Source organism: Panthera tigris, chromosome A1, assembly GCF_018350195.1.
Source record: "Panthera tigris isolate Pti1 chromosome A1, P.tigris_Pti1_mat1.1, whole genome shotgun sequence".
Classification (NCBI taxonomy): Eukaryota; Metazoa; Chordata; class Mammalia; order Carnivora; family Felidae; genus Panthera; species Panthera tigris.
The window spans coordinates 196,048,237-196,192,415 of record NC_056660.1 but is presented as its reverse complement, the minus strand read 5'-3'; the positions used below and the strand labels follow the sequence as shown (position 1 = coordinate 196,192,415).

Genomic DNA, 144,179 nt, shown 5'->3' with positions numbered 1-144,179 from the left:
GCAGAGTGAACCTTAATCCAATATGACCAGTGTCCCTATAAAAAGGGGGACTTTCGAGACAGACACCCACAGGGAGAACATCACGTGAACGTAAAAGCACACAGCAGACTAATGTATCTCAAGCCAAGGAACACCAAAGACTGCCAGAAAACCACCGGAAGCTACAAGAGAGGCCTGGAACAGATTCTCCCTCACAGCCCCCAGAGGGAGCCAACCCTTCCAACACCATGCCCTTGGACTCCAGAACACCAGACTCCAGAACTCCAGAACTTGGAGACAGTATGCTGTTGAGCCACCCAGCTCTGGTACTTTGTCACAGCAGCCCTAAGAAGCTAATATAGGCAGTGTCCCCAACGGTCCCGCAGATCTGTCTCTTGCTGCAACTGTGTTTGGGATGAACAAACCCAGGGATGCCCCTTCTCCCAGCTTCCAACAACCCTCCAACCTCTTTTCCAGCCACAACCTTTTAGAACATCTTTGCAGCCTTCCCCTGCCTCTGAGACCAGCCTCTCCACCATATTTGGAGCTGAATTCTTTATTGCCAATGAACCAGGAGCTTCCTAAAAGCTCCACCAAGGTGGAGGGCACCATCAACTGCCCGGTCAATATGCATCTGCAGACCTCCTACACCTACCGCTCTCTGGGCTTCTGCTTCAACCATGACCATGTGGCTCTGGATGCAGGCCACTCCTTCCATGAGGTGGCTGAGGAGACGTGCAAGGGCACCGAGCTCTTGAAGATGTAAAACCAACACACCAGCCGCACCTTCTTCTAGGACCTGCAGAAGCCATCTCAAGACGCATGGACGCCATGGAAGCTATGATGGTCCTGGAGTAGAACCTGACCCACGCTCTTCTGGAGTTGCCTGCCCTGAGTTCTGCTGCACAGACCCCCATCTCTGTGATCCGGAGAACTATTTCCTGGGTGGGGAGGTGAACCTCATCAAGAAGATGGTGACCACCTGTCCCACCTCTGCAGGCTGACCAACCCCCAGCTGGCTGGGTGAGTATCTCTTTGAAAGGCTCACCTTCAAGCATCACTAGGAGCCTCTAGAGCTCAGCAGCCTTTGAGGGGCCCCTCTGCACCCCCTGGTGTCAGGGCTTCTGCCTGAGCCTCTCCCTGAAGCTGCTAGGCAGCTTTTAACCCACCCTGGAGCCCTCTCCCAAGCGGGAAACCAAATGGAAACAATAAAGCTTCGGTAGGGGAGGGGGGGAGGAAGAAACTAATCTAGAGCCCTTACCAGCTTTGTGGGCATGGAGGGGCTGCTGTGGAAGAGCCAAGGGTGGCTTCCTGACCCCTGACTCATCTACAGCAGTGTGTTCTTAAAGCCAGTGGTGGGGCAGCCCTTTCTGATTCCTGCACTTCTGACGGCAGCAGAGGTAGGAACTGACCTGGAGGGACAGCACTGTGGTGTTGTCAACTGAGTCATTTCCAGACCCTGCCGAGAGCTTCTTCAGCCTTCCTAACAATTGCGTGAGCACCTAATTCCCTGTAGTGAATTCCTTTCTGCTTGAATTAGCAGGAATGGTTTCCTACAGCTGAATGCTGACTGGTCCTAATTCACTGGACATTTAACACCCTATTACATTTTTGATTTTGCACCGTTGGCATTTGTAAGTTGTAACACAAAGTTGTCAAGGACCTTTGTGACCTTTTTTTTGGTTTGTTTTTTAAATCAAGGTATAGCTGGGGCACTTGGGTGGCTCAGTCAAACATCTGACTCTTGATTTCAGCTCAGGTCATGATCTCACAGTTCGTGAATTTGAGCCCCACGTTGGGCTCTGCACTGACAGCATGAAGCCTGCTTAGGTTTCTCTCTCTGCCCCTCCCCTGAGCTGTCTCTCTCTCTCTCTCTCTCTCTCTCTCTCAAAATAGATAAATAAACATTTATTTAAAATTAAAAAATAGGAATGCCTGGGAGGCTCCGTCGGTTAAGTGTCCGGCTTCAGCTCAGGTCGTGATCTCACAGTTCATGAGTGCAAGCCCCATGTCAGGCTCTGTGCTAACAGCTCATTCCATTCCATTCCATTCCATTCCATTCCATTCCACGACTTACTCATTCCATTACTGGAAGGCCGTATCTCCCACTCCCCTTCACCCGTTTTCCCCACTCCCTACCCCCCTTCCCTCTGGCAGCCATCGGTTTGCTCTGTGTACTTATGGGTCTGTTTCTGCTACTTGCTTATTTGTTTGTTTTGGTATATAGTTTCACATATAAGTGAAATCACAGGGTTTTCGTCTTTCTCAGTCTGACATATTTCGCTTAGCATAATACCCTCTAGGTCCATCCTTGTTGTTGCAAATGGCAAGATTTCATTTCTTTTTCACGGCTCAGTAATATTCCCGTGTGTTTATATACCACATCTTATTCATTCATCTATCAATGGACACTTGATTGCTTCCATATCTTGGCCATTGTAAATAATGCTGCCAGGAACATGGGGGTGCCTATACCTTTTCAAATTAGCGTTTTCGTTTTCTCTGGGTAAACATCCTGCCCTGGGATTACTCAATCGAATGGTATTTCTTTTTTTTTTTTTTCTTTTTCTCTTTTAAAACCTATATTCTATTTTTTAAATATAATTTATTGTCCAATTGGTTTCCATACAACACCCAGTTCTCATCCCAACAGGTGCCCTCCTCAATGCCCATCACCCACTTTCCCCTCTCCCCCACCCCCCAATTTCTTTTTTTTTAATGTTTATTTATTTTTAAGAAACCGGGAGAGAGAGTGCAAGCGGGGGAGGAGCAGAGAGAGAGAGGGGTGGGGATCTGAAGCGGGCTCCTTGCTGAGAGCAGAGAGCCCAATGCAGGTCTCAAACTCACGAACTGAACTGTGAGATCGTGATCTGAGCCGAAACCAAGAGTCAGACCCTTAACCTACTGAGCCCCCCAGGCACCCCGGTATTTCTATTTTTAAGTTTTTGAGGAACCTCCATGTTGTACGCCTTTCGAAAAGTGATAATTCCCTTTTTTTTTTCCCCCTGATAGTGAAAAACAATGAGTGCTTGGTGTAAATCAGGACAATATCAAATCCAGAAAACAGTCATGAAGTGGGCTAAAAGCACTCAAATCCCCATATTCTCTCAAACATCTAACAGTGCATTTTCACACACGCGTGCAATCACATGCACATGCGTTACTGGGGTGTTCCTCCGCACAGTTCAGGGTGTGATCGGTGTGGCCCAGTTGGTCCCACGGGTTTAAACATTCAAGGCCCACATGATGCTAACAGCAGGAAGCGAGACGGGCCCCGGAGCCGCTCTCTCTGAGGCTCTCGCCACCGTCCTCGCATGTATCCAGGGGACCCCCGGTCGTTACAGGTGTCTCGGGAGGGGGCAGCGTGCAGTCCCATGCAGTGCTACAGCAGGTGCACAGCCTGGGGTAGAAAGACACGAACGTCCAGCGGAAGCTGGTCTCGGTGAGTCAGATCCCAAATTGTGGAGCAAGTCCACACCTTCCAAAGCGGCCACAGAGGTAGAAGCTCATATTCTCCCCAGCCCAGGAAAGAGCCCCAAGGGCCCCTCAGTGCAAGCCTGTCCCACGTCCTGGGGGTCGGGGGGGTCACGGAGGTCTGGGAGGACCGTGCTACACCGCCGTTACCCCAGGTGATCCACACAAGAAGTGGGTTATTTCCTTCTCGCGATGAAGCTGGGAAGCTTATCCTCCTTCCTTTCCCAGAGACACGCCTGCCAGTCACTTCCCAGTGACCTTCTGTCCTGGCCTGTCTATGCAGTAGCCTCAGGGACAGACAAAACACAAACTCAGCCCCCAGCAGGGCACTGGGCTACATCCGCACTCTCCACCCCAACGGATACATCATCTAGTCGATCATGGTAAAACACGCGTTCCATAAAATCGACCATTTTCACCATTTGTAAGTACATAAGTACGTTCGCAGTGTTGTGCAACTGTCACCACGATCCACTTCCAGAACTTTTTTCATCATCCCAAGCAGGGACTCTAGACCCATTAAACATTAACTCCGCATTCTCCTCCCCCCACCCCCCGTTCCTGGCAACCCCCATCCTACTTTCTGTCTCCATGAATTTGTCTAGTCTAGGAATCTCACAGAAGTGGAATCACACAGCATGTGTCCTTTGTGTCTGACTTACTTCACTTAGGATAATGTGTTCGAGGTTCGCCCATGTTGCCGGTGGAAGAGAATTCTGTTCTTTTTCACGGCTGAATGATATTGCGGGGTGCGTGTAGGCCACATTTTGTTTATCCATTAATCCACTGAGGGACCCTTGGGTTGTTTTCGCATTTTGACTCTTGTGAATAACCCTGCTGTGAACATCAGATTACAAGTATCTAAGTATCTAGGGTGTATTATATTATTATTATTATTATTATTATTGCCATCCAAATGGGTGTCATAATACACTGGGGACAGCTGTGTGTGAAATGATGTTTTTCAGAAATCGGCTTGATTACAGTTCTAACCATTTCTTCACCATGACTTCCTCCTCAGGATCAAAGTCAGTCAATGAACCGAAAGTCTTATCCCTACCAAAGAAAACATAGGAAGCTTGGTTTTTAACTCAGGGGTGATGGCCCTTTTCAGTCCATAATTATCTCCCAACCCATCACCTCTCATCGAGTCAGATCAGTACGAAGTCAGAGCTGGGGGTTAGGGGAAGGTTGGGGGAAGTGTGAGATAAAATGCACAGGATCCCTGGGCTGGAAGGGACTTGCTAAATTGCCACCCAGCCTCTGTTTGCATTCCTCTAGTGACAGAGAACTCATCACTTTACCAAGAGAGCTCATTTGCCCATTTCATCCTTGGGTAGTCTCCACCAACTTAAAAAGTCCTTCTTATGTAGATCTAAACCCTATCTTCCTGAAGGTTCCAATTATACCCCCTCACTCTCTTCCTTGATCACCAGAAGCTATAAGACATCTCCCAGGTGCCATGAGTCTCCTGTTCTCTAAGCCGTTCACCCTCCTGGTTGGGATTCCCCTTACCCCTAATTGCACACACGCTCTGGGGACACAGAACTCACCCAGCCCACTCTCATACCCCCCCCCCCTTAACAAGAAGCCTCCTTCACCTCCCAGGACACTTTACTCACACACACTAAGCCGGGGCCTTATTGACCTGTTTCCTCTGGGAGTGCAGGGGTTCTCAAGGCTGTTTTTGCCACCGTCTGGGGAAAAAAAAAAAAAAGCCACTTCCCAGAGTGTTTAACACACATAAAGCACCCATAACTCCCAAGAGAGGGTATGGGAGGAAATAAAAACGGGCTTCAAAATGCTTGAGACAGATTTATAGAGACTGAATCACACATGGCTGCCATTTAGTGAGCCTTTTAAGATATTTTGGTGCTGGGACACCTCTTGTCCTAGGATCTGTCTCCGGGTCGCTCAAGTCCTTGTCCTGACCTCCGGTGATGGTCTTTCTGATGACAGGGGTAGCCAACTCACTGCTCAGCCGGGCACAGAATTCTCGGCCATGGAACTGGTGGATGTCTCTACAACATACACTGATAGTTTTTCTCTGTTTTTCTTTTCTGCCTCGATGAAAAATCCTTGCTGGTTACACAGGAGTAACAGAAGCATAAGGTATGTTTCACAATCTCCAAAGTGGATTTCCCATCACTTTGATAGCTCTATCAGCTGGTTTTCTCTGTACCCAGCCATCTGTTGGTGGTGCTCTGGAGGGAGAAACTGGGAGACCGAGCAGGGCGGGGAGGGAGGGTTGCAAGCCTTCCCCGACCATGACCTTCCCTATCCAGGGATGGGCTTATGAATGGAACCCATGCTCTTGGTCCAGGACGGAAGGGAATGACCTAAATGGGACGGCGCATCTGCCATGCCTCGGGTCTGGCATCATAACCCTTAATACGATCTCCCGTTTGCGGAGCACTTACTCATACGCTGGCACTTCATCAAGTACTGTTTCTTGCCCCATTCCACAGAGGAGGAAAGTGAAGTTCGTAGATGCTAAATTACTTCCCCAAGCTCCCTCCCACAGCCCCCTTGGGAAACAGCAGAGGTGGTGCTGGGCGTAGTCTGAGTCTGATTCCAGAGTCTCTGCCTGACCCGTCCCCCAAGACTGCAGGTGCCACGCGGCCCTCGTGGCAGCACTGCAAGGCAGGCTTTATTATCCCATTTCACAGAGGAGCAAGGGGAATAGTAGAGAGTAGTACAGCGGCCAGGCAAAGCCTCCCCCAGAGGTAACTTTTAAGCTGAGACCAGCTGCTGGGGAAGGAGCCGGCTGTGGGAAATTCTAGGGAGAGGGTCCTTCTGGCAGAGAGCTATAAGTGCAAAGGCCCTGAGGCATGAAAAATGTTAAGGACTCTATAGGAAGCCTAATGAGAAAGAAGGAGCATACTGGCAAGAGAAGGGCATTTGTGACCACTAGGACAGTGGGGAGAGAGCATCCCAGCAGGGAAACCCTGGATTCAAGCTCTACACCATCACTGCCTCCTGTGTGACAGGACAGGCCCTTCCCCTCTGGGGCCCGGGACCTCCTTTGCACAACCATGGGGTTGGCCTATCAGGGCCCCGGCTTTCTGGAGAGGGAATTTACTTCCTCCTGGCCCCCTGTCCCCTGCCATTCCTACCAGACCCTGGACCTCAGGAACCGGGACTGGTGTCTTCCCCACCGGGGGTTCCCAGAAAAATCTCAGAACTCCCTCTCCAGTCCTGGGGCACTGGAGTGGGGAAAGAGGAAGGAAATTCTCACACACAGCAAGCTCCCAGGGAGTTTGCTCGTGTTCCCAGGCTGACAACTGGCAAGTCTCAGAACTCCGTCCCCCTTCCTCCTCCTCCTCCTCTCCCTGCCTCCCTCTCTCCCGCGCCCCCCCCCCCTTCTCTGGCTTAATGACTTCCACATGGGCTCTGGCAGCTGGAGCCAAGCCTCCCAGCATTGTCTGAAATCTCCAAATTTAGAAGAAATATGAAAATTGTCAACCACTCCTTCCTTAGGGGGTAAAAGCAACATTCGGCACCGGGGACAGGTCAAGGCGAGGCGGTCACGTGGCAGGCGCCCGGGCCAATGGGGGGCCCCGGGAGGACTCAGCACCCGCCTCACCCCAACACCAGGCTCGCCTCTTCAGCTCATATAAGGTAAAAGGCAGAGGGCCCCTCTGTGGCCAAGGAGCAGCGGGCAAGGGGCTAAGGGGAGGGGGGCCCAGTGCCAGCCGTTTAAAAATGCCCCGTGGCGGTAAGGGGTGCCAGAGGCCCGGTCAAGTTAGTTGAGAAGCAGTGATGCCCCCTACCGTCCCCTAAATGGGCTGCCCCCCGTGTCCGGGCCGCAAGGAGCCACACCTGGACCAGACCCCAGGAGAGGTAAGAACCAGTGGCAGACATGGGGCATCTGTGGCATCCGCCGCAGGGGGCATGCTGTATCCAGGGGTCTGGTCCTTGCTCTCTCGCTAACCTGCTCTGCGCTTCACCTTTCCGGGCCTCAGTTTCTCCATCTGTCCAGGGGCTGGACTGGATGATCTCTAAGTGCCCACCCTGCCCTGACCGGATGGGCGGGGTCTGTGGTCCAGTTGGCCCGGAGGGCTCTGTGGCTGTGGTTAAGTGGGGGGTGGGAGCAGAGGGAGCGGTCGGCGTTCGTGTCCTGCCGGCCCTGGGCCCATCTCCCCGGCTTCTCTGGAGACACTGCCTCTTCCTTGCTCTGGGAGGTTTGATTTCACAGCTCCAAAAGCCTGGGGCTCCTGGCAAGGAAAGCTGTTTTCAAATAATGGTTTCAAGAAGCAAAGCCGAGGCGAAGCTATGTCAGTGCAGGCTCCAGCAGACCGGCAGAGGGGCGGGGAAGGCCAGGGTGCTGGCTGGGGGCTGGGGACATGGGCTCCAGCCCCAGCTCTGCCTCTCACTGCCTGGCCCTGTGGCCCTGGGCGGGCACCCTACCCTCTCTGGGCTGCAGTTTCCCATCCGTACCACGAAACCGTGGGACAACAAGGTCTCCGTGCAGGATGTGGCTTCTGGAGCCCTACTGCAGCCTAAAGGGCAGCCAGTGCCGGAAGTCCCCCGCCCCCCACCCGAGTCCCTGAGCCGAGAGTCCACACAGATGCCTGAAGCCCATGGGAGCGTTCAGAGGTTGAGCCTCAAGTGGCGGAAAGGAGCTGAAGGGTCTCTGACTGTAGGTTTGGCCAGGGGAGGGCCAGCCCACAGCCCCGAGGCCTCAGGATGAGCCTGGCCCTGTTGCAGCCTCTGGTGGGGAAGGGGCTGATCTCTGGACCAGGGGGTACAGGGCCTTGGGGTGCCATGAGGACCGAACACACAGCAGAAGGTTTCAGGAGGGGTGACGCGGTGTGGTGGGGGCCTCAGAGGAAGGCAGCAGACACGCGAGGCAGGGCTGTGCAGGGGCAGAGGCCTGGGATCGGCACCGGAAGGCAGGCAGTATCGCTCTTCTGAATATGCTCTGGCCACATCTGGGGCCCAGAGTGGACACAACCCCCCAACACCAGCCCACCCACCACCTTCGCTTGCCCCACTCTGGTCACATAAGACCTGAGGCCATAATGGTCCCAAAGGAGACTCTGGAATCCAACTGCCTGGGTCCAATCCTGGCTCTTTTACTTCCCAGATGTGTGACCTTGGGCGAGTCACTTGCTATCCCCAAGCCTCAGCTTCCTCCTCTATAAAATGAGTATGGTTCTGACGTCACTTGGTTGTCATGAAGAGAGAGGGACACAGGCACCCAAGAGCAGGGTAAATGGGGCTGGTGTCATGTTACCACCGGACCCTACTCCTCTCGAGGGGCAAGATGACCTTAGCTCTGTTTAGAGAAAAGTGGGAATGAAACTCAGACAGGGAGCGCTCAGAGTTGCTGAAGAGAGAAGGTACAGCAGGTATGAGCTCAAAGGCCAGAGGTTAAGCCGTCGGTGGGGCCCCAGGAATCTGCGTTTCAAGCTCCTGGGGGGAGTTCCCACACATGTAGAGTTTTGTGGGGTTTTTTTTTTTTTAAACATTTATTTATTTTTGAGACAGAGAGCATGAACGGAGGAGGGTCATAGAGAGAGGGAGACACAAAATTTGAAACAAGCTCCAGGCTCTCTGAGCTGTCCACACAGAGCCCGACATGGGGCTCGAACTCACGGACCGCGAGATCATGACCTGAGCTGAAGTCGGATGCTTACCGACTGAGCCACCCAGGGGCCCCTGCACATGTAGAGTTTTAAGAATGCTGTGAGGCCAAGCAGCCGGGACCCTCACAAACACAGCTGAGGGAACTGGATCCAATAAGAGAGCACTGCTCTAGGTCATGCAGAGAGCCGATGACACGGCTAGAACAGAAGCAGCCGGCCTCCCGAATCCCAGACTCCATGGTGGTGGTGCAGATACGAGAATTATATTGCGATTGCCATGGTCCAGCCATTACCTAAGGTCTTTACATGAAACGATTCACTAAATCATCACAACAACCCTGTGAGGTAGGTGCAATTATGATCCCCATTGGACAGATGAAGAAACTGAGTCATGGAGGCTAAGTGACTTGCTAAGGTCACCTAGCTCGCGAATTGTTAAGGCTGGACATGTATTGTGCCAGCTGCCCCAGCTGCTCTCTCCCCCCGGGGTCTCCCACCCCCTGCCCTGCCCCTCGGCCACTCCACCCCAGAACTTCCTGCTGACCCTCCAATGTGGGGGTGACCTCGTGAATATACATGGAGGATTTCCTGGGAGGCCAGGTGCCAGGCTGAATCACTTGTAGTATCATTTAATCCTCCCAGGATTACCCAGAGGCAGGAATCAGCATCATTTCATTATCCCTAATTTATAGAGTAGGAAACCACTGGAGCTCACCCAAGGTCACACAACTAAGAAAGTGGCAGAGGGGATTTGAACCTAGTCCGCAGCTCCAAAATACACGCTCTTGGCTTGCCCACCACAACACCTCGAGGCAGTGAGGAGGGATCCCATTTCAGAGAGGAGATTGGCTAAGACGGTGATCTCGCCAGAACTTGAAGCCAAGTGTTCTAGTTAGTTTCAAAGCCACTGTTTTTTCCTCAGCCCCACGGCTGCCCCAGGATAGAAAGGACTTTGTCCCGACTCGCTAAGAGCCACACTGCAGCTCTCTGGGCAAAATCAGCCCTTTCCCAGAGTGGCCAGTTGTGGGAAAGAGCTGACACACATAGCTCTGGGGAATAGAAAGTTCCAGGCCCAGTGTCACCGCGAACCCTCGGGGGCTGTATCTGATTCCCCGTGCGAGCCCTGAGGAGCTAGGGAGATGGTCTCCGAGGTCCTCACTGTTGGGCTATGCCTGGGTCCTGCCTCAACCACTGTCTTCCAAGTGAATAGTCCCCAGGGCACAGGGCCGTGGGGTCGTGCAAAAAACTGTGATGAAGGCTTTTTCTGATGGTTGCTATTATGACTACTTTTGTCCACGTCTCCTGGTGCCTGTGAGCCGGAGTTTCTCTGGAATTTATACCTTGAGAGAGAGATTGCTGGGGTCTGGCCTACATGCCTGGTCAACTTTACAGGAGAACACTGGCTCGTCCTCCAAAGTGGCTGAATCAAGTTGCACTCCTACCAGTTGCATACAAGCATCCCCCGCCTTCACAACACTTAAAATGGTCGGATTTCTTTTTCTTTTCTTTTCTTTTTTTTTTGGGGGGGGGGGGAAGAGGGAGAGCGTGAGCAGGGGAGGGGCAGCGCAAAGCCCGACACAGGGCTCGATCTCACAATCACGGGATCATGACCTGAGCTGAAATCAAGAGGGGAGGCTTGACTGACTGAGCCACCAGGCGCCCCCTAGAGTTTACTTTAAAAAAAAAAAAAAAGGATGAAAGGAGAGAAACAAAACTCTGCTCGCCGCTGTCCACATGGGTGTCTAGAAGGCCGCCTTCCATGCGCCAAGCCGCAGAGCACCCTGGAGGCCCTGGGGCAGGATGAGCACTGCTCACGCGGCCTTCCCCCGGCCCAGCGGTGTGAGGCGGCTATGCTCCAACCAGGGGCCGCCTGCCCGATCATCTGCAGGAATTTGGGGGAAAGAGCCTACGGGGGCTGCCATCTCCGGACAGCCTGTCTAGACAGGCCCCGCGGGACGTCACCACACATACGAGGGCCACAGAGGCGGCCCCCTCCCCGCTTGCAAAAGCGACTTATTGGCAGCCATGCTTCTCCACCAGAAACCTTTACTCCAATTCAAAACCCGCCTTAGCGCACGGCATGAATCACCTATTCCCATGGCCTGTGGAGACCAACTCATCCGCGCCCCTTTTGTCCAGATGAGGAAACTGAGGCCAACTCTTGAGCGAGGGGGCTTTCAGAGGTGGGGTGATACTCTTTGCCCAGGTGAAGAGGGGACTGGGATTGGGCGGCGCAGGGGGGGGGGGTGTCAGACAGCTGCCAGAACAGGGCTAAAATACAAGAGGCTGGTGGGGGGCACCTGGGTGGCACGGTCAGTTAAGCCTCCAACTTCGGCTCAGGTTGTGATCTCACAGTTCATGAGTTCAAGCCCCGCGTCGGGCTCTGTGCTGACAACTCAGAGCCTGGAGCCTGTTTTGGATTCTGTGTCTCCCTCTCTCTCTCTGCCCCTCCCCCGCTCACACTCTGTCTCTCTCTCTCTCTCTCTCTCTCTAAATAAACATTAAAAAAAAAAGAAAGATGCAAGAGGCTGGTGGTTAAAGGTGCCGAATGGCAGTCAGGCTGCCTGGGTTTGAATTCCAGATCTTTCTCGTAGCATCTGTGTGACAGGGGGCGTGATAAGAATTCCTGTCTCCTCAGGTTACTGAGTTGCCTGGATTAAACGAGTTCAAACGCATGAGGCCCTCAGATCAGTGACCGGGCGCAGAGCAAGTGGCCAGTAACAAATAACTGCTAAAATGTGCTAGCAGCCGTCCAGCTCATCCACACAGGGTCGGCTCCAGGACCCCCAGGGCATGCCTGAAACCGCAGGGGGCGCTGAACCCTGTACATATTGTGTTTCTCCTATGCACACCTACCAGTGACAAAGTTTACCTTAGAAGTTAGCCACAGTAAGACGTTAACAATAACTAATAACACAGACCAATTACAACAACGTATCGTAGTAAAACCTCTGTGAGGGTGGCGTCTCTCTCAAAATATCTTATCGTACTGCACTCACTCTCTTTGTGATGATGTGAGAGGGGAAAGTGCCCACCTGATGACACAGGCGCTGTGACACAGCGTGAGGCTGACCTTCTGAGGCGACTTCGGAAGGCGGGTCACCTGCTTCTGCACGGACCGCCATTGAGCGCGGGTAACTGGAACCGTTGTACTCAAGGCAGCTTCTTTGGGAGGGAAGGAAGCGCCGTAGTGGGCTCAACTCTTCCTTCCCTCGGGGGGATAAACTGCCCTTGTTCTTGCAAAAACAGCAAATGCCGCTTGCCGAGTCTTCCCAGGCGCCCGGCCCTGGGGTCCCAGAGGCTCAGAGAGAGGTAGTCATTTGCCTGAAGTCACACAGCTCGTAAGAGGCCAAGCTGGAGCTCAGACCCAGGTCTGGCTGGCTCCAGGACCCCGTGCCCGTAGCTCCAGTGCCGCCCCACTGAGTCAGTGAGCGAGAGTTGGCCTGCCCGATGGGACCGACTAGGCATTTGGAAAGGGGACCGTTTGAAGCCTGGTGCCTCCTTCTAGATTAAGTATTGTTATGGTGAGGGGATAGATGGAGCTCCCCCTACCCCACCCCCATCCTCCCCCCCTCTCCATCCACACACTTGCTCAAGGGCAAAAATGCAAACCTTGGCCAAACCATCCTTCTGGCCAATGAGCACCCCGTAGTGTGGACTGAGTACCCTTGGGGGGGCCCATCAGTCCTGGGTGCCCCTCACCCAGCACCATCCAGCAGAAATTTGAGGAGGGGGCAGTGAGCCAGACCAAGGCTGGAAGAAGCAGCCTCACCTCAGCCCTCCCTGAGCACCCGTATGGGCCACAAGCCTAGGTCCCTTCCTGAATGGCCCTCCTCTGCCCCAAGCCATGCTTCCAGGGAGAAGGAGAAGCCCCGAACTGGGAAACACACTGGCCCCAGTGACCTTAACAGGGACACTGCTCAGCTGCCACTAGCTTCCACCCCATACCATCTTCCTCCTCCTCCTCCTCCCTCTCCTCCTCCTTCTCTTCCTCCTTCTCCTCCCCCCTCCTCTCCTCCTCCTCCTCCTCTTCTTCCTCCTCCTCTTCTTCATTCGGCAAACAAGGATGGGGCTGAAGGGTCCAGAGGGAGGCTGCCGCCTCAGGATGGCATCTGTAACAGCCAGGGCACCACCCCTGGCTGGTCTGCCAGGCTCAGAGGCCACTGGCCTGTCTCCCCGGAGCCTGCCAGACCTCAGGCATGTGACCTGACAACCCCATTGAGTCCAGGGCTGTCGGCTGAGATAAGCTGGGGCAAGATGGCGATAAAGGGAAAGAATCAGGCTAGCACTCGGACCCCAGCTCTGCAGCTAACACACTGGGTTAAGTTCCACTGTCCCTCCGGGCCCTTTAGGCTGTGATGCTCCATGATTTGGGCTGGAAGGGAGATCGCTTGGGTCATCCCATGTGTGATGGTGGCTGCCTGGACTGTCAGGGAGGAAGAACCTGGAGTAGGGGTGGTCAGAGCAGCATGGCATGCTCTGGATAGACAGCGAAGAGAAGGGAAGGCTTTCCAGGTCGAGAGTTCTGTGTGCGAAGGTATGGAGGCGGGACTAGGAGGGCATTTTCAGAACAGCAAACAAGCGCATTTGACCGGAACGGAGGGCAGGTCTAAAGCCGGGTGAGATCTGAGGCTGGCAAAGTGGGGAAGGTTGGATGGCGAAGCGGCCTTAATAGCCTGCAACCAAAATGCCATTAAGTGGTAGATGCCCTTCTTGGTATCTGTCTCGGGAGGGAGTCCCTTTCTTTATTTCGCCTGCTTGTATCCTTTCCCCAACACCGTCAGGCCAAGAGCCCCAGCGCAGGGGAGAGCCCTGGGAATTCGGCATTAGTGACTCTGAGATATCAAATAATGGGATAGGAGACCTTGGGTGGGATTAGGAAGGGTAGGGAGCCCGAGAGCTGTAGTCGCCATGTTTAAACCTCCGAAGAGCTTTCTAGGGAACAGACACTTGTTCTTTGTAACCTTAAAGGACAGGACATGCAGTCCCAGAGGGGCAGGTGTCAGTGGGAATATTAGGAAGGAGTCTCCAAGAATCTGTCCAAAGAGAGATGAGGTGATTGAGCTCCCCATCCCCAGAGGTATGCAAGCTTAGCACGGACACTGTGGAGAGAAATCAAGTTAGAAGAGTTTGAGCCTCGTGGCCTTTCCCACCACCAGCCTGGAACTTCACATCACAGCCCTGGCTGCCTTGGGACTGAACTCCCCTGCTGCCTGGATGTCAGATTCCCAGCTAGGCATGACATCAGTTCTGCCCTGACTTCACAAGGGCCCTCTGGGGACCCTCCTCCCCTCCACTTCCTTTCACCCCACTGCTGCTTTTCGTCCTTCCCAGGGAACCCACCAGGCCTGACCAGGGAGACCTGGAGCCTGCTTGTAAGACTGGGTCTCCAGGGAGCATTCAGCCAATGGCCTTCCACCCCAGCAAGAATGAGGCAGAGGGGGCCCAGGTCCCTGGGAGCTCTGTTCACACGCCCCTGAGAGTCTACATGGAAATTCCAGGAGGGTCACAGGGAAGCTTCCAATTTAGAACAAGACGCTTTATTTTTGTCCCTATTTCTTTTCTGTCCCTCTTTTCCCTTAGCAGTGGGTGGGAGTGTCACAGGAGGCTGTAAGAGGAAAGCAAGCCTCTTTGGGCTGAGTCACAGAAAGTCTGGGTGTGCAGAGATGGGCCGTGGGCAGATAGGAAGGGGAACCACACAGGGCAGCCGTGTGGGAAAGAGTAGAGGCCAGGGCAGAGCCATGGGGACAGCCAGGCCTCGGCAGTGACACCAGAGCTCCGTGAGTTCTGGGTTCAGGCTGGGGTCAGATAATCAGCTCGGGTTCAGGATTGGGGTTCCCAGGAACCTTGGGCACTGGGTCCCCACCTCAATGGATTATAAAGCTACAGAGTAGTACTGAATCCCTCTCGCTCACCCTGGCGATCCTAGCAGATGCTTAGTCATCATTCCTGGTGTTGAATTTTAAACTCATAGTGTCATTATCCTGTTAGAGCGAAAAGGGACCTAACAAGAGCGTGTTATAGATGTGGAACCTTGAGGCCAACAGCGGGGTGGGGTGGAGGAGGGACTTGCCCAAGATCACACTGCCAGGGTGGCCGCCTAGCCCGGTGCATCCTTCTTTGCCTCTTCCCTGCCTGTATCCAGAGATGGAAGCTACGATATGGTCCTCAAAGCCAAGGGAAGGGGACAGAAGAGAGGCAGGTGCCCCCCCAGGACATAACTATCCCCAAGAAGTAGTCAAAAGATGACGGTGTATCTTGAGTTCTAACTGCTCTGCTCAGGAACACTCTTTTCCTGCCCAGAGATAGTCCCTCACATTGTCAGCTGCTGCAGACGGGAGGCCTCCTGCAGAGGAAAGAGCCCAAGGCTGGGAGGGGAAGCCCTTGGTTCTATTCTTGGCTCTGCCTCAACCCTCCATATGACCTTGAGCATGACCATGAGTATGAGGTCTTTTCTGGCCTCAGTGTGTTCAGAGCGGGGCTGGACCCAACCAGCTTAAACAGTCAGAGATTCCACCCATGATCTGCCTCAGTCTCCCCTCCTCTCTCCCTGTCTCGATCCATCTAAGCTTTTGCCTGAGCACAGGAAGTCAGCCAGGACGAAAACAGCAACCTGCAGATTCCCCTCTACTGGGAGCAGCATCCTCTATGCCCAAGCTCTGCTGTCCAGCCTCGGAATTCCCAGAGAGGCAAGAAGCTGGAACGGCCCTGAAGATCACCCCAGTGGGGGAATCAGAGACCAGAGAGGTTCAGCATATTGCTCAAGGTTACACAGCAAACCATGTGCAAATGGGAAGTGGGCCCTCGGGTCCCCCGATGCCCAGACCAGTGCTCTCTCCACTAACCACGCTGCCCTTTAGAGTAATGGGCATGTTAGCCATCCACACGTGAGCCTGGGATCTATTTACCTTGACACCTCAAACGTCCACACAGTCTCTTTCCCTCTCTGGGATGCAGTTTCTTCTAAAAACAGGGAGATGGGGTGTACCAGATGTTTCTCTAAGGTCTTGCACTCCATCACTGGGGCTCCACCAGGACCCCAGGGCTTTCCAGTGTGGCCACCCCAGCTCTCTCTTCACAGACGATGGAGCTACCCTCTCCCACTTCCCCCAACAGGCCAGGACATCCCACCAAGTCACAGACCTCACCCAGACTGTCCCACCCTGGACCCCAGAGCTGGGCCTCATCCAGAACTACAGGCTCCTGGCCCAGCTCCCCCTCTGGGGATCTGAATTTTTCTTACCATAAAAGGGCAAGCGTGCCTCTCTCCGTCCCTGCTGCCAGCCCCGCTGGGGGAAAGGCTGAGTTATTTTTAGAAAACTCAAGGGTTTGCTCCTGGACTTGAGATGGAGCTTGTCGGAGCCTGCAGCCCGGGGAGCCCCTTCCCCATCTCCCTTGCCCGCCTTCTCTCCCTCTGCCCCTCTTCTCACCCCTCACCCCCTCTTCACTCACTTTCTTCCTCGCCCTGCCTCTCTCCCTCTTGCCCTTCGGTCAATGACTCCTCCTTCTTCCTCCCCGTCTCCTCTCTCTTCTCCCCCATCTCATACACAGCTCCCCTCCCCCCCCATCCCCTCCTTCAGATCCGGCTTTTGGAAGAAGGAGAAAGTAACACATCTTCACCCCCATCCCCGTCTTAAACACTATTTACAACATAAATTCCAAACATCCGCCATCTGGTTCTAGGAAGGGCCAAAAGATATTTAGAAAAGGAAGTCATGATTATTCCATCTTCAAAGCCAAAGGAACTTAAAGGCCCCCTCTCTCCCGCCTCCCTCCCAGGGCCTCTTTGTTAAGATCTAACAGATTAGGATCCCTCCGTGAGTCAAAAGAGCCAGTCCCAGCTGGGCCTCGGACTGCATCACTTTGAGCGGGTTGCTTCTCCTCTCCCTACCTCGGTTTTCCTCATCCGAGCAATGGGTGCGAGACGAGGTTGCCTCCAGCACTAACGTTCTGAGACTTTGAGTCCTGCTGCAGAAAACCCACCTGGCCCAGGTCCCTGTGGCCTGCTCCGGGCTGAGCATAGGGTGGGCTAGCGGGGGAAGCGAGTGAGAGCCAGCGGGGGAGTTCCAGCCTCAACCTTCGGTGCCCCTTCTCTCTCGCTCCGTGGAGATCCATGCAGACCGTCCACCTTCCAGCACACTGACACTAACACCAAGGGGATGGGCTGGGGTCAAGCCATCCCCCCAGTGGGATACCATGGAGTCCAGTCCCCTCCCCACCACATCACAGTGAGGCCCAGAGAGGGGAAGGCTCTTTCCGCAATCACACCGCGTGTCCACAGGTGACCTGGATTCTAACCCGCTGCTCTTCCCATCCAGCACGCTCCAGAAGAAACCAGCATTTGTAGTATCCAGAGAGCATCGCTCAGAGCCAGCAAACCGGGACCCTGGAGGCCCCACTTCTTTGCAAAGTGGACAGGGCAGAAGGGAGAACTAATCCCTTTACTGCGGTTGGTTGGTTTTAAACAGACAGCACGCTAGGGAGAAGTACAAGAGGCATAACGAAAATGGAAAGTCTCCCTGCTCCTGGAGATGTGCACCTTTGCCGGGGTCTGCACACCTCCGTTTACTCTGCAAATGCTTCTTTGCCCACAGCCCCGTTTCCACCCCAGTGAACACAGGCCTGATGAAACTCCCGGGGCCTGAGCACCAGGCTTGGTATTAGGGGCCAGGCAGGTGGAACCCCCTTCCTCTCACTCTTCCTCCATCACTCTCAGTTCAGCCTCAAACTGCATTCCCAGGGCTTGCTCAAAAGTCCCCAGTAGCAGCCTTCCCTGGGGAGGAAGTAGGGAGCGTGTGAGGCTAGTGAACTCAGCTGGGGTGTCAAGGGGGTGGGAGGGCGCCCTGGGAAACAGAGGCCCGGAGAAGCCGCATCACAGAGGGGACATGGAAAGGGGCCCTACGCGGTGGCTCCCACCCCAGCATCCACATCTTCTCTGGATGCCTCTCTGGACCTTTGCCCCCATCCTTCCTGCTTCCCTCCCTCCCAAGCCTATGCCTCACTGTGGGTCCAGCCCCGGGCTCATAATGGAAATGCAGCCATGTATGTGGGCTCCCTACATGCCAGCAACTGCGCCTGCATTTGACACGGACCTCAGCTGACCTTCACAAACAAGCCTGAGGTCGGGGACCAAGTTCAGAGAGGTGAAGCCACCAGCTCTTGGTCACACAGCTAGAAAGAGCTAGGGGGAGGTTCGGTGCAGACCTGCCTGGCTGCAGGGCCTGGGTTCTCTGTTCTTTGCAAACGTATGGTGGAAAACCCAGGACCCTGGGGTCCAAGGAGGGCACAGGCTGCAATACGTGTACATGCGTGAGGGAGCAAGGAAGGGGAGCTGAGGGCAAGGAAGCCCCTCCAGGGGGACCCGGCTGTGGGCACGGTTTCCTGTGCTTGCGAGGAGCTTCGAGCTCAGCCCTCTCCCACTGTGGTGCCATCTGGGTCCCAGATGTGGCCCATTCCCAGGCCCTCGTGTTTCTTGGAAGTGAGCAAAGCCAGCAGAGGGCACAGCGGCTTTTGCAATGACCGTAACGACGTGAGCTTTGTTTCGGGGTCATCCAGCAGGCCGCTGCTCAGGCTGGATGGAGCGTGAGCCGCCCTGGGTTCAAGCTTCCCTCTGATTCTTGCCAGTGGATGACGCTGGGCACACTGCAGAGCCACTGAGAACCTCGGTTAAGCGGGGAAGTTACTCCTACCCCTGGCGGAGGTGGTACCTTCAGTTATGGAAGGAAGCACTTTGCAGGGTGAAAGCCTTGTGCGGCTCGAAGCAGTCACGGGCGGCCCCAGGGCTGTCCCCTTGGCCTTGGCCACTGTGGTAACCCAAAGTTTGGACCTACCCCTAAATGGCTCCCTTCTGACGTCTGAGGCCAGAGGTGGAGCCATTGGTCAGAGGGGCCTCTGAGAAACTTTCTTCCAGACCCATTGTTTCGCGTTGGGGCCTTAGTGTGCTGGGAAAGGACCGTGGCCCCTGCTGCTCTTGGAGCTTAGAGCTGCTCAGAACACTCCCTTGGAAAGCCGGGCAGGTAAAGCGGGGACAGTGGCTGCCTAGGGACTGAGGAGCAGGCTCTTTGGAGCGTGGAAGATCCTAACAGGCTCAGCCTCAGACTTCTGGGGACCCAGCAGGAGGCCAGGCCCATATTCAGTCCCTCAGAGCCCAGAAGCCCAGTCAGGACCCACGGACGGCAGGGCTCTGGCCACAGGGCTCCCCAGCATCCTTCTGAAAGGCTGTATCTTTGTTTCTTTCAGGCAAGGGCACTGGCCAGTGGGAGCCACTCTTGCAACGCTGACATTGGACGAGCAAGCACCCCAGAGGGGGCCTCCTGAGGACCAGAGAGGAGGCCAGGTGGCAGAGACCCTGAAAACAGAGCTGTGAGTGCCTCCCCCACGCCTTCCACAGCCCCAGCCCTGCCACTGGGGGCTCCCGCAACAGCCCTGCGCCCCAGGATACCTCCCCATCCCGACCCTCAGAATGACCAGGAAACCAGGCCTTGCACTGGGAAGAGTTGAAGGAAGGCCCTGCTGACAGAGGGGGTGCGGGCCATCAAAGCTGCTACATGTGGGCTGTAGGAGAAAAGAAATGGAGTCAGAGAAGGGAAAACCAAGCCGGAGCTAGAAATCCACCCCACCCTACGCTCCCTACAAGCTAGCAAGGAAAGCCTCTGCGCTACGGAGAACGACAGCCTTGGGGGAGGACAGCAGAATTCCCTGGGAAGGAGTACACAGGGTCGGGCTCTAGAAGCAGACAGACCTGGGCGTGGTGAGCCTGGTGATAACCAGCTCACAGGGCCTCGAAAGGGTCTGTGAGGTCAGGCGTGTGCCCGCTGCTGGGCACACGGCGAAGCCCAAGAAACCGTCATAGCTTTCGTCCCTTCCACCACATTCTTCAACACTGGCCAGTTTTCGTTCCCCGCCGGTAGAGCAGGCAGGGGTGAGGTATCAGCTCCCTAAGGCAGGTAGAGACACGGAGGCAGAGAGAAGCCGAGGCGTTCACTCTCAGAGCGGGGTTCTGGCACCCGGTCTCAGGAGGGTTGGAAAAAGTGGACAAAGACCTGATGGCGGGAGAGGGGGAGGCAGGGCTCTGGCAGGGAGCTGACACTCCAGGACAGGTGATGAGGCCCAGGCCTGGCTTATATAATGCAGCACACCTGTTCACCTCTGCACATGCCCCACACGTGTGAGCAAACGTGGGCCCCCGCACAGCGCACACCCCTGGGCCCTCGATCGCTAGCCAATGAGCATCAGAGCCCTGGCCTGAACAAATTGGATTAGGAGGGCTGCAGACACCTCTCTCCCCTCCTCCCCTGCCCCCCCCCCCACACTGTCCAGCTCCGACATTGAGCAGACCTGCGGGGCAGCCAGCTGCTGTCCCTCGGCCACGCTGACAGTCTGTCCTCCGTCCTGGAGACCTGCCCCTGGGCCCCCAGGAAGAGGGCCAGGGATCTGAGAGGATGCCGGGATGACGGATGGGCTGGCCCAAGAGCACACAGGATGTCAGTGCTTGTGCGAGGCTCGTCTCTGAGCTGTTCCCAGCAGCCCATCCCCTCCTCCCCTCCACCTCCCTTCCCAAAGCCTCTCCCGTGATCACTGCCGCCAGGGCCCAGAGCCCCGGCTCCCAGCAGAACCATCCTCGTCAGTCCCACAGCTGGGCAGGTGAGAACTGGTCAGCCTGGGAGAAGATGGCCTGGGGACAAGACACAAGAGAGACAGAAAAAGGAGCTTATGAACAGAGACAATGCCGATTATAAAGGTGACATCTCAGTGCGTTCTCATGCATCGTTTTGTTCCATCATCAGAGTGGGCCTGGGAGTTGAGAGATTGTGCCCATAGCACAGATGTGACTACTGACGTCTGCTGTTCACGGATTCCACAGCTCCCCTTTCGTGAGCCCTGAGTCTGCTCCAGCCCGGGGTGCTGGGAACACCGAGGAACACCTTGGTGTGCCCATCGCTAAACAGGTCAGGCTCCTTTGGGCTTGGCCGCTGGGCACTGGGGCCCCCCGGTCTTCTGAGGGAGCGGCACCCGTAGATAGATGCCTTTTCCATATGGCACACGCGAGCGGCTGAATATTACAGCAAGAGCAGCCTTAGCAAGCAGCCCATTCCAAACACAGACCCTGAAGGCCGACAGCCCCAAGTTCAAACCCTGCCTTTCTAGCTGGAGGGCTGTAGTCCAGCTGGCCTCGCCAAGCCTGTTTTCCCTTCTGCGAAATGGAGGTACAGAAGCTCCCCTTCGTGGGACTCACCGTGAGGATTAGTTAATACTTTTCATACCCTCATTTGACACAGGGAGACACAGAGGTGGGAGAGGGAAAAGGCCTGGCCAAGGTCACAGTACGAGTTGGGGATTAAGTCGGGACCAGGTAGAAACTCTCTTCCTCCACCCCTCATCCCAGTATAAATCCTCCCCACGGTGGAGGTGGGGGCATGGGGAGGGGGCTGGCTGGCTCAGTCGGTTAGGTTAAGCTTCTGACTTTGGCTCAGGTCACGATGTCACAGTTCGTGAGTTCGAGCCCTGCCTCAGGCCCTGTGCTGACAGCTCAGAGCCTGGAGCCTGCTTCGGATTCTGTGACTCCCTCTCTCTCTGCCCCTCCCTCGCTCACGCTCTCTCTCAAAAATGAATAAACATTAAAAAAAAAGTCCTCCCTACGGGCTCCACCCCAAGTAGCCTAGAGGCCATGACAGGCGGCTAAGCAATAGAGGCAACTATGGAGACATATCCTGGGACCCACCCCGTACCTTCAGCCCTGCCGCAGCCTCGGCAGCACCAGAGGCCCAGGTGCCCAGCAGTGGCCCCCAGCCCTCAGTGGTGGTGGAGGGTGGGGGAGTGCAGTGACAGGGACGGCTCTGGCCCAGAGCAGCCTGCCCATATAAGGGAAGGAGCTGGGGAGGCCTCCTCACTTGGGCCTGGCGAGAAAACCCAGACAGCCACTGTTTATTTTCTCCTTCCCAGCCTCCCCGGAGCTTCCCAAGAAGACAGAGGCTCCCCCGGGCTGGGCTTGGCGACATTTCCTGAAGACAGTAGGGAGCAGTGAGGGGAAATTGGCCCGTTTCTGGGAGCAAAGCCGCAGACTGCCAACAGCCGGCACCAGGTAAGAATCCGCCCGCTATGAGTCTAAGGCCACCTGCTCAAGTGTCTCCTTGGACACAGGGGAAAGGGAGCCACAGAGAGGGGAAGCACGTGGGAGAAGTGACCACACCGGTTGGAACAGAACTCAGGTCTCCCAGATGGCCCGCTGTCTTCTGACTGGGGACCAAGAGTAAGAAGGAGCCTCTGGTGGGGTAAGTGGAATAGGAGGGCTGTCGACCTCCTTCTCATCTGAAGGAGACCAGGGGTCAGGGCCAGCACTGTCTGCCTGCTGGACAAGTAAGAAAGACTCAAGGGAAGAGTTCTTGGGCAAGAGGACACGCTTCCTGCATCTCTGCCCCTCCTCCCAGCCCACCACCTCCTCCTCCAGGAAGTCCTCCCAGCTCTCCCCCTGGGGCGAGAACCTCTTTGTCCTCTAAGACCTTGGCAGTCCTTTCTTAGGCTCTCCCTGGTGCCACTTGGATCTGTGCCCTATTCACCTTGCCAGGGACATCCTTCTTCCATTTCAGCCTGACTGCACTCCTCCAGGGCAAGGACATCAGTCCCACCTCCCCTCGGCACATAGAAGTCACCCTAGGCTTGCTGAATGGTGAGGTGAAATGGTGAGACCCTGTCTCAAACCCAAAGGATCGGTAAATTGGCCAGGGGAGGAGACATTCGGCATAGAGGTTAAAGATGAGGGAGCCGGGGTTGGCTGTTCTGAGTTAGGAACCCAGCTCAGCTCCTAACTCTGTGGCCTTGGAAAATTCCCTTCTCACAGAGCCTTGGGGATACGAGGGGATTAGCACAATTAAAACAGTCAACAAATGACTGCTCTTATTACAGTCGGCGTCACTGTGATTTTCCTAGCTACAAGGAACAGAAGTACGCAGCCTATAGCCAGAGGAGAAGCAAACAGCTTCCCCCAAAGGCTGCTCATGGAGCCCTGTCCCTGCATCACTTTCTCCCACGGGAACATGGGCCTGCCTCCCATCTACTTCCTGTTTCCATACGCAGGAGGGGGGCTCTCTCGGCCACAATATTCGGAGCCTAATGGGACGTGCGGAAACAGCCCGCGACTCACCTGGTTCGAGCCAGGCTGTGCCCACAGAACCATCTCCTCCCCGTCCCGGTCCCCCCCGTGGAGGTCACAACACACCCCTGCCGGCCTCACCAGCTGTCCTGAAGGTCCAGCGTCACGGGGCGCAGTTCCCCGAGCTGCAGTCACGCAGACGCCCCCTTTCGTATTTTTGCCACATCTGCAAACCGTCACAATAGTTTTACAGTTAACACGGGTCACTGGCAATAGGTACGTACAAATCGCTACCATTCATGAGAAACTCTAACACTGCTCCTGACGAGGAGACAAAGGTAAGAAAAAGCAGAGCGAGCCCCAGGCGGTGTGATTACCGTCCCCCTGGTACCGTGGCTTGCAAGGGCCTGAGCCTGAAGCCTGAGACCCGAGGGGAAGACGCAGGGACGCCAAAGGTGGGCAGCTGAAGGCTTCAGAAAGAGTTGTGCAGCAAGGGACGCGGGAGGCTGGCTTTATCACCTTGGTTCCCGGGGCCCTGGAAAGTTCACTTTGTCGGGACAGCCCCCGGCCCCCAGCTTCTTACTGAAAGCTTCAAGCTGTCAGGCCCAGCACGTTCTCTCGCAGGGCTGGTGGGAGAGTGGCGTGGACAGGCTGTGGGCTGCCCAGGACCCCGAAGGTGGGTTGTTGGAATCATTCCCCAGCTAAATGCAGTTTGGAAAGAGTTCCTACAGGAGAATTCCCTATTAGAGAAAGGCATTTCTTTGGCTGGGAATACCTCAGGATGGGGCTGTCCCTCTCAGGAGGCCGTGGGGACTGAGCTGCTCCACGTGGCAGACCAGAGAGAGAGACTCTTTTGATTCGGGCCGAATTTCAGATTTCTGATAGAGGCACAGGAGATACCTGTTTTTTTTCTTTTTTGTAAGGAAGTGTGTGGTTTTTTGCTCTCTCCTAAGGAGAGGATACCCACCGCCTCCCCTCTTAAGCCTTCAGATATCTCTGAAAGTGTACGTCATGCACCACATGTCGCCACATGTCAAGGCCACCACAGTAGACATCCAGCAACGCAGGAAGGTCCTCTGGGGGTTCCCCGAGAACTTGGCGGGGCAGGAGGGACCGAGGGAGCTCTGCCTGCTCACTCGGAGGTTCCCACCCAAGCCCGCTCTCAAGAGGAAAACAATTTATCTCCGTGGCCATTCATTCATCCACCAAATGGCATTCCCTGGGGCCCAGTATCACGTACAAAGACCGCAGCAAGGCCCAAGGACACCCCTAAACCCACAAATTTGGGCTGTCTCCCCAGGGAACTGGATACTAGCCCAGTCAGGCCCAGATGCCATTTGCAGCCTGACCCCGGAAAGAAACAGATTGAGGAAAACAATTCAGCCATTCAACCAATGCTTAATGAGCGTCTACACTGGGGAACCTACCTTCAGTGGTGAGCCCAGCCAGCCGGGTCCCTTCCCTCACAGGTGGTCCACACAGCCCACAAGTGGAGGAGAATTGCACACCACGTGTGACACAGGATTAGAAAGTGGACACAGCATGTGTGAGGACGTTGACCAGGGCGTCCTGATGTCTGAGGCGGTGGAGGAGGGCTTCCCAGAAAAAGCAGCCTTTTGAGTAGGCACGGAGCACTGGGAGAGGAGTCAGCAGGGGGCGTGAGGGGGAGCACCCCCTAAGAGTCCAGACATGGTGGGCACCGGAGAAGAGGAAGAGGTCCTCGTGATCTTCGGTGAGGGTTTGGGAATTTAGCCGGAAGGAGGGTGAGCGCTTTCAGGCTCGTAAGCGTGGAGGCAATAGGAGCATTCCGGAAGGATGTCTGAGAAGGATGGCTGGGGAGTCGGGAGGAGCCGGAGCAGGAAGTCCACACAAGTACCCTGAAGGTGCCGTCTGGCTGGAATGAGCAGCGGGTAAAGGTGGGGATGGGGCCACCGTATCGGGTGAGTCCAGACTGCTCTGCAAAGACAGAAGTGGCCTGCCCAGAGCAGGGCTGGTGGGAGATGCGAGGGGCTAACGGAGAAGAGGTTTCTCTTGGGGGTGAGGACGTGGTCTAAAATTAATTGCGACAGTGGTGGCACAACTTTGTGAACATATTAAAAACCATTTCTTCGTACGTTTAAATTGGGGGGCGGGAGCGTGTGTATTACATCTCGACAAAGCTGGTTTAAAAAAAAAAAAAGAAAGAAAAAGAGGGGCGCCTGGTGGCTCAGTCAGTTGAGGGTCTGACTTCGGCTCGGGTCATGATCTCGCGGTCCGTGAGTTCGAGCCCTGAGTCCGGCTCCGTGCCGACGGCTCGGGGCCTGGAGCCTGCTTTGGATGCTGTCTCTCCCTCTCTCTCTCTCTCTCTCTCTCTCTCTCTCTGCCCCTCTCCCACTTGTGCTCTGTCTCTCAAAAGTAAATAAATGTTAAAAAAAATTTTTTTAAAGAAAAGGGAGGGCGAGGGCGGGTCGCCCTCGCAGAGGGCTCGGACGGGACGGGGGCGGGAGGCTCAGTGGGGGCACTTATGGCTGCGTCTGGCCGGGGAAGCCGCGGGCCCCCTCACGCCCCCTCTCCCGCCTAGGGTGGAGTGGCCGCCACGCGCCCCCGGCACCCAGCAGCGGCACCCTGTCCCCCAGCCTGAGGTGCAGTGCTGCATCTCTGGTCAGTTGGGAGTCTGAGATGAAGCACTGTAGCTCGGGAAGGGAGAAGTTGTTCTGCAGCTGTCAGCCCAGAAGCCGTAAGTGGCCGCTGTGCTCGGGGCCACCAGGAAGGCTGGGAGTGTGTCCAGTCTCCATGCTGGCAGCTGCTTGTGCTGAGGAAGTTCCAGGACCCCAGGCCTGCCCGGGCCACTACCTGCTTCATGATTCGGGGCGAGTCCTGACCCCTCCGGGCGCCCCCGTTTGTCCAGCTGGAAGTGAGATGTTGGGGCATTGGGCGGTGGCCGTTATCCGGACAACCCCGCCTCTGCTTTCTGTCTCTGAGCCCATGGCACACACCGCTCATCAGTCAGGGCATCGTCTGTTGAGGAGTTCAGATGCGCCTTTCAAAATCCTTCCCAACACTAAGTCCCGGATAGCTACAGGCAATAACGCAGAGCTGAAACCCATTCATCCTGTGTGGACTGGACGGACAATTCCTAAAAACCCTTGCAGAAAGACCAAAGTCCCGAGCTTTGACTCAGACGCCTCATCCTTTGAGTGCCTAACCTTGGCTCCAGGCAACGTCCGACCCGTCTCAGAGGCTTCAGGCAAGCATGGAACAGCAGAGGAGACTCTCTGGGCTAAGCACAATCTTATTGAACCTCCCAAGAAGCTTGGAAGGTGGCCAGTGTTACCGACCCCTTTTTACAGATGAGAAAACTGAGGCTCAGTTAAGCCGTTCCCCCAAGGCCACACAATGATCGTGTTAGTCAAGGTCGTAGCCTAATCTGTCCGCTTTCGGGGTCGTGTTCTTACCCAGTGCGTGTGATTTTGGAACCTGCGGGTGGGGGTGCAAGAGGAGGACATGATAAATGAACCTGGTCTTCTCCTTACATCCTGGGTCACTTTCAGCAAAGACAGACCTAGCCGGTTTCCACTAATCCTATGGACTGCCTTACTCCACCCCTCCTCCCAAACTGTATCTGTCTCACGTTATCCGGGAGGTCCTCTCCTGTCCCATTTTACAGCTGAGGAAAGCTGAGGTTACGTGGTTTTGCTGGAGACGACCAGGGGAAGAAGTTGCTGGAGACTGAGAACCGGATCTGCCCAGGGTTTAGACTCAAACCCTCCCTCTGGCTGGAGACTCGGGAATACATACAGCCCCCCGTCAGTCATGGGTGGGGAGGAGGGGGACGGCTGGGATGCCAGATGGTTTCTGGTCAACAACACGGCCTTTGACTGCAGGGAAGGTACTTTCCAAGGGCACTCGAAGTTCCAGTCACTCCTTCTGGAGCAATCAGCCAGTCCTGCAATGCGTGGCATCCACACTGGCTTCTGCAGATGGGGCCGGAAGCCGAGGAAGACTCCCGCTGGTCCTTAGGGACGTGGCGGGGCCTTGGTGCTGAAGGCCCCTCTCTCACCTTGTCCTCACGGTCCAGTTTTCCCAGGAATCCCTTAGATGCTAAGATGGGGATTCCTGGAAATACTGTTCTTGAGGTCATGGTTTAGCAACTGGACTCACCTCCTTCCCACCCAGAGCTGTCCCCGTGGGACCTCAGCTCAAGCACAGGATGAGGCTCCAGGAGAAGGCGGTGTGCTGGAGGTAAGAGGGCTTGCACGCGGTGTTCTTGACCTTTAAGCTGCTTTTTCTTTCCATTTTGTCTGATTCGTAACATTCCTGTGAGCCTGGATGTGGGAACTTCACCACGGCTGTACTCTTGGGAAATCTGTCGCGGCACTCGGATGAGGAGTGTTTGAACCAGGTCGCCGTAAAGTACATGCTTCTCCCGGTCCTCACCCCTGCCCCTCACCCCACTTCCCAGGGTGCCCTGTGGCAGGGGCCACGATAGGGCATCTACCTAATGGATAAACTAATGAACGGACGTGAATTTATTTTAACAGTTTATTAAATCAGTTAGAGAAACTAAAAACCATAAATCTTAGTTCCATTTGGAAAGCAACCACAGAAAAATGAAACTTTTTTCAATCGAAGCCCAGAAGACAAAAGGCCCAGAGCGCCCTCTTGTGGTGATACCTGTCTCTACTTACTCCAGGAACACTGGGACTCTCCCTCTCAAATACACACACACACACACACACACACACACACACACCCTGATGTTCATTTTGCCCCAACCACTTTGCACCAGTGAATGCATTAGCCCATCCATCACCTCATTACCTGTGACGCCTCCACTACTTAGAGTTTACTTCTGTAACCTGGCTTTGTCCTCAAAGCTCTCAGTTGTGGTTGGTGAGGCTGACAGGTGAAATGAGCAGCCCAAGTTCACCCAGGCAGCCAAAGGCACAGCCAGAGTCGATTCCAAGTTCGGTGGCCCACGGCGAGTCCTTAGCCAAAAGCAAAAACTACAAAAAAATAAAAATAAAGAGAAGCTCTGTCTGAACAGACGCAGGGAATGCCAGTGAGCAAATGCCTGAGACGCAAGGCAGTCCAGGCGCTGCACTAGAACTTTCTGCAAATTCTTCCTAGCGCTTTTCAATGGAGTTGGTAGGGACAGTAGGTGCCGTGGCCCCAGAATCCTCACCTGCGGGTCTGATCCCTGTACTCCCAGGGTACCGGGTGGCTCTCACCTGTGACCTGGCCTGTCTTCCTGGCAGGCCACATCCGAGACATTTAGGAAGGATGAGATCCCCTCCCCCTCATTCACAGACTGGAGCCGTCTGAGCACGGAGCTCGCTGACTCTCTCCTAATAAATAATCGTAGCAGCTCCCACTCATTGACTGTTTGCAATCTGCCAGGCACCGTGTTAGACCCTTCACAGGCATTGTCTCATCCAGTCTCCCAACAACCCAGTGAGGAAGGTTCTGTCATTGACTCCATGTCACAGGCCAGGAAGCCAAGGCTCAGACAGGTTAAGAGACTCGCCCAAGATCACCCACCTGACACTGAGCTGGGAACCCACCACGTCTGTGTTTATACTTTTAACCTGCCCTTGCCCCCTCCCTCCCACTGGCCTGCCCTACCAGGCAGGGCCGTCTCCCCGGGGCTTCCCCAGGGAGGGGTAAGACAACCCTTTGGTGAGACCCAAGTGGTCGGTTTTGTGCCCCGTGATTCTAATAAAGTGCTGGACCCTCGACTTGTGCCCTGTTTCTTTCTTGGGAACACGGGAGGAGGGGGAGGAGGAGAAGGCGGGGAAGAAACCGACAGCCTGTTTCCATGTGTTTGGGCTGTCGCAGCAAAGTATCAGACTGGGGCAGCTAAGACAAGAGAATTTTATCTTCTCGCAGTTCCGGAGGCTGGAAGCGGAAGATCAAGGCGTCAGCGAGGTTGGTTTCTGCTGAGGCCTCTCTCCTCGGCTTGTAGGTGGCCGTGTCTTCGCTCTGTGTGTGTGTCTGTGTCCTAATGTCCTCTTCTTATAAGCCAGTCATATTGGATCAGGGACCAACCAATGACCTCACGTAACCTTAATTACCTCTTTATGATTTTTAATGTTTGCCTATTTATTTTGAGAGAGAAAGAGCGCGAGCAGGGGAGGGGCAGACAGAGAGGGAGAGAGAGAGAATCCCAAGCAGGCTCCGTGTCATCAGCGCAGAGAGCAATGTGGGCTTGACCCCACGAACCGTGAAATCGTGACCTGAGCCGAAATCAAGAGTGTGATGCCTGACCGAGCTAAGCCACCCAGGCGCCCCCTTGATTACCTCTTTAAAGACTCTATCTCCCAATACCACCACATTCTGAGTCACTGGGGGTTGGGATTTCAACATGAATTGAGCTGGGGAGGACACAATTGAGTCTAGAACACAACCCCAGCTGAGATAATCCCCAAGTGCCTTGGTTGTCAGCTATTTCCAGAGGCCAGCATAGACATCAGTCAGGACCCAACTCGGGGCAGTCAGAAGCCCCAGGAAGTTTCCATGCTATGTCTAGAAACTCGGCTGTGGATGGTTACGTACGGAAGAGTCCCACAAGGTAAGACCGCCTGGGGTGGGACCAACTCGTGAACTGAGGAGCCTAGCCACGGCCACCTCTCCCCTTCAGCCCCCCAAAGTGTGACTGACTGGGTCCAATAGGAAATCACATCTCACACAGGTGTTAGAGTTCAGAGTGAACTCTGGACTGTAGCTGTCCCATGGGCATCACGGCCAACACTCGGGTTCATTTCATTTTTTTTTTAACTTTTATTTATTTTGGGGAGAGACGGAGCAAGCAAGGGAGGGGCAGAGAGAGAGGGACAGAGGATCCAAAGCAGGCTTCTCCCTAACGGCAGAGAACCCCCTGCAGGGCTCGAACTCACGAACTGCAAAATCATGACCTGAGCCGAAGTCTGATACTCAACTGACTGAGCCACGCAAGCCCCCCACTTGGGGTCATTTAAAATTTTTTTTTAATGTTTATTTATTTTTGAGACAGAGAAAAACAGAGCATGAACGCAGAAGGGTCAGAGAGAGAGGGAGACACAGAATCTGAAGCAGGCTCCAGGCTCTGAGCTGTCAGCACAGAGCCCGACGCGGGGCTCGAACTCACGGACTGCGAGATCATGACCTGAGCCGAAGTCAGACGCTTAACCAACTGAGCCACCCAGGCGCCCCTTTTCTTCTTCTTTTTATTATTATTATTTTTTTAAATACTTGGGGTCATTTTGAACACACTCACTCCCCCTTTAGCGTGATCCTCTAAGCTCTGCTACATTTTGAGGGAAAAAAATCCAACAACCTGACCTGACAATTCCCAAATGCACAAGGCCTCCCCACGTCTCTCCTTTGCACCCCAGAACAGGCTGAGGGGAATGCCTGCAGGCCTACGCTCCACTTCTGAGGAGCCCGAGATCCTGTGAGGGCCTCTGGCCACTTGGGAGCCGCAGGGAAGGAGAGGGAGAGGCAGGCCCAGGGCGAATCCCTACGATACACTTTCCTACCCCTCCGTATCCCTAAATACAGTCCCCACCCCAGTTTGTTCATCTTTGAAACAGGACCCAGTCAGAAGCTCACCGGCCTTGTCCTTGCTGTGGCTCCTTCTAGAACTCCCACTCCACACCCTGGGTAACTTGTCGCCAGCTACGCTGGGGCCTTCCTGACAGGGCTCCACACGATGGATTGAGATCACCGGGCGCTGGGGGGCGGACAGGAATTAATAGCAAATAGCAAATACCCAACAGAAGGAGCCCCTCTTTATTCACCTCCACACAACTCCGCCAGCCCTTACTGGGTGGGCACATGCCCCTGGTGCTGGGACTGCAGCAATAGACAAGGCAACCGGAGAAGTCCCCAGTTGTGAGGACGGACTCCATCCCGCACACGTAAATACGAGATCCTGCGTTTCCCTTGCAGAATTTCAGCGCGGAGACCATTTCTGAACACAGCCCCAAAGTAGCAACAGCTGTCACACATCCCTAAATGCCACAGGCCTCTGTCCTGTGGAGAGAGAAGGAATTGGCACCCCCGGTGACAAGTTCAGGGAAATATCCCAAGAACTATAGGCCCAGGCTCTTCTGACAGGAGAGTCTACACCTCCTTTTGCTGCTGGGAAGCCTGGACCTTCCCGCTGGAGGAGTGGCTGACGGGGCTTGACTGGGGCAAGGGAGAAAGGGCGCCCTCTTGTGGCCTATCTGGGAAAGACAAGTCTTGCTTAGGGCCTCCCATTATTATTTGTTATTATCAGTGACCATTAGCCAACCCATTTATGTAGGATTTGGCGCTCAAAATGCACCTCCCATCCATGATCTCATTAGATACTCGCTGTGAGGTGTATATTGTCATCATACTTTTACAGAGGCCCAAAGAGTTTAAGCAATACTCGTTAAAATAATATTGCTATTATTACTAATAATAGCACCTGATTTATTGAGCCCTTGCTCTGTGCCTGGCCCTGTGAATTTGTTTTATACGTGTTGCCTCATTTATGAGATGTGTGGTGGTCCTTATGGTACAGATAGAGAACGGATTCCAAGCATTAGACACGTGTCCAGGGTCCCATAACTGGTAAATAGCTCTGTCAGGAAGCAAACCCGGGAGAGTCTACCGGGGATAATCTAGCACCTGCCCCACAGCCAGAACCATTTCTCATATAAACTTGGAGAGAAGAGTGTCCAATCTGGTCTTCCAGCTCCCAGAAGATTCCCCAGCTGCCCAGGGGTGGGAAGAACGCCCTGGGAGACTTCATCCACCACGACTGAACCTGCTACGGATCCCAACGTACTGTTGGCTCCAAGGGCATGCTGTTGGCCTTGAAGCCAACAGCCCCTCGTGAGGAACCATCTTCTGCCTTCCGGTGTGCCCTGAGGAAATTGGCACCTTTAGCTCAGTAGAGAGAGATTTTATTTCCTGCTTCAAGGAGAAAGGCTCCCTGGCTCCCTGAGAGATGCCTCACTCAGGCGGGGACAGCAGAAAAGCACCCCGAAATTACTGCAGGAGGTGATCTGACGTTCAGGACAAAGGAGGTGAAATGGGATGCTCTGGTCCCAAAATAAAGGGCTTGAAAGAAAGCTGTTGACCTTGAGGAAGTCCGAGGGAGCCCAGGGGAGGACGGTCTGGACTACAGGGGACTACCCACCCCAGCAGGCCTGTGGTCCTGGCTGGCGGCCTGTACAGGCCAAGGTCATGGCTGTGAAGGGGCAGTGGACAAGAAGAAGGGACCCAGGCTTGTCCCTACGTTTCAGATCCCTCTGAGGGTCATGGGAGCAAAATGGACACCAACCCGGCGGGGAGGGGATAGATTCAGACTTGCTCCTTTTATGTGGAATCCGGGGATGGCACTCAAGTGGTTCCCTCTGGGACACACAGGGACATGTCACTTGCACTCCAACCTGTGGGAGACCAGAAGGAACCACAGCGACATTAATTTAGAGACTCTCCCCTCTGACCCAAGCCATCCACCACTCCTACATCCCAGAACGGGGTGTTTCCTTGGCCTGCTCATCCCAGAACAATTTCTGACAAAGGGGCATGCGCATCTGCTTGCATACCTCCAGTGACAAGAACCTCATCACCTCACCAGTCAGCCCTATGTCCTTAGTCAGCTTTGATTGTTAGGAGGGCCTTTCCTTGTGGGGGTGAAATTCTTATTGTTTCCCCTGGTTTCTTCATTGCCTACAGAGATTTACAAACAGTGGAGCTGGCTTCCTTGGGCTTCTCTCCTGCAGGCTAAACATACCCAGGGCCCCTAGTGGACCTTGGAGACTGGATTGAACTTTGTTTTTCTTGCTGCACAATCAAGCCCTGATTGTAGGATCCCCTCACGGGCGCTTGGGTGGCTCAGTTGGGTAAGCGTCCGACTCTGGATTTCGGTTCAGGTCATGACCTCACTGTTAGTGAAATGGAGCCCCAAGACAGGCTCTGCACTGACAGCACAGAGCCTGATTCTCTCTCTCTCTCTCATCTCTGTCTCCCTCTTGCCCTGTCTATGCTCTCTCTCGCAAAATAAATACATAAACCTTTTTAATTGATTTTTTAATGTTTATTTTTGAGAGAGAGACAGAGTGCAAGCTGGGGAGGGGCAGAGAGAGAGAGGGAGACACAGAATCGGAAGCAGGCTCCAGGCTCTGAGCCATCAGCACAGAGCCCGACGCGGGGATCGAACTCACGGACCACAAGATCATGACCCGAGCCGAAGTCGGACGCTTAACCGACTGAGCCACCCAGGTGCCCCAATAAATAAACTGTTTAAAAAAATTGGTTAAGGCCACCTTCTCATCTGTGGGATCAGAACCCCTTTGAGAATCTAATGAAAGCTGTCAACCATCTCCATGGAAAACAATGCACGTCCGCACGAAATGTTACGTATTACTTTACGGGGTCCACGGACTCTTAAGAACTCTTTTTTCTTTCACGTATGTCGCAGTTGCCAGGACGTGGCTGGCCTTCAGAATTAATTTATGTATCTGACACATTTGTATGGAGGCCCTACTCCGTGCCAGGCACACCCAGTTTCAGGTGCCCAGAGTGGAAGTGTGCACGAACGAAATCCCAGCTCCAAGAATTCACACTCTAGGGCAGGAGATAGACAAAAACAAGAAAAGCAACACATAGGCAAGTCAATTTTATACCGTGGCAAATTCAAGCAAGAAAATGAAACAGACTAGTGTAGTAACAAGTGGCAGGACCAATAGAGGCATATTAAATTGGGAAGTCAAGGGGGGCTCGTGGGGGGTGACATTTGAATACAAGTCAGATGACAGTGGGGACCGAAGGGCCTGGGATCTTCACACAAGGAGAAGGGGAGGTTGCAGCCTGGAGTGAAGAGGGCGTCGGCTGGGGCTGAGGGGCATGGGGGGAGGGGCCAGGTGGGCGGGGTCCTGGGGGCCATGCCTCTAAGGACAGTGAGTGACACAGCCAGATACATTTTAAAAGATCGCTCTCACACAGGGCAGGGGGATTGAAATGCAATCGCTTTTCATATTTTCGTTTTGTTTTGTTTTGTTTTGTTTTGAGCTCTGTGCCCAACGCGGATCTTGAACTCACGACCCGAGATCAAGTGTCACACGCTCTGCATGCAGACTGGGCCCACCAGGCCCTCCTCCCCTTTCACATGTTCTTATATCTCTATGAAGAAGCCCAGAAAAAATATGAAAGAACCTAATAACAGCGGATCCCTAGAAAAGCAGGACTTCTCAGCGTTTATCTTTTCTCTGATTTTACCCACAAGTGTATATTACCTGCATTAGTTTCCTGTGGCTGCCAAAACCAACGATCACAAACCAGGTGACCCACGGCGACAGAAATTCACTGTCCCATACTTCCAGAGGCCAGATAGCCAAAATCAAGGTGATGGCAGGGCAATGATCCCCCCGAAGTCTCTAGGGAAGCACCTGTTCCTTGCTTCTTACACCTTCTGGTGGTTTCCTTGGCCTGAGGCCGCGTCACTCCAATCTCTGCCCTGAACTGCCTCCTCCTTCTTCTATGTGTCCTGTCTCCCCTGTGTGTCTCTTGCGAGGGCATTTCTCACGACTGAATCAGGGCCTACCTGGGAAACCCACAATGAGCTCTGCATCTCAAGATCCCTAAGTTAGTCACATCTGCAAAAAAACCTTTTTTCAAACAAGGTCTTGTTCACAGATTCTGAGAATAGATCTGAACATACTTTTTGATGTTTATTTATTTTTAAGAGAGAGAGAGCACGAGCAGGGGAGGGGCAAGAGACAAAGGAAGACAAGGAATCTGAAGCAAGATCCAGGCTCTGAGCTGTCAGCACAGAGCCCGACATGGGGCTCGAACCCACGAACCATGAGATCATGACCTGAGCTGAAGTCGGACGCTCAGCCGACTGAGCCACCCAGACGCCCCTGCACATACCTATTGGGTCATACCTTTCCACTCATCACAACACACATCCCAAAGTCCACTTTAAAACTTTGTCCTGGCTCTGGGGTGGCAAACAGACTGCAAAGTGTCAGAGTGGAGACAGCAGAAGAGGGGGAATGTGAGGAGAGGTGGGTATGTGTGGGAGCAAAGGCCCATGGGACTCCAGAGGGATCAGAGGCAGGAAGGGAGGGAAGGTCAGAGAGCTGCATTCTGCCCCCTCCACCCCTCCCTGGGGCTGGTTTAAGCAGATTTTGCTGCCTTCACTGAGGCTGAGAAGACTGGAGGACAAGGGAGACGAGACAAGGTACCATGTGGGTGGCTGGATGTGGGCACGATGAGGGCTGCAGTGGCCTTTCAGGGAACAAAAACCTCAGATGGACCGATAACAGACCCAGGCTACAGAAACTCCATCGCCTCCCTGGTTTTGAAAGCTCAGCATCTACTCGTGCAAGCCTGGGCTGCAGCCACATCACTGAGGCGGCTGTGACTCAGCCTGGGAAATGTAGGTGTCTCCCGTCCTACGCTTGTGCAACCGATTCGTTTCATCTAAATGCAAGACTTCCCATCTCCGATGTGAATTTCAGGATCCCTGTGACTAATCTGGCACATAATTCCCCCTCCAAACCAGACAGGGCAGTATGCATAGTACGATCCCATTTTTGTAGGAGGGAGAAACAACTCTCTTTATGTGTATATATAATGATTGTGAATCCTTGCTGACAAATTACGTGTCCCTGGGGTCTGTAATCATCGCTGCCCCCTCCTCATGTAGGCCCACCTGGGGACAGAAGCACGTATTAAAAGTACAAGGAGATACCTACAAAGCTGTTAAGGGTCGTTGGTTCTGAGAAGGGTGTGGGAGGGAGTGCGGATTATAGAGTCTGCATTGCTTTGAATCGTCTTCAAGGAACATGCTTCTTTAATTAAAAAATATGTATCTAGTCGTCAAAACTCTGGATGGACACACACCAAAATGTCAACGGCGGTTGCATCTGGGGCACGTGACCATGGGAAACTGCCTACCCTTACGCATTACAGTTTCGTGTTGTTTGAACTTGAAGCAGTGAGCATCAATAAAGCCTGCCTTTGTAAGCAGAAAGAGCAATTAAGACTTGCAAAAAAAAGAAGAAGAAGAAGGAGAATAAAGAGGGAGAGGTGACTCAGCAGCTCTTCTGGGATCCCCAGCAGCTTCAGCAGAGGCCCCACCTGACTCCACAAGCCCATTTTCCATTGGGCCCCCTCCATCCCCACCACAGACATCCTTACCCAAAAGCCTGTGCCCAGCTGGGTAGCATCTGTCCTGCCTTTCCTCCTCGCGGCCTCTACTCCAGGCCACTGCCGACCCCCATCCCACAGGGCAAGGACGTCCCCTCATCTGCAGTCTTGGGAATCCCTTCCCATGCCAGCTCACATTCCATGCTCCCAGTGACCCTGTGTGGTGGGGATTTTCATGCCCGTTGCACAGATATGGAACCTGGGGCTCGGCAAAACTAAGCTCCTTGCCCGCAGTCACACGGTAAGTCTGTGATCGTACGTGGGCCCCGATTCCCAGGCCAGGCCTCGCCAGTGCTGCGTCAGTTCAAGCTCCTGTGAGGAACTTGAGTTTCAGGACCTGAAATAGACCTGTTGCGTCTCGTTTAGGCACAGGAAAGAGCAGGCGCGCTCCTGTTCTCTAAAGAACCTGTCCCTGCAGCCTCCCTGGCAGGCTCGGCCACAGCCGGGCACCTGAGACCTGCCAGAGCCTTGTCTGGCACAGCCCAGGCCTGGGGCTGATCCTGAAGTGAGAACAAAATGGAGGGCGGGTCCGGGTGGAGAAGGGGTCGGGCGGAAAGATAGGAAAGGGGCAGACGGCCTGCGTGCTTACAAGACAGGAGCAGGCCGACTCTGTCGCCGAGGACAGCGGGTAGGGCACGGGCTGGGGCAGAATCCTGCCTATGACTTTGATCACACGGGCCTCCGTTCTCTCATCTGGAAAATGGGCATTATAATAGCACCGCCTTAGAAAATAGTTTTGAGGGCAAAGTGAGGAATCCTTGTAATGCATTCAGCACGATGCTGGGACATAACCCATGCTAAAAAACGTTTCTTACTGTTAGTAACAGGAGTGAGTTGGTCGGCTCAAACCAGTTCTCTTCTTCTGATGAACATTTACTGAGAGCCCGCTCTGTGCCAGGACCTGGGGAGACAGAGAGAAGATGGACACAGCTGCTGCTCTCACCCCCCCCTCACCAGCTATCAGGGGAGGCTGGCCCAGAAGGAAACCCAGCATTCCTGTGGACCTACAGCGTGGAGGAATAACGGCCAGAGTGGTGTTAGGCACACCGTGTGAGGTCTCAAATGCCAGACTGAACCATCTGGGCCTTCTCTTGTCTGCCTGGGAGCCACAGAGGGTCTTAGAGCAGGGGAATGGCTTACCCAGCCACCTCATTTAGAAATGGAGTCTCGGTGCCTGTGGCCTGCAGGGCTCCTGAGCTGTCGAGGCAGGAACTGTGTGGGAAGAGGGTGGGGCATGGAGGCCTTCCCTGGGGTGGGGACAGTCTTGGCTGCGGTGAGGGTTGCAGGTGGACGGGGTGAGGCCACAGGGAGAGGTCAGGGAGAGGTTCAGTCCTGGAGAAAGTAACAGGGCAGGAACCCATTTAGGCTCTAGCAAAGGCAGCATTACTGGGTCTCCCTGGGGAGTGGGGCTGATCACTAGAGTGTTCTACCTTTCTGTGTCTCTCCTTTTCTACATGGGGCAGCTAGAAGAGAGGGGGCAAGCTGTCACTGTCTGGGAGCCCCAGGATGGGAGGCTGGCAGCCTGTCTCACCCGAGGGCAGGGCAGTGGCTCTTGGGTAGCTGGAGAAAGCAAGCAGGACATCGGACACCAGAGCGGTGGCCTCAAACAGCTCTGGCCTCCGAAGCTCAGCATCCTTATCTGTCCCTGGGGACGATGACATCCTGGTGGAGGCAGTGGGTGGAGCGGAGGTGTCTGGGCAATCCCCACACCCTCTGGCTGCAGGTGTGTCAGAGTCCAAGTCATCTTCCGCCCAGGCAGGGGCCAGCTGGGCACAGTCCTTGAGGGTGCCCGGCAGAGGCGGGCTGGGTTCCAGCCCCTGGCTGCCTGCCTCCCCAGCCCCCAATTAGTCCAGGTGCCCCAATCTGGAGACAGTCCAGTCGAATGAAAAAGCCTGGCTCCTGGGGCGCCTGGGTGGCTCAGTCGGTTAAGCGTCTGACTTCAGCTCAGGTCATGATCTCACAGTCCGTGAGTTCGAGCCCCGCATCGGGCTCTGTGCTGACAGCTCAGAGCCTGGAGCCTGCTTCAGATTCTGTGTCTCCCTCTCTCTCTGCCCCTCCCCCGTTCATGCTCTGTCTCTCTCTGTCTCAAAATAAACATTAAAAAAAAATTTAAAAAAAAAAAAAAGAAAGAAAAAGCCTGGCTCCTACTGAGCAGGAAACTCACCCCACCAGGAAGTCATGGCAGAGGAAGCCCCGTCCTGGTCACTTAGTGGTTTCCGTATGAGTCCCTCATGTGCGAACAGCTTATTGAGGTTCCCCTTTCTGGGCCTCAGTTTGCCCTCTGACGACTCACCCAATCCGTGTATTCATTTTCCGCCATGTGGGGCATCTATGAGTGTCAGACGGGCAAGTAGCATCCAGGAGACAGTGAACCCGGATCCCAGGCCTTGGGGAGTGTCCAGCCTGCCTACCCCCCGCTGCGGCCCGGTGTGCGGGGGAGTAGGGGGGAGAGGTGAGGGGGACTCTGGAGGGAAGCTCAGTGCTTTGGGTGGGGATGGGGGCCGTGGCTCCCCTCTGCACCCGCCGCGGCAGACGCCCAGTAGAGGGCGGCAGAGAGCGGGATCCGAGAGGCAGGGAGCTCGTGACCTTGGCAGTCTGCGAAGGCGGAGGCCTGGGGATTTTCAGCCTCACTGCTGTCAGGAAAATGTTTCACCGGTGCCTCTGGCACAGCAGCATTCTCTGGGTTCCGGCCCCGGGCGGCCGACACCCCCACACGCTGCAGTCCGGCGGGGGAGCCATCTCCCAGGACAGCCTTCCGGATGGGCAGTCCCGGGGAGGCAGGAGTGCCCAGGTGTGACCAAACCCCGCAGGGGGCAGAGGAAGGCCGAGGAGGGCAGCCCGGTGGGGTCATCCGTGGGCGGGGTGACCGCGTCGCCGGCATGGACTTGTCCGGGGAGCACTGGACAGCCTGCAGGGTCTGTGACTAGTTTTCTAAAGATGACGCCCATGCTGTGCACACTCAGCTGGCACACGCTTACTCGTGTCCTCGTTCCCACATCTGCACACTCAGACATGCTCACGGTAACATACATTCTCTCCCACTCAGATGCACGAGCACACGGACACGTCCAAGTGCACACTCACACACATTCCATGACCACAGTTGCACTTTCACGCGAGCACACCCATGCCCAGGAACACAACACTCATGGGCCCTCTCGTACTCACTCTTCTTTTTTTTTTTTTTTTTAACGTTTATTTATTTTTGAGACAGAGCATGAACAGGGGAGGGTCAGAGAGAGGGAGACACAGAATCTGAAACAGGCTCCAGGCTCTGAGCTGTCAGCACAGAGCCCGACGCAGGGCTCGAACTCACGGACCGCGAGATCATGACCTGAGCCGAAGTCGGACGCTTAACCGACCAAGCCACCCAGGCGCCCCTCATACTCACTCTTGTGTGCACATTCAACTCACACATTCACACTGTCCAACACATGCCAACACACACCCGTCTTCACTCAACCCTCACAAGGGCTCATGTACACAACGCACATGTGTTCAGTCACAGACACGTTCACACACGTGAGGGCCTGCCCGGAGGTGAGCAGGTGCAGCCAGGTGGGGGTCAGCTCTGCTCCCCTGCTGGGGTTCCAGAGCTAGTCCCAGCTCTCTTGTATATACGTCCCGCTGCCTCCTCCCACCCACTTCCTAAAAGGATCTGAGGTGGTTTCCAAGGTTAAATCTCACCCCCAAACAGGAGGGTAGGAGGATTAAAATCACTACCTTTGGGGCGCCTCGGTGGCTCAGTCCGTTAAGCATCAGACTTCCGCTCAGGTCACGATCTCACGGTTCACGAGTTCGAGTCCCGTGTTGGGCTCTGTGCTGACAGCTCAGAGCCTGGAGCCTGCTTCAAATTTTGTGTCTCCCTCACTCTCTCTGCCCCTCCCCTGCTCATGCCCCCCCCCCTTTCTCAAAAATCAATAAACATTACAAAAACAGGGGCGCCTGGGTGGCTCAGTCGGTTAAGCAGCCGACTTGGGCTCAGGTCATGATCTCACGGTCTGTGAGTTCGAGCCCCGCGTCGGGCTCTGTGCTGACAGCTCAGAGCCTGGAGCCTGTTTCAGATTCTGTGTCTCCCTCTCTCTGACCCTCCCCCGTTCATGCTCTGTCTCTCTCTGTCTCAAAAATAAGTAAACGTTAAAAAAAATAATTAAAAAAAAAAAAACATTACAAAAACAAAATAAACCCACTACCCTTGCTTCTCCAGGCCCAGGGCCTTCTAACCTTGGAAGGACCCAGTGGTCTGTGATTACAGAGCCACCAACCCAGCCCTGCCTCTGTCTGACCATCCCACCCCACTCTCTCTCCCCCGACTTGTCCCCCACCAGCGTGCCCAGCACTGGGCTCCCAGGCTCTGCTTCCCCTCCACGCCCTGAAGGCTGCTGGGCTGGAGGACAAATGAACAACTACCTCCGAACGGCGTTTGCCATCCACTATCGCATGCGTTCCTGAGCCGAAACCTGGGCTTTGAGCTCTCTCTTCCTCAAGGTGAGTTCCCCGCCACCCAGGACCCCCAGAGCCAAAGCAGAGTGCCTCCCCCTCATTGTTCTAGAGCCTCAGTCCTCATGCTCTGCTCTCCTGACCCTGAGTCCCAACGCTGACTGCCCACCACCATTTCTCAATGAGGCAATAAGTTCCTGGAATTCAAATGAGCCACCCAGTGACACGTCCCGATGTTCCAAAGTTGCTCAAGTGGATAGTTCCATCAGCTACCGCTGTGTAACAAACCAACTCAAAACGTAGCGGCTTAAAACAGCAATTTAGTCTCGCTCGTGATTCTGTGGGTTGGCTGGGCTCACCTGGTGGTTGTGCTCCACATGGTGTTGGCCGAGACCACTCAGGCAGCTGCATTCAGCTGCACCTGGCTGGACTGGCTTCAGGCATGGCTGGATCCAGAGGTCCGAGTGGTATCATCAGGAAATGTGCCCCACTTTCCAGTCCGTGCTCTGCTTAGCTAGAACCGGAATGTCCAAGATGGCTTCCCTCACACGTTCCGTGCTTTCAGTGTGGTGACTGCAATATCTACAGGCTGCCCAGGCCTCCTGTTTCATATGGTCTCTCCAGCAGGGTAGCCAGACTTCTTTACACAGCGGCTCAGAACCTAAGAGGGCAAAAGCAGAACCCGCAAGCCCCTTAGGACCTATGCTTGGAACTAGCACAGTGCCACTGAAGCCACATTCCACTGGTCAAAGCAAGCCAAGATTAGTGATTTAAGGGGAGGAAAAATGGACTGGAGCACACAGTGGGAGAAGTGGTACACGTGCACGGAGATGAGAGGAGTCATTGGCAACCGCTTTCGCAGGCACCCCGCCTCAGTGGGCATGCTCATTGAGCTCCCGATATGTTTCCTATGAAAGAAACTGAGCAGCAGGTCGATCAGGCACCCGGGATGACTTAGCGCCCCTAATCACAAAATTCTTATCTCCACTTCCAAGGGGAATTCTCTTTTGGTTAGCTACCTCTTTCTTTTGCAAGGAATGGGAAGCCAGCTCCAGCCGTCTTGAGCAAAAAAAGAGAATGTATTGACTCATATACTGGGAAATTCAGGGCTGCAGAGGGCGGGATCCAGAGGCTCAGATAATGTCATCAGAAATGTATCACACTTTCCATTCTCGCTCTGCCGTCCTCTGTGTTGGCCTCATTCCCTCATTCACAAGTAAACTCATTCTACAAGGTGTAAAGATGGTCACCAGCAAATTTTTAAAAAGCAGGGGCATCTGGGTGACTCAGTTGGTTGAGCGTCTGACTTTGGCTCCAGTCATGATCTCGAGGTTCATGAGTTTGAGCCCCATACCTGGCTCATTGCTGTCAGTGTGGATCCCCCTTTGGACCCTCTGTCCCCCTCTCTCTGCCCCTCCCCCACTGTGCTCTCTCAAAAATAAACATTAAAAAAAAACAATAAATATTTTTTAAAAGGGGGTGGTGCCTGGCTGGTTCAGTCAGTGGACCATGCAATTCTTGATCTCAGAGTCATAAGTTCAAGTCCCACATTGGGTGTAGAGCTTACTTAAAAATATATAACATAATATAACATAACATATCATAACATAACATAAAATGTCACCAGCAACTTCAGATCTGCATCTTATCAGCTTCATACCTCCCATGGAAAAGATGATTTCCCTCACCCCTCAATGATTTCAGTAAAAGTTCCAGGGATGTCTAAACGTAAGGCAGGAAGCCACCAAAATCCTAGAGGAGAAAACAGGCAAAAACCTCTTTGACCTCAGCCGCAGCAACTTCTTACCCAACATGTCTCCGGAGACAAAGGAAACAAAAGCAAAAAAATGAACTATTGGGACCTCATCAAAATAAAAAGCTTCTGCACAGCGAAGCTGTGAATACTGGAAAACAGTATGGAGGTTCCTCAAAAATTAAAAATAGAACTACCCTACGACCCAGCAATTGCACTACTAAGTATTTGTCCAAGCGATACAGGTGTGCTGTTTTGAAGGGGCACACACATCCCAGTGTTTACAGCAGCACTCTCAACAATAGCCAAAGTATGGAAAGAGCTCAAATGTCCATCGATGGATGAATGGATAAAGAAGATGTGGTATATATATACAATGGAGTATTACTCAGCAATCAAAAAGAATGAAATCTTGCCATTTGCAACTATGTGGATGGAGCTGGAGGGTATGATGCTAAGTGAAATTAGTCCATCAGAGAAAGACAAATATCAGATGACTTCACTCATAGGAGGACTTTATGAGACAAAACAGATGAACATAGGGGAAGGGAAGCAAAAAGAGTACAAAAACAGGGAGGGAGACAAAACATAAGAGACTCTTAAATATAGAGAACAAACACAGGGTTGCTGGAGGGGTTGTGAGAGGGGTGATGGGCTAAATGGGTAAGGGGCATTAGGAATCTACTCCTGAAATCATTGTTGTACTATATGCTAACCAAGTTAGCTGTAAATTATACAACAAATAAATTTAAAAAAAAGTCCCAGGGATGTCATTTAATGGCCCAGACTTCACTATGATCCAATCCAGGAACCAATCTCCATGGCTCCAATTAGCCATGCCTGGGTACTGTGGCCTCCCCCTGGAGGAGAAGAAGGAGTGGACTGAAAGAACACCATGGACTGAAAGCACCAGAAGCTTCTGAAAGCACCAGAAGAACGCCATGGACTGAAAGCAACAAAAAAGCAGGTGATGTTACCATAGCGGGAGGAGGAGCTATAATGCCAAGAGGGCAAACAGAGTGCCACTGCATTATGCACTTTGTTAACAGAGAAAGAAAATCATATGAGCTCAGCTGAAGATAAGCATTTTCCTGATTCTGAATTCCAGAATAGATCTCTTTGCAGCAGTTAAATCCAGGGCATTTCCTGACATAGTAGACAACAGCTTCACCTCCATTTTTACATAGATAGGGAAATATCCTTCACGTGTGCATTTCATGAATTGCCCAACCTGTGAAAGTCAAGGACAGAACAATCCATTGCCCCAAGGAAAGGCAATTTTGTAGGCTGCTGAGCTCATGGGCTCCCAGTGAGAAACTTCCAAATACCACGTTGGCGTTCAGTCAGCCTGAAGAACAGAGAGGCTGTCCCCTCTCTCAGGGACATTCTTGCATTTCTGCAAGCCTTCCCTGCCTTCCCTCAGCCATCTCGATGTGTCCTGCACCACCCAGATACCCACTTTGGATCAAGAGCAAGGGTTCAGACTTTGGCTATAGTAATGGAGGGTCAAGAATCACAAACTACTGAACTTTTAGAGCTGAAAAAGATCAGAAATATCACGCTGATGGTTCCATTCTCTCCTTCCGCAGAGATGGACTTATTAGCTTGAACTGTGGCTACCCATAATAAAGACTACGTTTCCCATCATCCTTTGCCACCAGTCATGGCCAGGTGACTTAGTTCTGGCCAATGAGATGCAAGCATAAACATCACCTAGGAGCTTCTGAGGATCTTTTGTCCTTTTCATCCTATTTTCATCCCAGTCCCTTTATCTTTCTTTCCTTTCCTTTTTTTCTGGTTTTTTTTTTTTTTTCAAGTTTCTTTAAGTAATCTGTACACCCGATGTGGGTCTCGAACTCACAACCCCAAGGTCAAGAGTCATACACTCTACCAGCTGAGCCAGTCAGATGTTCCTTCTTTTTCATCTTTCTGATTCTTTCCTTTCTTCCATCTTCCTGGAATGTAGGTATGATGGCCACCATTTTGTACCATGAGGAATAGGACCACACCACAGCGAAGGCCGATGTGAACCAGAAGGATTTAAAGCATAGCCACTGCATCAGCGATAGCCCACCCATCTTTGCACTTTCCTGGAGGGATAAATAAGCATCCATATTCTGTAAGCCATTATTGTTTTTGCACTTGTTTCCTGTAGTCAAATCTAATCCTAGTTGATGACCTGACCTCTTCTGACTTTCCCATGTCCTTTACCACCGTGCCCCAAATATACAGAATCCTCTCCCAACCATTGCTTAACGCGTACTTGTACAACTCACTCAACACTACCCCTCAAGGTCATTTCATCTCTGGAATAGAATGGTTGGGGATGTGTTAGAAAATTCTTACGCATCTTCATTCGTTCCGTCTGCATAAAACCAAGTTCTCTCCCTCAGAAGGGCCAACCAGAGTCCTACAGATGGTGCTCACAGACTTCCAGGACTTCTCTTCCCTGGTTCCCTTCCTTCCTCACAGGGCCTACCTGCTTTCAGAGCATCCCTCGTGCCATTCCCCAGAGCCCCATGGGAAAAGATGCCCACGTCCACAGCTCCCTGGCCCATGGGTGAGGTTTTGGGCTTGCAGAGAGCTGTGATGCAATATATTAGAGATCAGTACAGCTGGAGACACTTGGAGTGTGTGATAAGAATTCCTCACCTTTGCATAGCAACTTACACTTGAAAGCGTCCTCCCACACTTTCATTTTACTACTATTATTAATAATAATACCAATAGTATAAGGTGCCTGGGTGGCTCGGTCAGTTAAGCGTCCCACTGTTGATTTCAGCTCAGGTCATGATATCATGGTCCGTGGGATCAAGCCCCATATCGGGCTCTGAACTGACTGCACAGAGCCTGCTTGGGATTCTCTCTCTCCCTCCCTGTCTCTGCCCCTCCCCTGCTCATATGCTCTCTGTCTCTCAAACAAACAAACAAATAAATAAATAAATAAATACTTTCTTTAAATCGTAAAATAAATAGAAATACTAACATCCCCTTTACAGAAATTTAAAACAATACATACAATGTGGGAGTGTCACCCTCAGTCTCAGGGTTGTGAGTTCAAGCCCACATTGAGTGTAGAGATTACTTAAACATAAAATCTTGGGGCGCCTGGGTGGCTCAGTCGGTTGGGCGTCCGACTTCGGCTCAGGTCACGATCTCACGGTCCGTGAGTTCGAGCCCGGCGTCGGGCTCTGTGCTGACCGCTCAGAGCCTGGAGCCTGCTTCGGATTCTGTGCCTCCCTCTCTCTCTGACCCTCCCCCGTTCATGCTCTGTCTCTCTGTCTCAAAAATAAATAAACGTTAACATAAATAAATAAATAAATAAATAAATAAAATCTAAAAAAAAAAAATTAAAAGCAGAAGAATAAAGAAAGAGGACTGCCATAAAATATAATCAGACCGATAGATATCAATCGTATATGCACAGAGCACAGCCTGATACTTTACTGCCATTTATTGAGTGCTTTTTCTTCCCAAGGTCCTGAAATAAACAGGGGGCGCTATGGGATTAAATTCTCACAAGTATCTTGCAAGTTAAATATTACTGCTAATTTGCAGGTGTCGATAAATCTCGGAGAGATTAAGGGCCCTTCCGTGGGTGCCAAAGGAGGAGTCAGCGCCTCGATCTCCGTGCTCCCTACCCAGTCTTCCCTCATCCCTTCAGGCGGACTGGCACCACAGCCCGGAACACTCCTCCCTGCCCCTTTCTGGGTGATACCGGCACCTTCTCCTCCACATCTCACGTCCCGGATGAGTCCTCTCCTGAGCCCTGATCTCTTCCTCTCAGGTAGTTCATTCATCAAAACTCTCCTCGGCACACAGCACGGTTTATAATTACGTGTGTGACACCTATCTCCCCCTCCCGTGAGGTCAGGGATCCCATCTGTCTTGTTTGCTGCTGGGTCGGCAGCATCTAGAACCGAGTTGGCACATTCCGGTGCTAAAACCTTGTTGAATGAACCACAGCCTGTGCTTATGGCCATCACCCTGCCTTTCCAGGAGGCCTCGTGGAGGTTCTGACTCCCAGGACCAAAGGGTCCTTCAGAGCTCACTTCACCCCATCCCTGCATCATAGAAAGGAGAAATGGAAGCCAGAGAAGACAAGGGACTTGTCAGGGCCCCTCAGTGGCTAGACACAGAGCTGGGCGGGGGAGGGGGTGCGGAGATCGGGGTCCAGGCTCCAAGCCGAAGGCCTGATGCCAGTGGGTGGCCCTTCCTGGGTCAGGTTTGTGTCTGTGAAGGGATGAAGGAAGGTGGGATGCCCCTGAATGTGGCTGGGAGGAAGGGCTGCCGAAAACAATGTGGCCAGCCCAGGAAGGAGGTGGAGAGGCCTGCTGGCCTGGCTGGGAAGGATTCCAACAGGGGGCCTTGCTCGGTTTCCTCCCAGCACAGGGGGAAGTAAACACATTCCTAGGCTGTGCAGGCATTCCCCGGCTCCCACCACCCCACCAGCTGCCAGGGCCTCAGGTCCCTGGCTAGTGGCCTGTCGCCTTTCGGAAGGGAGGGCCCAGAGAGCGAACATGACTCGCTCAGAGTCAGAGCGGCTAATACGCTTTGCTGGGCCGCCTCCTGCCCCAGAGCACAGAAGTGAGAAAGGACATCGTGTCTCCCCTCCCCAGTCCCAGATTGGGCTGCTCAGAGGCCCGGGACAGTTGGGCTAGCTCCCAGCCAGGCTGGGCCTCTCTGAGGATCAGCATCTCGTCTCCTCCACTGGCAAGGACTGTGAGGAGGAGGGCACTGGGGACCCCTTGACAAGGCAGGAACGGCCTATAGCGAGCACCTGGCCATAGCTTCCTACCAGACAGATAAGGAAAACGAGGCCCAGAAGGGCAGGGACTTGCCCCAGCTGCACAGCAAGATAGTGACGAAGCAAAGACCAGAACCCGGATCTTGTGGACCATTGGCTTCGTGTGTCCCTGCCACCTCCCATCCCCTTCAGCTCTCACCGCCACCCCCACCCCCCACCCCCACCCCTTCTCCCTTCAGCCCTGTCTGGGCCTCTGCACACGCTCATTCTTCTGCCCAGGATTCCCTCCTTGAACTTTCTTGACCAGGCAAACTCCTACCTGTACTTCAAAACCATTCTGAGCTTTGCCACCGAACAGACCAGACAGCCTGGGGGGAGGGTGGGTCCCGCCACCACCCCAGCAGCAGCTGCAGCGTCAGCTGTCCCGGGAGGCCAGTGCCAGCCCCTCCTACAATCACAGCAGCTGCGTAACTTAGCTCTCGGCAGCAGGCAGGACGGCGTGGGTGTCACCCCCCGTGTAAAAAGTCTGTGTGTCATGAAAAGTGCCTAGGATCTGGACTGGGAGAGCTGGTCCTGACCTGCCTCTCTCCAGGCCATGGGACCTGGAGGGAGCCCTTCTACCCTTCGGGGAGATATCATCCAGGCACAGAGTCCTGGTGCTAGAAGCTAGAAGCATAGGGCAGTTGTTAACTCTTGGGCCAGCTCCGGCTGATGTGCACCTGTGTGGGGTGCTGTGTTAAGGAGGATTCAGACGGAGGGAGTCTGGTCGTAGACCCACCACTTATTTGGTACCCCGGGACTGGCTGTCTCCGGGGGCCCTCCCTGCCCTGATAAACATACCCCTGTGACCTGAATCAGCAGGGCCCCAGGACGGGCAACAGGGCCCCCCGTGCTCCCCCCCACACCCCCAAGCACTGCAGGCCTCTGGTCACCACACACAGGCGAGAGCCCAGCACCTCAGGGGAGATAAGGGCCCTTCCCAGGCAAGTGGGCCTCTGGCTGTGGGCTCCAGTTCTCCCCCCCCCTCCCCCACCCGTGTTGGCCCCAGATGAACATTCTTTCCAGCACGTTCCAGCCACTGCTTTTCTTCCCGAGCTGCTGCTGGCTTGTTCTGGCCAGGTCAGCACAGCACAGGCCTCTGCAGAACATTCAGCTAAGCTGCTTCCTGCCTGCCGCTGGGAGGGGCCGAGGGAGAATCGGGCTGGAGGAAGAGGAGGAGGGCTGGGAGGCTGAAGTCCGTCCTGGCCCGATAAGCAGCCTTGGACATTGCCCCCGAGAGGGAATTTCCTGTTTCTGCTCCTTCTCCCTCAGGAGTGCGCCTCCCGGCCCTCCTCCAGCGCCACGTTGTCTGGGCATGCGTCGGAACTCTGAGGCCCTCAGTAGGTCAGAGAGGCCGTTTGAAGTTTCTCATCTGTCAAATGGGAGAAAGAGCACTGAATTCATTCTGATAGGTGATGGCTAAGAAATTTTGCTGGGTTGAATGGTGTCCCCCTGCCCCAAAACTCATATCTACCCGGAACTTGTAAATGTGACCCTCTTTGGAAAATAGGGTCTTGGCGGGTGTAATCAAGTTAAGATGGGTCACGGGGGGGCCCTAAATCCAACATGCCTGGTATCCTCATGGGAAATTTGGTCACAGAGACCAAATAGAGACCCCCACAGAGAGAAGCCATGTGAAGACAGAAGCAGAGACCGGAGTAATGCTGCCACAAACGAAGGTATGCCGGAAGCCGCCAGAAGCTGGAAGAAGCCAGGAATGATTCTCCTTCACTGGCTTTGGAGGCAGCAGTCCAGCTGGCCTTGATTTTGGACTCTGGTCTCAGGAGTGGCGAGAGAATACATTTCTGTTGTTTTTAGCCACTCAGTTTGTGGGGATTTGCTGCCGCAGACCCGAGAAATGTCTTCCCCCAGGCGGCCACTGGTTTCGTGCCTGGCCTGCCTCCTCCATCCCTGTGCCCCCCTGAGCACAGCGGTCTTCCTGACTCACAGCCCTGACTGTCTCCCCCGCCTTGGGCACAAGCTCTGTCACGGCCACGCCTGGCCGGCACGTGTCAACCTTAGCTGGGCAGAAGGCTTCAGGCAGGTCTAGACGTGTGGCGGCCGATGTCGGTCTGACCGAGGTCGGCTGAGATCGGGTCCAGAAAAGACCAGTTTCCCCACAGCGTGGAAGACAGAGGTGGGCAATGGCCCTCAGTGGTCTCTGAATTCTAGACTCTGCAAGGGCAAGGGCCAGATCCCCTTTGTCCCTTCAGCACCTGGCACCGGGCCTGACGGTAGCACTCACTATATGACGCGCCCCGTTCTAAGTACTTCTATTCATCCCTCACAACAACCCTCTGAGGTGCCAGCATTGCCCCCATCTCACAGCCAAGGCAACTGAGGCATACACAGCTTACGTGACTTGCCCAAAGTCACCCTATTGGTAAATGGCAGAGCCAGGCCTCAAACTCAGGTGGTGTGGCTGGCAAGCCCAGGCTTTTATCTCCTCACCATCGATATTTATTGAAGTAACAAAAAGCTAAAGGTGGCTGCAGCCCCTGATGGATGCACGCTCGTTCTCTGAAGGCCCAGTCCCCAGGGAGGACGCCATGTTCTACCCGAAGGGGCCCAGGAGTGGGCACAGTGCGAGTTCTAGTTGAAGATGGCTCTCGCTTTAATCTGGCTCATGCCACGATCTGGCCAGCAGGCCCCCAGGAGCCCACCCTGACATCCCCAGCTGGTGGCTGAGACCCCTGCAGGGCCTAGAGGGCCCAGGCCCTCAGCGCAGGAAAAATCCCTTTGACCAGAAACTGAATCAGAGGGTCATGGGCACCGATTACTGGTTAAATCAGCAAGCAGGCTTTTGCACTCCCACATCCTGGGCCAAGGCGACTCCTGGGAGGTGCTGTGTTGGGGGCAGGAATTGGCGGTTTTCGCATCATTAACCCCACTCAGCTCCTGTCCTCTCTCTCTCTCTCTCTCTCTCTCTCTCCTCTTGTTTATTGATCTTATCGCCTCTGTTTTTATGAACAAATGTTCTACTCTTTGCCTTCCGTTCTCCTTCCCCAAGAGGATTTGTTAATATTCCCACCAGGTCACCTCAAAGGCTGGTGAATCAGCCTCCGAATTGGGTCCCCACTTACAGTCCATGCAACCAGAGAGGTGGGGGTCACATGGTACCAACATGGCTGCTGCTGAGGGAACCATGACAGCGGGAGGCATGCTGAGGTAGGCTTGGATGGAGCCCAACCAAGATGTCTACTATTTCCTTCATGCCTCAACTCCCTCTACAAACTGCTCCTTCTCATGGGCTCCCCTCAACCCCAGGAAGGGCCTCTGAACCGACCCACCGACTAAAGCCAGGATGTCATCTGGGGACAAACCCACTATTCCTTCCTTTCCAACCATGGCAGCCATTGCCTCGCTCATGTACCACGCCACCCTTTCGTTGCCTGAGCACAGAATCAGACTCAGAATCAGCAGTGTGCTCCAGGGAGCCATTGCCAAGCAATTCCAGCTGACATGAAAGAACTCGACAGGTCTGGTTGATCTCCGGAGCTGTTCCGGGCGTTGGTATGGCCATCTGAGTCAGCACTCCCGCCCCAGCAGGACACACAGCCTGGGAGGGGCTGGGACCCGTGGTCAGTGGTCCCCAGACAGAGGTTCTAATTACTTAAACCTGAGGACAGGAGCCGCAGCCGGGCTCGTGAGGGGACACCCAGGCGGAGGGCAAGGCTAGGGGCCGGACACTGATTCATGGGCCCTGGTTTGAAGTTCAGCACCTGATCGTCTTCCCTTCTGTGAGTCAAACAGGCAGCTTCCCCCACATCACAGAGGTGTTCCTCAACCAGTTCCCTGAGGCCTGCCCCGTGCTTTGAGATGATCCCAAAGCATCAGCCCAGGAACCGCACCAAAGGCACAGGAACAGCCTGGGGAGGCACCCGCTATATCACATGGGGACCATTTTGCCTCCGGAAATCACTGGACTTCTCAGAGCCTTCATATGGTCTTCATGTGGTTCATGTGGTCTGTGAGTCATGAAGAGCAGGACAGGGACGCCTGGGTGGCATTGGTTGAATGCCAACTGGTTCAGCTGGTTGAACATCCAACTCTTGAATTCGGCTCAGGTCATGATCTCACGGTTTGTGAGTTTGAGCCCCACATTGGGCTCTGTGCTGACAGCATGGAACCTACTTGGGATTCTCTCTTTCTCTCTCTCTCTCTCTCTCTCTGCCCCTCCCCCACTTGTGTGCGCATGCTCTCTCTCTCTCTCCCAAAATAAATAAATAAACTTAAAAAAAAAACTACTTTATTAAAAAAAAAATAAGAATGGGACAAGTGTGCAGGCTTTCTCAAATCATAGGACTTATTTTGACCGATGGACTATATAGGCGTAAAAAAACTTCATCCAATAGAATCAATTATTGTACATAAAATAGATTTGCATATATATAATAAAAGAATGTAAGACCAAAAAAAAAAAAACAACCCAAAAACAAAACCCAAAAAACTTTATCCACCCATGGAAGGGGACAGAAATGAGGGAAGGGAAGGGGCGCCTGGATGGCTCAGTCAGTTGAGTGTCCAGCTTCAGCTCAGGTCATGATCTCTCATGGTTTGTGAATTCGAGCCCCACGTCCGGCTCTGCGTTGACAGCTGGGAGCCCGGAGCCTACTTCGGATTCTGTCTCCCTCTCTCTCTGCCCTTCCCCCGCTTGCACTCTGTCTCTCTCTCAAAAATAAGCATTAAAAAAAATTATGAACAAAAAATGAGGGAAGGGGGTTGGGCATGAGGAAAATGGGTCATGGTGAAAAGAATCCTGAATGAGGAGCTCAGGGCTAAGTCAGCACGAGGACCCTCAGCTCCTGCCAAATTTTTCCACCCAAGAACACAGGCCCCGGTCCCGCCAGGCTTTCCGATGTTCTCAACAGAAAAATCCAGATTTCTATGTGAAATACTTTTAAATTGTAGCAACTCGGTCAGCGCATTCATTTTTGCTTGAGGCAGGTGATTTGTACACGTGCTTCATATCCTGGGAGGAAGAATCCCAGGCTTTTCCTTCCAGTGTTTTCCATGAGCTTCCCTCACGGTAAGGGCTGAAGCTGTCAGCTCCATGAAACCAAACTGCCGGAGGGTGGCCGATACTCACACCCTTTGCCCAGACCTCCAAGTTGTGCAGGGCATCTGGGCTGCTTGTCATTCCGCTTCCACGGTGAGGACCGGAGAGGTTTTCCTGGAGCCGGGCCCTGCCCGGTGCACGCTGTCACAAATACCACCTGTTTGTCACCAAAGAAACTGTGTATTTCCCGACCAGCCCAAGGGGCCTCTTCTGTCCTCTGCATTTTCAGAGCCCTGAGTGAGCAGCCAGGATGCCCATACATCCCCTTGTGTCAGTGGCTCCAAGAAGTGACACGGGAAGAGGGTGACACGGGACCAGCACAGACAGGGCTGGTCAGTTAAAGTATTTCATAGAGTGTTTGCTAAGTCACGGTGTGAGCCAAGCACCCAGGAGCCTGGGGGCGCATGGAGGGCTCAGTCGGTTAAGCCTCCAACTCCTGACTTCAGCTCAGGTCATAATCTCACGGTTCGAGCCCCGCATCAGGCTCCCTGCTGACAGTGCAGAGCATGATTGGGATTCTCCCTCTCTCTCTGCCCCTCCCCTGTTCATGCTCTCTAAATAAATAAATAAATAAATAAATAAACTTAAAAAAAAAAAAAAAGCTGGCTGTAGACACAGACTGTGGAATCAGCTCTGGCCGACCTGTGGAACCCACTGCCGGAAACCTGCTTCAGACGGACTGACCGGTGCAAGGCCACACACCAGGCACACCCCTGAGCCAGGCGGGCCCTTCCAGAAAGCCCACATCTGATGGCATTAGAGGATATCAGGGGAACCTGGTGGATGAACCTGGCATCAGGCAGCGAAGGTGGCAAGCGGGGGGCTTGGGACCCATCTGGGCCTCATTCCTTGGGCTGCCTGGTCGTGGGAAAATGGAGCATTGGGCTGACCATGGTCCTGGGAGGGCCCCGGGTTACAGCCAGAGATGCGTCCCTTCCCACTGGTCTGGGCTGTGGCCAGGTCCTCACAGCAGGGTGGGGCCGCGGAAGGGAAGGAGGGGGCTGGGGTCTTTGGTGAGGCAGCACGCACCCCCTTGACCACCTTCTTCCATGACTCAGTCTGGCTTTGGCACAAGTTCGCTTTGCTCCCATCACCGTGTTCAGAAATCAGTTGAATAGGAAGCACTTGTGGAGAATGTGTTCAGGGGAATGACATGGAGGAAGGTGGGAAAGAGAATCCGGAATTTTATCACTGGATGGCCAGAGAGGCAAAGGATCCCCAAGCAAGTCAAGGGTGAGCCAGGCCCAGCGCCCGCGTCGCCTGCCAAGCCCAGCCCCTCCCACCACACCTCATCTGGAGAACAAGCCAAAAGCCCAAACCTTCCGGCACCCAAAGGAAAGCCTCTGCCCACACGAGGCTAGCAGCCGCGTCGCTATTCAGAGCCCCGGGTGCCCACGTAGCCCTGGCACAGGGCGTGCACATTCAAGAAGCAACTGGGGCCCTGCCCTTCCACAGATGACGTGTGTATGGTCTCTCGAGGTGGTCATTAGGAGCGAGGCTGGAGTCTGCTTCGGGTTCTGTGTCTCCCTCTCCCTCTGCCCCTGCCCTGCTCACTCTCTGTCTCTCTCTCTCTCAAAACTGAATAAACATTTTTTAAAAATTTTTTAAAAAGAAGGTTAATAGACAAAAACGGCAAGAGGTCAATATGTAGGATTCCCATGAAAGCCCATGAGTAAGACACATCCCTGATCCGCGGTCTCCGGGATCCTGAGCTCAGAGCCCCGAGACCCCTCCCACACCACAGTCCCTGAACCTCAGCAGGTCAGTCCTTACCATTGGTGAATTCCACCTGCAGTTGCAAAGGCGATGCCTGCTTGGCTGTTGGCCCTGCAGACCATGGGAATAAAGGAAAAGTGAGGCTCTTTGAGGGGTGTCTGTCCCCCCCCAAGACACTCTTGGTGTCTGTCCGGCAACTCCTATGAGAGCGTTAGGGAAAAAAATCGGAGTATGACCTTGGCCACAGACATGAGGAAGCACAGTAGACCCAGAATTGAAGACCCTGCTCCCCTTGGCATCTGACGGGTGCGGAGCAAGCCAAGGGACTCCGTCCCTGCCCTGGACACACACTTGCTGGAACACCATCCTTCAGCTCTTGGAAGTCAGTAAGCAAAGGGTGCGTGGTCCAGTTAATAAGCCAGAGGACTACCTCCATCTTTAATTTGTTGACTCCTTCACAGCGGCGTACCCCCAATTCATTTTCGCGTGAAAGAGAGGAAGATGGCACCCCTCTCCGTCATATCCACCCCGGGGGCACCCTGACTCCTGGACACAGCAGGCTATGCACACAGTATGCACACAAGGGAAGAGGCAGAACATTGAAACTTCTTTCATGTTGGAAAGGACCAGACAGAAGGCTAATGCATTTCTAGACTGAAGACGGGGCATTAGGATCAGGGAGTCACTCAGTCCATGGGTTGCCCTGAGAAGTCCTGGGGGGCTGTTGAGTGGCAGGCATCGGGGTGGGGGGGGAGGATGCCCGGGAGGGGAGGATTCTGGAGCCCTAGGCCACGTTCCCCTGGCATGCTGCCTGTATCTCTGTCATCTACTGGGTTTCTGCCCAAGATTGTTTTTGGACAAAGAGTTCTGCTGCTGTTAAAAAAATAACTAAAGGAAAAGAAAAAGTCAAAAGTAAAGCTAAAAAGAAAAAAGAGAGTCACTAATTGGGTCCCCCCACTTGGCTAAAACCACGTCCCCAGTCCAGGCCCCCTTCTTCTCCCAGCCTCCTGCTGCAGAAGCTGCAAAAGGCACACACTGGCTCCCGTGTACTCCCTCAAGTTCACCCAAGGAAGTTGTGCAGAGCCAGGCAGGGACCCGGATGCCTCTCCGTACAGGGCACACAAGACCTTGCTCCCTCCATACCGTGTTTCTTCTCAGGATGGCCCAGGGGCATTCCCATAACTACAATGACAACCAGTGACACGTATCATGTCCTCACTCCACATCAGGGACTGTGCTAAGCGAGGGCTTTTAGAAATTGCCGCTGCTTTCTAAGAGAAGGCCCTATGATTGTTTTCTTTTTTTTTCTTTAATGTTTATTTTTGAGAGAGAGAGCGCTAGTGGGGGGGGAGGGCAGAGAGAGAAAGAGGGAGGGACACACAGATTTCAAAGCAGGCTCCAGGCTCTGAGCTGTCAGCACAGAGCCCGACGTGGGCCTCGAACCCAGGAACTGTGAGATCATGACCTGAGCCAAAGTTGGACGCTTAACCGACTGAGCCACCCGGGCGCCCCGCGATTGTTTATTTCTGATTTACAGATGGGGAGACTGAGGCCGAGGGAGGACAGACCAAATTCAGCAGCCAGCGAGTGAAGAAAACGCAGCGGGAACCCAGGCACACCTGATGTCAGTGCCCCAGCTCTCTCCCCCACGCCACACCCTCTGCCCTGGCCACCCTTTCCTTTCCTGCTGGCCCCCTGCTGACCCACCCTATGGCCTTGGCTGGGTCTGCACCTCTGCCAGGGGTACTGCAGGGCCCATGAGGGAAGGGGGGGCACCACTTCCAGGCCCTTCCATCCTCAAGCTAGCACCCCGCCACTCCCACTCCCCAGCCCTGCGTGTGTGTGCACGTGCGTGCGTGTGTGTGTATGTGTGTGTGTGTATGTGTGTGTATGTGCACGTTCGGGCGCAGCCCCCTGCCCTCCCCTCTGCAGCCTGGGGCCTGTAGCTGCACCTGCTTTCCGGAGGGGCCACTGACTCAGCACTTAGTTCTCTAGGCCTTTAAGGAAAGGAGGGAGTGGGGGAGGCCGCCAGGCTGCAACGAGTGGGAGTGGATGTGGACGTCCCCAGCCGTGGAGGGCACCCACCCACCTGTCAGGGAGCAAGCAGCCTTCTCGGGGACTCTCCTAGGCCCACCTCAGCTACTCCCTCATCCCAGCGGCCTGGGTGCGTGTCTCAGTGTCCAAATCTCCCCTTTCTGTAAGGACACCAGTCCTGCAGGATAAGGGCCCACCCTCACGACCTCATCTGAACTTCATCGTCTGCGGAGACGAGACGGGTTCCAAGAAGGTCACACTCACAGGTCCCGGGGTTGGGACTTCAACTTCTCTCGGGGAGGCACGCAGTTCAACCCCCGAAACCACCCCGCGGGCCTGCTGAACAGATTAAACAAGCTAATGCATCAAGTGCGGGCCGCAGAGTAATCCCTCGACAGATGTCCTCACAGGCAAAGTGTTATCTCACGGCAAGGTGGTGGCAGCGCGTCCTGTGGGGTGACTGCCGCGAGGACAGGGCATCCCTGCAGTGGGGCCGGGTGGAGGGACGCTGGCACTCACTGCTGGGCCTGACACCTCACCTCACCCATCAACAAAGGCGGCAGTGGCTCCCCAGAGGCACGGAGTCTCACTTAGTGTGGGACCCACAAACTGTGCATCGTCCGCCCATATCCGAAACTCCCGCTGCTGTTATCAATACTCCGTGACGGTTTGAGGGGAGGTGATGCTTGTCACCGGGGTCACTAAGTGCTCCCCAGGTGCCCCTTGACACAGTCACCACACCTGACACGTCACTGGGGCCCGGCCGGTAGTCCTGAGGGCTGAGTCATGGGGTGACATTGGTGTTCCCATAACGTGCCCAGGCCCCCGCGGTGGGGCTGTGTCTCGTGCGTGGCCTCATCGTGGGGATGGCAGCTTTCTCGCTGGGAGGCAACAGACCATGAGGAGTGGGTGTGAGTGGCTCAGGCTTCTCCATCTGGGAGAGCAGATTGAATCTCAAATTGGCACCTGCCTTCTGTGCCTAAGCTACTTCTTCACTCAGCACTTTGTAAAGCTCAAGTTCAAAGTCCCGAACGAAGGTCTCTTAAGGAATCCTCTGCAATGAGGATACAAGGCTTTCGTTATGGTGCTTGTAAATGGTCCCTGTGTTCCGTGTATTTCTTCCGTGCTCATTCATAAAATGTTAGGCGAGTTGAGGAAATTGAGGCTTAAGCAGGCAGCACTGTGGGGGTGAGGGGAGATGACCAGGAAAGAGCTATGGGTTGGCCTATTGGGCAAAGATCCCAATAAAGACAATTGTGGAGGCGTGTCTGATGGTCTAAGCTGTCACAAAAATAACCAGCGTTTGTCCAACCTCGGCCAGCCCTGAGTACCAGACTCATAGATCATTTTCTGTGATATTCAGAGCAATGCCATATAGTCAGTAGTATAATTATATCTGCATTCTATAGATGAAGACAAGAAGTAAAGGCTTAGTGACTTGCCCGGTCACCTTCCCAAGAAGTAACAGATGAGCAATTTGAGCCCAAGCCGGATTCTAGGGCCCAGCCCTCGCCCACTATGCTGGTCGGCCTTCCAAGCACTATGATGAGGTCCCCAAGTCCGGAGCGGAGCAAATGAGCTCCTCTCCAGCCTGTGCGTCCACAAAACGCCAGAGACCGGAGGGCTGAGCGAGTGTGGGGGCTCCCCCAGGTTCTCCGTTAGGCCCGACGAAAGAACTGGCCCGCATCATGTAATCCTGACTCGAGAAGATGTGAGGAGGAATCTGTACGGCAGTAAAAAAAAAAAAAAAAAAAAAAAAAAAGAGCAAACTCCTGTGCTACGTGGAGAAACTTCATGAACACAATTCTGGGCCAAAAAAGCCAGGCACAGGGGCACCTGGGTGGTTCAGTCGGTTGAGCCTCTAATTCTTGATTTCGGCTCCCGTCATGATCCCCGGGGGCGTGGGACCTGAGCTTGGAGCCTGGTTAGGATTCTCCCTCCCTCTGCCTCCGCCCCTCTCCCCTGCTTTTGTCTCTCTAAAATAAAAATAAAAACTAGCCACAAAAGCACACATACTGTGCCAGTCACTTAGGTGAGGTTCTGAAACAGAGATAGCCAATTCTGTGACGATAAAGTCGGGAGCATAGCTGCCTTTGGGAAGCCCCCCGGGAGGGTGGGTAGAAATGGCTCACATCTTGGATTGGGTGGTGGTTACCACTATGTAAAAAGTCATCAAGCTGCATGCTTCGGACTTGTGCCTTTTATTGTATCTCATTTATACCTCCAGGGGATCAGACAGATGTGAAGAAACCAGAGGGTTTTTGACTGGGGCAAGAGGGGGGGACTCAGTTCTCTGAAAAATAAAAGACGGGATTGGAGGAGGGGGGTGGGGGTGGTGATTGCCTGGCGGCACTCCCCCTCCACCCCCCCACCGTTTGGTCAATTCCCTCTTACAGTCTGTAGAGTCCCGCACTTTTCAGGAGTTCCTGAGCGGGGAGGGGGGAAGCCCTCTGCCCAGGAGAGCAAAGAAGCTTCTGTTGCTCTCTTAATCTATTTAGTCGTTCCCTCATTTATCCACTCAGTGTTCACCAGGGGTTCGTGGGGGGCCTGCTATGTGCCAGGCGCTACGTGACATCCCAAGCACCCAGCAGTGAATGAACAGAGCGACAAAAACATCTGCTCTCATGTTGCTGCCTTCCTGGTGGGGTGGAGATGACGGTTACTTTAAAGTAACAGGTGAAGTATATAGTATGTTAGTTGGAGAAAAATAAAACAGGGAAAGAGGTGAGGACTGAAGGGTAGGTGGCATCTTCAAACAGGGGGATCCAGGAAGCCCTCCCTGAGAGGGGGACATTTCAGCACAGATCAGGAAGACTCTGGGGGACGGCCCCAAGTGCAAATGTCCTGAGACCGGTGGGTGGTCACGTTTGGCAAGAGGGAAGCAGTGAGGGGTCAGGTTGGCCGGAAGGGGCGATTAAGGGAGAGCCACAGAACTGCAGTCTGGGAGGTGATGGGAGGGGGGCGGGTAATGAGAGTCAGAACTTGTTCAGACCTGGGCGTTACTGGACAAGAGGAGGAGTTTGGGACCTGGCTGCATATTTGTGAAGGATGACTCAGCAAGTCCCGTAGCTCACTCAGGGCACTGCGCCTCTGCTCTCCCACCTGAGCACCTCTGCGCTGGAGAGAAGGGGAAGGGGCCCAGTGCCCTGGGAGAGGGGGAGGCGCAGCCCCGAGCCTCTCTGGACAGGGCACGCAGGGCCTTTGGAGAATGCAGCTGCAGACAGGGACTGCTTCCTTGCAATGCCTCTGGAGGCTTTCCAAGGAGGCGAAGCCTGCCCAGCCCGGTTCATTAGAAACTCCTGCCTGGAGCCAGGGAGGGAGAGGTGAGGCAGAGACGGGATCATCCCAGGCAGGGCGGTGCCTCCTCTCGCCGCTCCCAGAACTGCTGACCTCATCTCCTCTCCCTGACGTGAGAGCCCACATCTTGGGCCTGGGGGAGGTGAACAGGGCCCTGTTGGGGCACGACCGAGGTGTCCCTCCCTGCCACAAGGCCCTTTCTTCAGGGGGAGGGACGGAGTGAAAGGAGGAGCCCCACATCCGTAGGCCAGCTCTCTCACCACCTGCTGTGTGGCTTGTGCACGTGGAACTCCAGCTCTGGGCTCTTCTCCTCCCTGTGAAATAAGGGGCTGGCCCAGGGGCTCCTGGTTTTCGTTTAAAATTTTATATTTAAGTAATCTCTACACTCAAGCTGGGGCTCCAACCCACACCCTGAAGATCAAGAGTCACATGTTCCAACGACTGACCTCCTGATTTTTCTTTCATTCTACAACGGGAGCCAGAGCGAGTGCTGCACCCTGACCTCTCTCTACACGGGGGCTGGGGCCTCGAGGAGCTCAGATCAAGGGGCTCCTAGAGCTCTGCCTCGGGTCACTCCCTGGCTCCTGAATTCTTCAGGGTGAAGCACAAGCGTGTCCCAGGCAGGCTGACGTTTTGCCTTGTCCTCATTGCCTATGTCACCTCACCGAGGAAATGTGCCAGGCCTTACGCTGGAAGACACGGTATAGCTCTGCGTTCCAGAGACCTGAAGTCACCCCTCCTCCCGCAGACACAGTCACAGGCCCCCCATGACTTATGGAGCCAAAGCCTGCCTCCATAATCTGGTCTTCGTGACCCTCACAGTCGAGGAAACTCCCGCCTCGCCGCTCCCTTCTCCTGCCCGCACTGACTACTCAGCAGCCTCCTCAGACCTCAGAAGGACCTCACTTTCTAGCCCCAGACCCTCCTTTTGGCTCTGGCTAGAGTGCCCTCACCTCCTAAGGTGCCCTCAACTTCATCAGCTAGGCCTCTGCTGAGTCCTTCATATGGACCTTTGTTTTAGGAGACATTGAGGTTTCCCGAAAGCCCCGTGGGACAAGCACCCTCGCCTCCTCTGGAGTTGAGGGGAGTCATTGGCCTGGAGTCATAGAGCTGGTGAGTGGCCCGGAAGCCACACCCGGATCCTCTGAGACTCCTGTCCCCCGCTCGGCCTCCCCGAGGACCATGGCTATCTGCCGGCAGGGCCTGGGCCTCCTCCCGGCTGTGGGCCACGGCTGCCTGGTGCAGGCTCTTTCCTTGCTCCCCCGGGAGCCTTTCCTCTTGTCCAGCTCGGGGCTGGGGGAGCCGGCTCCTCCCGGCGGCCGCCACAGGCCAGGGCTGGCCCTCCCAGGTGCCCCAGCACTCCGTCCGCGAGGCAGGTAGGGCCAACTCCTGCCCAGACAGGCAGCTACCATGACTCACCCACAGCCTGGGCGGTGCCCCACTCGCCTTGAGAAGAGCTGTGGAAACCAGCTGGGTGGCTGCGAGCTGGCAGAACGGCCCTTCCGCCCCCTCCCCTGCCCGCCCCGGCCCCAGGAAGGCCCTGGCTCTTCCTGCCTGGACAGGGGTGGGGGGCGCTTAAGGAGACAACGCTTCAGACCTACAGATCTGCTCAGCACCTAGCGTTCTGTCTTCCTCCGTCGGAATCTACTGGATTCACCATGTGCCCTGAGATCACGAGAAAGATTTCCTCCCGAGACAGGCCTCGGATTCTGGGGAATAGCTTCCTCTCGGATATTCACAATGGCCACTAACGTTCGTCAACAGCTGACTGTATGCTTGGCACTATCTAGACAGAAAGCTTCTATTGAATTCCCCGTGATCCTGGGTAGGAGGACACGACCGAGAAAACATTCGTATCCAGTCGTTGAGGTGCAGAACTGCGTGTCCCTGGTAGAGAACAGAGCTAACCTGGCTCGCTGTCGGTGACAGAGCGAAGCCTAGTGAACTTGGCGTCTGTCGCCACCAGCTTCCGTGCTATTTCCAAGCCATCAAGCTGCCTTCCAGGAGCAGAGAGGATTCTGTTTCCATTTCAGAGGAAAGGCTAACGATGCAAGAAGTCACCGATCTACATGGCTCTGAGGTGGCGAGTCCATCCTCGTTAGAAACGGGAGCAAGCCGAGGAAGAGGGTCCTGGTGAAACCTGAGATAATTAATGTGGTCAGAAAGAGGCAAGGATCCAAGCAGGTCCAGATCCGAAAGCAAAGTTGATGCCCTGAACTAAAATGCTAACGGAGGCGAGTTGGGGCCAGTGCCACACAATTTTCTAGAGTGGTTTAGTGAACTGGGCAGAGCCTGCTCATTCCCTACGTTGTATAAGAGCTGATTGTAAATGGCCCAAAAACATCATTTTAGATCACTGGATTGATTGGCTGATGACACAGGGTGAGTCTTTGTCCTGCGGAGACAGACAGCTCAAGGAGAGGAGTTGACGGAGTGGGAGGCAGAGAACAATCCCGATTTTCAGCTCAAGAGAATCTCCGGCCGGCACCAGATCAGAGATTCCAACCCCGAGAGGGAAAGGGATAGGCCCAAGCTGGCAGAGAATGGAGGCTTCCTGTGGACCTCGGAGCCCGCAGAAGTCGGCTTCTGTTCTCACGGGCCTCCAACCAGGGGTCATATTGTAAACCGCTCTACCTCGTTCTGGAAGTTCCTTCAGGGAAACAGCCTTAGCAAAGAGAGGCTTCCATGGCACAGCACTGAAGGAAGGCCTAATGGAATTGTTCGTTAATTTTTTACAAAAGCTCCCCGAGTAATTCTTGGCATGTATCTTGGAAAGAATTCAGAGAAGCGAGTGGTACTGTAATAACCAAACCCCTTCCAGTCCCATATAATTGTGTGAGCAAAAGGCTTCAAAACTCAGACGTGGATGAAAATGAAAAGCAGGGGGCAGGGCTGGTGGCGACGCCTATCTCAGCCCGGGAATAAATGGCGTTGATCAATGTATATATACGCGAGCACGCATTGTAAAAAATCCATCTCATTAAACAAAATTCAATGCTCCATATTCAAATCGCTACCCAAATTTCTAATGCACGTGGGTGGCTCTGATCAAGGAAGTATCATAACCGCAATGGCATCTCTAGCCAGAGGAAATGACACGTCAAGGTTTATAGTCACAAGAAATTACAAATTAAAATTGGAGGGGCGCCTGGGTGGCTCAATCAGTTAAGCGTCCGACTTCGGCTCAGGTCATGATCTCGCGGTCCGTGGGTTCGAGCCCCGCATCGGGCTCTGTGCTGACAGCTCAGAGCCTGGAGCCTGTTTCAGATTCTATGTTTCCTCTTCCTCTGACCCTCCCCTGTTCATGCTCTCTCTCTGTCTCAAAAATAAATAAATGTTAAAAAAAAAAATTTTTTTTTTAATAAAATAAAAAAAAATTGGAGGAGGCGCCTGGTGGGCCTCCGTCAGTGCAACTTACAACAGCTCTTGATCTCGGGGTCGTGAGTTTGAGCCCCATGTGGGGCTTAGAGCTTACTTAAAAGACATCAAAATTGGAATTTAAGTGCATATTTTTGTTTCAAAAAAAGCGCAATAGGGCGGCCATGAAAAGACAGTAGGGCATAAAAATGAAGAGTGTGTATGATAAAGTTCTGTGATGAAGGTGAAATGGAAAAAGAGGAGTTGGAGGGAGAGAAAAGAATGATGTAAACGTTCTGGCCGGAATGTGTCCGTGAACTTTTTTCAGAGGATGAAGGTGGGCAGGGCTGCCCCCAAAAGGTGTGTCTCTAGTTCCTCAACAAGTGCCCCAACCCAACGTAGCTGCTTGGAAAGAGGCCAGGCTGTAGATGCCTTTTATTGACCCCCTTTGGGGATATAGTTGAAGATCAAAATTTCAAAACTGGATTGTAATGGTGTTCAGAAAAGAGGAGCCAATGTGCTGCACCCTGCCAACACCTTCCAAGCATACCCTTTGCAACTACTTAAGGTTATAGGGGAAAAAAAGGGGAAAAAAAATTGACGTCCGCTTAAAAGTATACATTAATATATACCTGAAGGTGGTGCACCACTTTTCAAACGTCTTTTAGCAGACATGGGAGCAAAAGAGTATGAAGATAAAAGTCTAAATCAGCAGTGACAGCCAAGGTGACCATCCACACTCCACTTTTCACAAGAAATTTACCTACAGGGGGCTGTGAGTTTAAGCCCCAGGCTGGGCATACAGATTACCTAAAAAAAAAAAAAGAAAGAAAGAAAAGAAGAGAAGAGAAGAGAAGAGAAGAGAAGAGAAGAGAAGAGAAAAAGAAAAGAAAAGGGAAGAGAAGAGAAGAGAAGAGAAGAGAAGAAAAGAAAAGAAAAGAAAAGAAAAGAAAGGAAAAGAAAGAAAAAGAAAGAAAGTGGGGCACCTGGGTGGCTCAGACTTTTGGTTTCAGCTCAGGTCATGATCTCAGTTTGTGAGTTTGAGCTCCACATTGGGCTCTGTGCTGACAGCAGGAAGTCTGCTTGGGATTCTGTGTCTCCTTCTCTCTCTGCCTCTCTCCACAAAATAAATACACATAGGCAGAAAGAGGAAGGAAGGAAGGAAGGAAGGAAGGAAGGAAGGAAGGAAGGAAGAAAAGGAAAGAAAGAAGAAAGAAAAGAAAGAAAGAAGAAAGAAAAGAAAGAAAGAAAGAAAGAAAGAAAGAAAGAAAAAAGAAAGGGGAAATGTGTGTCTGAATAATTGCAGAAATACAACAGCAAACACAGTTAGGAAAGTGCTGCAGTGAGGGCACCGAGGAGGGAATGGTCAACCTTTCTGCTGGAATTGGTGAAACTTTCTAGAAATACTCGAATTGAATTAGCGGGCAGACTGGAGGGGAAAGTGGAAGTCATCTGTAAGCACAGGAAAAGTACATGGAAACACGATGGGACAATGTGTCCTGGGAAATGCGTGCATATCTGGAGGGTAGAGGGTTGGGAAGGAGATTGGGGCCCGGATCGAAGTCAAGAGATTAGCTGGGTTAGGTTGGTAAGCAGGAGACAGATCCTGGAGCTCGGTCAGCATCTTGAAAGGAGGGGGAAAAGGGTGTGGCACATTCAGGAAGAATGATGTGGAGAATGGATTGGAGAGCTTAGACCCAAGGCAAGGAGACTAGAGCAGAGTGTAAGGCAGGAGTTCGGATAAGAGGTGACAAAGGCCCAGAGTAGGCAAAACCAGTGAGGACAGTGAGTAATTGGGCTTGATAAGAGAGCCAAGGAGGCTCTCAGGTGTTCTGCTTACAGTTGCCTTCCATTCCCCAAGAGAGAATCAACTGTAGGAGGAAAAGCAGGTTTGGGGAAGCAAAATAGTAGATTCATTGGGAGACGTGGTGAGTCAACTCTGATACTTGGGTGCCGGTTGTAACGCATGGATCTCAAATCCCGGGGTACACAGCATAACCAGCGTAACTAGCCACCTCAAGCGTGGGCTCTAGAGCCAGCTAGTAAGCAGATTCAAATACGTGTTCAAGTCAGCTTCCATGGGTTTTTAGGAAGCAGAAGGGATGGCAGGTTCTTAGGCACTAGGGAAGTGTAAGTCTTCTTGAAGGGTCAGCACGGAGGAAGAAGAAAAATTAAAATGGTCAGATTTAGATAGACCTGCAACACTGACCTTTTGAAAGCACGTTGTTGTTTTTTTTTAAAGTTTATTTTTATGTTTGAGAGAAGAGTGTGAGCAGGAGAGGGGCGGGGAGGGGGGGGGGATAGAGGATCTGAAGCGGTAAGGAGAGAATTACAATTCTGTTTTCAAAAAGCTGAAAACAGAGCTTTTGCTGATCTCTTTAGGGGGCAGTAACATTGGATGGAGGAGCCATTTAAAAGCTCTGAATCAGGGCGCCTGGGTGGCGCAGTCGGTTGAGCGTCCGACTTCAGCCAGGTCACGATCTCGCGGTCCGTGAGTTCGAGCCCCGCGTCAGGCTCTGGGCTGAGTTCGAGCCCCGCGTCAGGCTCTGGGCTGATGGCTCGGAGCCTGGAGCCTGTTTCCGATTCTGTGTCTCCCTCTCTCTCTGCCCCTCCCCCGTTCATGCTCTGTCTCTCTCTGTCCCAAAAATAAATAAAAAACGTTGAAAAAAAAATAAATAAATAAAAGCTCTGAATCTAGGGGCGCCTGGGTGGCTCAGTCTGTTGAGTGTCTGACTCATGTTCTCTCAGTCATGGGATCGAGTCCGCACTGGGCGTGCAGCCTGCTTAAGACTCGCTTTCTCTCTCCCTCTGCCCCCCACCCCCTGTAAACAAACAAACAAACAAACCCACATTTTGAATCCAAAATCAGCAGGTAGACAGGGCACCCGGCTGGCTCCTTTGGTGGAGCATGTGACTCTTGATCTCTAGGTGTGGGGTTCAAGCCCCAGGCTGGGCGTAAAGCTTACTTAAAAAATACGTATAAAATCAGCACACAGACCCCAAAACGTGTTTATTATTTTATTTATTTATTTGCATAGGTTCAAGATAGACGTGGCCCTGGCAACAGACGTCCGATGAATCAACGGCACGCGAACCACTGCTGAAAGAAAGCGAACGCTATCCTGGATTCGGATTCTAATGGCAGTTTAACCGGTCACCTTCCTGTGTTAGGCTCCCGTATACAAAGGACAAAAATGATTATGCCTTCTGCTTGTAAAGAAACTCTGCTCCCAGCAGGAGAGACACACACTCTTCTCTTCCTTATTCCTATGCCAACACACAGATACAGCCCCCCGAGAAGGTCAAGCAGCTGTGGGGCATCGACGGGCGAGTGGCAACGCTAAGGCCTCGGCAGATAGGCAGATTATTTCTTGCCGTGTTTACGGGTTTCCTAGCAACAGCGACTGCGTGGCTTGTTTTCCTATGTGACAAGCCCTGGAAGAGAGACCAGGAGACTGTGCCAGAGGGCCATGGGAGTTTACTGGCTCCAGGCTTTGCCTTCCTGGAAAACCTAGCCTGGATACGTGAGGGTACAAACAGCCAGGGGCAGTTTTCTGACATCCAGCTTCCTGTACAGCAGCACTTGCCAACAAGCCGTGACCAAGAAAACTAGGTACCTAAATAGCTATCCTCTCCCCTACGTCAGTGAGCCTCCTTTGCAGATAGAATGGGCCTGACTGGTTCTGGCCAACGGTTTATTTAAAAAAAAAAAAAAAAAAAAAAGTGATACATGTTTGTCCCGCTCAGGCAGTTCATCGCTGACACATTTCCCTGCAGCATCAGCCTGGAAGGCCGAGGTGGAAGGCTAATCCCTCACACTAGGGAGAAATACATGTTGCATAAAGCCATTAGTCTCAAGTTTGGCCATTGCAGCAACTGGCATGAAGCGTCTTGACTCATCAACCACTCAGCTTCCTTCTCGACCTCTCCATATGGCACTGCTGAGTTCCCGGACGTCCTTTGTGACAATTCCCGATCTTCTTCGCTGGTTCATTTTGCTTTGCCCTTGTACGTCCCGGGGTTCTGTGTTCAACCTTCTTCACATCCAGCTGGAAATGCAGTCTGGAAAAACTCCCCTCGTCCTGGGATTTCAACTATCACTCCTATGGTGACAGCTTCCAAATCTACATCTCTGGCTTGGGGGCACGTCTGACCCTAAGCATTAGTTATTCAAAATGTGGGGTTTCACAGGGCTCCTAGAAAAGTGGTTTTGATTGAAAACGGAGTCCTGTTAAGATGTACAAATCGGGTTTCCCCCCCTAAATTTACATTTTTTTTAGAGCTAGCAACTTAGGGGTGCCTGGGTGGCTTCAGTCGGTTAAGCGTCAGACTCTTGGTTTTCGGCTCAGGTCACGATCTATTTCGTGAGTTTGAGCCCCTCATGGGCGTCTGTGCTGACAGTGTCCTTGGGATTCTCTATGCCCCTCCCCTACTCACCCTCTGTCTCTGTCAAACTAAATAAATAAGCTTTAAAAAAATAAAATAAAAAACAAAACTTTGCAACTTAAAGGGACTGTATGTCAATCATTTAATTTTAACTCAAGTTCCGAGGATTACAAACTAGGACAAAGAAACAGGAGTTTTGCAATCTGGAACCACTATATGTTAAAAAACCAATGGGGGTGGTGGTGATGGGAATGGTGTGGGTGTGGGAGGAAAGCCCCAGATGCAAGGTTTTCCCCATTTCCCACTATAGCTAATTTCTACTTACCAACTACTTTTGGCCTCATTCTCTTTTGCCAGTGTTGCTCAAACTTTAGCGAGCATGAGCAGTATTTGAGGGGTGCTAACACACAGATTGCTGGGCTCCATCCTGAGTTCAATTCAGTAGGTCTGGAGCAGGGCGTGAGCTTGTATCTCTAACAAGTTCCCAGGCTATTGGTGCTGGAACTGTACTTAGAATCACTGCCCTGTGCCTAGAGTAGCAGTTTAGCGGCAAAGGGCTCCAGCTGGATTCTTTCCTAGATCTGCCGCTCATCAGCTCTGTGACCTTGAGCAGGCTATTATTCCAAAGGGAGACCACAGCTTCAAGTTTCAATGATCTTATTGTTTACTTTCACGTAATGCTGTTCTCGTGCTTATCCATCTTAGCCTGCTAACGTGCCATATATAGAATTCAAAGACAAAAAAGCAGAGCATTGGGCATCTCCAGATTCTGCAAGCAGCAAAAACCCCCAATGAGGCTTAATATTCTCCTGGGTGACAATACACACCCGGAGTAAAATTAATGTATGATATTGTCCTTCCTGATGTCAATTATTAGGATATTTTATCTAAAGATAGAAATTGAAGATTGACAAGAGCCATTTAAAAAGACATTGAACACATTTATCCCATAGGGGCACATCATCAGCCTTAAAACCCAACAAAAGACTTGCCTTGATATATGTAATAGAATCCAAGGACTCCTAACTACCGTCCCTAATTTATGAGGTTATGGATGCAACTGTTACCAATCTGTGGACATGCTAGAAAGGGTTGGAATTGGTGCGAGATGAGGATATTCTGCTGTCTGCTCTGATAAGCACCGCTCTGCCACCACCCAGCCCCACCAAAGGTCCAATCCGTTTCATTAGTTTAGGCTTGCTGCTTGGATTTTGTCACACCTTACCATTCCCTCCCCCCCGCCCCGCCCCCACCACTTGTCATTTTATCTCATGACCGTTCTCAGATCTCTTCCTACACTGAAATCCTAGGGCTTGTATTCCAACTAAACTGTCTTTACTTCCAAATTACTTCAGCTTTTTGTAAAAACGTCCGTATGGCTTACATATTATTCACATAATCTCATTATAAGAGGTGTGAACCTCCAGCATTCACTGCCTGAAGCACTCATCTGGCTCTAAGCTGAAGGAGTGGGTATTCTGCCCGATTAAATTCTTCACACGGGTGTGATCTGCTACCATTCCTCCGGGATTAGCATCAAGGTGAGGAGTCTCCTCTGCTCGGTGAAATCTTACTCTTCCTTCAATAGGCAATTCAGAGATTATCTCCTCTGACCTCGGTCTGCTTCACCAGTATTGCACCCATTCTGGTAACATCCCACATTGCATAGTCTCATACGGTCACTCCTGAATTCCCAGGGAGTAGCACAGGGCCTAGCACTTAAGAGACTCAGTAAATGCTCTTTAGCTACTAATCTACTTAACTATAATCTATTCTAACTACTGAACTTGCACTTTTCGTACACAGGCTTAAAAAAATCATGCATGCTTGTCATATGAAATTGAAGACAGAGAAGCAGTAACTTACACATTCTTCATTTTGCAGGGGTTAGGGCGGTCAAGAACATTTTCATAATTTTGGTGTCTTTATTCGCCCTTTTTCTCTCTCACACACACAATCTAGAGGCTAGTTTTACCGTGTTTCTAAATCTAGACTAAAACGTTATACTCTTAATGGAGTTGCAATGTTACCACAGCGCAAACCAGCTTTGCAATTAATAAAAAATATTTACTTAGCAACTGTTGAGAGCAGCTTCTAAAAATACCCACCTCCCCTTTCCCAAACCTAAATATCTAATGCAACACTTTATCACCACGATTTGTGTTAACTGTCCACTGGCAGAAAACCAAAGTGTTTGCCCGACAGCCCCCAGAAATTGTTTCCAATGGTTATTCAAACTATTTACTTCCCTGAATCAGTAACGTTGCAGCCTTAATATGGTCATGTTGAGAATGGACTACATTTTTTTCTACCTAACACATTATACTCCTTATATAAATGTCACTCTCGGGCTTGATACTACAGTACAGGGCGGGGGGAAGAAAACCCCTTCAGTGAATGTACTAGCATATCAGAATAACCTACACAAACCTGGCCACATGAATATGCTCCAAAACCGTAAATGAAACATTCCCCCCAAGGAAAAATACCTTGACCAACCATCGAACAGAATGCGATTTTATTAATGCATCTCATTCTTGGATTAGGTATGAATAACTGATCAAGAAACTGATGTCAATGTCTAGTAAGACTGGTTAATAGCAAAATTGGCTGACATTTTCTTTTATTAGCACACAGATGGGTACTTGGTGGTAACTAGGTAAAAGTTGGCTGATAAAATGCATTATATAGAAGAATTCCTCTGGCTTAACAGCAAGTACCACTAGGAAAAGAATGTCTTGGTGTGAGTTCTAGTCTTGGTTGTGGTAATTTCAATACATCTGTACGTCTTTTGGGGCTTCATTTTCTTTTTTAATTTATTATTTTTTTAATTTTTTCAATGTTTTATTTATTTTTGGCAGAGAGACAGAGCATGAGTGGGGAGGGGCAGAGGGAGAGGGAGACACCGAATCTGAAGCGGGCTCCAGGCTCCGAGCTGTCAGCACAGAGACCGACGCGGGGCTCAAACTCACAAACCATGAGATCATGACCTGAGCCGAGTCGGACGCTCAACCGACTGAGCCACCCATGTTGAGCCACCCAGGAGGCCCTTTTGGGGCTTCATTTCAATCATCTTCCAAGAGACTAAAAACAAAAACAAAAACACCAAGATGTAGAATTTGGTCCTAAATGCGGGACTCAAGTATACGAACAGCCAAAATTGAGCTATGTTTATGAGGAACATTTTATGGCATTGTTTTGCACTTGGAAACTCTTAGACTGCCATCCTATTCGATATGCATTTAAAGATACATAGACTAGGGGCACCTGGGTGGCTCAGTTGGTTAAGTGTCCAACTTCGGCTCAGGTCATGATCTTGTGGCTCATGAGTTCATGCTCTGCGTCGCGCTCTGTGCTGACAGCTCGGAGCCTGGAGCCCGCTTCGGATTCTGTGTCTCCCCCTCTCTCTCTCTGCCCCTACCCCACTTGCACGGTCTTTTTCTCTCAAAAATAAATAAACGTTAAGAAAAAAAAGATACATTGACTATGTAAATTAAAGGAGGAAAGCGAAGTTCCTGAGAAACTACGAGGACATAAAGTACCTCCTGCAGCCCTGTGCCTCAGGATCTCCAAAAGTAAACAGGAGACAGGACTTACCTCATGGGAAGCTGTGACAATCAGGCAAATTAGTATCAGAAAGGTGCCTGGCATACAGCATTCAATAAATGGTTAATATTACTAACCTCTGGGTTTCAAATGGTGATAAAATTTTAAAAGGGCACCAGGTCTAACCATATAAAAACTAAAGGAAACCAGGTTTAGGTCTTGGCTTTATAAAACCTAACAGCTGTCACATCTTGGGTAGTCCCACCTTTCTAAATTCTTTTCTATCGGGAACAACAGTAACTGTCATGATTAAGGACTGACATGATGTCTGTTGGACAGCTGTTAAGTTCTAGATGGATTCAAATTCTAATTCTGCAAGATACGCTATGAAACCTAGAATTTGTCTTTAAAATGGAGATGATCGCACCACCCTTCCAATGGAGGATCCGGGCCAGGTATTTTTTAGAATGCTCCTTGGTAAGTAATGCGTATTTCTACTTGGTAAGTAATACTTTTGACAATGTAAATGTTCGTGCTTATCAAACTTGCACTTGCTCCCTTTAGTAAAATATTGACTTTTCAAATGCAACATTACTTTTATCAGCATTCTTTTAAGAGCTTTCCTTTCTCCTCCTTTTATACAAATATGGAAACCATGGGTATTTAAGTTACATTGTCATCAGCATTTTCATATAACTGATACACTTTTGGCCAGTAAGAACCTTTCAAGTGGTTCCAGTGTCCTGACACGTACTCATCATTTTTTTGTGATTTCCTTTCTTTCTGGCACAAGAATATTCCAGGTTCACCTTGTATTTATTTTCTCTACCCCAGCCCTGAAGTCAGACGCTTCTCCAAGAAGCTGTGGTTCCTTAGTATTTAGAAATCAAGACCTGGGCGCCCGGTGTGCTCACTGCTACTTTAGTAGCATGAGTTCCAGACCCTCAGTGAACACAGCTGGAAAATGAAACCATACACATGCACATGTGCACACACACACACACAACATTAAGGTCATGAAAGAGGAAGGGTGAGGAACTGTTCCAAACTTAAAAACGTAAGGTAAATGGCTCTTTTGTTGGACAACACAAATTGTCCTGGACAATTTGAAAGAAGGGTTATGAAAGACACTGGGACTACAGACGGAATTGGACTAGAAAACTGGGTCGATCTTAAAATGTTCTGATTCTGATTAATTGTACCATGATTAGTAGTTTATCTTTGTTCTCAGAAAAATTAAAATACTTCCGTAACCTACTCTCAAATGGTTAAAAAGTGTATGTTTAAAGAGCGATGTGCAGGGGCACCTGGGTGGCTCAGTCAGTTGAGCGTCCGACTTCAACTCAGGTCATGATCTTGCAGTTTGTGGATTTGAGTCCCGCATTGGGTTCTCTGCCCCTCCCCCGCTCATGCTCGCTCTCTCTCTCTCAAAAATAAAGATGAAAAGAAAAATAGATGTGCAGATTGAATGGGCAAAATGTAAACAACTGTTGAATCTCCTGAGCATAAGGAAGAATCATTGTACCATTCTTGTAATTTAAGGTGAACTAACTCTATGCCTGATGTGGGACCCCAACTCATGACCCTGAGATCAAGACTGACATGTTCCACTGACTCAGCCCGCCGGACACTCCTTAAATATCAAAAGAACAAAGCGTAAGAAGCACCTCGCAGACTGAAGGACGTTATTTCCACAGGTATCGGCTCAGTTCAGAGATGACCTAGCTCTGGCCTTGTTAAAGTTTGAACTAGGAGATTTAGTAGATAAACGTGCACAAGTCACTGTGTCATCGATGAAAAGGGGGATAAATTTTTTTATCTTAAGAATAAAGCTAAAATAGTCTATGTAACAGATTTTTTAAAGAAGTAAACTATGCGGGGGGGGGGGGCACGTGGGTGGCTCAGTAGGTTGAGCATCTGACTTCAGGTCAATTAACTCAGTTTGTGAGTTCGAGCCTGCTTCGGGCCCTCTGTTGTCAGCAGACAGGCCGCTTCAGATCCTGTCCCCCTCTCTGCACTTGCCCCGCTGGTGCTTTCTTAAAAATAAACATCAAAAAACAAAAACAAGTTTTACGTCCAGCATGGGACTTAACTTCACAACCCCAAGATCAAGAGCTTCATGTTCTACCAACTGACCTGACCCGCCCAGGTGGCCCTGTATTAACATCTTTAATGGCATCAAAGAAACGTATATATAAACACCTAAATTTTGCTATAGGCCAAGGGATTTTTGAGGGTTAATAAACGAAAGTAGTTTCATACAGCTGTTAAATTTCATCCTAATATGGAATCTCTCCCCACTTCTTCCAAATAAGATACCATGCTGGAAGACTGAGATTTGGACCTGAACCATAAATTCCTCTAAAGTGTCTCCTTCAGTAAATAAGATGCTTCAGTATTTTTCAGGATTTTGACAAATAGGGCATACTCTGCAGATTCCACAGTCCTTTTCCCACTGCCACTGGAGGATCTAATCCTTTCCACAGCTTTTGGGTCTATGCTAAAATGTAGAACTGTAAAGGTCTCTTCAGTTGGGAGCCTCAGTCACAAGTTTTCCACACTTTTTTGCTTTCTTGGAATGGCCCTGGTCTCCCTACAACAGCTTCAATGGGCCGCCCATACTTTGTGATCCTTCCAAAGGGCACCTGAATTTTATCCGTACCTTTAATGGTCCTGCAGCTACTTACTACCTTCCATAATTAGTCCCATCTTTATTTCAGATTTTTCATGTGCTGCTCCATTTGTCTACATTTCTTTGTTAAACGCCTTAAAACCCTAAGACAGTTCGATGTCTCTATTAGGTGCTCTCATAATACCCAAATGCTTCCTCTTTAGCAATGGTTACAGTGATACAAAATTGCTATTTCTTCTCTTATACTGAGCTGTTAAAAAGGGATGGTCTTGGGGCACCGGGGTAGCTCAGTCGTAGCTCAGTCGGTTAAGCGTCCGACTTCGGCTCAGGTCATGCTCTCACTGTTAAGAGTTTGAGCCCCACATCAGGCTCCACACGGACAACTTGGAGCCTGGAGCGTGTTTCAGATTCTGTGTCTCCCTCTCTCTGCCCCTCCCCTGCTTGCCCGGTCTCTCTCTCCCTAAAATAAACAAACATTTAAAAAAAGGCTTGGGGGGGGGGGATGGTCTTGGTCACTTCTGAATTCCCTGTAGCTGGCATAGTCCCGGACAGTCTAAAATCGACTTGGAATGTGCGCTACAATGCCAAAACAGTTCATTTTTTCAAACCCTTCTGTATCCAAATATTCACCTATAAAAACATACATGACTGGAGTGATAAATGGCCAAGTAGAATAAGAAATCCTGAACTTAAACACAAGATGAGTCACTACAACCCCTACATGTCCTGCTTGGCCTCCTCACTATGAAGGACACTGATCTAATCTACTGGCCACTTCAACACTCTCTCCACCTCCACTTTACTGTTCTTCCCATTTAGGGAATTATTTAGGGAGTCAGAAGTTCTTTAGGGAGTCAGGTGCTGTGGCTCAGGTCTACGGTGGTACGGACACCAATGAACTCAACACTGCCCCAGCACTTCAAATCGCCATTACAAACATTTCTTCGCGATTTTGATCCCGACGGGTGTACACAGTAGCCAATGGTAGCAGTTCCCCGAAACACTTCTTTAAGGGATCTGATCTGGTACAGGCAGAGGTAGAAGGAACCAAGTCACCGTGCCAGGCTGACAAATAGCAGAGACCAAACAACAGAATGAAGTGTGAAGTCCCAGGAGGGCTCTCCTAACTCACAAGGAGGAGGAGAATCTTCCTTCTCATTGTGGACTTCTAGTCACCGTGGGTCCACAGCCTCAAGCAACAGACACAATGCCATCTGACCAACAACGTGACCACGGCCGTGGACGGCTAGTCGTCTGACAGCTCTCCTACTGTTCAACATTTTCACTACGTTTGCATTATGTCCTCATAACGGGTCTAACAGTCATTTCAGAAATCAAGTCATTTTACTTCAACAAGGTACTGTTTGATGATTCAAAGACCGATGAGATCAACTTACTCTTGATTCATCACCATCTTTGGCCATTTTAAAAGATGAGAAGAGCACGTAAACAACCCTGTCAAGGTACAGTCTCACAAGGTCTCACTTTAAAGGGGACGGCAGATCTGAGATAAATTTTTGTTCATGACGCTTTGCTATATACCTCGTAGAGACCCACTCACATTTTGATCACATGCTTATCCGTTGAAAAACTAACAAGAAAACGTAAAACATGGCTACATATCCATCTGGCTCAGGAAGAGCCCTGGTCAGACCACTGAATTTTCGGAAGCTGAGATGAAGAAAGTCCAGGGGCACCCTTCTTAGAAGTCCTACAGTTCATTCTACTCAAGTCAGAAGAACCCATTCTCTGTATTTCAGCAAATGGTAGGGAGAACTAGCTTACTGGCTTGGTTTCTAAAATCTTGATTGCTATGTTTATTATAATGGAATTCAGTTTATAGCCATTACAGTATTCTCCGCTTGAAACATTTTAATAGCACTGCGAGCACTAATAGAAATAGGAAAATCTCTTGCTATTTGTTGATGGAAAATAATAGAAAACGCAAACCTCCCAAATTCCACTTGTAGGCCATAGGAGCATGAGCACAACCGTATGGGAGGAGATAACCAGTCTCTCCCTTCATATATATTCTTTTTTATTTTCTTGTTATACCTTCCCAAAACAGAGACATTCAACAGTAGTTAGAATGGCCATCTCCCGACATTTAAAAAAAACTGCACCCCCCAATGGGTGAACAAAGTAGAGTAGTAACCTAGAGTTCAGCTGAGTAAGCCACTGCGGAGCCTTAAGTGGTGAGGTCTTCCAATTTCAGAGTGATGTGTCTTCAACTTGTATCATCATTTTAGTGGAAAAACATAATTTAATTTTGGTGAAATGAGATTCATCTCCCGACAGGATTAGGAACAGCATTCACTGAATTTCACATTCTTCTTTTGTGAACTGTGAAGAAAATGAATGGTAGCTAGAAGATCAATGGGATTCCAGCTCCAGCTGCAGATGGAATGAAGATATACCAGGACAGAAACACCTATATTTTGATTTACAAAGCTAACAGCAGTTTTAAATCTGCAACTTAATTACAGACCAACTACACCACAACCTTTTCAAATGGCAAAAATACAAAAAAGTTAAGTGTTACAAAAATATTTCAGAAAAAGTGCATAGTCTAAGTGCATAGTAAATAAAAGCACTGAAAAATATCTTGCTAGAGGGAGTTCAGCTCGGAAAAGTTATTACCAAAGCTAAACATTTTTATTTTACACAAACTATACTCAAAAATAGCTTTATGAGACTGATTTCTGGCTAAAAGTATCAAAGGGTTTATTAGTCAAGAAACAAATACCTTAACTCACATGGGTGGATAGAAAAGAAACAAGTAAGCTGCCTACCCCAAAAGTTCGCACTCATTAAGATTTCTGCAGTGGGAGGGTGCTAATATATTCTGTAATAGCAGAATGTGGTGATCATGAAATTAATTATTGCTAAAGTAGATTTAAAAAAGAAAGAGAAAAGAAATAAAACAAATTAAACCTGACACAATCCGAACAAACCTGTCAATTTACAGTTTCAAGGTTATTTTACAAAATACCTACATTTACAACAGGCTCCTGGCAGCATTTTCAGACAAAGGTTCTTTTAATTAATCCTGACATGCTATAAATGAATAAATTACGCTATTTAAAGAATTACTGTCAATAAATTTTTCTTTCTATTGGGTCAGAAAGAGGAAAGAGAAGAGCGCATTTAAGATTAAGAGGAAGCGCACAGAGAACTTAGGGGAAAGAATGGGGGCTTAGGGAGGGTCAGGAATCATAGGAACCTCACCTGGCCACCTGGCGGGATGCTCTCCAAAGTTAAGAATCAATCTGCTCAAAGCCAAATTAACCAGGAATTTAAAGAAAAGCTACAAAATGGTAGTTAAACCCTTTAACGCTTTCATTCTTATGCACAATCAGTCCAGCGGTTAGTGCGAGGCCGCAGGAGTTAGAACACGGAGTCCCGGCTGCTGCGGCACTAGGTACTGTGCCTGTAAGTCATTATAAAAGGAAAAATAAAGAATGCCTTTCCCCTTCAGACCAAAAAAAAAAAAAAAAAAAAAATTTTTTTTTTTTAAATAAAAAAAATCTGAGGAAAAGTTGTAACACTAAATCTAAAATGATTTGCAAAGGAACTGTATGTAACAAATGGCTTGAAGTAGTCTATTAAAAAATTGGGGAGATTTTGATTTCATAGTGAGTCAGCAAGGCATTTTTGTTGTTTAAAAAAAATCTCATTTCCTTACAGAAACAGTTTTTAGTTTTTAATGAACTTGTAAACAAAAAAGCTCCCATTTCAAAATAAAAACAAAATCCCAGATCATATAGATGTTTACAGTGATTACATTTATCTAAGCAACATACATACATGTTCAGTTGTAAGATGTTAACTAAATTTCTGTGACAAATATGCTTTTTTTTTTTTTTAATACCAAGAACATTATAGAGTTAATGCAGAGTCCTAAGGATAATCTAGTAGTCACTAAGTTTTTCTTAAGTCTTCACTTTAGATGCTGTTATTTCTAGCACAGGTAAGCAGGCAGTCTTCCGAATGCTCAAACACTGGAATCTTTGGTTGCTACCGTATCAAGCTGGCTTGCAAACAAGAAGCCAACCATTTTAAGAATGTTTTAAGTGAACAACTTGCAAACCCCAGGGGTGGATAAACCCTAAGAACGCACAATTGTGAGCATTTACAACCATCACAACTGTGGCTGAAGACTGTTCATGCCGTTCTTCTGAAATGAGATCTCAAAGCAGTATAGTTCAAAATAAAAGATTTTAACAAAAATTGGCATATGCACAATTTCTCCACCAATTTGTGTGTGTCAACCATTTAGAGTTAACTTTTCCACTTGAAAAAATGCAATAGAAAACTGGACACCATGTTTCACTATCTCAGTTAATATTCACAATTACAGCGGCTACAACTCAGGACACGGCATCACCAATGCTGCCCAGAGCCAGTTTATACTGAAATTAAGTTCTTTACACCAAGTAAATGGTTGTTCACAACCACTGTCTAGTGTACATATGAACTAAAATTCCTAGATTTGGGGAGAAACAAATGCTGCTCCGATCATCTGCTCTGCTTCTTCTGTTCCTTGATTCATGCTTAGAAACCTGTTTAAAAAAAAAAAAAATCGAAACAAAAAAAGAATGTTACAATTCCAAGTTACAAAAGATTTTTAAAAACCACACCCAAAACTGGGAAATTGGGTGGAACTGGGCCAATAATTACTTTATTAGAATGGTGACTCAGAATATTTTCATCTATTTGAAAATCACGGCTCATCTTAAAACTACATACAAAAACTTTTCCGTTCTAGGTGCCTTTACGTAGGAGCGGTACACAGTGAATCAAAGCCTTCCCAGTCATGACGCATACACTTTTCAGGCCCGAGAATTACTGGGAATTCCAATGAGCCTGTTTTATTTATTTCTAGACTTCTAGTACCTAGAGCATAGAATGTGTTCAAATATTTATCAAACGAATGAAAAATAAGACGGGTTTGCCTTAAAAATTACAAACTATAGTCTTAATCATACTATATGCAGGAACTTTTCTGCACATTATTTCTGATCCAAATAAGGAGCAATAAGCTTTAATAATAAATGTATTCAAGACATAACTGAGTTATTCCATAGAACACAAACCTGGTCAGTATGATTTTTATCACAGAAACCTTAAACCTTTAAAAACGTTGTACTTCCACCAATAATACATTAAAAAAGTTTTGCCCTGGATTTGAAAACCCAAACAAGTGACGCTTTTTTGTTTTGGCTTTATTTACTTTGCAAGCCTTCCCACCCGGTAAACACTACCTCCCTCTGCCACAATTAGACTCTTAAGACTTCCACACATAGGCAGGTTTGAATAGAAACCAGCCTCAGGTAGTAATAGCTGCATGTTCCATCTGTGGCAAAAGACCACTAGAGCAAATGCTTTTTTTTGCTCTAACATAAACATAAAAAACATAAAACATAAAAAAATGTTTATGTAACTATTACCTACAAGGCTTTATCTAGGCTCAAGGCAGAAAGGAAGTATGCCCATTCCTCAGCCAAAACACGAAAACCCCATCAGTACCACCTTTTCTCAGCAAAAGCCTTCCCTTGAGGTGACCATGCCCCTTGGTTCATCCCCTTCCAAACCCCTATAGCTGGCCTCATTATAGCTCTTTCTAGCCCACTCTGATCTCTCACTTCTAAATTCAGCATGGAAACCATGTTTTTATTCATCATAAACTTCTCCCTTCTTTGTGCTTCTCAAACATTCGCTGGACCATTTCCAATGGGCTCTGTGGGACAAATAATACGCTTCTAAAATCTATGCCTCCCCACACACCCCTCCCCCCCCCCCCGCAAAGATAACACCAAACATTTATATATCATTTTTGGGGAAATATGGGCTCACTCGTTAACTAGGAATTTGTTCATTTGAGGACTGAAAGTCATCTTAATTCATTTAAAAACATATTGTGCTAACACTGTGAGGACAGTGCTGTACACATTCTTTCGCTCTCTATGCCGACTAACAGAGTAGACACAAAATAAACCTCTGTTAAAAAAAATAAATAAAATAAACCCCTGTTGCCTGCCCAAGTACTAAATTCATAAAGTAAATGCCAAAATGAAAAATTTTATGAAGCTTTCTGAAAATGAACTTCATCACAAGGAATATTCTATTTGGTATGTATGACTAAAGAGAATTAGCAAAGTAAGCACAAAAAGAAAAGGCTGTCAGATCAAACCTGAATTAAAAACCTTAAAATTAAGACCATATTCTGTAACGTAATTCCAATGTTAAAATACAGAATACTGTGAAGCAAATTAAAACTATGAATTAGCTAATTAGAGATGACCCTTACCCTGATGAGCATTTGATTTCAAGTCCTGCAATTATTCTTAAATATGATAAAGAAAAATGTTTACACAGCTACAAAAACTGTTTACCACACCTTGCTATGTGATTACGTTATACTGAATAATCTAATTACTACGTTGAATATCCAAACAGCTTTAAAATAGAAACCGCTATCACTAACTAAAAAGAAAACGTAAGTTACAATGTCAAAATATTAGAACACTTTTGTGTCTTTAATAGGGATAAAAATTAGATCTAGGTAAGAATTGTATCTGTTCATCTGATATTTGAGAAATTACTGGGTCAGTTAATGATTACAATTGCTTAGGAATCAGACAGAGGCTAGCCTAAAAATATTCCTGGAGGAATAGAGCAGTCAGATCCAGATGTAACTCTTCAGATGGGCCAATGGTAGGATACTCCACCCAGGGATCAATGTTTCTCCAGAGAATTGTCCTAAGATGTTACTCAAGTTTATGTAGGAAAAATCTCAATGGGAGCATTCAGCAAGTATTCAACATTCAATCTTCAAGTGCATTCCTTTTTCCAGTGTGCATTGATTCCTTGGTTTTTATCTTGTAATTTAGGTGGTGTCTCCTGGCTTCTAAAAGTCCAAACACCCATCTTCACTGCAACAACAGTTAAAATAAGGAAGGGATCCCTTTGCTCCTAAAAACAACAAAAAAAAAGAAACAAAAAAACAAAACAAAAAAAAAGGGAGCAAAAAGCAAAGTCAAAATTGAGTTGGACCATCACTGTAACTACTGAGTTAATAGCTACATTTAAGTTTCTTTTCAAATCTGCAAAAGGAAAAAAATGTTTATGTAACTAGTGAGATTCTACCCCTTAATCCAAAATCTGAAAAGTATACATTGGCTCTTATTTATGAATGCATTTCTGATGTCCCTGATTTTTTTTTTTTTAAATAGAACCACAAATTAGTTCAAAGGGATATTTATATAATAGTAAGGCTTGAAGTTTGTGATGGGCTTTTTACATTTCAGTATCCTTTCCTAGTGGAAGACATAACTTTTTAAAAGTAGTTTGAATGCAGTATTCACATTCATGATGTAATGCCATTTATTATTAGTTAACATGTCTGTGTTTTTTCTTTTTTGGTTTTTTTTGGCTGCACAGAAATCATAATCAAACTTGGAGAATTTTGAATCAGATTGGCACTATAAAAGCTCAAGAATAAAAACACAAACAGCTACAATAACTTTTCCTATGCTAAACTAAAAAAAAATAAAAGTTGGGAAAGATAAATAGATTTTTTATCACTACAAATAAGATAAATGACGACTTAAGTATATAAAGTACACACATTACCCCTTCAACTGCCTTTAAAAAAAAAAAAAACCAGACTGGTATCTCTTTTTTTTTTTTTGGTCTTCCCTATTACAGAATTCTGAGGTTGTTGAACTTGAAATACCTGTTACAATTGATTCCTTCCCCAACTGGTAGATGGTCTGCATTATACACCACTGAGTCACAGCAACACTGTACTCCTCTAGATCTTCTGACTGTTGTGGTATCGTCCAGATTTTCGGACAAGTTCATGTTTGGTAAGTCCAGCCAGCCTTGGAGATGTGAGATTCATTCAGATGACCACAAATCAATTCTTGCACACTCGTCTTCATTTCCTGTTGGGTTACTGAGCTCTTTTCTCTCCAGTGGTAGTGTCCATAATGAAAAAAGCTGACAAAAATTTCAGCAAGTAGATGCAGCTCCCTGGCACTTCTTTAGATTGAGTGTATTCAGAGAAGATCAGTCTCCAGATTATTTCAAGGTCTTCCCCTGTGATTTGGGTTACGTTGCTGAGTGACCAGCCACGTTCCTAGCAGCAATTGGTGAAGTCAGAAAAAGTTAAGCTAGACATAAATGGTAGGTGAATTCCAGTAAACACTGGAAGCTAATTCAAGGAAGACCATGGACATGGTAGGAGAATGTGATAGAAAAATTTTCTATTTTTTGACTGTCAACAATCTGACATCCACGTATGTGATTATGATAAAACTATGCTTAATATCAACGGCTTGGAGTAGTGAACAGAGGTACTAAGATGATAATAGAATTATGTAAGGATCCAACTTTGGCTTCACTACCTTCTGAAATTCTCCCCATCTCTGACCTCAACTAAAGAAATGGTGAACTTAAGTGGATTCTGAATGTCCTAAAAAGATTTCCTTTTCCCTTTAGTACTTCTTAAATGTCTTAAAAACTACTTTCCTGATAATCACATTCAGTTGAATAAAAGGAAGCGAAATGAATTTGGAAGTGTCTCAGATGTGAATCTTTTATTTTTCTCTTTAACATGTATAAAAACTAATTATAATCTTGTAGCATAAGAGCACCGAAAATTAGTACACATGATAGCGGGCTTTACAAGAAACGAGAAACGCCTTATTTCTTAGTCTTTTGATGGGCCTTGGAAAGGAGTACTTCAAAAGATCTTTTCTTTAGAAAAGTAATTAGGACAGAAGTCTATTACACATAATAAACCCATCTTAGCTGAGTAAGTCAGACTTTAAAAGACTTTTTGGACATTCACAGTGAACTGCTGAAACAACTTATTACACACACACCTTTCCATGGAAGAAACATCCCATATACAATTTTCAAAAACTAAAACTAATAACGTAAAATATATTAATATGTCAACCAGTTCGGGGGATTTTTCCAGGAATAGATATCCCTGCAGTATACAGTTTCATGCGCTGAAGATACATTTAAGAAACCAAATTCTCTGCTTTGGAAAACCTCAGCGTATAATTCCGTGAACAAGAACTGATAGGATGTATTAGGTAAGTGCCTTCTAAAGTTTTAACCAGAAAAATGTATTATATGATGTTATCGTCACTGAAAGGATTTCTTGGAATTAGTGAAGAGTTGAGCTGCAGGAGAGCTCTTCCTTGAATAAAAAAAATGACTGTAGTGGACCCTAAGAGAATAACATGCTTTTAAACACCCTTATTACATAGAGATTGAAATAAGGAGTAAGTCACCTAAAAGGGACTGTCTTCAAACTCCAGACTTCATAGGAGATTTCTCAATAGATGGTCTGGATAAATACGGCTGGGGTTAGGGAAGTAGGCTCCCCAAACTTATTTCATGCCACCTTCAAACCTGCCGTACACATTCATGGCTTTATACTGAGGGGATTTCACATGAGATCTGCCTGGGGCACTAAGTTCTAGATCCAAGACAAAACAAACGTTTCGAGAAGCCAAAGATCAAACACAATTTTGTTGTTTGTATTCCGGGGCCTGGCATATTTTAGTAGCAAGCAGTATTTTGCTTGGAATAAAAATATACCACCTGAAAATGTCTCTCTGAAAGCAGTCAATGGTAAATGATGCATTTTATGAAAAATCCAATTTTTCAATATTTTACAAGTTGATGTTTATGTAGTAATTTATATAAACCCTGTGTCTATGATTGCCGTGAAAATTTTGTAAGATTTTTTATTTTTTTTAGGTAAATTCTACCCCCAAAGTGGGGCTAAAACTCAGGCCCTGAGATCAAGAGCCATAGGCTCTACTGAGCCAGCCAAGTGCCCCGCAAACTGTGTAAGATATTTAAAGTTGCTTTTATGAAAAATAGTTACAATACAAAATTAAGGATTAAACTTAAGTTTAATTACAATTTTTTTTTCCAAGGAAACATACTAACTCACTGGATCCAACTTCTCATCTTTAAGACCTAGATGAGGCAGGACAAAAATTCTGCTTGTTTATTGAGAAAGAGACACACAGTAAACTAACAATGGAACTAACTCAAAATAAGGGAATTCTTTCTGAAGGCTGCTGAATGCCTGAAGTGAAATGTTCTAGGTCAGATGAGATTTCAATCTAATTTTAGTTCTAGAAACTGCAACTCGTGATGATCCTATTATCCCAGCTAGCTTTAGGCAAAAATTGGTTTCATTTTATGAAAAAAAGCAAATACCTTAATAGATGTCAGGCATAACAAGTCCTAAGTTTAGAGACGTTACACTGGTAGGACCGTTTCTCAGTGATACCAGCTAGCTACCTAGCGCATTAAGAGTTTCGCACTCTGATTAGCTATATCATGATTAAAACACTCAAAAGGGACAATTAGGTCCCAAGTGAGATGCAGAGGCAAGCATCGGTGTTTGTTATCCTGAGCGGAAATTTCATCATCTAAGAACCCCCGTTACGCTAAGCTTTCAGCTGTGAATCCTCCCCCAATACAGAAATGCTGAAGAAAAGAATCTCAACTTCATTCCTAACAGATGAGCTGCTGGGATGAGGATGACACCAGTGAATTCTCCTTCTTGAAAAGTAACCTCAGATCGGAATCTGTTTTTAAATGACCAAATTGTTCAGATACAATACTAAAAATATAGCCCAAAGAAGGCTAGGTTCAGACTAGAGCAGTCATTCAGAAATGAAATAATTAGAAACCACAAAAACCAAACCTTACCTGCCCACCCCTTCCAGAAAGTAGGCAGGTATCAGGAGGTAAGCCCCAGAAAGGGAACAACGGGGGTAAAGAAAAGCAAACAAAAACCACGAAACTCGGGAGTCGAACTGTATGGCAACAGTGACAAGAATGTGCCCCAACAGTTCTACTCCTTAGTAGCACCAAGAGTGCCAGAGACAGAAAGGAAAGAGACTAGCAGTTCAGTGGCATTTGCCCCAGTTTTTTCCAATTTGCAAGGCCTAACCGCAGAGTTCAATTCCACAACGAATTCCCAGACCCTGAGTATTTGCAAGGTTCCATAAAAGAAAGCCCAAAACAAAACAAGCGTTTTAAAATTAAGAACCTAGGTAGTTAAATAGCAACCAAAAGAGAGATCTGGTTCTCGAGTAGGAAAGATGTGTCGAGCTTTTCAGTTATTTGAGCATTTAAGAATGTAAATGAGATGCTCCGCAACCGAGAAGATAGACACTTTGGGGGCAATGCCAGACGCACCACCTCTGGAAATCAGACCATGTGCACCATTTTTCATTTTAAATGCTACAGCATTAACATGCAGAAAAATTCTTAACACTGTTAGTCTGAAAGTCAAAATACCACGGCTAACCAGATTCATTATTAAAAATCAACAAGTGTTAGGTCTAGGATTTTGGATTGATTGAGTATACCATATTCCCAACACCAAATGTTTATTTTGGAAAGGGTTAATGAATGAGTAAAAAAGATGCAGTTGTTAAAAATGACCCAAAATCCCAAGAGAAATGATATAATATATACACACATATATGTATATACAAATACATATACATATATATATGAACAAGGACATTTGGGTTTAAAGTTAGTAGTCAAATTTTCCAAGGACGTCTCTTTGTAAAAACACAGAGCCAAATTTTTACTTCTTTCAAAACCACTTCCTCGATCTAACACTGTTAGAAATGAAGGAATTACCCAATTTTGTGTTCAATTTGTTCCCTGTCACGTCACTTGGTTCTTGGCTACTAACCTTTCATGTTACTCTTGGTTTTGTCAGTTTGCTTGCCTGTGGGGGTTTGGGCCTGCTGACCCTGCCCACTTGAAGAGGCTGCCTGCTGTGCTGCTTTCTGCTTTAACATTGTCCAATCAAATGTGTAGTCATACTGGTGGTTCAGAGTCCTGGAAAACAGAAAATGATGTGTTAATCCTTTAATAATAGAGTCTGGCTAAACACTCTACTGAACCTGCAAAACAGGGAGGGCACTTTTTAGAAAAATGGTAGTATTTTCTCTAATTATGGTAGCTCCTGAAAGAATTCTTTCCATACACATGACTTTTTAACTCTTCAGTTCCACTTTTTACAAGTCACAACTGAAGGAAAATGATGTCACCACACTTCAGTCTGATGTATTCAATAAGAATAAATCTTCTCCTTTTTCAAAAAGAAGCTGACTTTTGAACTTTCTTGAAAGAGGCAGGGGAGTGGTAATGAACAGCACTCAAGCTGTCAATTATCTAGGGAAACATCCAAATAGGAAGCACCTTCTAAGAACAAATCATATGAGAATGTAAGCTTGGTGTGTGTGTGTGTGTGTGTGTGTGTGTAGATGTGTATGCTGGTGGCTTGGAAAGTAGACTTTCCTGGACTTAGAGAATTACCCCAATTCTTCTTCTCTTCCAACTAAGATTTCCAGCAACATGCACTCTATCTCCCTCCCCCATCCGCTCAAGACCATTTCTGGGTTGCACCAGGGAACCCTAAAGTATGAGGCCTGCTCCCACACCATCATACACCCCATAACTATCTAGTATGTAAATTGCTGTTAATTTTGATATTAAATAGGGTTCCATAGCAAAGTTAGTGTTCCAAGGACCACGAACAGTCACTTGAATTGCAACATCAGTTGCCATTATCATGGAAAGGTTAGACTCTTTGAGTTTGAGTCAACTGTTTCTCCATCCCAAGCTAAAATAATTTCAAGCACGTTTGCATCACAATGCAAACATGCCAAACGAACTCAAATTTCTTAATATTTTATTCATATTGGTTACAGTCACTTTATTTCGCTACTTGTCAGAACAGATGTCTTGGGTGGATTTGACTAATTTCCTTCCCTGGAGTCTCTAGTCTTAAAAACACCTTAAAAACTGACCTGAAAAGAATGCGGAATAGCTGCCTCAGATACATGTAATCCGGGGCTTCCTCAAAGCGCAGCCCACGACAATAGTTTAAGTACATGGCAAATTCTGCAGGAAACCCCTACAAGTTCAAGAGTTAAAACACAAAGTAAAAAAACAAAACAACTTATTTAAGACAGAAAAATAAATGCATTTAAAAATGCAAGTAAAACTTGTTTTTGAGGACAGTGCTTTATTACTACTTTGCCATAAGATGTGAGAACGCAACTAATATGACTTGGTATCCTCATAAATGTAATAAAGTATCATTGTTCTGACCACTTCATCATGTACAGAGAAAATATGGTTCCTTTCCCTACAGTATTATGTCCTTAAATAACTTGGAGAACCCACTTGTTAATTTATTACTTTATCAACGTCTAACAACTCAATGGAAAACAATTAACAAATGACAAAATCGAGGCCGGTAATGGTATTTGCCACAAAGGCACAGTGAACAGGCACTTTCTCTCAGACTCTGAAATTACTTTCTTTTTTGTAGTAGAATATACTTACATAAACAGAAAAGTAAAATCACCGAGAGTGCAATCATACAAAGCAACTACTATTGTGATACGGATCAATCCAATGCTTTGTCCTACGAAGACTGGGATTGCCTTTTCTTTTTTCCGCAACTGTTATTTTATTTACATAATTTACATATTACTGTTCTGCCACCAACATTATATTCCAAGTATCTTTCTGTGTAATTTTCCAACCTCTTCATAAGCTTCTGAATGGCTGTACAATATCCAAACGAGTGAATACATCATACTTAACTAGTTCCCTGTAACTGGCCATTCAGGCAATTAAAATCTTTCTCTTTTCTAAACAATACTAGTAAGAACACCTGTGGGCATAAACTTTTTCCATTTCCAGTTTCTTAGGAAAGATTCTCAAAAATGTATATCAATATCTCTAAGCCTGTATTTGTTGTTGTTGTTGTTGTTTACTGATTTTTGAGAGGGAGGGAGGGAGGGGCAGAGAGAGAGAGAGAGGGAGGGAGATGCAATCAGAAACAGCTCCAGGCTGTGAGCTATCTGCACAGAGCCCAACGTGGGTCTTGAAGCCACGAACCATGAGATTGTGACCTGGGCTGTAGTCTGGTGCTTAACCGACTGAGCCACCCAGGCGTCCCTGAGCCTATAGATATTAATCACCAAAGAGATTTTGCCATCACCAATGTGGAAATGCAAAATACTAAAACAAAAATCCCTGCAGCCTTCCCCTCAAATATAAGTGAAGAGCTTTACGTTAAAAGAGACAGTCTCTTCCCACAACCTTCCAATTTTGAGAAATTTCTCGTATCCAGAAAACTAAGGTAGGATAAAATGGATATACTTGTAACATTCATCTTTATTGACTGCATTTATGTAAACAGCTTTCATTCTTACATTATTTCACTGTTCGAGAATGGACAGCTGAAACTAATCAGTATATTACACATTTTATTTAAATTCTTAAGACATTAAACAGCACATACCAGATGAACCTGCATTTATGTATTCCAAATAGAGCTAAACAACCAGAAGTAAAAGTCAAATAGTATACTTCATGCATTGCTATCTTATGACAGCAGGCAAAACCTTCACAAAAGAAAACTACCAATGCCGTAACTAATACAGATATGAAGTAGTTACCACCGTAACGAGACTGAAAACAATCTCACTACTTTTTAATAATACTAATACTCTGTGTTCACTGCACCCTGACAATTATATGTGGCTAATCCAGAAAGTGAGACCTAGTTCACAATTTCTAGATCAAAATTAATACGTAACCCAGAAGCAGACGATGTGCTAACTAACACTCCCTTTCTCTTCCTGAAAAATGGCTGACTTTCCCGGTAAGCCAAATGAATCATTCTGTTGCATAGAAATAGTAGTGTACAGAAAATATGTTTTGCTTCCTGAAGTATACAGATTTTAAAGTTGGGGGGGGGGGGAGAGTGCACCTGGGTGACTCAGTAGGTTAAGCATCCATCTGACTCTTGATCTTGGCTTAGGTCATGATCTCATGGTTCGTGAGATCGAGCCCTGCATCAGGCTCTGCCCTGACAGCACGGAGCCTGCTTGGGATTCTTTGTCTCCCTCTCAAAAACAAACTTAAAACAAAAAAAAGTTATCTGGGGGCACCATAAGACAAGAACATTTTATTCATGGACCTACAATGTATTTATTAATTTAAAACAAATCCCGAATCTCAGAAAAGAACATAGTCTCTTACCCACCCCAATCCCTCTTTTAACTGTAGATCTGGAGAAGGAAAAAGGAATTTGCAGATAGGGAGACATAAAAACACCACTTTCCCCCTTCCACAAAGTACTATTTCAACTCCATGCTGACTTCCCAACACCCAACTATATAATTATATACGGTCTTCTAATTATGTCGGTTACACCACTGTTGTCTCAAAGATGACCAGGTGGTTTTCTTTCTATGTAAGAGACCACGGTTATCCAACATGAAACCGACAGCTCTCCATTCTCAACTCCTAGGCTTCTCTACAAAGCTTGAGATTTAAGAGAAATGAGCCTGATTCCAACTGTCGCCTATATTGTCCACCATTGGCTATTTTTGGAATACTGTGATATGCCTTTGTCTCCCTACTCCTTGATATGCCTGCCAACTGCCGATATCCATTATTTTCTGGCACCAGTTTAGGGATGAGAATATTTATTTTCTCATGAACTAGTGAGGTTCCACTAGACAACTTTACATGCCCTTTTTTCCCCTCTAGTTTTTAACAGATTACAGAACCCAAACAAACGAGAAACATAAAATACTTATTTGAAATGATTCCTAAAGGGATGCCTGGATGGCTTAGCTAGTTAAGCTTGGGTATCAGCTTGGGTCGTGATCTTGAGGTTGTGGGATGGAGTCCCGCATAGGGCTCTGTACTTAGTGTGGAGCTTGCGTGGGATTCTCCCTCTTCCAATCTCTCAAAATAAGTAGACATTTAAAAAAAATAAAATGGCTCATATATTCAAGCTACTCTTAAAGATACTTAGAATCATCAAAAAGTAAATTAAAAATGGTAGTAGCTAGCTACCTCATAGGATGTTTAAGTTCCAGGACAGGCAAATAAAATGCTCCCTCTTCTTGGATTATTTATTATTTAAAAAAAAAAAAAAAAAAAAAAAAAAAGGCCTCAAGCACACTTGCCTTACATAAAACTTCAACAGGAGTGGACATCTTCTTTTCACTTATTTTTTCATATTTTTGCTTTTTTGTCGCAGCCTGTGGAAAATAAGAATCAAACCACATAGACATAGTCAATACTATCGAGAAGAACCGTGTTAGTTTAACCCACTAGACATAAATGTAAACATGAGATTCAAGAGAAATCATACCTTAGAATTAAAACCAAATCAAAGTAAATAAAACACACCCAACCCCCACCCAAACTGATAGCTCTTTACCAGTGTTTCTACCTCAAGAATATTTTTAGCTATTTGGAAAGGGTAAGTCTAATAGGAACATGATTTAAGTAAAAATGGGTGAAGTCAAATCTGAAATGTGTTTTCATAATCAATACTCAACACAAGGGCAAAAGTAAAGGCAGCTCAATACCAACAAAAGTGCCCATCATTTAGTAACATTAGTAAGTTACGTTACGTCAAAATATTTCTCCAGTGTAAAAATTACTCATTTTTGATAGAGCTAGTCACACAAGCACTGAGCAATTTATCTAATTCACAGATGCTAAATAAACACAGGGACCATTTTCCTTTAAAGGAACAATAAAGTATCAGAATAGCCATTACATTCTAGGACACAGTGATTTTATCATTAACAGACACTCACAAAAATCAAGGTGAAACTCCTAATTAATAGGAGCAAATGTTAGGATAATTAAATAATATAGCTAGTAGTACTACTAGACGAACCAGTTTTACTACACATAAAAGTCTTCCTTTTCAACACACTGGCAACGCATCAAAATCAGAAAGCCTCCACCTTTAATTAGCCCACGTCAATTTCCATTCAGATAAAGCTACTGGTTACCAGTGGGTATCTGCTTACTGTCCCAAAGGAAATTGTTCTTCAGGCCTGACAATGGGATTCTATTAATTCTTGCTGAAGCGATCAGATTTTATTTTCCCAATAAAAGGTTAAAATAAAGTTAATTCACTCTCAGAAAGCTTTAGGTTTCAAAGGGACCTTAAAGTTCATCTCCAATGTGTATTTTTATTCTTAAAACAAAACAAAAAGACTGGTAATGGAAGTCTGGTTTACCTTTAGTCCTTGCCAGGGCAGGCTGGTTCTATTAAAATACATCAAAACATATCCTAATGATTCCATGTCATCTCGGCGACTAGAAAAGAAAATGTAAATTTACGAGCTGGAATTATTATGGAAAGCATCTGGAAAAAAAAAAGCCAGGTACACAAGAAGTTTTCCCAAGCGAAGAGAAAGAGCAATTTGGTGGCTTGTGAAAGAAGATACTTAAAGTAATAAGAAAGTTCGTAACGAGTTACTTCTAAACAAAATTTTCTCACAGAATACAAAATTATAAAATCCAACACAGTCCTGCAATTTAATTTCTAAAGAGCAAAAAGGATTTAGCGAGACAACTTTCTAAATGAGGTTAATGAAGAAGACAGAACAAAGTACAAAGTAGCAGGACACTTTTAAGTTTTGCAGAAGCTCCTAAAAACTAACTTGAGGGATGCTGAAATAAATTAGCATTTCATTTTTTTTTTAAGTTTATTTTTGAGAGAGACACACACACACAGAGAGAGAGAGAGAGAGAGAGAGAGAGAACACAGCAGAGTAGGGGCAAAGAGAGAGGGAATCCCAAACAGGTTCCTTGCGCACCAACAGCGTGGTGATGGGGCTCAAACTTATGAACCATGAGATCATGACCGGGGCCAAAATCAAGAGTCAGATGCTTAACCGACTGAGCCACCCAAGCTCCCCAATTAACATTTTAAAGCCAATTAATGATGCATGTGAATATATATACACATACACACTGAACATTTCCTAAGCTTAAGATCCTTCTCTTGAGGTTCCCGAACCTAGAAGCATATCATTTATCATTTCTATGCTGGTTTTAAGGAATAAAAATTGATCGATAAAAGAGGAAGGGAAGATGAAAGACCAGAAAAAAATAGAAGATAGAAAAAATCGAAAAAGCACCGAGATCATGACAATGTTTACTTCAAATCAGATCCTATTAATTTATGTAGGAGTGAAGAGCAGAACATGAGATGGCCCACCAACCCCCTCTTAGTTCATTAGGACTCAGGTAACATTTTCCTTGTAAAACTAAATAACTAAAACATTATTTTCCAAACTCAACTTGCATCACTAAAATATAAAAATTCAAGATCAGCATGAAGAAAATAAGTACTACTGTCTTCAGTTGCAAGTAAACAAACAAACATCAAGATAAAATTACATTTATGCTTCTAATTTTCCATCACGGAGTATCTTCTCCCCAAGAGACAACCTTCAACAAAGAAACAAAAGGTCTCTCATTTAACTGGCATCACAGCACTGACTAAAGCTCAACAGGTAAAAGAATTAATAAGCGTCCTTCAAATCTTCAGCCAAGAGACATCTTTAGGCATCATAAGAAACTAGTTAAAATATTTCCAAAACCCATTAGTGGCTTTTCCTATGGATCTGAGAAACACATTCATTTCTCAAAACTTACCTCTGTTCAATACCGAGATGTGCATTGATGCTAGCATATCGGGCGGTGCCAGTGAGATTTTTATCTTCTCTGTATGGTATGTGTTGCCTTGTCCTGTTGTCTCTGTACTTTTTGGCCAAACCAAAATCAATAAGGAATAACTTTAAAAGAAAATAAAGGGATGTTAGGTTTCCAACCTTGCTCAGTTGAACTGCTGCTTACTCATTCAACAGCATCTATTCTATCTTGTTCAACTATATCAAAATAAAGTATCGTAAGCAAAACAGATAATGAACAAACTTAACATTCCAGTAAGTTTTTACTAGTTCTCGTCAATAAATCAAGTTAAAGCAAATACAGTTAAATGGTTGATCCTTGTCAGCTGAACCAACTTCACAGGCCCAGTTTATTACACACTCGGGAGCCTGTCTTTAGAAAAGTAGTGAAGAAATATATATATACATGCTTCATAGCAGAGTTGAAAAGCGTGCTGTGTGCCATAATGAAACCTGACATCCTGTTACTGTTGGTAAACAAGCATGAGGTTTCAAAAACTGAACGTAAGCTATCTGGAATTCTTCCATTTTGCAAAGGCTATTCTTCCTTCAGTATAGCAACAGAATGTTCATTATCTAAAATAAGACAACTTGGAAAAGTTTGATATTGACAACAAAACCAAGATTTGTATTAACAAAAAAATAAGCATTTTTAAAACAAGCATGCATTACATTCTACTACTTCCCACTGATATTTATCCATTCATCAGGTTAAACTTCTGGGAAATATAAATATGGATCTAAAATCTTAAAAAAAAGCACTTAGTATCTATTTACACCAAGATAACTTACAATTAGCAGTTTAAAGGAGCTAACTAAAAACAAGACTAGTATTTTAGAACAAAATAATGTTTAGTGCTATCATGTTTATATGGGACACATGGGAGTAAGATATGTTTATAATGTAGCTAATTTTTGAAGGAAAAAACCCCCTATTTTTGACAAAAAAGAAAAAAAATCCAGTATTTATTTACGTACCTTCTAAAGCAAAATAAATAATCTTTATTTCAAATTTTAGTCTTTATCATAAATTCTCTTACTAAAGTTATGTCTACAAAGATTATCCAACAGGCAGGTCTAGGTGCCCTTTTAGTACCTAGCCCTAGACCTTTTGTTCCCTAGTTGTGCCTACGTTTTCTAGTTTTTCTTTCCATTAGGCAGACTTTGGGTCCCTTCTGTCCAGTTTACAATATCCTAAGAAACCCACCACCTAGCCTCTTAGGGTGTGTGTAAGAATAAAGTAATTGAGGGGGGCCTGCATGGCTCAGTTGGTTAAACATCTCACTTCAGCTCAGGTCATGATCTCATGGTTTGTGAGTTGGAGCCCCACATTGGGCTCTGGGTTGACAGCTCAGAGCCTGGAGCCTGCTTCAGATTAGATTCTGTCTCCCTCTCTCTTTGCCCCTCTCCCACTCATGTTCTGTCTCTCTCTCAAAAATAAATAAACATTAAAAAAAATTAAAAACAAACAAAAAATAAAGTGATTGATTTGGGTGAAAAAAAAAATCTGATCAAGTGCCTCTCTTAGGAGGGTAAAAAACACTTCTATGGAAGGGCACCTGGCTGGCTCAGTCGGTGGAGCATGCAACTCGTAATCTTGGGGTTTTGAGTTCGAGCCCCACGTTGGGGGTAGACATTACTTTAAGAAAAATCTTAAAAAAAAAAAAAAAAAAAAAAAGGCAGGCCTTTTTTATACATTGGATGGGAAAAGACATTGAGGTTTGAGCTTATTGTCACCAAGGTAACAAGGACATACCTATTTTCCCCTGGTCTACTATGAAAGAATGAAGAGCAAATTTTTAGTAAAATTTAACTGGATAATGAGACCTATCTAGTAAGATTAAATTCACTTCCTCGGCAATCGCATTATTATACGATCAAGAGAAAGTCTTAGAACACACAAAGAGAAACAAAGCTCACACTCCTATTTTTCTCTTGATATGAAAATGGGTTCAGTACACAAATATTAAAATAAGCAAAATACATTTCTGTTAAGCAAACCAAAAAGCATGACTTAAGTTCTGCAGATTCACACTGAAAAGAAAACAAGGCAAAAACAAACACAAAAAGACATCCAGCTCCACAGTATTTTTTTAAATGCCCGTAAGAATTACGTGAGTTTTAAACAAAAGGCAATTAAGACAAAGACTCTCCTCTAAAGGACATTTCCTAGGATTGCTTCTTTTAGTACTTCAAAATGGAGGAGAAAATAAGAGTAACTCTGACAAATTAGATCTGATAGTGTCCTTCATGTCCAAGTGTACATTCAGTTGCTCCATTTGCAACTCAATGACCAGACATTTTCTCACAACTTTTTAAAAGATTGCTCCATGAAAGCTCAATGTTCTCTAGTGTTCTTTCTTTCCACAATGCTAAAGGATGAAATGTAGTTTTAGAAAACAAAAAATAAATACAAACACTGTCTTCTCAAATATTTCAATCTTTAATATCAAAACAAAAAACTACAAAGCAAATAAAACAACTTAAATTTTCTCCTCTTATAAAAACTGAAAGTAAGTCAGGAAAAATAATTTCACTGCTAAGCAAAGGTGAAAATAAGAACAAATAACTGAAAAAGAAAGCTACTTAACATAAAAAAATTTTTTTAATCTCTTGGTAGTTCATGATCTTCTGGTACCTATCAAGCTTCTTTAGTAGTTCTCTGCTTTGAATTTAAAAATGAATATACACAAAATGGAAGTGTTTACATGACACCATGTTTCCAAGGATACAACCAAACAGCCGCAAATATGTAAAGGGAGAACCAAACAAGGAAAAGTCAATGTTCAGTAAGTCATAAGATAATATATTTTTATACATTTGCATATGCAAAAGAAGTCTAATTTCTCTGGTGGGTCAAGCTGCTTTTCTGTGAATTTTTGTTTTGTGTGCTAGGTAAAATTTGTGCCTGTTTTACAGAATGCAGTCTATTCTTCAAAGGCATGTGGGAGTGAATTAATGTTGGGCATAGTGGGATAACTTCATTCAGCAGAGGTGCATTTTATTTTAGCAGAGGTGTTTTTAGAAACACTATCGGTAATTTTAGTTTTTAGCTTAATCTGGCAATTTTTCACCTAACGAGGGTCACAGTTCCTTGCCCTTTCAAAACATTCACAGGATCACTTTTCCTCACAACCCAGCTAATCTGTATGTAGAAAATATAATCGATCCAATGTCATTTTATGGAAGTTGCTAAATGATTATGTTACAAAATAGAAGTTGTGTGAATGAATGGATAAGCAAAAATGGGGAACTAGATGCTTTACAAAGTGCCTAATTACCCACCATCCTCTCTCTCTCCCCACCTCAGATCTAGTCACAACAATTACTATTTCTCCGTGAATAAAAATAAGTTTGAGTTTCAGAAACCAGTAACAGCAGAAGATGATCCCTGGAATAATGCTGGGCAGTACAGAAAAGGATTAAATGATTACTCAGATGATGCATGTGGTACAAAGTATGGAACATACTTTGAAACTATACCAAATTCAACTTATCTTTTTTGATTACTCATGCCAATACTTCCTTCTCAGTGTATGCTAAATTGAATGATTAACATTCACTTCTTTGCTCAAGAGCTTAACAAAGTTGGCCAACTTCTATGAAAAAAAGAAGTGGAGACTTCCACTTACATAAAAAAATTTTTTTAAGAAAAGTACTGGGGTGTTTATTACTTAGCCTGCCAAACACTAAATCATCAGGTTATGCATTAATTTACCTTACATGTCATTAATGGTAATTGTTTGCTAAGTGCTTCAATTATGTTACTGTTACATTGTTAGACTGCAATGTCTCCTAGTTCCAGAGCACATGATGCTCTTGGAGCATTTTATGCCGTTTGGCTGAAGTCGGAGAATTCACATATTGAGGTACAATCAATTCTAGACACACTAGATCTGAAATCTGGTCTACACTTACCTGAAGTTCACTAGGGAAGGGGAAGAGAATTGAGGCAGAATATATTCATCATACAGCACTGATGCAACTGAATTTAGATATATTTCATGCATTAAAAGTTCTGCAACTCCAAATACAGTCTTAAAAACTAAAGTCTAGCTCAAGTTTACCATTAGATAAAGAATTTCAATACTAGACCAACATATCATTTCCTCATGTGGACGTTACAGATCTAAACATAATCCTGTTTTCATTTAGGTTTTCTCTACACTTTACAAGCTTTAAGCAAAAGCCACAAAAAAACATCTTAGTAATGTTATATGTTTGCCAAGTATGTCTGAATAATGCCAACGTAAGAGATGCTTGAGCAAGATCTACATTCTCCAGAATTAAAACAAAACAAAAATAATCAAAAGAAAACAATAAAAAAGAAAAGCACATGAATTTGGGATTGAGGTTGGAATAGGAGACAGTTTCAGACCTGGTTTAATCCTGAGAAAGATGGGTCCTGAGAAGTACTAACAGTCATGCTTCTTTTCCTCTTCCCCACTGGAGATTCTAAACACTAAACAGACAATAGAGGGTGGCAGTGCATCAAACAGTATTGCTTACATTGCAACAATGGCCGGCGCAGACAGGCAACACCGAGGCATTAGAGAAAGAACAGGGTAGCCAAATGCCATCCTTCTTCCACCAAGCACTGTAGCTTCTCAGTTTTCCAAATAAGAATCACATGCTCGAGAACATTTGAATTCCGGAAAATACTCAAGTTTTTAATGCCACTATATTGTGTCACTGCCTGAATCAGGGATAGCAATGGTGACATTTGGCTCTTTAATATTTTCATCAAAAATGGGGAATTTGGCTCTGCAATATTTGGTACCACAATCTGCCCTTCCCCCAAAAAAGATTGTACAGGGGAAAAAAATCTTCAGTAAGGAAGAGGTAGAAGGCATTTAGTCACCTCAAAATTGGTTTTCATAAGCATGCAGGGCTGATTACTGGAAGAGATGAATAAATTCACTAAGATCGGAGTGGTCACTCCTAAATATCAAATTCAGAACAATTTTCCAAGTAAGAAATTTGACTTAAAAAAAAAAAATCAACCTCAAAAGCCCCCCATTTGTTCCCATGAATAGAAAACTACTAGAACAAACTAACCAAAGACTCCAGTCTCATAAAACTGGCATGTTTTTCAAACTACAATACAGAAAGAAAACACTAAAAACCAACTACAGAAACAAAACACTAATCTAAAATGTTCAAGAACAACATTTAGAATTTGAATCTTAGTTAAGTGAAACACTGCACTTCTACCCTAGGGACTCTCTGAATCTATTAACAGCAAGCAGCTCCACAATATTTTTTAGTATCTCTAAAGAGGACACAAGAGCCTAAAAAGGTTTTCATCATGGGGCAAACTGGACATCCTAACACAACTATGTAATTAACAAAGCTATTTTTAAAAGGGGGGCAGGGAGCAAAGAGTTATTATCTAGGTCATCATTTAATTTTAAGACAAAAACCATGTACTGCAATGTCAACATGCAGAACACAGATCACATGAGGATAGTGGGTCTTTATCAGGAAGAAAATAGGGAAGGGGGGGGCTGGGAAATGGCCAAAGATCAGGGTCAAACTAACAGAATTGCCCCAAAAATTAAGACCAGTAAAATTTTTTTCAATTAAACCACCAGGTTTTACAATAACAATTAAGAACCTGGATGCTTCAGAGAGAGAAGCTACAGAATATTTAAAAATAAACAAAGATGCAATTTGGGAATGGCAAGGTAAGTTATATGTAGATATACACACCTTTCATTATTTAAAGGTTAGCTTACAAAAAAATTTAAATTCCTAAAACTTGGTCAGACCAACATCAATGTCTCACGCATTAGCAAATAACACCAGTTCTAATGGTAATGGCTACAAGTTGGCATTCATACAGGCAAACAAAGGTAAACATTTATAGCCAGACCTAAAAAAACACCAAACACTTCCTAATGACTTAATAAAACAAATGGGAATCTTCCTTCCAAAAACAAAACAAAAAACCCCACAAAAACCAAAAAGCCCCATGTTGTCCTGAAGTTGAGAATTTCTATCAGATCGTCAGATCATAACATGCTTAGTGCATTGCCAATGCTGCCTGTCTGCCCGAGCTCAACATTGAATCGATAAATAAAGCAATTCACTCAATAAAACTAATCATTGCAGAAAAATTTCAACACAATTAGTTTCTAACTGCAATCATGCGTCACTAGCTCAAACCCAATCACCCCATTCTGAGACCCCAATGAATACTAATTTTGTTGTATGAACATTCATTTCACTTGACTATATTTTCCTTTAAAAGGGGGAGAAGGGGTAGAGAATCCACCCAGCTTGGCACCCAAGTAAGAAACTGTCAACTACTTTTGAAGCAGGCCCAAAAGTTAACCTTTTGAATACACAAATCCAAGGACTGAAGAATTCTCATTATGATCATGCTCAGTCAGCAAATGTTAACGCCATGGTGACAGATGGGGTCAGTGGTTCCCACGCTGGCACAAGCACATATATTGCAAAAACCCACGCTTCAGTGACAAAGGTTAAAATCTGATTTTAGCATTCAGGAAAAAATGTATATGGGGTTTTTTACTATTTCAACGAATGAAAAATAGATACAACTTTTGAATAGTTAAATAACAGATGATTACATTTCATTAGAAAGCCCTTGGGAATTTTGTATTTCCATACAGATAATTAACCTGGGTTGGGTAAGTTGGAAGAAAATTTATTTCAAGTTGCTAAGTTAATAAGAGTTAGCTGATTACCCTTTAGCACAATCTTTTAAAGCAATCATCAACAGCAAATACAATTTCCTATGACTTTTTAAAGATTCAAAGTTTACCAAAGCAATTTTTGGAGTTTTTACTCTTTGCTCTTTCATGCAGAGAACATTTGACTAACCTTATTACAGTGACGCCCAATACCCATTAGGAAGTTATCTGGTTTAATGTCTCTGTGTATAAAATTCTTTGTATGCACATATTCAATTCTACTGATCATCTGGAAAAAAGGAGGGGGGGGAGGGAGAGATAATCATGTGATTTGAATTGTGAAAAAAGAAAGCAACACATTTCTCAATTATTTCAGTATCTCAATTATTTTTCAAGATCCCAAGTATTAAATTCACAAAAACAGTGCTCGACAAAATTAAATGTAAAGGGCAACCAGGCTCCCCATTTATCTCTAGACTGATGAATATCTAAGCATAAACCCGCCCCATTCTTTGGCATGTTCTAGTATTAATGATTATAAATATGACAATCATCTAACCTAACAGAAAGAACTGATGTTTGCAATTTTTAAATTACAAAATAGTAAGTTTAGGATTGTTTCAGTTAGGAAAAGCTAAATCATCAACTTTCTACCCCAATTCTATGCCACCTGAGGTAACCTGTGTTCGAATAGCCTGGCATTATCCATTTCCGTGCTCTTACATACATACATTCACGAACTCAAGACATACATATAATTGGGAACAGAAGGTGTTGACCAACTGAAAGATAGAAGTTGCTACTGTTTTAAATTGGAATGGAAGCATCCTATTCATTTTATTCTTGTTGGCTTGTTTTTAACTGAACCCAAACATTCTCGGAAGTCAGTAGCATATACGACATAAACATAACACATGGGGCCATATACATGCTGGGTTTTACTTCTTAGATGCTTTTTGAACTCTCCCATGTTTTTTCTCCACACTTCAGTAATGACATTCAAATCACATTCAAAAACTGAATAGGAAGCCTGTCATTCCAACAACCTCTTCTTAATTGCTTGGACATTCTGCCAAGTTGAATGGTATAGGTGTTTGGTATTAGGTTCTCCCCGATCATCCCAACTTAAATTATTTCCATTGTTCCCAGTATCTTCCCACTGTAAACAATAATGCTATTAATACATTCAAATATATCCTTATCTGGGCATCTGGGTGCCTCCGTCAGTTAAGCACCCGACTTCGGCTCAGGTCATGATCTCATGGTTTTTGAGTAGGAGCCCTGTATCGGGGTCACTGCTGTCAGCATGCAGAGCCTGCTTTGGATCCTCTGTCCCCATCTCTCCCTGCCCTTCCTCTGCTCATTCTCTCTCTCAAACCAATTGATTAAACCAATTGAATTTAAACCAATCAATCAATTCTTATCTACTGGTGCTTTTATTCCTATGGACTATAAACCCCATACAATTAATTGTAGGGAGAGTGGGTTGAAGCAGCTATCATTTTGATAGGTGGCATCAGAATGTCTTTCAACACAGGCTCTAACAATTCATTTCCCAGCAGTACTTAAGAATATTCTTCTTCCCATTGGCAAACTTTAATTCTTTCTAAATTCTGTCAATGGCAGGTATTGACCTCACTTCTACTTCCCTAACACTTGGTTTAAAAGTCTTCTCATTTACTATTTTATGAACTATCAATCTATACTCTGTCCATTATTTTTTTGGCTTGTCCTAGTCTTGTCGATTTTAAGAATTCTTTGCACATAACAATCTTTTTATTTACGTTTGTTATGTAAATAAATTTTAATTTTAAAAAACTGTCTTGTAACTTTATGGCATCACTTTTAATCCCTTCTGTGTTTTAATTTTCAAATTATCAAATATGTCTAAGTGCCTATAAGATACTTAGAAGCATCTGAAAATGTTTTCAATATCCAAAGACTATTACCTTTCTACCCATATGTTCTTGCTCTTCTCAGTAGTATGTGTCAGGATTCTATTTTTTATTTGTCCCCATTTTCCCTAGAGCTTTTATTACCATACAGATTGTGAACCTTGACAAGTGTCTCTTGAAGCCAAATTTGTAATCTCTAGCTTAAACTATTTATACTCAAGGAAGGAGCTGTATACAATGTCCCAACAGTACTTTTAGTTATAGCAGCAACTTGTACTTTATTAACGGAACTAAAACAAAACATTCAGCCCACTTAATGTACTTATTTGTCCTAACTAAGTGATACCCATCATTAAATCAGGATTATTAACTTGTTGGGAAAAGGTTCGGCAAAGATAATAAATGGCACCAACTACTTACCTTCAAGTGTTATTAATGGATCATATACACAGCAAGACTTAGCAGTTACCTCCTTAAACCATTGCTTTCTTGCAACACCCTTCCTTGAATTACTTTTTTTCTATGTTAACAGTGTACCCAATATAGACTTCTATCACAGAAATCTTGAACATCGTATTTTTTGTTTCTCTAACTTCTACACTCCTAGAAGAAAAGGACTAGAGTTCTTACTCTTCTTTGCACCCTCCAGTGCTAAGTAAAGCAGCAGCCCCGAATAAATGTTCTCTGTATGAATACCTCTGTGTTACTGAACCTACAGCATATAAACTCTTTTACTAGGATTCACTCATGTTACTTAAAACATAGAAGGATTTTTACCTTTCAATGTTTGAATTCTTATCGTACCACAAATAAAACAATGTAATTTGCTAATATTGGTTGAGCCCCTCAGTTTTATGTTAACCTTACTGGAAATGTCGATGCTGATTACAGAGACTGAACACTATTTTCTAATCCTTTGGTTTTATACTCTTACCATCTCATTTTACTTTGACATCCAATCTAAATTTTAAAAATATTCTCTTCCACAGCACTGAGTTTAACTTGAAACATTTCCATCATTTTCCTGCCCTTGTTTCTTGACCAAAATTTAGAATCATAAATTCCTTGGGGCGCTTGGGTGGCTCAGTCGGTTGAGCGTCCAACTCTTGATTTCAGCTCAGACCATGATCTTACGGTTCCGTTGAGACTGAGCCCCATGTCGGGCTTTCCCCTGACAGCCTGAAGCCTGCTTTCGGATTCTCTCCCTCTCCCCGCCCCACCCCCACCCCTCCTCTACTTACATGTGTACATGCGCTCTCTCTCTCAAAAAGATAAACTTAAAAAAAATACTTAAAATTACAAATTCCTTGACATTTACCTATCATCTTTAACCATATTATCCACTACCTAAAGGCTTGTTCCTGATATCATTCCCCAATCTTAAAACTCTTTAAAATCATTTTTCTTATTTTGTTAAGACAAAAAAATAGAAGTTCTGGCTTTATATATATTATATATATATTACACACATATAACATATATATACAATATGTAATATATATAATATATATGTGTATGTGTATATATATATTATATATATATATATTTTTTTAACAAAGTTTATGTATTTTGAGAGAAGAGAGAACCAGAGTGGAGGGGCAAACAGAGAGGGAGACAAAGGATCCAAAGCGGGCTCTGTGCTGACAGCAGAGAGCCCGTTTGGTGGCTCAAACTCCCAGACCATAAGATCATTCATGACCTGAGCTGAAGTCGGACGCTTAACCTACTGAGCTACCCAGGCACCCTGGCTTTAAAACAATTTAATCTTCAGCCAGTGCATGAATTTAATTCATGACATTTTCAAAATTTCCCTGGTTTTGCTTAAATACTAGCAATGGGTGAGAATTCATTATCTCAAGAAACATTTACTTGGTCAAAAATTCTTCCTTAGGGGCGCCTGGGTGGCTCAGTCGGTTGAGCGTCCGACTTCAGCTCAGGTCACGATCTTACGGTCCGTGAGTTCGAGCCCCTGTCTGAGTGCTGACAGCTCAGAGCCTGGAGCCTGCTTCGGATTCTGTGTCTCCCTCTCTCTCTGCCCCTCCCCCGTTCATGCTCTGTCTCTGTCTCAAAAATAAATAAATGTTAAAAAAAAAAAAATTAAAAAAAAAAAATTCTTCCTTAAATTATTTCAGTACTGTTTTCCTCAAAACTATAGCTTTCAGGGGGCGCCTGGGTGGCTCAGTCGGTTAAGTGTCCAACTTCGGCTTAGGTCATGATCTCACAGGTTTGTGAACAGGCTCTGCCCTTGTCAGCAGAGCCTGTTTCGGATCCTGTTCCCCCTTCTCTGTGTCCCTCCCCCGCTCATACTCACTCTCAAAAATAAACATTAAAAAAAAGTATTAAAAATTAAAAAAATATATATGTAGCTTTCCTAAGGGCCCCACACACAATGTACAACATCCAATTCACTTATCCAAAACTTCTACATATTTATATTTCTCTCCATATATACTGAGCCCTTTCAAAAATCTTATAAAGAAACCTGCTATAATCTACACTGAAACAGACTGCATCTGATGTAACAGCTTGAAAAGTACTTTTCTACAGGTGAATAACAAACGAATATAATCCATTTCTATCCTATGACCACAGGAAAACATCTTTAAGTTGTGTTAGAGAAAAGTATACTTGAGTGAGCACAACCTACGGTTTTATATATATATATACATATACATATACATACATATATACATACACATATACATACATATACATACATATACATATACATAGAACATAAGATTGACACACAGGATTATACACACTCTGGTTTATGAAAATTTACATTACAGTTAAATAGTAGTATTCTCAATTTTTATTTTCATCTAAATTTCACATACCTGGTCAGCTAACATAAGTACAGTTTTCATTGTGAACCTTCTTGAACAGAAATTGAAGAGGTCTTCGAGGCTGGGTCCGAGAAGATCCATGACTAGCACATTGTAGTCTTTTTCCTGACCATACCACCTAACAAAAGGGGAAAAGAGAGGGCTTTATGAAAAGCTGATTATCATTTAATATCACTAAATTTTCAAAATTCTTAAGCCCTAATAATAGGATAGTTTTTACTTCTCCGGATGCCCGGGTGACTGATTATGGCTCAGGTCACGATCTTGCAGTTCATGGTTAGAGCCCCACATTGGGGCTGCAGTGCAGAGCCTGCCTGGGTTTCTCTCTCTCCTTCTCTCTCTCTCTGCCCCTCCCCTTCATGTGCATGCTCTCTCTCTCTCTCTCAAAATTAAGTAAACATTAAAAAAAAAAAAAAAGATGGCTTTACTTTTCTAGTTAGGTTCCTCAAAAAGTTAAAAATAGAACTGCCCTATAACCCAACAATTGCACAACTAGGTATTTACCCAAAGGACACAAAAATACTGATTCATGGGGGAAACACCTGCACCCCAATGTTTACAGCACCATTATCAACAATAGCCAAATTATGGAAAGAGCCCAAATGTCCACTGACTGATAAAGAAGATGTATGTGTGTATACATATACACACATGCGCACTGTCTCTCACACACAATGGAATATTACTCGGCCATCAAAAATAATGAAAGCTTGCCATTTGCAATGATGTGGACGGAGTTAAGAGTGTACTGTGCTAATAAGCAAATGAGTCAGAGAAAGACAAGTATGATTTCATTCATATGCAGAATTTAAGAAATAAAACAGATGAACATGGGGGAAGGGGGCAAAGAGGGGAGAGGGGAAAGCAAGCCATAAGAAACCCTTAACTACATGGGGCGCCTGGGTGGCTCAGTCGGTTGAGCGGCTGACTTCAGCTCAGGTCATGATCTCGCGGTCCAGGAGTTCGAGCCCCGTGTCGGGCTCTGTGCTGACAGCTCAGAGCCTGGAGCCTGCTTCCGATTCTGTGTCTCCCTCTCTCTCTGACCCTCCCCCGTTCATGCTCTGTCTCTCTCTGTCTCAAAAATAAAATAAACGTTAAAAAAAAATTTTTTTTTTTAAAAAAAGAAACCCTTAACTACAGATAACTGAGGTTGGATGGGATAAACGGATGATGGGTATTAACGGAGGTCACTTGTAATGAGCACTGGGTATTACATGTAAGTGATGAATCATTAAATTCTACTCCTGAAACCAGTATTATACTATATGTTAACTGAGATTTAATAAAAACTTTGGGGAAAAAAAGAATTTGCAGGTAACCTTAACCATGTGAATTCTATACCTATCTGCCACTGATTCCTATGACCTTTGGCAAATTCCTTAACCTCATCTGATACTACTTCCTATTTGAAGAAATGAAGGAAACTATACTGGTCTTACAAAGCAAAGATCTCTTTTATTTTAGAACTCCTGTCCCATTTACTACCATGTTGTATTTAATCAATAATTACTTGCTCTTTTTTTTAAAAAAGTAGTCACATTTTTGCTTAATTACAGAAAATAACCAGTATTACAACAAAGATGACATTTGCTTTTAATTGGAGCTGTTTTAATTATCCAATGCTTTATTACTGTGGATAAATATACAATTTGTCTCCAAAAACTCCAGGAATATCTACTTTTAATTTTAGAGATTCCAAGGGCTAGGAATCACTATAATAAATGATTTCAAGTTCCTATATGCCTGTATTTCTGGTAAGGGTACCTTCCTAAAAATAAGCACTACCATTTAAATTTTAAACTTCTCTAGATTATTAATTCTGCTTGAAAAGAAAATTGGCCAGTATAAAAGAAAATTTTTTAAGAACAAGTTATTTTACAACTACACTGGAATAATTTGTTAACTCCAATAAAAACTGATACCACACAGATTAGGAGCCAGGAACAGTCTACTACTTATCTAAAGGCTACTTACTCAGTTTCTACCGTCACCTCCATGTTTCCCACTTCTATCTTTTTTTAATGTTTATTTTTGAAAGAAAGAGAGGTTGGGGGGGAGGAGGGGCAGAGAGAGGGAGACAAAGAATCCAAGCAGGCTCCACGCTGTCAGCACAAAGCTTGATGCTGAGCTCAAACTCACGAACCGAACCGAACCATGAGATCATGACCTGAATGGAAGTCGGGACACTTAACCGACTGAGCCACCCAGGCGCCCCTCCACTTCTATTCTAAACTAGCTTCTAACTCTCTACTTTCAATTTCAAAATCTTAATACCCAGATACCAAAGAAGTCTTCCTTAAGTAGTCTGTTCCACACTGGTCTCCTATTTCACAGAATTCCCATAGCCACTGGGATACTACTTATATCCACAATCAAACCCTTCGACAATACAATATCCTGGTGCCTTTTTTATGTGAATATAATATATGTTGCTAGTAAGTACACTATGATAAAGTGATGTACACAAAACAATGTAGGTACTCAAATACCTATTAGATTAAAAAAAAGAACTGATTTGATTTGGACCTTATTCTTACTAAGTTTCAAAACATGAAGAAAAAAAAAAAAGCAATAGATGAAAAGTTAAAAAAAAAAAAGTGCAGGAGTCTCATTTTCCATTTGTTTCAAATCAATGCCTTCAGACTCAGTGTTGCCTGAACAATCAATGAAGTAGACTGAAGGAGTTTGAAATTTATATAACCATTTAGAGCACAAAAAAAATCTACCTTAAGGTCTGAAGAAGATGCTTAGAGAAGGCAAAGTCCACCTCTTTGCTCTCATGTCCCTTCCTCCAAAACCAATATCTAAACTAAACCTAGTTAAAAAATTAAGACAATAAAAAGCAGAAATGTAAGAAAATACATGCACAAGTCACTGAGGCTGACAAAAAAAAAAAATGCCTAAATAATTCAGAAAACCAAAAGATCAATAAGAATTAAATCCTTCCAAAGAAACCTTGTGAAACAGTCTGTTACCAGTTAGATCCTGACAAAGGGATAATATTTTGATAGGGAAGGTAGAAAAAGGGCATCCTAGGCATGGGCAAGAAGAGAGACAAGGACACGGCGACCAGTTAGAAATGTTGTAATTGGAGGGTTGAAGCTAGGGTTTTCTTTTCTCTGAGAAATCTCTTTATGAAAATAAAAAAACCCTTAGAAAATAAAATGACGAACATTTTTTTTTTTAAGTTTATTTGGGGGGGGGGGGAGAGGGAGAGAGGGAGAGAGAAAGACAATCCTAAGCAGGCTCTGCACTGTCAGCATGGAACCTGACATGGGGCTCAAACCCACTCAAACCATGAGATCATTACCTGAGCCAAAGTCAAGAGTCTGACGCTTTAACCAACTGAGCCACCCAGGTGCCCCATGAAATAGGTATTGCTACAATACCTAAGGACTTCCAAGAACTATAAATCAGTATAACCATCATAAGTATTCAGTTCAGCTTAAAGCAACCAAATACGTTCTATCTCTACACCTAGGACAGTTAATAACAGAAAACTTGTTTCATGTAGGTCTTCCCCTTTAGACTATTAGTTTGATTGGTGTGATGGTTAATCTTATGCATCAAACTGACTGGACTAAGGGATGCTGGGATAGCTGGTAAAACATTATTTTGGGGTGTCTGTGAGGGTGTCTCCAGAGATTAGCATCTGAATCAAGATTAGCATTTGAATAATAGAATAAGTAGAGATCACCTTTCCTAAAGTGGAAGGCTTGAATAAAAAAGGGAATAAAACTAAGGCAGAGGAAGGGAAAATTCACTGTCAGAGCTGGGACTTCTTCTACCCTTGGATGTCCATGCCTCTGGTTCTTGGGCCTTTAGGCTTGGGACCAAACTACACCGCTGGTTTTCCTGGGCCTCCCAGCTTGCACACCGCAAACTATGGTACTTCTTTGCTTCCACAGGTGTGAGCCAATGCCTCATAATAAATATTTCTGTATATCTATATATAATCCAGTGGTTCTCTTTTCTGGAGAATCCAGACTAATACATGGGCAGCCACTGTATTTGTCCTGTTCAGAACTCTACATTCCCAGTATCCAGCACAATGCCTTGCCCGCAGGGAATGCTCAGTAACATTTGCTGAACTAAAGAATGAAAAGCCATATTACAGGCTCTAACAGGCTAAGGAGTGCTTGATGTGGCAGATGAGGAAAACAAAACAAGGAATACAAAAACACTTAAAATCATCAGGAAGACTCTACTCATCTTTGATTCAAATTAACCAAGTAATTACAAAAGTTTAAAAGTTACATTCAGGGCGCCTGGGTGGCTCAGTCAGTTAAGCGTCCAACTCTTGATTCCAGCTCAGGTCATGAACTCAGTTTGGGAGTTCTAGCTGAGCGTGGAGCCTGCTTGGAATTCTCGCTCTCAGGCTTTCTTCGCCCCTCTTCTTCCCCCACTTGGAGGTGGGTCTCTTGCACACACGTTCTCTCTCCCCACCCCCCACCCCCCAAATAAATAGGGGCCCTGGTGTGGCTCAGTTAAGTTTCCGACTCTTGGTTTCGACCCAGGCTCTCTCCCTCTCTCAAAATAAATAAACTTAAAAAAAAAAAAAAATATATATATATATATATATAAATAGATATTTAAAGGTGATATTCTTAACTGGTACAGGTCTCTTCCTGTGCCTTTTACCTTCCCATCTTCAGGTCAATAATCTCAAGGTCTCAAAGTCTTTACTGAACACTAAAAAGTATGAGTGTCGAATCAGTGCTGTAAGATAGCATCTCCAGTCTCAAGACATGGTTTATCAAACTTATTTTCTTGCCAACTTACCATCACCCAATCTTTATGTTCCTTTTTGTGAGGGTAGAAAGTAAGATCTAATCTACAGATGGTATACCTGGGTGCTTGCTCAGTTGGTTAAGCATCCAACTTTGGCTCAGGTCATACTTCACGGTTCATGGGTTCCAGCCCTGCATCGGGTTCTGTGCCGTCAGCTCATAGCCTGGTGCCTGCATCAGATTCTGTGTTTCCCTCTCTCTCTGCCCCTTCCCTGCTCATACTCTCTCTCTCGAAAATAAACAAACATTAAAAAAGTTAAGAAAGAAAGAAAGAAAGAAAGAAAGAAAGAAAGAAAGAAAGAAAGAAAGAAAGAAAGAAAGAGGAAGAAAAGGAAGGAAGGAAGGAAGGAAGGATGGATGGATGGATCTGGTCTAGTACAATCTTTCTGATTTCCCTCCCCACAACCCTAAATTACCAGACTCTAACAGAGGGGCACTCTCAACCACAATACAACCCCGCTATTCTCCATTTAAATACAAGAGTCTCAAATCCTTCTGGTAGTGTGTTCATTTGATTACTTCTGGAAGCTGCAGGCATCTGTGAACTTGAGTCAGATGCTGTAACTTCTAACCTAAAACTGTCAGTACTTATTAAGCTCCATCTTATTAATGGCATTCATCACGAAAACAGAACCAATAATGCAAGACAGGTTCGACTACATTCTCATTCATGGTAACTCTTCAGCCCTTTCTGAAACAGAACTAGACACAGAACTAAATATGGGTTACCTCTTGGTTTTCTATTAATTCTCAATAAACAAGATTGCTATATAATTCTCATTCTCCTTAAGCTTCCCTGGCCATAAATGCTCTGTAGATTTGTAGCCTTTATTTTTAATACAAGACACCTAGAATTTAATGACCTGCCACCAAAAATGTAAGAGCATCCATCTATTCCTTCTCTTGCAATTTCCCGTTTAAAATGCAATCCAGATTTTAAAAGGCTAGCAACACGTAATTTTTATCCATAATCCTTTGGATTTATAACTTGCAGAAATACCTCTAAAATGGTTTGAGATCCAGGGCATTTTCACTAGAGAAAAGACACTCAATACCATTTGGCTACTGTAGAAAACTGAAAAATCAGGTTTAATAAAGAAAACACTTGGAATACACAGAACTACAAACACACACAGATTAGATGGATTTCTCCATACTGGCAACTTACTTAGACGTGAAGTAACTAAAGTTTTAGTTGTAGGGATGGCAATCAAAGTAGTAACTGATAATATCATGATCTCAAGAAATTTTAGATATTAATTCAATCTTTCAATTCTTTCTTAGAACTGTTCAACCTTTTTTAACTGGCTGATTTTCCCACCTTTACAGTCTCACAAGCCTGGGGAGGGCATTAATAAACATGGAACTAACTGGGAATTAAACAAGGCTAAAAAGAGAAAAGAAAATAAATATTGGGGGGGAAAAAAGGAAATACTGGAAATCTACCAAATGAATGACCAAACTTGCATTAAATGTTATTTAGCCACAATGACAAAGAACTTGTCCAAACAAGTTGGAGAATGGAGGTGGAACAACTCGTTCTATACCAAAATTTTTAAAACTTTTTGGTGCTGCGGAGCTCCCACCTTTGCTAGTCTGATAGTCTATGGACTCCTCAGAATATTTTAAATGCAGAAAATACACAGCATTAAAAAGGAAAATTACGGAGAAATTTCACTACAATGAAAGTACTTAAATTTGACACAGTAATGTATCTTTATTAATGCATTAAATAATGATATACGGGCAAATCTAATTAATACTATAATTCTGAAGCAGCAATGACTGTAAACAATATTCTGAGATATCTGCAACAATAATGTGTTATGGAAATATGGTGATAAAGCCGTAAGGCACTGCTAAAGATAGTGGAGATTTCTTGCCTACATTTATAATAGAAACAGATCTTCCCCAATTTACCATGGGGTTATGTCCTGATAAACCCATCACAAGTTGAAAATATCCTACGTCAAAAATACACCTAATACACATAATATACCGAATACCATAACTTAGCCTAGCCTACTTTAAACGTACTTAGAATGCTTAAGTTTAGCCTAGAGCTGGGCAAAATCCTCTAACACAAAACCTATTTTACAATAAAGTATTCAACAGCTCATGTAATTTGTTAAGTAATGTATGGAAAGGGGAAACAGAACGGTTGCATGAGTATAAACAGTTGTAAATGTACCAGGTGTTTATCCTCACGAGCACCTAGCTGACTTGGAGCTACCTCATTGCTGCTGCCCAGCAACCTCCCTAGAGAGTCATACCACATACTGCGAGCCTGGGGAAAGATCAAAACTCAAAAATTCAAAGTATGGTTTCTATTGAATGCGTATCACTCTCACACTACCGTAAAGTCTAAAAATCGTAAGTCAGTCAAACGGTCTGAAGTCTGGGACCATCTTACTAGATTCGGTTAGAAGTTCATGAGAATAAAGATGTCACTGTTTCCCCTAGCTACCACTTGAGAGGGTAGAATGAGGAATATCTGTACCAGATTAAGAATCCCTGTTTCAAGACCATTTTGGGTTCTTTTAAATTTTATTAGGTTTTTTATTTTAATTCTCGTATAGTTAACATGCAGTGTTTTAGTTGGTTCAGGTGTACAATACAGTGATTCAACAATTCTATACACTGTCAATGCTCATCGTAAGTGTACTCTTTAATTCCCATCACTTGTTTCACTTATTCCCCTCTTCCTCAAAACCCAATTTTTAAGGTAAAGACACCGCAGAGTAAGATCTGAAAAGTTGGGCATCAAATGTATGTTGTGCTCAGCAATACTACTGTCAACTAAGACGCTTTTGTTCTCCATCCTAACCCTCCTAACTGCTACTACTAATCCCTTGCAGACAATATCGTCCCCAAGATCCTTGAATTAATGCTATAAAATTTTCATATTTCTCAGTCTCCTTGTTCCCTGCCCTTTGCCTTCAAAGATGCATAAATGTTCCTTAACCCAAAAAATTATAAAAACACAAAACCAAAAAATGTGCTTTGGTACATATCATTACCCAGTACTAAAGGTACCATTTACTGATACAAGCAGTATTTATGGTATCTAACAAGACAAAACCAAGTAATTCCTGCTTTCATAGCTTACAGCAGTGTGTGTATGCAAATAAATAAGTAACACATTTGATGGACAGCCCAGTGCTGAGAGGGCCCCAATTATGGCAACCCAATCTATCTTTTCTGACAAGCATTTTCCGACAAGCATGGTTGATCCCTGAAGTGTAAAATGGCTGATGGCCAGGTAAAGAGATGGATGGGAGTTAGGAGGGTGCCTGAAGTTTGGTATTCACAACAAACTAGAAGTAGCCAGCATGGTCGGGACACAGTGAAACAAGGTCACCTTTTTTCTTGCTTACCAGTTAACTTGTTGAAAACCTAGTTTCCATCTGCCATCTCACTCTCATTTTTTTTCTCGATTCCCAGCAAAATAGTTATCATTCTCACCATACTACCCAGAATTATATTTCAAAGATCACAAATGGGGGTGGCCTGGGTGGCTCAGTTGGTTGAATATCTGACTCTTGGTTTTGGCTCAGGTCATCATCTCATGGGTTCATGGGTTGAAGCCCCACGCTGGGTTCTAGGCTGGCAGAGCCTGCTTGGGATTCCTGGAGCCTGCATGGGATTCTTTCTCTCCCTCTCTCTCTGCCCCTCCCCTACTCATACTTGCTCACTCTCTCTCTCTCTCACTCTAAATAAATAAATGAACTTAAAGAAAAAAAAAGATCACTAATGATCTGATTTCTGTCAGTCCTCACTGTCACTGCTCTAATATTGGTAGTAGTATTACTGGAAGACAGCATGTGGAGAAGTGGACAATATACCTACAGCTTTCATAATACCAATTATAAAGGCTTTATCAAATTTTTAAAAGAGCATTCTAAGTAGAAACAAAGTGGATCAGTGGTTGTCTAGGGCTGACAGGATATGGCCAGTGATTGTTAGTTAATGGGTTCAAGTTTCTTTTGGGGATGATGAAAATATTCTAAAATCAGGTTATGGTGATGGTTGCACAACTCTGTACATACACTAAAAACCAATCAACTGTACACTTGAAATAGGTGATTTATGTATGTAAATTACCTCCTTAAAGGTTCTTTCTCCAGGGGTATCTGGCTGGCTCAGTCAGTAGAGCATGAGACTCTTGATCTCCAGGCTGTGGGTTCAGGTCCCCACAATGGGCATAGAAATTACTTAAAATCTTTAAAAAAAAAAGTTTTTCCCCCAAACCTGTTCCTCCAATGTCTGATTCAATACTTATTAAGCACCTACTATGTATCTGAAACTGAAGTGCTACAGGCATCTTTAACAAGCTCTGTAAGTAATAATTATGTATGGTTCAGGGTACTATTGTGAGCTAATACTCAAGATACCATACCTTTGATGTTAAGGAAACATATCCACACTGAGACTTATACATTTCCTCTTAATTTTCAGCAAGAGAGACAAATTCACAACTATATGCCAAATGCATGGCATATGCTCAGGAAGAATGGAAGTCTCACAAAATTTGTCTCTAACTGAAATGTGCCCAGTATTTTAAACTATGCCTGGCACATAGTAGGTACTCATATGTTTCTTGACTGAAAGAAATTCTTGCTTATCCTCTAGAAAATACTGTAGGAGGTGTTGTGAAATTTATTAAGTTCACCAAGACACTTTTGAACATTTGAGCTTTCATTAGAAGAGTAGAAGCTAACCTTACTCTCTTCTTTAAGAGGGATACAATGTTACTCTGTTCTTTAAGAGGGATACAAAGTATTAATATCATGGAGGTTCGAAATGGGAACACCAGAATTTCAGTAAGTGGAACTCTCTGATAAGAATAATTATAACTGGGTGCCTGGATGACTGAGTCAGTTAAGAGCTGGACTCCCGATTCAGGCTCAGGTCTTGGATCTCATGGTTCGTGGGTTCGAGCCCCACCATCGGGCTCTGCACTTACTGATGCGGAGCTTGCTTGGGATTCTCTCCCCCTCCCCCCCCACCCACCCCCACTCCCCCACTCACTCTCACTCTCTCAAAATAAATAAACTAAAAAGATTCTCTCTCTCCCTCTGCCCCCCCCACATGCTCTTAAACAAACAACGAAAAAGAATAATTGTAATCAAGTGCAAACAGCCAAAAAGGAAACAATCTGACCTCAATACATAACGAACAGCAGAGTAAAGGAAAGGAAAAGAAGGGTATTTATGTAAAGGTATAAACTCCAGTCTGCTTAGGAGAATTTCATTAATTTAGTTGTTACCAAGAACAATGTATTAGACACTTCTAATACAACTAAAAGACCTGGAAATTGACACTTAAAACTTACAATAATTTCATGCTATTACCTTCCAACAAGCAGCTTATAATCAGATCTTACACTCTCCTTTCCGTGAAAGTCACATTAAGGACAGAATAGTCTGGCAGTCTAGGCAAATACAACAGATTAAATACTTAGAGTAGCTTCCAGGTGAGGTGAAATATAGTAAACCTCAATTTCAGGTTAATTTGCACATCTTTCCACTATACACTTAATGAAGGCACAAATGAACAAATGAAACGTATGGATGACCTATATGATGTGTGCTTAGCCACTGTCACCATCTTGTCCCCCTTAAAAATCCTCCAGTACAAAAGTTGCAAAGTCCTTATGTTGATCTAGAACCAAAAGAAGTTGCAAAAGGCCAACACCACTAAGAAATACTAAGAGATGTTAATAGATACTTAACTTGATAAATGTCCACAACAGCAAGACTTCACTGTGAAATTCACGGACATTAGCATTTAATAACATGGTAGTAGTTTTACACACCATTCAAAGCTGAAGGAACTAGTACAATCACATTTCCATTTGTAAATTGGCAGCCAGCTACGGAGTTCAGCTGAATACTTAAGAAATACTAAGTACTACAGAGATGATAAATACTCCCACTAGGAGCTATGCATGCATCAGGTATTCCTGAAGTTTTATAAATGTGTAGAAGCAAACTTTCTACAGGGTTCCATTAAAAAAGGAAATGCACATAAATAAAATAAAAGCAGAATTTCATTATTATGAATCATTAGTGCCTTTTTTACCCAACACTATTCTAAGAAACGTAAAAGATACCTCAGTCAGCGAGACATGGTTCTTTCCCTCCAGAAATTTCTAGAATGCTTTCTTGTGGAATGTATCTGAGACATGTGAGCACAAAAGTGATTTCAAATACTGGTGTTAGATACTTTTCAGAAATCAAAGCATTTGATTGTACAGGATTACAGTGTATTTTCCAGTGCCATGTTTCTTAGTATAGGATTTCCCAAATTAACCCAATTCACAGGAGGAGGTAAATAAGTCTTATCAAATTGTAGTTCTAGAAAGATGGGACTTGGTGGGTTGTGAGCAGGGAAGCACTATAACCTTGAAATATGGTGCAGTAAAATGGTTCCAAAAACTCTGTTGCACATCAGAATTACCTGGGGAGCTTTTATAACTCTTGATGCTTAAGGCATACCCCCAAACCCAATAAATCAAAACATGTAAGTGGTGCCTGGGTGGCTCAGTCCACTAAGCATCGGACTTTTAAGATTTCAGCTCAGGTCATGATTTCACAGTTCAAGAGTGTGAGCCCTGCATTAGGCTCTGCACTGGTAGTATAGAGCCCGCTTGGGATTCTCTCTCTCTCAAAATAAATAAACTTAAAAAAAATTTAAAAATAAAGAAATAAAACAAAATATGTAAGGTTAGGAGCCAAATGTCAATTTTTTTTTTTTAAAGCTCTCCATGTAACTCCAATGTGCAGCAAAGTTTGGGAACCAATGGCACAGTCTGAAGAGGCAGTAAGATCTATTTAAACAACACATTAGCTGTGTGACTTTAGGCAAATTAACCCCTCACTCTCACACTTTGTACAAAACCCCCATTACAGGACTGTTGTAATGACACAGACCATGTACAACGTCCAAACAGTCGATTCTACTTTTCTTTCTTGCACACAGATGGAAAAGGAATGTTTAGCCAAACTGAATTCAACAAACTACCCAGTTGTTTCAGTAGTATGTATCAACATCATAAATTAAGACAACTACATATTAAAGTTAGAGAAAATTATTGCATCAGAGAATAGAAGAGCCGTATTTTAGCCTACTGATCCCATCAATTTATACAATGCATTAGAAAACTTCTTAAGACCTAGTTAATCCTACAAAATCCCTTTTATAAATGAAAGCTGACATTACAAATTTTAGAATTCATTCTAGGTTTAAACCTAGATGACATCACAGACAGATCTCTAACTCTTGACTCTCATATAGTGCTCTTTCCATTTCCCTTTACCTTGAGGATCAGAATGTACTCTACAGCTAAATCTTTTTGTGCAATACTTCCAAGGTCCCCATTAAAACATATCCCACCGAGGACTTTCAGAAAAGGAAGAGGCAGTATTCTGGTTCCTCTAAGGAGAATAAGGCTAAGATCTCAATTGCCACTCAGTGTTCATCACTCCCACCTGATTATTTCATTAGACAAGTTGTACAGCACACTTCGTGGTGCTAAAAAGATTACTAACCTGTAGTCTTGCATGTGGACAAATCAACATCATATTCAGAAAAAAACTATGTAAAAATAATCCAAAAGACCAACTTAAAAAAAAAAAAAAAACCTACCCTGTCACAAAATGTAGTTTACCAAGGATCAGCAGTATTAAAAAAAAAATCAGGGGTGTCTGGGTGACTCAGTGGGTTACGTGTCCAACTCTTGGTTTTGTTGGCTCAAGTCATGATCTCATGGTTTGTGGGATCAAGCCCCGGCTCAGGCTCCATGCTGACAGCACGGAGCCTGCTTGGGATTCTCTCTCTCTCCTCTCTCTGCCCTTCCCCCCACTCTCCCTCTCTCAAAATAAATAAACATTAAACAAATGTTTAAAAAAAATCAAATATGTTTTATCTCAATAGGGAGTGTGGGTTATACCAGCGTATACATTTGTCAAAACTCATTTGATGGCACATTAAAAGCTACACATTTTACTGTATATAAATTACATTTCATTTTCTTAAGTTACATCTCAGTTTTTTAAAAAATCATTAAAACATGCATTAGTCCATGTTATGTGATTACTGATCATTTAAATTTCAAGCCACCTGACATTGTTTTGGAAACAAAAACAGCGACAAAACCCATCATTTTAACTAAGTAGTCATTTTTAGTTTGAAAGCTACTCACCTAACCTCAGAAAAACTGTTAAAGTTAAGGACGGATAATGACATACCAAAATAAGCTTAAATGATTCCATTCGTAACATTTGTTTCAAATTCAATTTATAACATTTATAGACTTCTGGACATTAAATCTTCTTATGGGGCGGGGCGCCTGAGTGGCTCAGTCGGCTATGCGTCCAACTTCAGCTCAGGTCATGATCTTGAGGTTCATGAGTTCAAGCCCTGCATTGGGCTCTGTGCTGACAACTCAGAGCCTGGAGCCTGCTTCCGATTCTGTGACTCCCTCTCTCTGCCCCTCCCCTGCTTGCTCGCTCTCTCTCTCTCTCTCAAAAAATGAATAAACATAAAAAAAAAAATTTAAAGTTCCTTACTATACACTGACAAATCAGGAGAAAAACCTCATTAACTGATACTTTAGGTACTCTGAAACAAAATGATGTAGCTCTAAAAATGATTAAAGCCAAGGTAAAGTACATATTCTGTACATGGGCTCACAAGTATTTACTTCTATTTAAGCTACAAATCAATACTGTCCAACAAAAGTTCTCATCCTGCAATCCATGAAGCCAAAGAGGGCAATAAAAATTATTAGCATCTAGTTAAATAATACAAACAATAAGTAACCTGTATTTACAGAAAAGATTTTCAGTTTCTCTGAGACCAAATGCCATAAACTGAAGGAGGCAGAGTATGGCTCTGTAGCATCACATGAAAAGGTGTGAATCAAGTATGTGAACACGCATGATTTGACCTTGACATAAAGGTAAAAATGGCTCAGAAAAATTAGGAGTTAGGAGACTCTAGTCACCTTTCTGAGAATCAGTAGTCTAATTTGCATTGAGATATCAGGCTATATCTCTCAGGTTTCATGCAGGTCACAAATGCTGCTACTTAATGCTACTTAAGCATCATTACATTATTCCATAACTAGAAACCCATTATAAGCCACCATAAAGCATGTTTAGTATATTGTGGATTCAGTTACCTTGAGTTAAAAATCACATTTTTCATGCATCCAGTGATCTGTAACAAATAAAGACCTATCCAGTACAGATGGCATCTTTGTTCTCAGACAACAGCATTAGAACTTATTTGCAAGATATATGCTCAGTGCCAAAAAAGCTAAGATTAAAATTTAAGCTGCTTTTAACACTGAAGAGTAAGGATTAACTAGTACTTTATAAATATCTTCTATAATTCTTAAGATTCAGAGAGAGCAAAAAAACAAAATGGTTAAAAAAATAAGGCAACAATTCTCCCATGCCCCTTCCCATCTTCTTTATTTTCCAAGAAAAAAAAAAATATATTCCATTAATTTACTTCCTTCTAAATGGTACTGATAGTTTATCTGATGCAGATGGCATTTTTAATAGTCTTGAGTGGGGTTTCTATACTAAATTAAGATTCAAAGGTAAAACCTACATGACTGAAAAGTCATCGTAAAATTTCAGAGCTGGAAGTTCTGAGATCAACTAGGTCAACAACTTCTATTTAGGTTGGGTACCTTGTTCAAATAAAATCCTACCCAAAAGCTCAATTTGCAAAATTGTTTTTCTAGAAGAGTAGGAAACCCTAAACCTTTCTGTCCACTATTTTCCTTTCCTATTCCAACAGAATTAGAAAATTACTAACTTGGTAAAATCCTCTTTGCATGTCCTAGATGAGGAAACTAACTGGTAGGCCCAAAGAGGTTAAAGGATTGACTAACCCCAGACCACTCTGTCAATATCCCATGACAAATCTAGAGCTTGATAGCATAAATCCTTCTTTAAAGATCATGTTAATTCAATTCAAATTGAGGGGCACAAACAGAAGGTTGTAAAAGAAATGCAGTAATTGTTAAATAATGTTTTAGATGTTTATTTTGAGAGAGGGAGGGGCAGAGACGGAGGGAGAGAAAAATACAGTAATTTTTAACGAGCTTCCAGAAGTCAATTAACGATTTTAGTTTCTCAACTAAAGAATGACCCTAGTTTCTTAAAAATATGGAGAGTGAACACCACCCTCATTCCTGGTCTTTACACCAGCACTGGATGCTATGCTTCGGTAGAACAACAGTTCCCTTACTATTTTTTAATTAGGTCTGCTATGTGGGCCAGGTAATTTTGAGCCCTTGTTTTAGGATATCCCGAAGTATCTTAAAATAAATTGGTGCGGAGGCTGGGAAGAAAATGAGTTAAATGTAATTGCAGCAAATTCCAAATTTTTTAAAAGTAAGCTCTATGTGCAACATGGGACTTGAACTCATGACCTCGAGATCAAGAGTCACATGCTCTACTGACTGAGCCAGCCAGGCACCCAAAATCTAAATGTTTTATATTTATATCCATCTAAAACATAGGATAACACACAGACTACTTTATTTCCTCTCAATAAAGTAATGTCAATTTACTTTAGTATTTACCAAGTAAATATTTATTGTATATATGCTATATATAGGTAACATGGAAACAGTGGGGAACAAAATGAAGGGGTGGGAAGTTATAACCACCCAGAAAAAGAATTTATGTAAGTCTTTCTTACCCTTTTCACTTCAGCAGAAAAAAATTCTCTTACACTTTATAGCTAATGAACCACTACTGTTCCTATGTACCAGAGTCTACCACTCCTAAAACAAATTTACTCTTTCCCCACCCTCATCCAATTACTACTTTTGCATTAGAGACTACTCCCAGAAGCCACCCGGTATTCTTGGATGCCCTCCCCAACCAGTTCAACCAAGCTTTCTTCCTTAAAGCCAGATCCTGAAATACCATCACCTCTCCCAGGAAGCCTTAATTTGAAAGCCAGGTTAATCTCTTTAGCTCCACCCAGTTTATAACTACAACTCTCTCTGCACTCAACATCTTATAATAGATGCCTATTATTTTGCTCACAGTTTCATTTATTCACGTGCTTATTCAGTATATTAAGCATTGCTCTTGTTGGTCTATGTCAGTACTGTTCTTAAAAAAATTTTTTTTACATTTTATTTATTTTTGAGAGAGAGAGAAAGAGAGACAGAGCACACGTTGGGGAGGGGCAGAGAGAGGGAGACACAGAATCCAAAGCAGGCTCCAGGCTCAGCTGTCAGCACAGAGCCCAAAGCAGGGCTCGAACCCATGAACCCTGAGATCATGACCTGAGCCGAAGTCGGACGCTCAGCCGACTGAACCACCCAGGTGCCCCAGCACTGTTCTTAAATAAAGGCTACCAGATAAAAGGGTTTAGCACTGAAAATGCCAGATGCTTAATGCTTTTTGAAAATTATTTTGAATATGTTAAATCCAACCTGATTTGTGAAATTTATAAAACCTCCCAGCATGGATGAATCTGAAGAGCATTATGCTAAATGAGAGATGTCAGACACAAATGACCTCATACTACTGTATGACTACGTGTATGTGAAATTCTAGGTTAAACTACAGGGATGGAAAGCAAATCAGTGGGGGCCATGAGTGGAGAGGTGTGTTTAAAGGCAAAAGGAAAGGAGTTTAAAACTTTGGGGCTAATGCAATTGACTTTTTATTTTGAGGGAGAAAAAAACTAGACGATGTAATAAAATTCTTTAAAAAAAGGGAGGGAGGGTGGGGAATAGGAATCACTTAAAATCTTCCATCATGTTGGATTTCACATTATCTACCTTATAAAATAAATGATTTATCACTTACAACCAAAAATATCTACCAGCATTGGAGATTTTTAAGGATAGTATTACTCTGATTGTTTCCACATCTGAATTAATGTATGCAATCCAGTCCTTAATTCATAAGAAATATAAACTGGGATAGAAAAAAAGGTTACAGTGACTCTGATACCACTCAGCTTTTAGCTCTCTCTGGTTCTTTTTGCAAATGTTATTTTTGAGTAATTGCTGAAAAATGGCTTGGCTTTAAACAATCTGGCCTCTGTTCTAGGTAGATACTCTTTAATCTCAAAGTCAAATTAACAACCTTTAAAGTTAACCATTTTAAAAAACCCCAATGCCTGGTCATCATGTATCCTGATCACTATTACTATTTGCCTTCGCCAGTATCCTATCCCCCAAAAGACTACAATTTCCTCGATGTGAGGAGTTACCGACCAAGTAACTCAACAGGTTAAAGCTACTTACCGCACTGTGGTTATGTGATTAATGTTCCTTTTAATACAACTGATCTGAGTCAATTTCAATACAGTAGTGTTCAAACTGCCTTTGCCATTACTCATAAAAATCTAGTGCACAAACTGAAACGCGGCTAACATTATCCTTCGTGAAAGAATAATTAACACTTTTAAAGGGACTATGAGGGATTCCGCATAGTATAATTGAACAATTTCACGTCGCATCTGCTGCAGAGATCACAAACAGACTGTCATTATGCCATCCCCTTCCTTGGACCCCACCGCCGCCTGCAGCTTTATTCTTGGCTTTTCAAAGGTTTAATCCACTCAGGGCTGCTAAAGGGGGAATCAAGGAAGGGTCACTTGTGAACCCCAGCATAGAAAAGGGCAGGAATATGTGGTTGAGTCACGTCGTTCCGCCATTTTCTAAGCGGAGGAGGAAGACATGTTGGAACAAAAACACAACAAAAGAGCAGCCATTTCCCAAGCCAGCTCCAATAGCAACCCGAACTGGCCGAACCCGGTCACTTGGCAGCTTCAAATCCACTTCCCTGGATAAACCTAAGAACATCAGAGGTGCCGGCGCAAAGAAAGCGGCAGACAACCCTTCCGCGTAGGGATCAAAGACGACCCGCACACTTAACTGCAAATGAAAGCCTCGGGAAGAATGACGGAAGCTAAATGGAGCACAGTGTAACAAAGTGAAATTCTACGCGAAGTTGGCAAACTAAAAATTTACTCAGTGATTGTGGCGTCTCACGGTTCACAGGAAACCACCGGCTATAGTAAACCCAGGAAACTCAAAGACCAAGGCCCGGATCCAGCCGGTGCTCCTACCTGCCTCTACCCATTTCCCCCATTTCCGTACTTCCCTCCGTGCGCCGCCTGTTTGCTTATGGGTTCTTACCGTATGTGGGGGATGCCCACCCCACCTTGAAGGATCTTATAGAGTTTGCTCTCGTACAGCAACTGGGGATGCCTGGCCTTCTGAGATTCTAGCTTCACTGCCACTTCCTGCAGGGGAGAGAGGGGACGATGGCATCAACATCCCTAAGGATTCAATGTCACTGGGGAAAGGAGGGGACACATTAGGAAAGCTCCGACTCGAGACTACAAGGGGAAGTACGGGGCCCAGAGAGAAAGCTCTCTTTCAAATTATAAAACGAGGCAACCGGCCTCAAAGGCCTCTTCAGGGGATAGTGACGAAATCGGCACGTCCTCGAAGGTGCAGGAAAATGATTCATCCAGAAAACGTAATGAAAGGTTTAGAAGGAAACTGACGATCGCAAGCAAGAACCCCAACAAAATAAATCCATATAGAGAGAAAAACACGGGGATCACAGAAATAGGGTTTTGCCGTTCTCACCTTAAACGACGGCTTAAAAAAGTTCGATTAAGGTGCATTTTCAACAAGCTGGGAAACTTCATAGTTCTCCCAACCTTTCTATCGGGTTCTTTGCCTTTTAGGGAAAGAGAGCGGGGGAGGTTCCTAAGCCGGGAAAACTGGCTCCCTCTGGACTCCCCTCCCCAGTACGTGCGTGCGGTGGGGAAAGGCCCGAGCACTTTGGGGGTTGGGGTGGGGAGTGAGGGCTGGCGTAGCGTGGTCGTGAACCCCACCCCAGGTGATTACCTCGCCGTTGGTAATGTTGATCGCCAGATAAATGTCCCCGAAGGAGCCAGACCCGATCTTCCGTACCAGTTTATATTTCCCTCCGACAATGAATTCGGCCTTGGAGCCGCTGCTGCTCGCCATCCTGAGAGACGAAGATGGAGGCTGGGGCCAAGCCCCGACACCTCTGAGGGGAGAACAGAGGCCTCTGGGGCTCGTCCACTGAGCAGGCTGCGGAGGAGGGCGGCAGGAAACGGCAAGCGCTGGCTCTTTCCAGGCGTTACAGGGCCCAGACTCGGTCAAGGGGACCCTGATCACCGCCGCTCAATCCGGCTTCTTTTTGCCAGGCCGCAGTTTATGAGGGGGTTCTCGCGGTTACCGGGCTGGGCCACTTGTTCCTGGGCGGCCGCCGCTGCCTCGCTTTCACGGCGACGTCGCGGGCTGGAAAAGGGGCGCGGTGGTTTAGGGCGGCGATACCGCTGCCACCACTGCCGCCGGCTCCCGCCCGGAGGGACTCCTGTCACTCCGCCGACGCCGCCATCTTGTTACTCCGGCTCCAGCCAACACAAAATGCCCCCAGTCCCGGGGAGCCGCTTCTTCACAGCGCAGAGCACTCTGGGAAAGGGATCTCAGGCGCTAGCCCCGGAGGGTCGGCAACCAGAGGGAGGGCGGAACCGGATCCGTGAGAGTCGCGGCCCACGCTTCGAGCGTCACCCCGTCACCGCCCAACTGCGCATGCGTAATGCACTCCTGCTGCTTGCGCAGGCGTGCAACGGGCTCTCCTCACCCCCGCCCGGGGCTCACTTCCACTTCCGGTTGTTGGCTCTTCCAACCTTGCTACCTGTTAAACAGTCACGTCGGACCCGCCTGGTGTCTGAAAGGTCCCGTGGCCCGCGGCCTCGAGAGCTTGTTAGGGAGGAGTCACCTTCGTTTTTCGTGGAAGATGGGAACTTCTGGCCTCCTTGGGAGTTGGGTGCTGACCTTTGCTCCTTATCTGAGGCCCTTTTTTAACCTTCGATCTTTCCTCCGACCACTCCCTGAGACCGGCTTATTCCAGCCCAGTTCTGTTTTGCGAGAGGCTGTCACCTCTGGTGGAGAAGAAGAGCAAAGCAGACGTAGCTGGGCTGCGTTTGTTCAGGGTTCCCGGTTTTGGCTGAGTCTGTCTAGCTCTTTAGTCTTAAGAATTAGAGTTCTGCGCTTTATGGAGTGTTGGAGAAGTTCACATTACAGGAAGGGAAAAGAAGGAAGCAGGAGTTACCCTGCCGCCCTTTGTCTTTGTGTTGTTTCTCCACTGATACAGTTGGTTCCCAGGGAAAAAACCAATACCCGACTCAATTTTAGTGGCAGATCAGTCAACAGAATAAAATTTACAACTGTGGGAAAACTGCATGTAGAAGTTATTCCACCGTCCCCCCCCCCCCAAAACAACTCCGTAGTGACTGGTCATATTCAAAACTGCAGTACTGATCCAAAAAATATAGGGTGGAAATAACTATCACAAAAATAAAATTGATAACGTGTAAAACAGCAAACTGTAATGTTACTGTTAACGTTTATAGAGGAAAACTTTTTACTATAAGTTGATTTTTAAAAATGTTGACCACATTTTGGTTTATAAAATTTGACCCGAGAAAACGGCTTAGTTGTAATGATCACAAAAAAGAAAGCTCCGTAAGCTGATTCTATCAACTGTAATATGAATCAAACCCTGATGAATGAATCCAACCCCACTTGTAAAAGTTTAAGCGAAATCTCTCAAAATAGTTTCATTAAAATGGAAATGGAAAAAAAATGTAGACCCGACTGCAACCTTGAAAGCTGATTAAGTAATTAGTAATGGGGTTCATCCTGAAAGGTAACTAAAATTTCTCCATGTGATTCTGATTCCTACTTAAATACTTGTATTCATAAAGCTCTAGTCCAAATATGTTAAGTGTGGAAACAGATCCCCTAAGGTTTAGAATGAAGTTTTGATGCACTACCTAAACTCACGCTGCCTGTCTCCCAAATCAGCACTATTAGACATTTTCCTTTAGTGACTCTAAAGCGCGGTTGGCCTACTTAAAATTCCTTGCTATTAGATTCTGGTCTTTAAAAAAAAAGAAAAGCCAGGTGTAAGCATCTTGAAATTTCCAGAAATAGCTACTATTCTGCTGATTTTCTACCACAGACATCCAAAATTTAATGGATTCCACACCTTGAGGAGATCCCCACAGGGCAGATGGGGCATACATTTAGAGGGATTTTTTTTTTTTTTTTTGGAGGGGGGAAGGGGTCTGGTGAGGATACATCTCCATTGTGGAATGGGAGATGGGATGGGATGGAGGCAGAGGTGTGCATGGAATGGACTAGATTAGGGATTTCCAAAGGTCGGTGTAGGGACAAGGGCAAGTCTGACAGTTTTCCATAAAGGTATTAGGAAAATAAGAGCAGTATAATGCATTTTTCTTGGATTTTATTTAATTTCAAGTTGTACTTTATTCTTAGATATTTGTCTTCCTACACATGTCACTAAAGTGCCCTGTTAGGTGCCTGGATGGCTCAGTTGGTTAAGCATCCAGCTTCGGCTCACGTGATCTCACCATTCATGGGTTTGAGCCCCACATCAGGCTCTGTGCTGACAGCTCAGAGCCTGGAGCCTGCTTCAGATTCTGTGTCTCCCTCTCTGCCCCTCCTCAGCTTGCACTCTGTCTCTCTCTTTCTCAAAGACAAATAAACATTAAAAATAAATTTTAAAAAAGTGAAGTGCCCTTTTATAGGAGCACGTGGCTGGCTCAGTCATAAGAGCATGCAACTCTTGATCTTGAGCTGGTGAGTTTGAGCCCCACATGGGGTGGGGCTCAATAAATAAAATAGATAAATAGATAAAATGAATAAAACATTAAGAAAAAAAAAGCTAACAGTTTTTAAAAAATAAAGTGACCTTTTATAAAATGGCCCTAATAGGGGATGGTTGTTTTGTTCTTTTGTTCATACCCTTATCAAAGTTAAAAGTCAACCTGTTTATGCTTGCCCTCCTTTTCTGTTGTTGCTATTTATTTTGAATTTTTATAGGCTTTCAAAATCAAACACTCTAGTACTCACTAGTCTAAATGACTTTTAGACGACCTTCCAACTCTGAGATGTGATGATGATTTTATGTATATATTTGGTGAGCCTCCTGATTTGTCTCCTGCCTGTCATAGTCACTATTCCAGCACTGACAATTTCCAGCAAAATGCTCTAAAATGCCGTATGCGTAGCTGTAGCCTCTTCAAATGTGATTTCAGTTGATTCCATCTAAAGATTTAAATGTGTCAGATTTAAGAAGGCAAAAGCTGGGGGGGGGGGAGTTTAATGTAGAAAATAAAAGCTTTTAGGTGTTGGCTATGACTCAGCCTTTTCCTTAAAATCATGCATCATTTGTGGTAATTTTCAACCTCAGCAATTGAAGAATTACCTGTTTTTAGTGCTACTATTAGAGTTACAAATCATTCTGTACTTACTGAATCAGCAGCAGCTTTGGTATAATGGAGGGAGACTTCCAAAATGTGCCAAAATGCAATTCCTGGATCACATGAATTCACTAAAAATATAACGAAAAATATAGACTAACAAAAAATTTGAGAGCTTCAGAGAAATTTAGAGATCATCTAGTTCAGTAATCATATTGTTAAATGCTTTGCCATGGACTGTAGCTTCACACGTATCACTTGTGTCGCACTAGGACAAAAGTGGCTTGTCCAAGATCACACAGCTCTCAATGGCAAAGAAAGCACTAGAACCCGAACGTCTAACCAAAGGAAAGAGAAAAAGGAGGGGTAGAACGAAAATTGGAACAGTTGTGCCCCAGTGATTACTTTTATGTTCATGGGTCAAGATGAATTGAAAACCTTTATTGTAAAGCCCCAGTGTTTACCCAAGGAAAGGGCACTGGTAACCAGAGTGCATTTTGAGTAAAATGTTAAAGACAAGCACAACAATTATGGATGGATGCCGTAGGGAGGAAATTAAAAACAAGAGTGGTCTGCCTATCTCCGGGGTGTTTGGTACAAATACACAGAAAAAAAAAAAAAAAATGAAATGTCTTAGAAGATGTCAAACACTGTCTCAGGTGTTGTTTAACTGTTAAACTGCCTTGTGCACAATCAGTATCAGATGAGTTAGTGGAGTGATTGAAAAAGAGACCATCAGAAACGTCCTGTTGGGTCAGAGTGATAATCCATTTAGTCTCTTTTCCACTCTTTGACAGTGACAGCAATTTCTGTGTCCCTTTCGTATCTCAGGTCCCGTTTCCCCCCTCTGCATTGTTCAGGAGGCTTTGTAAAAATGGATTGCTGCTTCTATGGTAGCTACTTCAAACACATTTGACACATTCTTATCGTGAACATTTCTTACTTTCTATGGAGTCATTAGCCATAATTTCAATTAATTTCATTCTTTGAGTTCATTTATGCTTTTGACCCATATGGCTTCAAGATTCTGAAGATTGATAAGTTCCTATGTACGCAACCCAATGACTTTTTAATAATCATATACACCTATATAAGTATTTTTGTTTGTTTATTTTTGAGAGAGAGGGAGAGACAGAGCATGAGCAGGGGAGGGGCAGAGAGAGGGGGAGACACGGAATCCGAAGCAGGTTCCAGGCTCTGAGCTGTCAGCACAGAGCCTGACGCGGGACTCGAACTCACGAACTTAGAGATCATGCCCTGAGCCGAAGTCGGACACTCAGCCAACTGAGTCACCCAGGCGCCCCTAATCATATACACCTATAAATGTTCACTGTTCTTTTTCTTATGTTAATATTTATTTGAAAATTTTAGAAAATTTAGATAAATCACAAAAAAAAGAAAACAAAAATCTCTTAAGAGACAATCACCAAATGTTAACATGTTGCTGTATATAAATGTCCAGTCTTTTTCTATGCATATTGTGTGTTTGCGTGTGTGTGTGTTTTAGGTGTATGTATAGCTATCAAATATGTGCATATATACGTATATTTAATTTTATTTTTTTGTAAATTTTATCTCTTAATATTTACAACAAGTAACCATAGGGCACATTCAGTTTTGACACCTATTTTTTTTCACTTCATAATTTATTGGAGACATGTGTCCTTAGGTTAAAAAGAAAACCACAGGCCCAAAGTAGCCTCACTTGAGTTAAGGCCCCAAGTCAGTAGACCAGGGCTTAATACCTAATCTAACTGTAGTTTCAACCTCCCTCAGAAAGGTAAGTCTTAACCCGTCAGTCAGGAATTTTCTGATAAGCACCAATGAGATCATCTGTCTCTTGGACCTCCTCTACCTCCCAAAGGAAGATGAGGTAATCTGTATAATAAGACCCCTTGCCCTTCTCCCTCGGGGAAGGTGATGTTCGCGGAGACAGTCCTTTCTTTGCTCTTGCTTGTAATTTTCTTGCCCCACCCTCCTTCCTATAAAAAACTTCCGTTTTGTACAACTCCTCAGAGCTGCCCTCTACTTGCTACATGAGATGCTGCCCAATTTATGAATCATTTAATAAAGCCAATTAGATCTTCAAATTTACTGGGTGGAATTTTTTTTTTTTTAACACATAACTAAGTAATCTTCCAAAAAATCATTAAAAACTTTTTTTTAAATGTTTTTATTTATTTTTGAGACACAGAGAGACAGAGCATGAGCAGGGGAGGGGCAGAGAGAGAGGGAGACACAGAATCGGAAGCAGGTTCCAGGCTCTGAGCCGTCAGCACAGAGCCCGGCGCGGGGCTCGAACTCACAGACCGCAAGATCATGACCCGAGCTGAAGTTGGACGCCTAACCAACTGAGCCACCCAGGTGCCCCCAAAGAATCATTTTTATTGTCTACCTATAAGTATGTGTTGTGTTGATGGAACAGCACTTGACCAGACCCAACTGAGTATTTTGGTTATTTCCAAATTTTTGCTAGTATAAACAATGTTTTAATGAGCATTTGTACAGCTATATCTTTGCTCACATCCAAAATTAATTGGTTAGGGTATATTTCCAGAAATGCTACGAGTTTTAAAACCTCTTGAATGAGGGCACCTGGGTGGCTCAGTCGGTTGAGTGTCTGACTCTTGATTTCAGCTCAGGTCATGATCTCGTGATTCGTGGGATCAAGTCCTGTGTCGGGCCTTGTGCTGTTAGGGTGGAGCCTGCTTGGGAATTCTTTGTCTCTCTCCCTCTCTCTCTGCCCGTCTCCTGCTCTCTCTCTCTCTCTCTCAAAATAAATAAATAAACTTTAAAAAAAACTGTGTCATGAATAACCACTTCTAATTGTTTTAGTACAGTCTGTGATGATTAAACCCATATTCACGGGCTATCCTCACATTTCTTAAATTTATCTACAATTAAATCTTAATTTTTTTCTGTCTACCTTAAGAAAGTTTGTTAGGGTTTTATTTTTCCTGATGACCTGTTGTTGTAAAGCCTAATAAACTTAATTAGAAGATTTCTTTGCAGCTGTCCCATTCGCTTCCCCACCCCTTTCAAAATCTCAAGAATGTTGCAAGTCTGTGGTTTACAAGGATGTACTCATGCAATTGAAAATGACCCTATTATGGACGCAGCTAGCAAGACACTTCTGTTGGCCATTAGTGAAGCAATTGCATTCTACAGATATTTAGATTTAGTTGAAGGAGAGGAGGGGACAATTAATTTCCGGTAAGAAAGAATGAGGTCAAAGGCCTCTCAAAACCAAGACTGCCTGCAGTAAACGAAAGAGGAAAAACAGGATAATCTCATATGTGTTCAAATCTCTCATATTTTGCACGAGCTCAAGTTTTCCCACAAAACTAAGTGTGCAGAGTCTTAGGGATGGGGGAGAATTCGACTTACCAGTGTTCTAAAACTTAGATTGACCCAGAGTTTACTACAGACATTTTTGAATGCTTGAATTAGGCATCTCAGGGTATTTTGTTAAATGAGAACATGTCCTTTTTCACCTATGTGGGTAAATTGTTGCCACCTACATTTAGAGTAGCCAAGGACCTGGAAGTTTTCCTAACTTTAAGCAAAAACCCATGGAAACAATAATAGAGTAATGGAAATTAATTTTATTCTTAAGAAGTAGTTGAGGCTCCTCGGTGGCTCAGTTGGTTGAGCATCCCACTCCGGATTTCCCTTCAGGCCGTGATACCCGTGTCGTGGGATTGAGCCCCTCGTCAGGCTCTGAGCTCAGCACAGAGATCCTGTCCCTCCCTTTCCCCCATTCACAATTGCTGGCTTGCTCGCTCTCTCTCTTTCTCTCTAAATAAAAATAAAAAAAAAAAGTTTTAAAGAATTTTAAAAAATAGATAACAAACAAAATATGTTGTCAAAAACCTTGGGATGGGAGAGGAGAAACAAAGTGCCCTTTTACTTGGGTATTTGAGGACTAGGTTAAATGATGCGGGGAAATGTATCCGGACCTCAGTAGTCATTAAAATCTGAATTTTTGTTGTAACTCTACCTTAAATATTTTCTAGGCTTCAAGGTTGTAATCTTTTAAAAGAGAAGTCAGATTCTAAGGTTTTTTCTAGCTTTAAGCATTGTGCTATATACCGAAAATGCCTTCTATATTTTGAAGTAGAAAAAGGAAATAAACATGCTGTTTCTCTTTTACAGCTTCTTAAAATTCAGATAATAGATCAAATTCTCACGGGAAGGTCCTTACCCGTGCCCCTTAACACTTGTCAGGAAAAGCAGACTCTTTAACAGTGAAACACAGCAATCAATATATACAGTAGTTGGAAATTAGAGGAGACTCCCAAATCACGGACTGGGAAATATCTTCTTTTTAAAGTATTTTAAGAAAGGCAATAATTGAATCTTGGGTTTAGGTATGGCTCTTCCTAGAAGTGGGGGTGGGGCCTCAGTGAAATGACCTCTGGCAGTTTTTCTTTTTCTCGTCTGAAAAAATCCTTGCTTAGATTCTCATAGAAGGAAATCATGAAATGATTTGACTCTTCAACATAGTCTTATTCTTGGCAAGGAATGAGATTCACCAGTGAAAATCAAGCAAAGCTTGCTTCCTGTCTTCTTAAAATACTGTTTCCACTAGCCCCTCCCCTTCCTCTCAGAGTTGCTTTGAAATAATGCCTGAGGCTTTAACTCATTTGTCTGCAATGAACATTCTGCAGTGTCATATTTAAATGTTAGAGATATGTCCTGACAGGGAGGAAATTCAAATCAGTGATGTTCCCTGATACTCCTTGAAAACCATACTAGCAGCAGAACTTGAAAAGATGAAATGTCTGAATTTCTCCTGGGTTCCTCCTTGTACACGGGTTATATTGTTTGGGTCAGTTGGTCTGACCTGTCGATATTTTGATAATCAAATTACATTTTACATTTTCTTTTTTAATCACACGCACCATTAATTCCTGGAAATGTGCTGTTATACATCACATTTGGGGATATTTGTGTTAGCCATTTTTATTTGAAAGAATTTTGTGTTTTGGAGTTTCTGCCGTTTGTAGGTCCGTTCCCTTTCTCAGCCCCTCTTCTCTTCCTCTGCGTTGTTCATCGGCAAGGGCATGAAAACTGTGCTCCCAGTGACTCATTATTACTCACTATAGTAATCTACTCTTCTTTGTGAGACTAAATTTGGAAGATGCTTGAGTTGCCATTCCTGAGGAGAGCGGGTCCTGAAACACATCCTGTTAACTCTCAACTCCCCACGCTGATGCCAGGATGTACTGATACCGATCACACAAAATGGGTAGCTGTGCCATTTGATCCTGGCCAAGCTCAATGCTGCCAGGAAAAGTCTTCTTGCAGTGAGCGGAGTCAGGGGCCTGATAGGTGAAAAAAAGAACTCCGGATTGTAGGGCCCTAATCCACAAAGCAAAACAAGTCAAAATATCTTTATATAGCCCTTTACAGTTCATCAAGTATTTGGTGATGCATTAACTCGTGCTTTTCATAACCTGTATTAGGGCATCTATTGTTATATTCATCTGGAGAGGTATGGCGACTTATCCAACACCACCAGCCTTTGAGAACTCCTCACAATCAAAACCACCGTTCTGGGATGTAACTGTTCACTCTCACAGTTAGCATGTCCTGTCCAGACCTTGGAGCCTGCTCTACATCTAAATGGGGAGCAGTTAGCAGTCACTACCTCAGTAGATCTGAGTTTGACTTAAATCATCCCCCTGCAGCTGGCCGGCCCCGGGCCATCTGCAGCTCAACTGATCTCGCGCTGAAGTTCTGTAGCTTGGGTCTGGGTTCTGACTTCCAGCTGAGCCCGAACTCCCACACTTTTGAGGACTACACTCATCTCCTCCATGCTTAGTAGTCCCTGGCTCTCTAGCTGATTCCTTGGTCCTAGCTACCTGACCTCAGTTATTTACCTCTATCCTCCTGTCCCCACCAGCGATTCCTCTTAGACAACACTGTTTATTCCTGCCTAGCCAGTGTTAATTTCTTCTGCCTCTTTCCCTTTCAGATTCTCAAGCCAACAAACCTATTTAAATCTTAGCTATCTACCAGACTTTCCAGCCCCTCCTTACTTCCTGTTGGGCCCTGAACCTGATCTGAACTCCTATGACTGTTTCTTTTCAGTGTTCTCTATGCTGGGATAGTGATAGATATAAGACCCTTTCTACTCACCTTCTGCCTCCTTCTAACCCACATGAGACTTATATATATGTATATATGCATATATATGTATATGTATATATGTATATGTATGTGTATATATGTATATATATGCATGTACACATACATGTATGTATATATGCATGCATATGCATATATGTATATGTGCACACATAATACATGTGTATATATGTACGACATACATACAATATATGTATATATATGTATGCGTACACATTTATACATATACACATACACATATACACATATATATACACACATATATATGTATATATACATGTGTGTGTATATACATATGTGTGTATATATGTATATACACACACATACGTATATACATATATATATATAGATTTGTTTAAATAATTTCTACACCTGACGTGGGGCTCCAACTCACACCCCCGAGATCAATCGCCATACGCTCTTCCAACTCAGACTCAAATATTTTATATTTTCTTTCACTGCTTAGAATTTCAAATCCTGGGGCACCTGGGTGGGTCAGTTGGTTAAGCGTCTGACTCTCTATTTCAGCTCTGGTCATGATCTCACAGTCTTGAGACTATCTCCTTGCTGAGCGTGGAGCCTACTTGGGATTCTCTCTCTCTCTCTCTCTCTCTCTCTCTTTCCCTCTCTTTCTGCCCCTCCCCCACCCACTCTCAAAATAATTAAATAAACTTAAAAAAAAAAAGAATTTCAAATCCTATTGACCTTCCTAGCTTATATTTTCTTGTCTCACACTGTATCATTGATTGCCATAGCTTCTGCCCTAGTTGAAATAGGATACGTAAAAGCACTTTGTTTAAGCCATAAACCTCATACAAATATACCCTGCTGCTGTTATTATTAGGTAATTCAAGCCAGAGGTGACTTTTTCTAACCTTCCTGGTGGAAGGAGATAGGCTGTCAGCTGAAATAGGGACTTCACAGTTATAGTCCAAAGCCAAAAATAAGAAAAGTGTAATAACTGTGACAGTACCACAACTGATCTCTTTATGTAGATGATTCCTTCTGACAAGGTCACCATAAGCTAAGATGTGTCACAGGAAACAGAAATCAGATACTCTAGGCTATTCTGAAAGCCTCAGAACCTTTCTTCTAATCAACTTGAAGATACTGAGCTTTCAGATGACATCTACCCTGATTGATTTTCCAATGCTAAGATAATAATTATTTTTAACATTTATAAGAAATGTTATACAGTAGTATTCTTACCTGTATTATCTCACGTCGTAAAAAAGATTTCACGGGGAAAGTAATTTCATTGTTTTAAATTTTTATTTTTTAATTTTAAACATTTTGCATGAGGGTTTTTTTTTTTTTAAAGGTTTATTTAGGGGCGCCTGGGTGGCTCAGTCGGTTAAGCGTCCGACTTTAGCCCAGGTCATGATCTCACGGTTCGTGGGTTTGAGCCCCGCATTGTGCTCTGTGCTGACAGCTCAGAGCCTGGAACCTGCTTCAGATTCTGTCTCCCTTGCTCTCTGCCCCTCCCCCACTCACGCTCTGTCTCTGTCTCTCTCCCTCTCTGTCTCAAAAATAAACATTAAAAAATAAATAAATAAAATAAAGGTTTATTTCTTTTGAGAGACAGAGAGTGCTTGTGTGCACATGTGAGAAAGGGGGAGGGGGAGAGAGAGAGAGAGAGAGAGAGAGAGAGAGAGAATCCCAAGCAGGCTCCCCACTGGCAGCACAGAGCCTGACAAGGGGCTCAAACTCACAAACCATGAGATCATGCCCTGAGCTGAAACCAAGAGTCAGATGCTCAACCGACTGAGCAGGTGCCCCTAAATTTTAATTTTTTAAAAATAAGCTCTATGCCCAACATGGGGCCTGAACTAAGGACCCTGAGATCAAGAGTCACATGCTTTACCAACTGAACCAGCCAGGTGCCCCCATGTTTTAAATTTTTATTTTTATGTATTTTCTTAAGTTTATTTGTTTATTTTGAGAGAGAAAGAGCACGAGCAGCTGAGGGGCAGACAGAAGGGGAGAGAGAGAGGATCCTAAGCAGTCTCTGCATGGTGTGTAGCCTGCCATGGGGCTTGAACTCACAAACCCATGAGATCATGACCTAAGCTGAAATCGAGAATTGGAAGGTTAACCAACGGAACCACCCACACACCCCATTTAAAATTTTTAGATAGAGCAGCTGAAGCACAGAAATCTCAGTTAACTTGCCTAAGTTCACAAAGTAAGCCAGGGGTGTATCTTGTACTTGAACTCAGACTTTTCTGATTCCAAGAATCCTGCTTTTTTTTTTCTCCAGTCTAAACATCTAAGAACTATAAAACACCCTAGGAAGGTTTAAAACACCCTGCTCATTTATTTCAAGAATAAGTGAAGTTACAAAAACAGACATTCATTTAATAGATCACATAATATGCCACAGAAGGGTATGTTCAAGAGCCCACGCTGCATCATGGTTTTCAATAGTTATACAATACTGCCACCTTGTGGATTTAGCTATTTTCTGTTACTTTAGCCGACTTCTGTAGCCTAGCATAATGCCTGACCAGAATTACCTGGCAGGATCTGAACAGTCAAATGTTAAATGCCCAGAAAAGAGCTGGAGTCAGGGAACTTAGAAGAACACTTGAGGATCTAAGTATTGCCAGGAGTTTGAGCAAACCTATGGTGCTTTCTAAACAAGATCAAACACTGCATTTTGATTAACAAAACTTGAATATGACAATATAAAGTCAATGTATCTTTTCTTTAATGTTTTTATTTATTTTTGAGAGAGAGACAGAGCCGGGGAGAGGCAGACACAGAATCCGAAGCAGGCTCCAAGCTCTGAGCTGAGCTGCGAGCGCAGAGCCCAATCTGGGGCTTGAACCCACGAACTGTGAGATCATGACCTGAGCTGAAGGCAGCCGCTGAACCAACTGGGCCACCCAGGCGCCCCTAAGTCAATGGATCTTATGTTACATGATAAGGGGATAAGAAAGGGAAGGAAACAAATATACCATAGTAACAAATACCAAATAATAAATAGAAAAAGACTATAGACTGGGTGGCTTAAAAAACAGAAATTGATTTTCTCACAGTTCTGGGAGCTGAGAGTCTGAGATGAGGATGTCAACATGGTCAAGTTCTGGTGAGAACCTTCTTCTGGGTTGCAGTCTTCTTGTATTGTCACATGGCAGACAGCAGTAATTAAGGAGACGTGTCAACATTACCCAAGGACTCTGTATTGTCTTCTGGAGAAAAGAGTGTGTTTTCGTTTTCAGTTGTACACGAGATAGTTGTATCATGTGAGATGGAAGTGTGACCTTGTGACTGTCTATTCAGAGACTAAGTGTGGCTTAAGGAGATGCATTTGGGTGCCAAGTTGACAAGGGATGGACTTGTGATGCTTAATTTTTTAAAGTTCATTTATTTATTTTGGGGCAGGGGGAGGGACAGAGAGAGAGAGGGAGAGAGAATCCCAAGCAGGCTCTGCACGAGCCGCACAGAGCCTGACTTCGGGGCTGGAACTCCCAAACTGTGAGATCATGACCTGAGCCTAAGTCAATAGCCCAACACTTAATTGACTGAGCCACCCAGGCGCCCCAGAGATGGTTCGTTGTGTGTGTCAACTCAGCTGGCTGGGCCTTGGTGCCCAGATATTTGCTCAAACATCATTCTGAACGTTTCTGTGAAGATGTTTTTTGCATAAGATTAGCATTTAAATAGGTGAACTTTGCCTAACGCAGAATATCCTCCACAATGCGGGTGGGCTTCATCCAATGAACTGAAGGCCTTCATAGAACAAAGACCGACCTCCCCCAAGCAAGAAGGAATTCTGCCAGCAGACAGCCTTTGGTCTCAAACTGCAACTCGTCCCTGGGTCCCCAGCCTGCCACCTCCACTGCAGAGTTTGGATTTACTGAGCTTCCACAATCACATAAATCAATTCCTTAAAATAAATCTCTTTATCTACACACATACTTCGTTCAGATCACGGCTGAGAGGTTCTCTCCCGAGCAACACGTTTCCTGACCAAATTATTTAAAATAACCATTTACCCACATCCCCTCACCATACCTAGCTACTCGTCAGGTTTTTATTCTACTTTATTTTCTTTCATGGCACTTATTAGTATCTAAATTTATATATTTATGCTTTTACTCTTTTTGACTTAACCTCCTTCCCTAGAACGTTTGCTCATTGAGTCAGGATTTTTTTCTGTCTTGTTCACTAATGTATCCCCAGAACAGTGCCTCACTCAATAGCATTTATTGAATGACTAATGGATTATATATATGCATTATATAGATTTACCTATGGACATGTTAAGCATATGGCTCTGAAACCTGTTTTTTTCTCAGTTAATATAACAACATCTATAACAATGTTTATAACACGGACATCTTTACAGGTCCATGCCTATAAATAAAACTTTATTCTTTTTGTATTGGCTGCATAGCAGTACCTGGTGTAGACACTCTGGAATTTATTTAACTATCTCCTGCTGACAGTTATTTGGGCTATTTCTAGCTCTTTATTTTGATTTTTTTTTACTTAAAAATTTTTTTTTTTATTTTTTAGAGGGAGAAAGAGTGCAAGCAGGGGAAGGGCAAAGGGAGAGAGAGAGAGAGAGAGAGAGAGAGAGAGAGAGAGAGAATCTTAAGCAGGTTCCACATTCAGCATGGAGCCCTACGGGGCTTGATCCCACAACCCCAGGATCATGACCTGAGCAGAAACCAAGAGGTGGATGCTCAACTGACTAAGCCACCCAGGTGCCCCTACTTTGATTTTTTTTCTTAAGTCACAATAAACAACCTTCCCCATGTGTCTTTGTGCACTGTGTGGATTTCTATAGGAAACAGATATGAAATTGCTGAGTCACAAAGGTTGTATCAACTTCCAGTCTTACAAATTATTTACACCCTTGGCCACATTATTGCAGATCCTTAAATGTGTAGCAACAAGACCTTGCCGGCTGTATTCCAGGACAGGGAATGCATATTACATTGAGGAAGTTTCCCTTCCTCACCAGACCTTTTTTTTCTCCTGCAGTTTCCAGCAAAGCATTGCATTGATCAAGCGGACTTTCAACTAGAAACCAATAAATAAAAATCAGATACTAAAATAATTCAAACAATACTGGCCAAGAATTTTAACCGTAGTTTGTCTTGGTGGTGTGGGACCAGACTGAAGCACAACAGTTGAAAGAAATTGTCCCTAAGGAAGTTTTATAAAAGGCTGGCTCACCTCCCCACTCTGTCTGACTTCCCCTAGCCTAGCTTTTTAGCCAGCTTCTCCGTCTGTCCCTTGCTTGTGCTCACAGGTCTTTGTCCTTGGTCTTATTTTCTTCATGTCCTTCCCGTTTTCCCAGGCTAATCTCGTTCACTCTTATAGGTTCATATACAACAGTTTGCCAGTGACTTCCAAAGCTGGATTATCAATCTCAATTTCCCTCTTCCAGAACCTTACCTCCATCTTCCCACTGGACGTCTTCACTTGGACATGCTCAGGGTGTCAGCTGGTTTAAAAGTGATCTCACTACTTCTCTCACCCCCAACCTTTGCCCCAAACCTGTTCCTTCTCTAGGATGCCCTTTCTTTAGCGAAGTTTCCCACCATGCACCTAGCTGCCCAAGACAAAAATCTCAGAGTAGGCCTAGGCCCTCCATCCCCTCACATCCTGTAGGTCATCAGATATTCCCTCAACATTTTCCTCTTATCCTTTCACTCTCTACTTCACTATTACTGCAGCCTTAACCTGAGGCCTTATTATCTCACCCCAGGCTGAACACCACAACTTTCAAACTAGTCTCCCAGCCTTCAGCTTTATATTTTTCCGGGATCCATTTTTCACTAGGTGATGTTTTTAAAATTCAAATAATATGATGCTGTCTCCATTCTCCGACGACTCCCCCATTGCCTACAGACATAGTTTAAATTCCTTAGCAGGACATATGTGCTTTCCAGAACACGGTGCCTGCCTACAGCTGTCACTGCACACTCCGATGTATAACATTCAATCTAGCTATAATGAAGTGATTGCATTTCCTGAAAACACAAGCTAGTTGCATATTTTTTTAATGTTCATTTATTTTTGTGAGAGGGAGAGAGACAGAGCGTGAGTGGGGGAAGGGCAGAGAGAGAGGGAGACACAGAATCCAAAGCAGGCTCTAGGCTCTGAGTTGTCAGCACAGAGCCCTATGCGGGCACGGGGCTCAAACCCACAACTGCGAGATCATGACCTGAGCTGAAGTCGGACCCTTAACCGACTGAGCCACCCAGGCACCCCTAGGAAGTTGCATAGTGATATGTATGCAGCTTTTTCTACCTGGCATAACTTTCCATGCCTATCTAGTTGGTAAGAACTCTCTCTTTAAGGACTCAGCAGGAAGGGTCACCTTATCTTTGGCTCTCATCTTCCTTGTAGAATTGCCCACTCCCTCCTGCAGCAGACACTGTTGGATGCCTACCCAAGGGCATTCCCCCTTGTCCTTCCTCCTCCCCAAAAGACTCCAATTGTGTTAAGTCTACATAACTAATGGTTTAGAGGCGGCTGGCCCGGTGTTGGGTCTTCACCCATCTAAGCCAGTCAGCAATTGGTTTAGGTATGGTTTGGTATGGACATGTTATTGTACTCAATGAGATGGGAGGAAAAGTCTGCTGTAGAACTTTTAGGGGGGCTTGTTCTCTTTCTCTCTCTCTTTTCAACGTTTAATTATTTATTTTGATAGAGAGAGAGAGAGAGAGAGAGAGAGAGAGAGAGATGGAGTGAGTGGGGTAGAGAATCCCAAGCAGTCTCCGCCCTGTCAGCACAGAGCCCAGTGCCAGTAAGGAACCCAACACGGGGCTTTTGATCTCAGCAACTGTGAGATCATGACCTGAGCCAAAATCACGAGTCGGGCACTTACCTGACTGAGCCACCCAGGTGCCCCAGGAGGGCTTGTTCTCTTGAAGAGACACATAGGCAGAGATGGTCTTTTCTCTAGAGATGTCTCTAATGGACATTATGATTTCTAGATGAGTTGGATTTCTGGCACTGGGACCAAAGGAGTACTGACTAATACGAGGAGTAAGGTAGGGTAAACGCAAGTTTCCCAAACCTGGGCTAAAAAATCATGATTGTAATGTGTTAAAGTCAATTTCTAGAACTGAGGCACTTATTCAGGGATGGGATTCCAGCAAAGTAGATTTAGAGGGTATCTCCTAAACTTCAAAACTAAGTTTTCACATCTTTCTGCACATTAAGAACAGGACTATGACAGAGCTCAGGGCTGAGTCTGTGTGAGAAGGTTGTGCCCTTGGGGCGCCTGGGTGGCTCAGTGGGTAAAGCGTTGGACTCTTGATCTCTGCTCAGGTCATGATTTCACGGTTATAGGATGAAGCGCCACCCCACCCCCATCCCACTGGGCTCCTGTGCTGAGCATGGATCCTGCTTGGGATTCTCTCTCCCTCTCCCCCACCCCCCCTGCCCCTCCCCCACATGCTCTCACTCTCTCTCTCTCTCAAAAATAAAGAAATAAACATTAAGAAGGAGAAGGAGAAGGAGAAGGAGAAGGAGAAGGAGAAGGAGAAGGTTGTGCCCTTGACTATGGGAAGAGGGAGCTGGGAAACTTGGAAGGGAACAGGGAAGAGCTCTGTCTTTATATGGTGATTATACCCACGACAAGTTGGGAACACAGATGGAAGCCACTGGAAACCAGGAGGAGAAAGAAACAGAAGAGATGCTAGGTGGTGTTTCTCAGTACAAATTATAGAAGTGGCCCAGAAAGAGTGTGACATCGCGGACCAAAGGAGGCTTCAGAGTCCCGGCTGCTGCAGCTGCGGTCCTAGGTTTGCCCCTTTGGAGCAGCGAGGCCCCTGGCGAGTTTCTGTCGCTGAAAATCTCAGGTTTCTCATTAATAAAAAAGAACATGGTTAAACTCATCTTTTAGGGCTAACTAGCATAGTAACTGGCTTGTAATTTGGGCTGAATAAACCAGACACTCTTGTTATAAAAATTTTTATACATTAGTAATGAGGTTATTAAACTAGCCTGTTAATGTGATAAAAGCTTGATTCTGCTAAGGACACGCAACCGATAATTTCTTGACTTGTCTTTCTGACGATTTAAGATCTCCGAAGACAGAGGAAATCATTACATTCAGACTTAGTAGAATTTAAAAAAAAATTTTTTTTAACATTTATTTTTGAGAGAGAGAACATGAATGAAGGAGGGGCAGAGAGAGAGGGAGACACAGAATCTGAAGCAGGATCCAGGCTCTGAACTGTCAGCACAGAGCCTGACGCAGGGCTCGAACCTATGAACTGTAAGATCATGACCTGAGGCGAAGTCAGACGCTTAACCGACTGAGCCACCCAGGTGCTCCTTTAGTATGATTTTTTTTTTTTTTTTTTTTTTAAATGGCGATGAGAATCTTTGGAGAAAGCAGCCATCTGAGACACAGAATTGTGTACTGGATAGACCTGGCTACAGATGTCACCTATGAGCCATGTAACCTTGGATGGGTTAATCTTCCTGAGCCTCCATTTCCACAATTATAAAATGCAAATCATATAGGGTGGTGGTCAGGATTAAAGATCATCCATGAGAAATTTCTGACATGTATCAGGCATTCAGTAAATAGCACCTATTTTTTTGCACCTATTTTCTAAATTATTTTTTTAAATGTTTATCTTTGAGAGAGAGACACAGAGTGCTAGCGGGGGAGGGGCAGAGAGAGAGACACACACACACAGAATCCAAAGCAGGCTCCAGCCTCTGAGCTGTCAGCACAGAGCCTGACTCGGGGCTCAAACCCGCGAACCACGAGATCACGACCTGAGCCGGAAGTGGATGCTTAACTGACTGAGCCACCGAGGTGTCCTGCACCTATTTGTAGTATCGGTGTAGAAATTAGAGTGGTGTATTTAACGAAGGTGAACGAAAAAATCGCTATGGTCTCAAGACCGAGACTCTAAAAAGAGGGAAGCAGTTTGAACGAAAACACAAACTGGTCAGAAAAACAAATCCGATTCATTAGGCTCATGGCACTGCCTGTGTTGTGCTGCTAAGTACACCTTTGGCATAATTTACCTCTTCTCAACCTTTCTTTGCTCAGCCGTGCAATTATGAGTGATTCCACAGAGAAAGAGAAGGAAAGGCTTGGGAAGAAAATACTAGTGCTATAAAGAAGTTCTTAGATGGATGAAATTTTAAAAGGTTGGGAAATGGGCACCCGGCTGGCTCGGTCGGTAGAGCATGTGACTCGATCACGGGGTCATGAGTTCAAACTACACATTGGGCGTAGAGCTTACTTTTATAACATTTAAAAAAGATTGAAGGTTCGGTAATAACTGTAATAGCCACCTCGTCTGGTTTTGCGAGTTCAGCTCAGATGCTGTATTATGCAGCCCTTTATACAGATTATACTCTTTAATTCTTTCCCTTTGGGGCCTACGAATTACCAGAACATAACTACATGGTGGACATTTATCATTTTCCTGATTGCCCAGCCTCCAAACTGCCTTTGTAAGTTTGGAGAGCAGGGCCCTGCATCTCACTCAAGGAAGCCAAAAGCGTTCCCTGATCGCTGACTGTTTGGGACTCAGGCATGACCAATCAGCCAATCCCACCTGGATCACGGTTCTAGAGGTAGGAGCCAAGAGAAGCAGGCAATGTACAAAACTTATTCCGGTAGTGGTGGCACGCGATATCTGGTGGCAGCAGTGACAGCTGGGTCAGTTGTAGCACCCATCCTCAGTACATTGCCGATGTCCAGAAGCAGCGTTTTTCCTGTCGTGTGGTTTCCTCTGCGGGTCTGGCCCCCCAGCCTCCCTTCACGCCCATCTGGTTCTCCAGCCTGTCCTTTGATTCTTTGAGCTCAGTACTATTCAATAAATTCCTTTGATGCTTCAGTTAACCAGAAGCAGTTGAGTATCGCTTGCAGCAAAAAGACTCTGGCTGGTACGTAATCTTTAGATCGCGCACCATCCAAAAGGGTCTAATGCCGCTGCTTTTTTTTTTTTTTTAAAGATTATTCATTTTAGTAGTAAATAATATTTTTTCAAGATTATTTAAAGATTTTTTAAAGATTATTTAAGTAATCTCTGCACTCAACGTGGGGGTTCAATTCATCACCCCAAGACCAAGAGTCACATGCTCATCGAACTAAGCCAGCCAGGCGCCCCTGAGGCCACCGCTTTTAATACAGATCTCTAGATAAAGTCGTGGTCAAATTTGCAACTGGTCTGGGAGTTGTTGCAACTGGCTCCTTTGAAGCCCACGCATCTCAGGCAAAATGTTTGCTGCCCCATCCTAACTAAACCACTTCTTCCTCTGTCTCCCACAACTTCTTCATCACACTCATCCACCCAGTCGATCAACACTTATTCAGCACCTACTGTATGCAAGGCAACACGGCGGGCACTGAGAGGCACCCAAAGATCAATAAGCTGTAGCCCTAACGGTATACTTTTGAATTTTGAGCTAGGTAAATACATTTTCTTTTCAAAAAAGAAATTTGAAAATTGATCACTGTTGAGGATAGAAGAGAAGAGGAACTTTTAATCTTTGAAGTAGTGTCACTGGGGGCAAGGTGATGTCCATTCATTTGTGTATTTTCTAGAAACCAGTCCCAATCCTCCATTCGAGGTTTCCAGTTTGAAAACAAACAAGTAGCTGTCTAGAGCACCGAGAAAAGAATGCCTCCTCCGAAGTTGGCAGTTCTAGATTGCTGCGCATCAAAGTATTTGTGACCTAGGATAAGAAATGGGATATTAGTGTTAGTACCTTAGGAATTTAACTCAAGATAAATCCAGAGTCCTCAAACAGAATCTAAGAAACATCAGTTTCAAATGAAAATACTATCCAGCTTGTCTCCTTTTTCCTTAAATTACCAAATAAGTCCTTCTTGTGGAATTGGGACCCCGCTACACCTGAGACCCCAGTGATACAGCAGTTGCTCGGGGAGTGTTGACACTTGCGTGTGAAATCACAGAATATTCAACACAAGCAAGGAGGAAAGGTGCACATTAATAATATAAAGTGGAACAGAGAGAGCAGCTGATTCCATACTCCCAAGAAAAGACTGGTCACACACACACACACACACACACACACACACACACACACACTTTACAGGAGCAGAACTGAGGTGTTGAGCATGCAAGACTTTCCCCACAAACAGAAAGTCTGATTTATTTTTTATTTTTTTTTTAATTTTTTTTTTTAATTTATTTTTGAGACAGAGAGAGACAGAGCATGAGTGGGGAAGGGGCAGAGAGAGAGGGAGACACAGAATCGGAAGCAGGCTCCAGGCTCCGAGGTGTCAGCACAGAGCCCGACATGGGACTCGAACTCACAGACTGCAAGAGCATGACCTGAGCTGAAGTCGGACGCTCAACCGACTGAGCCACCCAGGCGCCCCAGAAAGTCTGATTTAGAAGTCAGCCTTGCTTTGGGGTCAGGTCTTCACTCCTGGGGGGCTTTGGGTATGTCACTTAAGCACTCTAGGATTCCATTTCCCTCCAGAATTCCTTCAGAATGGGAAGAAAACTTAGAGATTCCTAACCCAGTCTTTAACTTTTACAGGACTCTTCTTTGAAGCATTCCTGATAAGCCTCTCTGCTTGAATGGTGACTATTTTAAAACATTCTTTTTATTATTGACATATAGTTGACATGCAATTTTATATTTTTTTGTTGTTGTTTTAAAGTTCATGTATTTATTTTTAATAATCTCTACACCCAACGTGGGGCTCAAACTCACAACCCTGAGATCAAGAGTCACATGCTCTTCCAACTGAGCCAGCCAGGTGCCCTACAATGTTATATTTTGAAGGCTGACCCTTATTTATATATATAAGGCACTTTCTCCAGGCACTGATACCACTTGTGAATGTTCTGTTGGAGAAATTCTGCCTTATGTGTTGCAATGTGTCTGTCCTTCATAGATTTCCCCGTGCTAGTGACCTCTCAGGTCATACGCGCCAAGTCTAATCCATGGACAGTGCTTTCAGAAAGCTCTCACCTTCCTTTGCTTTTCTTGTCTACAGAATAAACCACCCTCTCCCTTTCCGTTTTTCTCATCCATCACACTGAAGACAACCTCATTTTGGTCTTCATATTTTTATGGGTGTAGAGTAGAGAGGAAGCACCCTGAGGCCTCAGAGAGTCTGAATTTGAATACTGGTTCTGTTGCTTTGTAGCTATGCCATAGTGGACAAGTTACTTTTCATTTCTGGCCTCAGTTTCTCTCAAAGGAGGATAATATTAACAACAATGAGAAGTATGCCTATTGCATAGAGAAGTTGTGAATGAGGTTAATGAAAAAAATACAAGTAAAATGTTTAGTATAGTGCTTGGCACTTAGTAAGCAATACTACTACTGCTGTCATTAATAATAATAAAAAATAATAAGCCCTAATAACAAGAATAAGAATAAGGATTAGGACCGAGAAGATTTAAGAAAGTTAATCTAGTCGATTCCTAACCCCACAAACAAGGTTTGGTTGTCCTGACGGGAACCTTTTTCAAAGCAATTATTACATTTTTTTTTCCTTGCAATTATCATTTCAATGTTCACTGACCACCTTCACCCACCACCCCCCTAAGAGGACGGGGACCTTTTCTGCTCCGTGGACTGCTGAATGCTTAGTGCCTAGAACAGCGTCCCATTTCACAGCAGGGAGAG

At 45.9% G+C, this 144,179-nt stretch overlaps 1 protein-coding gene, 2 long non-coding RNA genes and 1 pseudogene across 9 annotated transcripts; 2 read left to right on the top strand and 2 right to left on the bottom strand.

Annotated features, from left to right (window-relative positions):
• Positions 1–544: 544 nt before the first annotated feature.
• Positions 545–1,043, top strand: LOC102965341 (annotated as a pseudogene).
• A 6,021-nt stretch (positions 1,044–7,064) lies between these two features.
• Positions 7,065–25,348, top strand: LOC102949648. The gene is made up of 3 exons (XR_006220744.1): positions 7,065–7,296; positions 19,284–19,406; positions 21,987–25,348. It is a non-coding gene; the product is annotated as an uncharacterized LOC102949648 (long non-coding RNA).
• A 49,802-nt stretch (positions 25,349–75,150) lies between these two features.
• CSNK1A1 (casein kinase 1 alpha 1) lies at positions 75,151–122,679 on the bottom strand. 7 transcript variants are annotated; one of them, XM_042994516.1, is made up of 12 exons: positions 122,002–122,679; positions 121,279–121,385; positions 103,288–103,414; positions 98,743–98,841; positions 96,272–96,355; positions 91,859–91,998; positions 90,433–90,511; positions 89,359–89,433; positions 86,170–86,276; positions 85,047–85,195; positions 83,241–83,299; positions 75,151–77,853 (listed from the first exon to the last, which is right to left on the bottom strand). In XM_042994516.1, the coding sequence occupies exons 1-11, from the start codon at positions 122,122–122,124 to the stop codon at positions 83,265–83,267; spliced, it is 1,125 nt and encodes a 374-aa protein (XP_042850450.1). In that variant the 5' UTR covers positions 122,125–122,679; the 3' UTR covers positions 75,151–77,853; positions 83,241–83,264. The 7 variants fall into 7 exon arrangements, with proteins under 7 accessions (XP_042850450.1, XP_042850473.1, XP_007093433.1 ...); XM_042994539.1 differs by having other exon boundaries at positions 85,083–85,195; positions 122,002–122,678; XM_007093371.3 differs by lacking the exon at positions 83,241–83,299 and having other exon boundaries at positions 85,083–85,195; positions 122,002–122,678.
• On the bottom strand, positions 79,810–83,123 carry LOC107180652. The gene is made up of 2 exons (XR_001511409.2): positions 81,030–83,123; positions 79,810–80,266 (listed from the first exon to the last, which is right to left on the bottom strand). It is a non-coding gene; the product is annotated as an uncharacterized LOC107180652 (long non-coding RNA).
• Positions 122,680–144,179: the final 21,500 nt, after the last annotated feature.

What these genes read in the sequence shown, in the direction of transcription:
- CSNK1A1 (XM_042994516.1), bottom strand. Translation starts at nt 122,124, where the DNA reads ATGGCGAGCAGCAGCGGCTCCAAGGCCGAATTCATTGTCGGAGGGAAA. An exon ending in TACTTATGTTAGCTGACCAG is followed by an intron (nt 98,842 to 103,287) that starts GTATGTGAAATT and finishes CCTTTTTTCCAG; the next exon opens with ATGATCAGTAGAATTGAATA. An exon ending in TTGGGCGTCACTGTAATAAG is followed by an intron (nt 96,356 to 98,742) that starts GTTAGTCAAATG and finishes TTGTCTGTTTAG; the next exon opens with TGTTTAGAATCTCCAGTGGG.